We start from the raw sequence: 144179 nt of genomic DNA on the forward strand, positions 1-144179 counted from the left end.
CCAGAAAATTATGGGCAAATGAGATTGAAACATTAAAGATCTAGCAACATTGAGAAAGTGTTAATGTTTTCTCTCAACGAATCCATTTTGTTGAGGTGTTTCAACACAATATAATTAATGTTGTATCTCTCTTTGTCTATAAAAATCTGTCATTGCAAACTCATTACCATTATCTGATCTAACAGCTTTTACATCAATGCCAAATTGTGTTTTTATATAAGAAACAAAGCCAATAAGTTGTGATATTGTATTTGATTTACTTGCCATCAATTTAATCTATGTGTATCTAGACACATCATTCACTATAGTTAAGAAATATTTGAAACCATCAACAGAAGAAGTACAATAGGCCCCAAATATCAACATGAATTAAATCAAAAGGAGCTTTTGAAATAGTAGTACTTAATTGAAAAGACAATTTTTTTTGCTTAGAATAGTGACAAGTATCACAATAAGTGTATTTTGTATCAGGCAAAGTGGCATACATGTTGGGTAATTTGATATAACAAGAAGAAGGATGCCCTAGTCTAGAGTGCCAAATATCTATAGAGTTATGTCTTATTGTAGAACAAGCAATAGAATTCTCCAGAGTAATAGTAGCTGGTGAACCAAGGGGTATGAATGTAGGAACTATCATGATATACAAGTTATCTCTTTCTTCAGCTTTCCCAATCACCTGCAGGGTTGACTTGTCCTGTATTTCACATGAAAACTCATAAATGATAATTTTAGAAGATAAAGATTTAGTTAACTTTGTGACCGAGATAAGATTGACTAAAAAATTATGATAGTGATACTATAACTGGTGAGATTTTGTGATAAGAAATAAAATGAGACAAAGAACTGGATATATGATCAGTACCTGTGTCTAGAATCCATTGGGAATAGATATTACCTTGATCCTGAGAAGAAGTGGAAACATTATGAGAATTTACTAGATCAGTAGAATGTGTGACTGTGGGATTAGATTGAGGAAGAAGTGCCAATAGACCATGAATTTGCTCTTGAGAAAGTCTTAGAGTTGAGGAATGTGACTGTGCCTGATAATTATTAGAAGAAGGAACAACTGCAAAAGCCATTGAATTTCACAACCTCAAATTGGACAAAAATTTCACAACCTGAATATCCAGAAACTCCTCCAAATTCCTCAAAAATAATCCAGGGCTACGAGTGATTAAATCACCAAATTGTTTCTCATTGAAAATCCTAGAAAATAAAGTCATAACATGAAACATAACGATGCGAGAGTAACAGAGAGAATAGCCATAGAAGGAGAAGAAATTGTAGGAAATCCAAGAACGAAAGATATAAGATAAAAATATTGGCAGTAACAGAATTGGTTGCGGAAGGATGTGATCAATTTATATATAGAGTTGTTTAAAACAATATAAAAACAAAATATAAATATAAAAACATAAATGAACAGATATAAACGGAAAATAAATTAAATCCAATAGTATCTCTTTGAAATAAACCAAGTTAGTGAACTCAATGCAAACTTCTAATTGAATTTGTCATTTTGAATCATGCCTTAACTATGCAGAAGAACCTTTTTCATTATTGTTTTCTTCACCTTCAAAACTTTTTTTTGTGCCCTCAGTTTTTCAAAAATATACTCCATCAAACTCTTCATGAGTTTGTCCTCTTCATAACCCATAACTGGTGGTGATTTAGAATTTTAATACTCACCACCATTGTGTTTCCTATCAGTGTTCAATCATACATTAAGTGGGACCTTGTGGACAAGTTTTACTGTAGGTGGTTTTACAATATTTTCTTATTGTTGACTACCTTATCTTGTTCCTTTGGAAGTTGGTCATAATCTTCTTTTTTACCATTTACTTCTAATATAGTTGGTGAACTCAACATCAACATATTTATTATTTAATGTTAGACATGATTCAAGTCAAGTTTATGATCAAAGTAAACATTAATCATATTTTGATATCAATTGTTTGTTTTAGATCAAGTTTGTATGGATTTTACTTTTGGTATCATTCTAAAATATATCTTTCCAATAAAATGTATCTTGTATCTTGTATGTGTATAAACCTATATTCATATTTTGTTTATCAAATGTGAAACTTTTGTTTGTATCTTAACAATTTCACCATTCAACTATTCTAGTAGCTACATATTAAAAATAGGCTTTATCCAAGTTTTGTCACTCACAAAACTTTCACCTATTGTACTCTAATATAACAATGATGTTACTCATGAACACTACTCCACGGTGGAATACAATATTTAGTTTGAAATTCATTATATAAATGAAATAAATAAATAAATTAAACCCTAAATTACTCTAAATATATTGTCAAACAAATGCATATCCCATACATTATATAAAGTTTTGAATGATCATGAACAAATAAAGGAATACTTTATAAATAATGTCACTCATAAACCACTATCGACAACAACAGAAAGTAAATAAATCTTACCGATAAATAAATAAATAAATATATATATATATATATATATATATATATATAATATAATATGGAGAAAACATATGAATATACAAACAAATACCAGAGTTTCACAAAATATATATATACAATAAAATGAAAACTTAGTTACAATCACCTCCACAACAAAATAAAAATGTGGTTAGGATTTCAATTTCTCTTTTTCATAAAATAGTTTTCTTTGAGCAAATGCATTTTTTTTATTGTTATTCACTCTTTTGTGCAAAACTCTTCTGTTTACCTCCCAAATGACTAATCAAATCAATCAATCACCTCTAATATTTAAAATAATTGAAAAAAAACTATTTGAATTAAAATATGTTGTTACATATTATCTCACGGATATAAAGTCATTCCTATTAGTCTAATTTTAGTCTTGACCATTGGTTCTATTTATCTTGCATAAAAATTGTGGGTTAAACTTTTTTTTTATTCATTCTACATAATTTCTAACTTGTAGACATGTGGATTGGCTAGCATAAAAAGTTACTTTTATTCTTTTATTTTTCATAATATATAAAATATTATGGTGCAAAATTTTAATAACTTTATTTCTGTTTAATTAAATTAATACAGAATTATAAATTTTATAAATGTATTTGTTAAAAATAAATAATATTCATAATTTTATAATTTATAATTTTTGAATACAAACCTATTAGAAATTTCATAACAGATATAAACAACTAAAATAATAATAAAAATCAAATTTCAAGTTACCAAAGTGATAAAAGAGAATTGAAAACTGAGGAAAGATCTTCCCAAAAACAAAATCAATAAATGATAAATCCTCACCATACTTGTATTAGTTTGGCACAACCCATAATACATTTCGTGACAAATTCATACAATATAGATTCTTTGGGCCAAGTCATCCCATTTAGTAATTGGATGTTGTGAATTGCTAATTATGTAAAACATACTTAACTTAGTGAACAAAAATACTCAACTTATTAGGCACTTTACTTTCCTTGGTATGAAACGATATGCATGACTCATCTTACGTTATCCTCGTTTAATGACTTTTAACATTTTTCTAACAAAAAAAAAGTAACCATAATTATCATTTAATGTGAATTTTCATAAAGAAAACATAAAAAAATGAAAAAAAAAATTGTGTTCAATGTTAGATTAAAATGATTTTTTTAATATAACTGTGAAAAATAAATTTTTAATTTAGTAGTGAGCGTTAAATAAAAATATCAAATTAAAATTATTAAATGATATATATATATATATATATATATGGCAATGTGTCAAACCCTTAAAATAACATGTTTAAAGGGGTGGACCAATGTCTCAAAACAAGGAAGGCAGATGTTTGAATAAAAAGGGATTTAGTGTTTTTATAGAAATTTCCAAAACGCAGTCCATTTTTTCACTTCTCAAAATTTGCACCTCTCAAAAACACAAGCTTGTGCCTTTTTTCCTCCATTTCTCTACCATTCTCTTCATTCTCTCTCTACAAATTCTCAGCTTATTCTTCACCTGATCAACAATCAGGCCGTGTCTAAGCTTTTCTAGTGACAAAAGCTTATCTTTTCACCCATCAAGTTACTGTTTTGGAATTGGTAAGTTAAATTCCTTTATTCTTTGAAGTTGTACATTCCCTGTTACATGCAAGCACTATTCAACTTGCATGTGTCCATCAACTACTCTTCTGGGTCTAATTCTTAGTTCTGGGTTGGGTGAATGTTGTTTTCTCAACCATCCAAAGATTTATAGGCGGTGATTGTGCGTGTGGAATAGCAATTTCAGTGAGAAGTCTTCTTTCGGTCCGGTTAAGAGGTAAGGGAAGCTAGCTAATTTAATTACTTGGTTTGATGTATGAATATATTGTTTGATGATTATGCATGTGTATGAAATTGATTTGGATGATTCTGTATGAATGTAAAAGGGAATGATTTGTGTTCGGTTGAATTGGTGTAGACTGTTAAATAAATATGTTCATGATGATTATTTATGATTGAGTTTCTGATTCATTGCCGAAAGCATTGTGAAGAAGTGGAATAGTAAAATTTGAGAAATAACGTTCATTGTGAATGTGGTCGGTATAGAGAACCTGGGTAAGTGGTATAAGACTTGTTAGAACCCTTGAGTTACTTAAAATTGTAATAAAGTTAGGAAATCTGATTTTTGGTCCTTTAGTTGATGATCCTGCAGAATTGACCCTCAAATCTGAGATGAAACTCTCTAAATGATGTTAGAAAGGTTTAGGTATTCTTAGTTTAGTTTAGAAATGTGTATGATTCATGTTTGGAGGGTTAGGAGTTCGTAAAAATGTTTAGTTTTGGTAAAATTTGATATGTTCATAATTCTGCAGAAGTTTCTGTAGAATTATGCAGAAACTGAGGGTTCGTGGTTGACTGCTCGGCCATGCTCTGATTTGGCCGTTCGGCCTTCTTTTGTGTTCAGTTATTAATTGGGTTTGGTGTCTTAGAAGTCCTCCCAGTTCATGACCGTTCGGCCTTAGTAGCGCTCGGTCTCGGTAGTGCTCGCTCATATGCCAGCACTTGGTCTTAGTAGTGCTCAGTGATGCACTAAGCGCTCGGTCTTGTATTAGCCGTTAGGCTAGTGATAGCGCTCGGTCTTGTACTAGCCGTTAGGCTAGTGGTAGCGCTCGGTCTTGTACTAGTTATTAGGCTAGTGATAGCGCTCGGTCTTGTACTAGCCGTTAGGCTAATGTTAGCGCTCATTCTTGGTAAGTGTTAGGTCTTGGACCAACGCTCGTTCAATATAGTGCTCGATTTTGTACTAATATTTATGTTGGTGTTAGCTATTAATATTATTGAGTTGTATGGTCTCTTATGAGCGCTCGTTCTTATACTAGTACTCAATATCATATTTGTGCTAAGTTAATAGTGTTCGGTATAAGCCAATGTTGTTCGTCCTGAATCATTACTGATTCATATAAGTCCTAGTATTAGACTTCTGCTTGAGTCTTATTCTCTACATGACTGTTCGGTCATGTTCTCATATTGAGAGTACTCTCCCGCTCGGTATTGTTCACAGGTTAGGATTGATCCTTCATGTTCGGTCTTAGTCAAAGGTGGGGTATTGTTTTACTAAGACATGTGATATTTATTAAAAGATGTGATGGATGAGGAGTGATCATAATTCTACTGTAATGTGAAAGTGTGATGGTATCAAGTATGATAGAATAATTGTGATGGGATGAGAAAGTATGATGTGAAAATTATATTATGGATCTAAAAGAGAATTCCAAGGAGGAATGTGATGGAAGCTACTCCAGGACATGCAGAAGAAGCTCCAAAACTCAGAGAAGTGGCAGCGGATTGAATGAATTCAATGGAGTTCTGGATGCACGTAAGGTGTTTGTGAATATGCTGGAGGTGATTTAGAGTGTCTGTTTGGTAGAGTTCTAGCTCAGTAGGCTTTCCAAAGGGGAAAGAAGCTAGAGGAGGTGCTAGATAACAAAGCACAGAGGTGAACTTGAGAGTAATAGCTGGAAATTGGCAGCATTTCTTTACTTCAATTCAAGTTACATTTACAAATGATGAAGCTCTCTATTTATAGAAGAAGGAGAGCTTCTAAACGTATTGTGCAAGTTATTTTAAATGTGCACATGCTGTAAAACAGATGGAGGAAGCTTGGGAAGCAAGCTATAATTGCCAACTCAGCAAAGTAATTGAAGAAGATGGAGTTGTTGTCTTTGGCGTTGAACGTAGTGCAAAGGCCGTGGGCACCAACCATCCATTTGTTCTTCTTTGGTTTTCTTACGTGGCAGCCTTTTTAAGTTGCATGGTTCCTCCCTTTTATTAATATTCTACAAAAGCAATGTAAAAGTATTTAGCAAAGAGAAAGAGAACTTAGTAAGTAATACTCCATAAGAGTAAGGTAGTGAGTGCTCCTTCTTCCTCTTGGATTCTCTTGGACATGGCTCTTGTTAAAGGTCCTATGTTAAGCTTAGATGATCCTCCATCAGAATGTCTCAGTGATTGGTTATATTGTGGTAAAGTATGAATAGGGAAAGCTTAGTATTGACGTTCATCCTGAAATTCTAATGGTCACTGAGTCTCAAGTAGAGAATAATGATGCATGTGGTGAGAATAGCAGGAGACCCTAGCCTGGGCGGTATGTATTACCTTGACCTAAGGTGAGGTATAACATGTTAACCTCGTGTGGCAAGCTCAAGGGTTTTTCCATGCTGCGGTAATACTGATGGTTTTCCAGATTACCACCCACAAGTGCACGAACGACCATAGCTCATATTCATACTAGTCTAGACAGTCAGTGTAAAGTGGTCGGTTATAACATGCTTTATGATTTCTGTATATGTATAATTGTATTATGTGGGTATTTGAATTTTATGTTAACATAGTCAATTAAATTACACTAACTTACCTTTATTTCCCTTTCTTGTCATGTTGTCCGTTCGGTCATTCTTGTCCTTTTGCAATGATCACCCTTTGGGTGTGAGCAGAGTGTGCAGAAGATTCCGGAGTAGGCGCTGAAAGAAGAAAAAGGTACTTTAAGAGCAAGAGCGTTCGGTCTTGTAATCCTTTTGTATTAGTATATGACCGTTCGGTCAAGACCTTCTGGTTTGACCGATCGGTAAGCCTTTTGGGGTGTACTTGTATGGTTCTCTATAAAGTTTTTAATTTATGGTTATTTTAAATAACTGTAAGTTAAAATTTATTTATTGTAACTGGTTTATTATATTGTAAATATAAGTACTCTTGAATATAGTTGACATTTATATTTCTTGAATATAGTTGACATTTATATTTTTGAGATGTTACAAATGTATAATTACTACTATTAAAATCTAATTTATTATTTTATACTAATCTTATTATAAAATTAATATAATCCGTTAACGTGTATATTTTGTTTTCTTAAATGAAAAAAGGATTTTAAAAACTAAAATGAACTTACAATTGTTGATTAAAAATCAATATTTCAGAATTGTAATAAAACTAAATACATATATATTGGAAATGTTAAGATTATGAGTTGATAAACAATTTATATTGAGATACAATTTTTTATATTATTTTTTTAAATTATAAGTTAGATAAAGATGAAAAGGATAGATTGAAAGAGATGAAAAGTCAAATTTCTTTGTTTGGAAAAACTTAGCATTGATAAACAAATATCTTATGAATGTTATTGCTAAAAAATTGTTCCTGTTCAAGATAACTGTTATAATTTATATATAAAATATATTTAATAACATAATACTATCAAATATTTGCTATTTAGTCAAAGTAATAAATAACAGTTATTGTTGTAATTAATGTTTGCTATTTAATCAAAGTAATAAATAACAGATATTGTAATTAATGTTCACAATAAAATGAGCTATATTTAAAGTATTATATATATACATATATAAAAGATACATATACATATGGATAAACATTAGAAAATAATTAAGTAAAGTTGATTTCATTTTATTTGAAATACAAGACTATTCATGGTTTACTTTTGATATGTTTAATCATTCTTACAAAATTGTCTCTGGCTTATTTTATAATAGAGTGAATTTATATTTTATTGCTGAAAAGTTTTTTGTTTACATCTCTATTATACTAAAGTAATAGATGATGTAATTTTAAAAAACATAAAAAAAATTGTAAGAATGATCAAATATATTAAAAGTACACAAGGAATAGTCTTGTATAATGAAATCAATTTTACGTGTTGATTAATTTATTTTCTAATGTTAAGATAGTTATTATAAAATAAATAAACCTTTTGCTATAATTAATTGATAGTGTCAATTTATTTAATTACATTAATTTTATTTCTATTGTGAAAATTTAATTAACAATAATATATTTCAACCACTTTCAGTTGTTCCCTTAATATCTTGAATAAAAAATCTCATTTAGTTAACATCTTTAGTAAAAAATATTCAAAATTTAAAATCTATACATAAATGAAAACAATTCTTATAAGGTAAGAAAAGTATCTTTCTATAATATGAGATTAAATGAATATTGACGTAATAATTATTAACGTAGTTTTCTTTTATTTAAAAGACAAAAATATTTATAACTATTATAATAATTACTAATTTATTTGATAAAATAATTAAAAAATAATTACATAATAAAATAATTTTAATATTATTATATTTCTTTTTTAACTGTTTTGTATTTTATTTTAATATTATTAAAAATTAATATATAATAAACATAAAAAATAAACAATTCAATATATAAACTATCAAATAATAAAATATTAAATATCCAAAATTAAAAAAAAAATTAAAATACAAATTTGAAACTAATTATTAAAAATAATTATTCTAGATTTTAAAATCAAATATAATTAATTATATGTTAAATAGCGCGTTTAGACACTTGTAAACCACGACGATTGAGAAAATATCAAGCGTTCACTGTATATACGTAACGTCTTTTATCTCCCTCCCACAAAGACAGACACTGTCGTGGAATCAGACAGCAACACCAAGAAACAAGCTTCCATTATTCAGTCTCCACTCTTCACACACCAAACTCATGGCAAATTCTGCTTCTGCTAGCTTCTTCACTCAAGCAAAAGCGCTTCTTCTCAAGAACATTACCTTCCAGGTTCCATTCGCTTTCCTTTTTTTTTTTTATGTTTATTCTACCGCATGAAATTATGTTGATGTTTGAATTTCTCATCTTTCAAAGAAACGGAATGTGAAAACCAACGTTCGGCTGATTCTGTTCCCGGCGGTGCTATGCGTGTTGCTTTTCGTGCTCCAACTCTTATTCGACACGCAATTGGATAAAAGCAAATTCAAATGCGGCTGCGTGTGTGCCGACAACAGAACCCAAATCTCTCAGTGCCCTAACTCAGAGAAGCGGTGCGGGGTCCAGTATTCCGATTTTTTTCAAGCCGCCATGTGCCCCATTCCCAACCCCGTCGAATGGCCACCGCTCTTGCAACTTCCTGCTCCACCGAACCGGGCCGTGCGAACCGGTTTTCTTCCCTTTTTCGATTTGCCCGATGCATCGTGCAGGAGAACCGACTCGTGTCCTCTTTCTTTGCTCTTCACCGGAGAGAATCACTCCTTTGCGCTGAGTATGGTGTAATAGATCCGTTCACATTGTGTTTCTCGCTCTGTTTCTGATTTTCTTTCGTGATGTTTTTTACAGGCGTATCTGAGAAGATGTTTCGGAGTACCCTGAGTATAAGTGATTTTGGTAGTAATTTCCTTGCTGGTTTGGCCGTGAATGTACTGGTGAGTTTGTTGTATGTTTTTGTCTCTTCAGTTTAGTTTAATAATTCCTATGCGTAGAAAAATACAAAGATTTTTACACTGTCGATGAATCAGAAAACATGCTAGAAGTGACGTTTAAGATAATTGTTGAAAAATCAACAAAGTTTCCACGTGTGGCGGTTTTTATTGATCGATTATATTACCGAATGATGGTAGGGTGATACACATCATAAGGATAAATGATCATGAAAGAATAAATTTTTGTACTTAAAAAAAAGAAATAAAAAATAAAAAAGAATAATGTGAAATGAACGTAAAAAATTTATATATGTCAAAGTATGATTTCTGATATCACAATTGGTGAATTGTGAACTGTCTACACATTAATTTATTTATTTTAAATTTTAGAGATTTACAAACATCATGGTTAGTGTGGAAGGTTTTACTCAGAATACCAATAAGAGCTTTTTACATGGTTAAGTGATTAGAAATTTACAAACAAATTTGTTTTGTGATTGAATGGCAGAGTAAACTGTTAGTGTATGTATTGCGTACTGTTTATTCTTAATTTTAGTTTTCCTGCTTTTGCAAGTGTTTTTTTTTTGGTGTGATATTTGTTGTTGTCAAAATGATGTTGATATAGGGATCTGAATCTAAACCAGAAAGGAACAATTTTATTGAACCTGCTTTCTCTTCGAATCTTCCCATTTATTATTTACAAACAAACTGCACTGGAACAGAGAACTCTGGATTCTCCTTTCCCTCGCCGACAGGAGAAAACAATGGTATGGAAATTGTTTTGTCGATGTACCTTGTGTTAACAGGAAATTAAATCATTAGGATTGCTGTTCATGCCTCATGGCTATTTTTGTAATGTCTATTTGCAATCCATTGTGCCACTCTTGGTGGTTCCCAAGGACTGTGTAGATGTAGGTATCATATTTTCATATGGTTTTGCTAGTTGGTGTATGCTTGACGATGAATGGTTGCAAATGACATATTGTTAGAGAGAATATTTCAAAACTTTTGCACCTCTTTTTTTGGAGGGGTGAGGGGTAGGGTTTTGATTGTTATTTTATTCATGTAGCTATTTGCTTGAACCTAAAATTTCTTCCATGTTTTTGGAAAACTTGGGGAACCATCAAATGGGTGTAATATAAATGTGTAAGGTTCAGTATAAAACAATAAATGCAACCTTCATGATGCATTTGAAACAGTTGCACAATAGTAATAATGGTCAGTTTTGCCAAAATAAATGCACCCATATATACACAATCTTTTTCTCTCCAGACTTGACTAGGGCCTGCATCTGACATGTAGAGTATATTTACTAATTAATTTGTTTTCCCTGAATGTAGAGATTAAATGTGCTCTGGCTAAAAATTTATGGCGTAATAGTTCTACTGATATCAACAGTGAGCTGTACAAAGGTTATCAAAGAGGTAACTCAGAGGGACAAATCAATGAGATAGTTTCAGGTACTTAACTATCATTGTGTTTCAATTCATGCAATTTGTGGAAGACAATAATTATTTTTATTGTTTTGGCAGCTTTTGATTTTCTAAATTCAAATGGTAATAGATATAATGTCGGTATATGGTACAACTCAACCTACCATCAAGACACAGAATATACTGCCAATGCATTGTTGCGGGTTCCTCGCTCTGTAAATCTGGTATATATAATTTCTTTTAATTGTTTCATCCTCTTTGCAGTTACCCTAACCATTGATTCAATATAATGAAAAAGAAAGCTCAATATGAGCTTATAAAATAAAAAAAAACGTCCTACTTGTTAGCTTGTAATGATCTTAAATTTTTTTTATAATAAAATGTTCTTAGAATTCGAACTTAAAATTTAACTCAACGTTGCAAAATCAGTTTTAGAAGGTCAAGTTTTCTCATAATACATTATAAAGCATTACTTAGGTCACGTCTCTAGTCAGTGTTGAACCTCTGCCTGCTAGGAGGCAGTTTTATTGTGGCTTCAACATTTCTCGTCAACTCCTTTATAGGTAGTCCTTTTCAAGACAGTATCACCTACCGATACTGCAACTATGTTTGCTTTTGAACAATAGTATTAGTTATAAAATAAAAAACACATTGTTCCATAATTCATTATTGATAGAATACATTTGGAAAGGAACTACATACTTCCTATAGAAGAAAAACTTGCTTAACGGTTACAATTTTTTTAAAAGGCATGATTTGAATAGAGGAAGGGGAACTATGTTCATGATGCACTGGCTGTATTTGTATTGAAAATTTCAAAACTAATTTTGTCAGTAAATATTATTGATCTAACATAATGATGGTAATTTCCTGAAATACACATTTTTTCATTTCTTATTTTAGTATATTTGGTCTCTGACAGGTTATAGGAATCTGACAATATATGCATGCAGATTTCCAATTCCTACCTGCAGTTTCTGCTTGGACCCGGAACCAAAATAATTTTTGAGTTTGTAAAGGAAATGCCAAAACCTGAGACCATTTTTAGGCTTGACATATCTTCTATCGTGGGCCCTCTGTTCTTTACATGGGTCATCTTGCAACTTTTTCCTGTAAGTGAAGATATATCTATACACACGGGCTATGAATTGAGTTGTCTATAACAACTAAGAGAAGTTAACATCAATATGAGTATGATACCACATTTATTGCATAAATAGTTTCTGTTGGTTAACTTTGACTTTTGAAATATGATATACAATTTAGGTGCGGAAAGAGAACCAAATTGAGGGAGGAAGATGAAAGGAACAAAGACCAAGAATCGTGCATTACACTTCTGTTATTATCACTCAATCTCATTTTATATTTAGTCTGTCTAAAATACAATAATACTACCTTATTTGTAGGCTGGTACCCAATAGCGTTACAATCTAACTAGTTGACTAACTAACTAACATCTTATTTATATTTACATATCAATACCTCTCCCGAAAAGAAGACCTTGCCCTCAAGGGTCTTGCATTTCAAACAGAGGGGATGACTGTTGAAAATTGAATAGAAGAACCCATGTCGCCTCCTCATTAGGTACACTGTGCCACTGAACCAAAATTATTGTGATATGACCTCCTATGCATGTTTTGTTGAGATCTTTTCTGGAAATATAGTACTAGGTGTGGTTGGCAATCAATGGGGAGGATGCTTGTAATATTAAATGTTGAGTGGGTTAGAGACTTTTTAGGATGCTGTAACTAGTAGGTAGTTGTACCTATGTTTTTTGAAATTCTATAGGTACTAGGAGCAAGTTTATGAAAGCTTCTTGCTGGAAGCTTGGAAAACACCCACTTGCCCATATGAAATTCCCTATTGGACCTTGAAAAACATGATGTAATTGATGTTTATGAACTCTCACACTGCTTTCCTTGCTATTAATATTATGTAGTGAATCTACCACCAAATTCATTGGGATATTGGGAATATGCATTGGTGGTTTTTTCCTATACATGAGCTCATGAAGGCTGCTGGTAAGAGGAAGATAATTTCTCCTCTCTCTTATTTTCGCAAGCAAAGTGACACAAAGTGATGTCATTTTCAACTAAACTAGAAAAACCAGCTGAACTTGCCAACTTAGTTTACCTTCTAAGCAAGTTCGAAGTTAATCTTTTTAATTAAAACCACAATCAAAATTATGTTATCCACAAAATGCATATAATTATGGATAATCTTATGTATGACTCCAATAATTACGTCCAATAATTACGTCCAAAACTAAATTAAACTAGATTCAAGGCTAATGCTTGATGTGAACTTTATCCTTACAGGAAAATCCCTAAGTTTTGCTTACCAGTGTTCTTACACCAATGGTTACCCCCATTGTATATGTCTTGTATGGTTTGAATATAAGTAATGCAATCACCTTAGAGCCTTTTTGCGGTATTTCTCCTAGTAATTAATCATACGCCTTTCCCACATCAATATAAACCATATGTAATTCCTTTTCTTTGCTTTAATACCTTTACATCAACCCTGGTAAAAGATACATGCTTTATGTTGAAAATTTCTTATCTGTAGTCCTAGATCTTTTCATCTAGAATACATTTAAATGTTCAATTTAATAAGCTCTTTATGTTTGTGTAGGTTATTTTGACATCACTAGTATATGAGAAGCAACAAAATTTCTTATCTGTAGTCCTAGATCTATTAATCTATAATACATTCAAATGTTCAATTTAATAAGCTCTTTATGTTTGTGTAGGTTATTTTGACATCACTAGTATATGAGAAGCAACAAAAATTAAGAATCATGATGAAAATGCATGGTCTTGGTGATAGGCCATATTGGATGATTTCATATGGTTATTTTCTTGTCACATCAGTAATTTACATGTTGTGCTTTGTGATATTTGGCTCACTCTTGGGTAAGAATATAACTATTGAATTTATTTCTCTTCGGATTTACCCATTTTCTTTAATGCTTTTGACTTTATTCTCAGGATTAAAAATCTTCACAGCCAATGACTACAGCATCCAATTTGTATTTTATTTTATCTATATAAACTTGCAAATTGCGCTAGCATTTTTGGTGGCTACCATGTTTTCAAATGTCAAGACTGCAACAGGTTTCATGATAACTACTTTTATCAGTTTATGTCATTCATTAAAATGGGTGCATTACTAATTTCTTTTCCTAGATCTAATTAGTAATGACCAACTTGTGTTCTTGATAATTGCAGTAACTGCATATATAGGTGTCTTTGGAACCGGGTTATTAGGTGGCTTTCTTTTCAAATTCTTTGTTCAAAATATATCATTTCCAAGTAAGTTATTGGTCCGTGATCATATCCATTTTGGGTTATTCTATTGGCTTTCATACATAATTTTATGTGATTGTTGGCAATTTTTTTTATTAGAAATGAGGATTCTAAGTTATTTGTCATCCGAACTATGTTGGCACCACAGACAACATCATCCATATGCAACACCCCTAACCCTATAGAAGTGTAAATCAAATCCATCATTGAAAAACTCAAGACAAATAAAGTTGGGGACACTATCCCACCAATTATAACCTTGGGATCTAGTGTCAAACTTTGCAAGTTTACGGTACATTGATCACCCTCTCTAATAAGCGAAAAATAAATACACATAATATTACTATTTACAAAACAATTCAATCATCCATTACATATGTTACCAATTAGAGATTTGGTTAAATAATAACATAAAAGTGGATGCAAATATAAGCCCATTTTGTAGGGTAGGTATTAGAGTTTATCCCAGTAAGGTTTGTTGGGTCCATTGTACACTCATTATTGGGTTACTACTAGACCATCCACAAATGTCTATTCTCATGCTCAAGATATCCGGTCCTTGGCATGAGATGCTGCGTTGGAGATTTCACATGGACTAAAATTGTGACTAAATTATAATATATAAGTGGGTACAAACCTAATCTCTTTAGTCAATTTTGTATGGTTGAGTTAAGCTTAAATTCTACTTTTTGAAAATAAAGATATGAAAGAATAATAGAAGTATTGGACTTGAGTTTGAATAACAAGTAGAGAGTCACTCTCAATCCAAAGTTTAGTTCATCCTCTAAAAGTTTGAATTCCAAAGCTAAAATCACAGCTATCACCTCTACATATAGAACATTATGAACACCACAGTATAAAGAGAAACATTTCACATTGAAAGCATGATGATTTCTAATAGTATCCCCTACCGTAGATGCACTAGAAGAACCTTTAGTTGCCCAAGTATTACATTTAAACCAATGAGAATGAGGAGGAAGGAAAAGAAAATAGGAACACAGGATGCAACTTTCCTAGGATATATGTTTGCCCCAAAACTTTTATGAATAATGAGCTCTTACACATTAGATTTCCTACACCAATATACCAATTTCCAGTCTGATTGACCTCAACATAAATCTTGTGTTTAATTCTGATATAGGATAGCGTAAGATCATCAAAACAGATCTCGTTCCTAGTTGTCCATATAACTTTCATAACACCAAACAAAGAAGCCCATATAATGTTAGCAAATCACACTTTTTGTGTATAAAACTGATTTACTTCAAGTGTATTATCTCATGTCAACTGAACATTGCAATTTATAGGACAAACATTTGGCTTTTCATCTCCAAGCCATAATGTCTCCAATTATTACAAAACACAACACTTTAATGACCATTAATACCAAGACATAACACACTAACCTCCTGGCTTTTGCTCTCCTATAACATTAGAACATTACTGCTCATAATAATTGTCAAATAACTCCTAAATTTAAGTTTATCTTAACAAAACTCCCCCATAATTTTTTGCCAAGCTTCACTAGGGTGGAAACTGAGTTACATTTTGTCATTTTGAACTTCTTTAAAATCTCCTCGACATACCTTTCCTAGGACACGATGCCGTCCTTCCCATGACCGACCTCCAAATCGAGAAAATATTTCATGAGACCCAAACTGGTCATCTCAAATTCCTTTTTTATCACTTCTTTGATATCTTCAACTTTAAGTCATAAAGCGCCTTCTTCAATCTCAACACTTTCTTATCTTCTCTTCTTCACATGTAGTTGAGTGATTGTTCAATATATACCTCTTGTTCTAGAACTATTTTGAGAAAGGTCAACCTCACATCCATCTGTAGAATCGTCCATTTGTGTTGGACTGTTAAGGAGATCAATAGCCAAATTGTTTCCATCCTTGTCACTGGGGTGAATGCCTTGTCATAGTCAATTCCTCTGTCAATTCCCTTCTTCTGCTTGTAATCCTTCACTAGAGCCGAGCTTTATATCACCCAACTTCAACATTGATTTTTCTTTTATACACCCATTTTATGCCAATGGGCCGAGCTCCTTTCAGCAAACTTGTAAGCTCCCATGTATTGTTGTCTTCAATTGCTCCGATCTCTTCATCCATTGCCTTTTGCCACTTCTCGTCCTGCACGGGTTCTTCAAAACTCAAGTCTTCAGCACCTGCCATAAGACATTGATAGGACCTTAAGGGTCTATGAAAGGAGGAAGGGAATTAAAAACAAGACATGAAGGTTAGGAAGAGGGAAAGTTAGTTAGGCAGTTGGGGCAGGTGTGTTTGGGTTTAAATGTTAGCTATATAAGGGGGGAGAGTGTCTCGAGGAAGACACGTTTTGTTGTTAATTGTTAGACAGGAATATTACAGCCTGTGTGAAGGAAGAATTGCTTCCTTGGATGCTATCAAACAATCTCTTTGTATCTCAAATATCAATACAGTTTACTTTTGTGAGTTGTGTGCATGTTGTGTGCTAATCCAAGGGTATCTTGGGTTTTTTGCTGCCAAGAAACCTATCAGACATGCAACATGCTCTTCGTCAGTGGAGTTGTATATGTCTTGTAAACTTTGTGTTCTATCATCTTCCTCATAAGTCTCATGATTTGTCCCAGCAATGGATTTTGGGCTTCCACCACTAGTTTCTAAGCTCCCTCTTCTAGTTTCCGAGCTTCTAGTAGAAATCTCCTCCAAGTTGTTCCACTTCCATTTGCCCTCCTCGTCAATTTGAGTATCTTGGCTTACAAGGACCTTTGTTATTATTGGGTTAAACAGCTTGTAAGCTTTTGCTTTTTCATCATACCTAATAAAAACATACTTCTTACTCCTATCTTCAAGTTTGGTCCTGTGTTGAGCTGGAATGTGATCATAAGCCATGCTGTCAAACACTTTAAGGTGAGTCACACACGGTTTCTTTCTACTCCAGGCTTGGTGTCTTCTCGTCTAACTTAGCATGTGGGCACCTATTTTGTGCATTGATGGCACACTGTATTGCTTCTGCCCAGAACTCAAATCTACTCAAAACGGAGGCAAATAGGTAGCCACAGTCCCTCAGAAACAAACTCACGGATTCCTGACAACTCTATTAATGGCGGAGTTGATGAGTGTGTGTCATCAAAATTAGGTGTGTGGGTTACATGTGCCCGTACCGGTGGCAGTGCATGGTGGCTCCTTTATCAAGATTGTTGTCAATGTTATGATCATCTTTATGTGACTACAATGGCATATGGTTGTTTCTTTGTTTGTAAGCAGAAGCTCTACTACCAACTCAAACTACATAGGAAAACTAGAAAATTATTTTACTAATAACAATCATACAAATTACATTTTGTAGATTCTCCAACAATCAATCTTTCTAAAATTAAGAAACAAAATATGGTAAAATAAATAGGAAGATACTAAATTATTTTATGTTAAAACGAAGATCTTGAAGATACTTTTATCCTAATAAAATGTTATTTACAACATTTCCTTAGAGTTTGGGTTTTAATCTAACTCAATCCTCAAGCTGGCTATTGAAACATGGGTTGTCCCTTAATATTTTTGCTATATCACTAGTAAATTTTGGATCTCCAACACACTCAACGACTAGGCTTTTTTGGGGTGGTTTGGTGATGGATTGATAACAATTGGTTTGATAGACTCAACTCAACAACAATCATATGAATATCCTTTGATATCATTTTAGAATTGGGATTTGAGGCCAATTTGTCAAAATTTATCTATGAAATGAGGGATGACCTCCACTTATGTATATGTTTTGGTCATATTGCTGGTCAATATGAAATCTCCAATATTTCTTAACAGAATAGTGATCTAACATTTAAAGCTGCATAAGATGAATTGGGGGAAAATCTTTGGTTTCAATACCAAATTCAAACAATGTTTTGGTTATCTAGGAGTGGTAAATAATGAATTGAACGGCTACTTGTTATTATAACTTTTAATTAAGATTTCATATTAGTCATGTTTATGAATTGAATATCTACTTGTTGTAAGTTTCTAATATTCTAGCCTAACAATTTTCTATGCTGTTTCTTCAGGAGGGTGGATAATTCTTATGGAGTTGTATCCTGGGTTTGCTTTATACCGTGGGTTATATGAGTTAGCACAATTTTCCATTCAAGGGAATACAAGGGGGACTGATGGTATGAAGTGGCATAATCTGAGTGAAAGCACTAATGGCATGAAAGCGGTCTTAATTATTATGTTTGCTGAGTGGATTGTGATGCTTTTTGCTGCCTTCTACATTGATCAAGTTTTGACGTTAGGAAGTAGAAAAGGTCCTCTTTTCTTATTGAAAGGATTTCAGAAAAAGTCTCCTTTCCAAAAGCTTGATACCCAAATGCAGGTGTCAAAAGAATTATCTCAAATGGAGAAACCTGATGTCATCCAAGAGGTGAATATTATTTCCTATTAAACAAATTTATAATGTACTTATATTATGAGTTCATCTGGATTATTAAAATGAGTAAACTAAGGTCTATCAAGAGCTGTCTTTCATATATAAGTATTTTAGAAATTGATGTAATTGTGCCACCTCAGCAACAAGTAGTATCATGTTGCACAAACTTGAAAATACTTGAACACTTAAGAGAAGAAAATTGATTCAATTCAATTGATAGTAAACCATTACAAGTGAGTATATATAGAGCTCTATTTCCCTAGAATAATGATTCAATATCTTAATTGCCATAATTAGAACTACAATGTTGATAACATCTCATCCCTCAATAAGATCTTAACTCCAGAAAATATTTCAAAAACTTGTTAACGTTGGTAGAACGTTAATTAGTTGCAGATTCCATAGAGAACCTAACTTTTGTCTCAATTGCAAAGCTTTTCTTTTTCAAAAAAAATTACTGGTGTTGAATTAGAGGATTAAGATGTTGAGGGAGAAAAAGGAGAGAATAGAGACTGAATATGGTAAAATAAATCATAACTTATGACCCACCATGCATGTTTCAATGTGATTGATGTTATATAAAAGGAAAAATATCTAGTTCTATTTACACTAATGGAAGACTTGTAATCGTAATTAAATTAAATGTGGAAACAAATGTTGAGACTAATAATAAGGCATGTGAGTTTGCCTTCATTAGCTTGTATTTGTCTAACCCACATAGTTCTGGTGTTTTTTTTTCTTTTGGGCGTGTGTGGGGGGTGTTGGTGAATAGATTGCACAAGGTCCTATATTTAAACCATGATAGTACTATTATGCACACAAAATAAAGATTGTATTTTCACTTAAAGAACTCATGTATCATGTATGTTTTACAAGTTTGGTTGTACTGATGTACTCAATATGTTGAGACTGAGTTGCATACATGAGGTGTTAATTGCTTTCTTCTTTTTCAGAAGGAGAAAGTGGAGGAGCTGCTACTTGAACCAACTATTAATCATGCAATTTTATGTGACGATCTAAGAAAAGTCTATCCAGGGAGGGATGGAAATCCAGATAAATTTGCAGTAAGAGGGTTGTTCCTTTCTGTGCCTCCTGGGGAATGCTTTGGTATGCTTGGTCCCAATGGAGCTGGGAAGACCTCTTTTATCAATATGGTCAGTTGTAATTGTCCAACCGATATGTACATTAGAATTTTCTTGCATTCCCAAAACTTCCTTAAGAATATAAAAGTTTAAAACTACCTTAGGATATGTACACAAGAAAACAAAACAAGTTTAAAACTACCTTACGAATAGACCTATAACGGGCTAAATTCATTATTTTTCTCTTGAAGTCATAAATGTAATGAGCTTTGCTGTGTTTACAGATGATTGGTCTCACAAAACCCACCTCTGGTACGGCATTTGTTCAAGGCTTGGACATAAGAACTCAAATGGGTGGAATATATACTACCATGGGTGTATGTCCACAACATGAGTAAGTTGGAAATTCCTCTATTTTTTCCCTCTAAAATCAAACTTCTAACAAGTAAAAAAGGTTTTTTGACTTATTTTTTTCTCTATACTGTAGCTTGCTGTGGGACAACTTGACAGGTAGAGAGCACCTACTTTTTTATGGAAGACTGAAAAATCTTAGAGGCTCAGTCCTAACACAAGTAAGTTAATTTGAGAGAAATCATGTTGTTATTAGTAAGATTATTATTATTATTATTTACGACATGTCAGTTATTAGAGAGCACCAACTTTTTTATGGCAGACTTAAAAGTCTTAGTTTCTCAGTTTTAACGCGAGTAAGTTAATTTGAGAGAAACTAAGCTGTTATAACAATAAGATTATTATTATTATTATTATCATTATTATTATTATTTAGGAATGAAAGGGTACTTAGTTGCACTACACTTATTTATAATTCCCAAAATGTTAATTATAAGGAGCGAGCTCCTCTAAAGTGCAGCATGTAATTTAGGAGGTATAGTGCACAGATCTTAACCGTATATATCAATGAATGATTCAGATCATGACACCTCATTTAAATTTTCACGTCGCATAGCAGCTCCTCTAAAATGCAGCTTGCACTCTAGGTTGTAAAATGCACAAATCTTAACTATATGTTATAATTAGAGGAAATATCTTCCTAATTAAAGAAGATATCTATAGAATCTTCCTAATTAGGGAAAATAGATGTGTAATCTTCTAAATTATTTTGTTTCCCTATTTTCCTATTTTAGAAGATTAGATCGTTACAACTAGAGCAAAGGAGAATGTAAATGAGATGATTGAGAATAATAAAATCATTCTTAATTTCAACTTGGTGTAAGAGCTCCCGATCTTGGGGGCTCCGTTTCCATTGCAGCAGTAGCCACCGCCGCCGCTGTCCGACTACCGCGGCTGCCGTCGTAGCTGACTGGGGTTGTTGATAGGGCAGAAAGGTGCCCAACTCTAGCGAACCCAACATCGGAAGTCGCTCCGGGAAAGAAGCCTCCACGCGCTGCCACTATTGCTGGCACGTGTAGCCCATGCGCCTAGTTCCGACGAGACCCACTCGCTGCCGCCGCCACAGACAGGGTCGTCGGAGTCTCCTGGGTCCATTCCAAGGGTCGGTGACGTCCTGTTTGGCCCATATTTGAGTAGATATGAGTTTTAAGTTCTTCTCCTTTGCTCTCCTTTTCTCGGTGTGAACCTCACGTCGTCATCTCGGAAAAGGTCACCAGAGGCACTTGATTGCGTTCTATGTTATGTCTTAAGTAAAAATTATTGCTTTGGGTCCTAATGACCTACCAAATATAGGGTACTTGTTGGTTGGATGGTCGAAATTTCTTACAATAGAGCTAGTTTATTCGAAGGATTCTCAAGGGTTGTTCAAGACTTGATCACATAGATGGAGGAAGACTAGGACCAAACGACACTCATTTTCCAATTTGGGACAATGAAGATTCACTAATTATGACTTGGATGTGGCAATCCATGATTCCTAAGATAAGTAAAAGTTATATGTTTCATTCTTCTACCCTAATAATGAGTCTACCTAGTCGAGTCTTTGGATGTGTTGTTTTTGTTGACTCTCATCATTCTAACCATGGTAAATTAGATCCTAGAGATCTTAAATGTGTCTTTATTGGGTATACTTCTAATAAAAAGGGGAACAAATGTTATCATCCTCAGAGTCGTCACGTCTTTATCTCTATGGATGTCACCTTTCATGAAACAATCCTTTTATGTCAGTCCACCACTTCGGGGGAGAAAGCACTTGAAGTGGATGAACTCTCCTTCTTGTCATAATCATGTTTGTCTTTGCAGGATGCCCAAGATCTGAGCAATGAAGCTACCATAGTCCACAATGAGGAAGAAGAGGAAGAAGACAAATATTTTGGCAAAAAATATGAAAGAAGAAAACAACCCACTTCGACTCTTGAGCAAGAAAAATTGTCTAATCTGGAGGTGAGGATCCCTGAAGATATCAGTGAGGAGGAGGTAAGTATTATCGAGGATTTACCCATTGCAATGAGAAAGGAAAGAAGGTCATGTGCTAAATATCCTATTTCTCAATATGTTTACACTAACAATCTCTCTGATAAGCACAAAAGCTTTATTGCTACCATTGATGCCACCAGAATTCCTACCTCAATCCAAGAGGCCATGAAACTTGAACATTGGAATCAAGCCATGAAAGCAGAGATGAATGCATTAGAAAGAAATTCCACTTGGGAGATTGTTGATAAGCCAAGAAACAAGAAGGTAGTAGGGTGTAGATGGATAAGAAAGATACAAGGTATGCCTCCTGAAGAAAGCATTGTATGGTCTTAAACAATCCCCTAGAGCATGGTTTGGAAGATTTACAAAAGCAATGGTTTCCTTGGGATACAGACAAAGGCATGGAGATCATACTCTATTCATAAAGCACTCTTCTACAGGTTAACTCACTCTATTGCTTGTCTATGTGAATGATATGATTATTGCAGGAGATGATGAAACAGAAAAATTGGCGTTAAAAGATAAATTGGCTACTCAATTTGAAATGAAAGATAAATATGAAAAACTCAAATATTTTCTTGGAATAGAGGTTGCTTACTCCAAGAACGGAATTGTCATCTCCCAAAAGAAATATGTACTGGATCTCCTCAAAGAAACAGGAAAGCTGGGATGTAGAACCTCAACAGTTCCTATAGAACAAAATCACAGAATTGGAAGTGAGGAAAGTGCTCCTGTAGAGAAGGCCCAATATCAGAGATTGGTAGGAAATTTGATCTATCTATCACACACAAGACTAGACATTGCTTATGCAGTTAGTGTAGTGAGCCAATTTATGCATGATCCAAGAGAGGACACATGCAAGCAGTTGACAAAATTCTCCAATACTTGAAGTCAAGTCCAGGAAAGGGGCTATTATTCAAAAGGGAAGACACATTGACTATGAAAATGTATATTGATGCTGACTATGCATGTTCTATTACTGACAAAAAATCTACTTCTAGGTATTGTGTGCTTCTTGGAGATAGTCTGGTAACATGGAGAAGCAAAAAGCAAGATAGAGTATCTCGTTCTAGTGTAGAAGATGAATTTTGTGCTCTTGCTCAAGGAATGTGTGAAGGACTCTGGATGAAAATAATTTTGAATGATCTTAAAGTCAAGGTGCATAACCCTGTGCAATTACACTGCACAATAATTCTGCCATGAGCATAGCCCATAATCCAGTACAACATGACAGGACCAAACACATTGAGATTGACAGACATTTCATCAAAGATAATCTAGATAGAGGCTTTATGATTACAACTCATGTTCCTACAAAATTTGAAATAGCAGATATTTTTACAAAAGGGCTCCTTCTGGGTAGATTTCAAGATCTTGTAGGCAAGTTGAGAATAATTGATATTCATTTACCAACTTGAGGGATAGTGTTGTAATTAGAGGAAATATCTTCTTAATTAAAGAAGATATCTATAGAATCTTCCTAATTAGGGAAAATAGATGTGTAATCTTCTACATTATTTTGTTTCCCTATTGATTGTTACAAATAAAGCAAAGGAGAATGTAATTGAGATGATTGAGAATAATAAAATCATTCTTATTTTCAACTCTATATATACTAATGAATGGTTCATATCATAAAATCTAAGTTAGCCACATTCCATATATTTAAATTATCAAGCCTCTACATGAAAATGTTTCTTTACTTTTTTTTTTGTTAAATATGTTTTTGATCCCTTAACTTTTAATGAAAATTTGAGTTAGTTCTTTTTCAAAACTTTGGACCAATTTAGTTTTTCATATTTAAAAATATGTAAATTTAGTCCTTTTCACTAAATTTTGTTAAATTTATTTGATGTTTAATATTGAAGTAAAAATGTGTCTAAGGATGTAAATAACTCAAATATTATCATGAAACATATTTGAAATATCAAATAAATTTAACAAAATTTGATTTAAATGACTAAATCCTCACATATAAATTTATAAAGTTTGGAGACTAAATTGGGTTAAAGTTTTGAAGAAAGACTAATTCCAATTTTTACTACAAGTTAAGGGACTCAAAAACATATTTAACCCTTTATGTGTGTATGTGTGCGCACTTCTAATTAGTTTTATAAATGGACTGTTTTAGCATAGTCAGAGGCCAGTCCTTGTGCCTATTTGCTTTTAAAAAATTTAAAACGTGGTAGTTTATCTTGTGCAGTATACAAGATAAATGTTTTTCATCTAACTAAAGTTTATAATAAACAAATGTTTTTAATATATGAGGTATATAATAATTAAAATTTATAAGAGCCTTATTAATTGCACAAGGTTTATTGTTACGTACCTGAGTTTGGGCCGTAACCAGTAGGCTCACTCACACACTCGCACAAATAAGAAACACTGGAAATTTACTAAATATACCGCTGTTATTGAATAAAAAATACTGCACCAAAGATAACAACCAATAACTGGGAGCAGGATCTCCGTCAGTTACCTAAGAGCATAACCTCTCTTACAAATCTCACACATAAAAACCTATCTTTAATCCTAGACTCTAACTTTATTTATACTAATCACTCTCTCCCGAAAGGGTAAAGAATCATAGTAATTATGCCTATTTATTAAGATTATCGGGTAAGAATATCTTCACCCTTATTTACTATATTTAATTTATATTTAATAATATCCTGAGATATGCCCTTAAATTCTAATAAATTTCCCGCCCAGTTAGGATGCTCCTCGCTGCTCCCCACCGTTTGGCCCTCTTTCCCTCTTCCTTCTACCGCTCGGTTAAGTCTCTTTCCCCCCTTCTATCATCTGGACCGCTCGTTCCCTGTCGTTAATTGTTCGGCCCATATCCTTTACCGTTCGGTCCTCTTTCTCTCTTCCTTCTACCGTTCGGTCTTCGTGCTCCACCCTCTCCACCGTTCGGCCCATATCCTCTACCGTTCGGTTTCCCACCGTTTGGCCCATATCCTCTACCGTTCGGTTTCCCTCTTTTTCTCTCCTATATCTCTTTCTTTCGTATACTCACCAGCCCCTAACATTTATGGTCAAACAACACTTTATAACTTTGTTGTAATAATGAAGCTAAACGTAAATTTTGATTAATATCCTGAACATATAAGACAATAGAAATTAAATTAAGGCCTGGATGACTTTTAAATTATTTCTCCACTTTTCATAGCAATATCTACTCCGTTCCCAGTTCTTTAGAAATTATAGATTCATTGAACACTTTCTACAACTTTCAATTATGAGTTATGTGGTCTGTACAATCATTATTTATCAGCCAACCTTTTGTGGATTTATTGGTTGTAAAGCATGACGTTGCAAAGAGTTTTTCCTCTTCTGATATTTCCTTGACAACCTTAACAAATTTCTTGTTGATGTTGATACTTTGATATCTTTTCCTTGTGTTCCAATTGACCACACTTGTGGTATTTCACCTTTGGCCTATCTTAGTGTTGTAATTAGAGGAAATATCTATAGAATCTTCTCAATTAGAGAAAATATCTGTAGAATCTTTCTAATTAAAGAAAACATGTGTATGATCTTCTAGATTATTTTGTTTCCTTATTTCCCTTTTTAGAAGATTAGATTGCTACAAATAGAGGTAAGGAGAATGTAATTACTATGAATGAAAATAGTAAAATCATTCTCTTTTTCAAGTGTTAGAATGTAGGCTTAAATGCTTACTTTGTCCTCATGTTAAGAGGTGAATTTCTGTTTAGTATCCGGTTTTAAAAATGAAGACATTGGGTCCCTATGTTATGAAAAGTTTATGAATAAAGTCCACAAAGAAAGAACAATCATCAAAGAAAAAGCTGAACAAGAGAGAGAAAAAGCTGGACAACAGAAGAGAAAAGAGAAAAAGTACGACCACATCAGCATGGACTTAACATCGTTGCTGTCAACTTAATGGACAAGTCCTTATTCATACATTTTTCATAACATAGGACCCAATGTCTTCATTTTTAAAACCGGGTACTAAACAAAAATTCACCTCTTAACATGAGGACGAAGTAAGCATTTAGGCCTAGAATGTAATCATCAGTTTCAGATTTGTAGGAAATTAACCATTACATAATCTAGGAAATTAGGATGATTGATTTAATAATTTTTGTTATAATTGATTCTATATTATGGTATAAACACGTGCTGTGTGATTTACTGTGGAAAATAAGACTGATTTATTATTCTCAATCATTAAAAAATACATTCTGATACTTTCTATTTGTAATAATCTAATTCTCCTAAAAAGGAAAATAGGGAAACTAGGAAAGTAAAATAAAATAAAGATTATATATCTATTTCCTTTAATTAGGAAGATTCTAAAGATATTATCTCAAATTACAACACTCCCCCTCAAGCTGGATCATACAAGATTGTATGAACCAAGCTTGGAATAGTCAAACTCAATTGTAGAGAACGTCAATAAACCAAATTGGACAACAATGGACGAGGGCGAACTAGTACCATGAAACTTCAACTTGGACAACAATGGACGAGGGCGAACTAGCACATGAAACTTCAACTTGGACAGCAATGGACGAGGGCGAACTAGCACCATGAAACTTCAACTTGGACAGTAATGGATGAGGGAGATTTCCATCAAAAATGGATGATGACTTGCAGCAGCAAACAACAACAAACTACAAGAACAGATGAAGGGCCTCCAGTGGCGAACAACAACAAACTGCAGGGACTGGATTGCCATCAATAGTGGCGAACAACAACAAAACTTCGAGAACATGATTTCCATGAGTAACATATGGGAGGCCTTCAAAGGCTAACAGCCACAAACAAAACTTCAAGAACATGATTTCCATGAGTAACATATGGGAGGCCTTCAAAAGGCTAATAGCCACAAACAAAACTTCAAGAACATGATTTCCATGAGTAACATATGGGAGGCCTTCAAAGGCTAACAGCCACAAACCTGTAGGGACTTAACTATCCTAAACAACAACAAACCTTCAGGGACTTAACTGCCCTAAACAACAACAGACCTGCAAGGATTACACTCCCTGCAACGGCATTAAAAGGCTAACAGCCACAAACCTGTAGGGACTTTAACCACCCTGAACAAACCTTAAGGGACTTAACTGCCCTAACAATAACGAACCTTTAGGGACTTAACTGCCCTGAACAACAACAAACTTGCAGGAACTGAACTGCCCTGCAGCGGCTAACAACAACAAACCTGTAGGGACTTAACCACCCTACAGCGGCTAAAACTTTTCTTCCCCTCACGACTGAACGGCATATGCACGTCAATGACAGAACGTGAAGGTGGAAGAACTGGTGAGAACTGATCCGTACTTAGGGACAAATCTGAAACCCCTAACATCGAACGGACCAAATCAGCAGGCGGTCTCACAGAACAACTCTCAGTGAGCTATTACAACAAGGCATTAGAACAACTCTCAGTGAGCTGTTACAACAAGGCATTGGCAGAAACCAAAAACACCAAAGATCGGGACTTATGATGGGATCAAAAGGCCAAAGACAGGTTGGAGGTCCAAAGTTTTCTGCTGGACTACTCCTAAATGGTGATACTTAACACTGTATCACAAGAAGTACGGACTAAACTCTAGCCCAAGAAGGAAGTTCTCTGCAGGGGCTAGAAAATATTTCCCCTCACGGCAAACAGCCGGCAGCGACAAACTGTAGAGGTTAAAACAACTGATTGTCGCGATGGCGACTGACTGCGCCGGCGTCGACTGTGATTGCAGCGGAACGAAGCACTGTTGCTCGAGAAACAGAAATGAATGGAGAGGTAGAGAACCCTTCGTAATGGAGAGGAAAGAACTGACGCAATGGCGTCGAAAGAGGTCTCCCTGTTGAGAGAGCGGGTCATGAAGTATATCCAGCGATTCAGTACAGTGGCGAGATGATGGCATTAAAGTGACATATCAGAAGGAGTAGATTACGGAGATGGAGGTCCGCCGACACGACTGGCAGCGGCGCGGTGTGATTCCGACATCAGGAGGGTGGCGCGTGACGAACACGCACCCGAGACCAGTCAAAGAAAGGCGGCGCGTGAGAAGGCTTTTGGGAGGTTGATTACCAGGGTTGAGTTGCGTTCCTTGAGGCAAACCTAACCCTTATCTTCGCCGGAGAAAATGACGACGGCGGCGGCGACGACTATCGAACTGATTTGGCGCTCGTGGTTGGTCGTCGCTTGAAGAAACGATCCAGATCTGCATGTCACCGGTCGAAACTGCGACGGTGGCCGACGGCGGAGAGTGGCGGTGCACAGCGGGATACAGTGAGCGAGGATTCTGATTGGAAGTCAGTGAAGATGCCAACTATGGGCATTACTTAAACTACAGGTGCAACTACTGGTCTAAGGAATCCCATTCTGAGACAAATTCTAGAAGTATAGCTTATAGCTAGGTCAGATTCAACTCTCTGGAAGTATAGCTTATAGCTAGGTCAGATTGAACTCTTGAAGTATAGCTTATAGCTAGGTCAGATTCAACTCTCTGGAAGTATAGCTTATAGCTAGGTCAGATTGAACTCTGGAAGTATAGCTTAGCTAGGCCAGATTCTGGAAGCACAGTTTTGTGTAGCTGTTATCAGAAGGACAGACGTGTTGGTAATGCTGGAGAAAAAGCTAGAATTCTAAGTTAGAAATTGACTAGGGCAATTGGAGCCCATTAAAAACATATGTTAAAGAAGAGACTTTTAGGGGGCCGCCAGTGGCCATGGCAGCCAGCCGCCGACAAATAGCAAAGACAGTGGAAGCGGATCAGACAAGCTCTGATACCATGTGGAAAATAAGACTGATTTATTATTCTCAATCATTAAAAAATACATTCTGATACTTTCTATTTGTAGTAATCTAATTCTCCTAAAAAGGAAAATAGGGAAACTAGGAAAGTAAAATAAAGGGAAATAAGGAAACTAGGAAAGTAAAATAAAATAAAGATTATATATTTATTTCCTCTAATTAGGAAAATTCTAAAGATATTATCTAAAATTACAACTATAGAATTGTATATGCTCTGAACGCATTGTGTGTCCAGACTAAACATGATATATTTATACCATAATACACAATCAACACTTGTTATGTGGGTGAATATTTCTCTTGCTATAGGTAGAAGGCAAAAAGACACATGGATAGTTATTTTGGTTGTATATGCTACTACCTTTTTACTTCTTGACTTGGAAAGCTTTCTCTACATCTCATAAGCCTCCTTTGTTCTTGTGCATGTGGTGCATTCAACAACTATTCTAGAGTAATGCTTGAATTTTTCCAACATTTCTATTGTCGGAGTATTTATTTTTTGTTTATGATTCCTTCATTATTTGCATCTCAAATTCTTGGATCTAGTTCAACATTTGTAATCCTTTCATCTTTTCATTTCTATGGTACTCTTGCTTCAAAAACTCTCAATTCTAATTGGATATTTTGAGCAACATTTTTTGATCAACATAGTGGATGATACTGCAGCAGACAAGGTTGCTCTTGCTTTTGACCTTTTTTTTTCCTTCCTCTCTTTCTGAATTTTGATTTGAGCAATCGTAGCCTGAAATAATGAAAGTGCAATTGATGAACCTTTAGGTTTTCTTTTAGAATATTAGATTTGTGTTTAGGTTTAGGAATTATGGATAGACTCACTCAATCTTGCAAATCCCTCTCAGGATAGCTCTTGATACCAATTTGTTTTGTTTTTATGGTTAGAAAATATATTTATATGGGTAAAAGATGTATTATGTAGAGGAGCTTAAACCGTCTTTTATTCCTAGACTCTAGGAATATAGAACAAAAATATAACCGTCTTAATTTACTAAATTTAAACAATAACCTAATAGCCGTCTCTTTGTCTAAACAAAAGACTTGAGTAAATTTAGCTAAAAATTTATTTCTGCAGGCAGTAGAGGACTCTTTGAAGGATTTAAACCTTTTTCACGGAGGGGTTGCCGATAAACAAGTTGGAAAGTACAGTGGAGGGATGAAGAGGAGGCTTAGTGTTGCAATTTCATTGATTGGGGATCCCAAAGTATGTTTTAGATTTGAATTCATTCTGATAATTTTTCTTTGAAGAAGATTCAAGTCATGTTCCTTAATTCTGTATGTGCAAAATTTGTTAAGATTGTTTACATGGATGAACCAAGTTCCGGATTAGACCCTGCCTCAAGAAAAAGATTATGGAGTGTTGTCAAGCATGCAAAACAGAACCGTGCAATCATTCTCACCAGTACTCTCTCTCTCTTATGGATTTTGATTTTATATCACATTACTCTGCTTGGTGTATATAGAATGATCAATTTGTTTTTGTCTCACAATAACATGATCCCTCTTCTTATATATTGACAAATATTGGCTTGATGTTCTCAGCACATTCCATGGAAGAGGCAGAGGCCTTATGTGATCGATTGGGCATTTTTGTAAATGGCAGTTTGCAGTGTGTAGGAAATGCAAAAGAGGTAACATTGCTGCTCAAATGATTAGCTGTATCAATTTTATTTTTCAAATAAATCTGTTAAATCCATGCAAAAGGAAACCCATAGACTGCACAAGGCATTTTACTATTTGTAGTTGCATAGTAGAAAAGGCAGATTTATGTAGACTTTGATTTTTTTTATAACACGTTCTGTTGGTTTCTGATAGCTTAAAGCAAGATATGGAGGAACTTACGTGTTGACAGTGACAACATCTTCAGAGCATGAAAAAGATGTGGAGAACATGGTGCAGAAACTCACCCCAAATGCCAATAAGATATATCATCTCTCGGGTACTCAGAAGTTTGAGCTGCCAAAAGAGGATGTTAGAATATCAGATGTGTTCCAAGCTGTTGATGTTGCAAAGAGAAAGTTCACTGTTTCTGCATGGGGTTTAGTTGACACCACGTTGGAAGATGTATTCATCAAGGTAGCACGTGAGGCTCAAGCTTTTGATACCTTGTCATAATTATCATACAAAATTAACTGCTCAGAACCAAATAAATCAACAAATTGCTACTCTATATTTAGTTAAGTTTTATAGCATCAAGCCTCGAAATTGTATAGCTGCCTATGAACAATATTTTCTTTCTTTCTTTCTAAATTGATCAATAAAATGAAAAATTGCTTATAGGATCAGGCTTAGGAAAAAAAAGTTAAATTTCGACCAACAAATGTTAATTTCAATGAATCATTTAAAAAAAAAACTTAATTTTTATTAGATATATTATATCTTTTATCTTTTAGTTAGTTTGTTATTATTTCTTATTTGTATTTTGGGCTTAGCCCATATTTCTTCTATTATAAATAGAGAATCCTATGTGTGTATTTAACACAAGGGAGATTAATTCCATATATAATTTTCACTATATTCAACGTGGTATCAGAGTCAGGTTAGAGTCTATCCTAGCGAGTTCTAAGTGGGCATTCTATTCTTCTATTCCACCCGCTATCAGGTTGTTATCGGACCACCCAATTTTTACTATCATGCACGAGATGTCTATACCTCATCGTGAAGGGGGGTGTTGGAAGTCCCACATCGACTAGAGATAAGGTCAATTCATAGTTTATAAGTGGGTGCAGACCTTATCCTATAAGTCGGTTTTGTGGGGTTGAGTTAGGCTTAAAAACTCACTTTCTAATCTCTCTTGTGTTAAATACACACATAGGGTTCTCTATTTATAATAGAAGAAATATGGGCTAAGCCCAAAATACAAATAAGACATAATAACAAACTAATTAAAAGATAAAAGATATAATATATCTAACACTCCCCTCAAGCTGTGCATACAAATCGTATGTACAAAAGCTTGTTACTAATATAATTCATAAAGACTTAGTGAAAATATTTACTTCTACACTCGAGTGACACCAAATTGCTAATGATTTGCAAGACGACATAGAAGACGAAATACCAACCCAAAAGACTCCTCTTGAGCAACAAATCTGGGAGGTTGCTCCATGTAAATCTCTTCTTTTGTTGCTCTTGTTGTCATTCGCAGCTGCTGTCACTAGTGAGACATGGCCGTTGGAAAGAACAAGCGCATCTCCAAAGGGAAGAAGGGTGGCAAGAAGAAGGATTGGTATGACATTAAGGCTCCCTCTGTTTTCCAAGTAAAAAATGTTGGCAAAACCCTCGTACTCAGGGTACCAAGATTGCCTCGGAAGGACTCAAACATAAAGTCTTTGAGGTCTCATTGGTTGATCTTCAAGGAGATGAGGATCATGCATTCAGGAAGATAAGGCTGAGAGCTGAAGATATTCAAGGGAAGAATGTCCTGACAAATTTCTGGGGAATGGATTTCACCACAATCAAACTGAGGTCTTTGGTTCGAAAATGGCAAACACTTATTGAAGCCCATGTGGATGTGAAGACAACTGATAGTTACACATTGAGGATGTTTTGTATTGGATTCACCAAGAGAAGAGTTAACCAGGTGAAGAGAACCTGTTATGCCCAATCAAGCCAAATTAGACATATACGTAGGAAGATGAGAGAGATCATGACCAACCAAGCAATATCCTGTGATTTGAAGGAGTTGGTCCGAAAGTTTATTCCTGAGATTATTGGAAAAGAAATTGAGAAGGCAACGTCTAGCATTTATCCTCTGCAGAACGTGTTTGTCCGAAAAGTCAAGATTCTTAAAGCTCCGAAGTTTGATCTTGGGAAACTGATGGAGGTTCATGGTGATTACTCAGAAGATGTTGGCACAAAGGTAGAAAGACATGCTGATGAAATAATTGTAGAGGAACCCACCGAAATTATTGGAGCTTAATTTAGTGATACTGCATTCAGCTTGTTGTAGTTTTCTATTTCCTGATGTTATCGTTGAAAATTAAGTTTAAAACTTCAGTTTAGTGTTTGTGTAAGCCAGTTTTGTGGGGTTGAGTTAGGCTTAAAAACTCACTTTCTAATATGGTATCAGATCCATGGTTAGAGCCTATCCTAGCAAGTTCTAAGTGGACATTTTATTCTTCTATTCCATCGGCTATCGGGCCGTTATCGGACCACCCAATTTCTACTATCACGCACAAGATGTCTATACCTCGGCGTGAAGGGGGTGTGTTGGAAGTCCCACATCGACTAGAGATAAGGTCAATTCATAGTTTATAAGTGGGTGCAAACCTCACCTTATAAGCCAGTTTTGTGGAGTTGAGTTAGGCTTAAAAACTCATTTTCTAATAATTTTAATTATTTAATCTTATAATTTCAAATAGTTACGTTGTAAAAAGTTTTAATTTAGCTTAACATATATATAATTGTTTTGATTAGTAAATATGTTATGAAATGGAATGAATCCGTAGTTATTAGATGATATATATTAGGGAAGTAATACATTATTGTATATGTATAGTATATTTATTTAGTGAAGCTAATATAATTATTTTCTTATAAATTTTAACTAGTCTAATAAACTATTTTATTAAATTTTAATATTAATATTAAGAACTTTGTAAATTTTTTAAGAACATACTAAATAATATAAAAATATAATTCTAAAAACCCGAATATAAAATATAATCATATTTACCGAAGTTGGTAAGATAATAATTTCCTTTTAATGCGAAGTAATTCGAAGTTCACTTAATAATTTATATAAGAATTAATTTAAATGTTTTTCCTTTTATCAGAATTTAATCAGAACCAACTATTAGAAAGTCAGAAAACTACTTTCCAACCATTAATGGGCTGAACGTGAGCATTCCATAGCAAGAATAAGGAAAGAAAGGTGCACGGAAAAGGAAAAGTAAAACAAGAAGACGACAAAGAAACGGACAAAAACAACAAAGGAACTTTAAATATAAATTTTAAAGATTTTGAAGAGAAGTTGTTCCAATTTCAGCGCCTATCGGTCATTTAAATATAAATTTTGTTTTCTAAGCGTAAAAACTAACAAATTTATAGTAATATTAAAAACTTGGTTTGAGTTATGTAATTTTATCATTACTAAAAAAATATCGCCTCTACACTATTTTTGATATATTTTTTTTAAGTTTATTAAAATGTTTTTATTTGTAGATGTATAATAAAAGAAAAAGTCATTAAATAATAAAATAACTTGTAAAAGTTATTACTTTTTTACTAACAAAAATATTAAAATGAATGTATAGAAAACTATTTTATTCTCACATTTCTTATTCGAATATCTTTATTATATACTTATTAGATTTTTTAATGATTTTTATTTTGAAAGATAATTATATTTTCTTAAGAGATTCTATTTCTTAAATTACTTCAAGTTTGTCACGTTAATTTTAGACAATAATGCAAAATAAATATTATACCATAAGTATTTTATAGTTTTTAATTGTTTTGTTTTACTTCTTGTATTGTATGATTACCTCAACCAAGTAAGTCGGACGATCTGAAAGAAAAGGAAGCAACTAAGCAGTGAACGTGGCAAATCAATAGACAAGATCGAACAGTTAGGAACAAAGATGTCGGACCTTAGTCAATAAACAAATGTAAATAATCACATACTTTTATCCATTTGTGATTTTTGTTGAAACTAGATACAACGAAATAGAATATAAAAAATTTAAACAAAGCATCAAATATTTGAAACCTACTTGATGAATATAAAAATATTATAATTTCTTAATTTTTCCTTGTATTGAATAGACTTTTTTCTTTTCAATATTATCAAAATGCATTTAATTTAATTCTAATTTTTTTTAATAATAACTTAATATACTAAATTTTGTCAATTTAAATATAAATAATTTATAATAATGGTGTTTAATATAAATATGATTAATTAAAATTAAATTTTTCTTTAAAAAATAATATATATATATATATATATATATATATATATATATATATAAAATAAATATTGAGTGATTACATACGCACATTTAATAAAAAGAAATTATTTTATCTCATCTTTCAAAGTATAGAACAAAATTAAAAATATTAAAATAGTAAAATCAAATTAAAAATATTTTATAAAAAAATTGTTTATCCTAAATTTTAGTGATGTGAATAATTAAAAAAAAAAATCCTCAAACATCTTTTATGACTCATCCTAATATAAACACCATACCTCAATCATATTAATTGCTATGGCTTATATATATATATATATATATATATATATATATATATATATATATATATATAATTATTATATTAATTTCGTATTTAATAAGTTTTTTGTAAAATTATATTAAAATATATATGTTTTGAGAAGTTAAAATAAATATTTTTTATTTTAATTTTTTCAAGTAATAAGAAACTTTTAAGTAAAATCAAACTTATAAATCTCACAAATAAAGTTAGACAAACAAAATATTTAAAATCTTAATTATAATTTAAGAAAGCACAAATAACTAATGGTATTATTTATTTTTTGAGCATAAATACAATTTAATCTATTATATTTAATAAACCTTTATATATAAGAGATTTAATCCAGTATGAGTTTCATATTTTTATTTAACAATGAACAAAATTTGATGTAGTCCTTATAATTTCATGTTTTTACAATATATATGTAATTAATCTTTAATATTGACACATTATCTCAATATCTATATGGTTACCTTTTACTTTTATTATGACACTATTTAAATTTTCCTTCTAATATTATGGAAACTTATTTGAAAATATTGTTTTTACTCTTGTGTAGACATGATATAGTACTTATTATTAAATTTATTATTAAATGTAGTTGACATAATTGAATGTTAAAGCTCTTAACATCATGAAACCTATACTTTAGATCAAATGGAAGTTTAAAACTCAATAAATTCCTATTATTTTTATATGTAAATTAATAAATTACGAGCTTAATTAAATTTTAAAATTGAATAAATTTGAATATTTTCAATTAAATCTTTTTTACCTTTTATTTATTTATTAATTACTCAAAATTTATTTATTTTTCAACGAAGTCTATGTCATTTAGTTTGCTCGTTATCAAAATAATGGGGTAGTTATATTTCTAATCTTTCTTACTTATACTCGTATGTTAAGAAATATTAGATTTTGTGAGACTAATATAAAAAGAATATTACAATTAATGTAAAAGGACACGTTATTTTTATTGTTCTCATTAAAAATATACTTAATAATTTCCACTAATAATCTAAAACAATTAAGATTTTTTTTTTCACCACCATTTCGTTCTTAATATCCAATATGTTTTCAATGACAGCAATAAAAAAATTATTATCATTTTACACTTGATAGGATATCATTTTATATTATTACAAAACTTCTCATTTTCTAATAATTGAAGACAAATAAAAAAATGACAATATAAAATAACAACCACAATGGTTAATGGAAAAAATTAGTCGGATAAAAAATTAATGAAAAAATATACATTTGAAACCATAACATTTAATAAATATCAATTTGAAACTTAATTAATTTAAATTTTAATAATCAATTAAAAACATATTCATTTATATACATTTTTTTTTCTTTTTTCTTACACTTTTTATTTTGTAACTATTTCATTTATTGTCTTCTGTCTTATCATTGTTTAAATACCATAAGAATGTTCTTTTCCATCTTTCTTAACATTTTTTAGTTTCTAAGATACCTTTTAATTAGGGCTGGGCAAATAGAACTGAACTGAACTGTTTTTTATTTTATCAAACTGGATTGAACTGAACTACACTAAATTGTACTAAACTACAATACAAACTAAACTGAATTACTAACTATACTAATTTTAAACTGAATTGTACTAATTTTAAACTAAATAGTATAACAATACATGTTCTTTTTAATTGAAATTTATTTTAATATTTTTATTTTATTTTATTCATAAGTGTCTTACAAATTAACTTTTTAATTATTTGATATTATTATTTTTATTTTATTTATATTTCTTTTATTATTATATGTGTATGGAAATTATTTTATTATTTATTTTATTTTATTTTATTTTTTTATTTATATTTATTTTGTCATGAATATTATTTTAATTTTATATTTATTTTTTTAATTTTTTATTTATATTTTTTTGTTTTATATGTGTATATAATTTATATGTGTATATAATTTATTTTATCTTTTTATCTACTTATTTTATTTTAAAATAATTTTTTATTTATATTTATTTTGTTGCCTCATAAAATTGTTTTATTAATCAATTATTTATTATTTATATTTTATTATGTAAAAATTAAACTAATATTTATTAATTATTATAATATAATAAAAGATGATACTAAAAAAGTTACTCTTAATAAACGTTTGTTAATTTTTTGTCATTTGATATTTCTATAATATTAATTATTTTTGCTATATTACTATTTTTTTATGATATTTTATTATATAGGCATTTAATAAAATTTAACGTTAAAAATATATTTTAGTTTTAGTATGTAAAATACTATCATTTAAAAATAATAATATTGATATTTATTTTAAAGTAAGTTGATTTTTAAAATAAATAGTTTTTTAGTATGTGCGCTAATTACACACATTTTAATATCATTAAAAAAAATTTTAACATATTTTTACATATTTAATAACATGTTAAAGAATATAATATATTTAAAGTATTATTTTTTTTATATAGTCTTTTTTTCTTTTATGATTTCTATTACTTAATCATTTAATAAAATTAAATTTAAAAAAATATATTTTACTTTTATTACTTAAAATAATATTATTTAAAAAGTAATATATGTTTATTGATAAAAAAATATAAAAAATTGTGATAAAAAAATTTTGTCTTAAAAATTTCATTATTAATTTTTTATGTGAACGGTTTCTTTTATTAATATTTTATTATTAAATAACGTTTTTTGGCAAGACGAAACAGTTGGACTGAACTAGAGAAGAGAAAAAAGTAGATACTAAGTTATTTTTGTCCAACCCTACTTTTAATACTGTACAATGTATTTAAAATATATTAATGTGTTTAACTCTTTCAAATTTTAACCTTATAAAGATTAAAGAAAACATCTTAAATATTTTTTTATTACCATTAATGAATATGCATGTTACTAAATAAACAGATTAAAAGTATTAATATTTAGAAAAAAAAGCCAATATCATCTAATTTATGTTAAAGGCATTTTAAAAATATAAAATTATAATAATTTTAATATTATTAATTAAATCAATTTAATCCTATTAATTTAATAACTAGTTATTTTAACCATTATGAGTTTAATTGACTTTTTCTAAAATAAAGTGATAGGAAATTCCGTGACAAATAAGACAATATTTTTTAGAAACCGAACAACTCTACTAATATTTAATATGTATCATAATGTAAATTTAAAGTTATTTAATTAATACCTTAAATGAAATTTATACTTATCTTTTCTTTTAATAGAAAAGTTTCACTCCCTCCATATATAAATCTTAAGTTAGGGGTCATAATTTACAGAATAATACTAGATCCATTGAACCATGACTAAGGTGGTGTTGTTGTTATCTTTTCTGTTGGAGATTTTGATCCTTGTTCAGGCTCTTGACAATCATAGGAAAATTGGGTTTTATGAACTGGAGAGAGCAAATTTCAAACTCAATTTGACAAATTATGGTGCTACAATTGTGTCTGTGGTAACCCCTGATAAACACGGTTTGTATTGTCTTCTCCCAACATTCGTAATTATTGATTTCTTTTTATGTTACATGTAACATGTTTTATGACTTTCTTCGCAGGAAAACTAGCTGATATTGTTCTTGGTTATGATTCTCTTGATTCTTATAAGGTAGGATTAATTCTGGTTCAACTAGCTAATTGAAAAAGAAAAAGAAAAAAAAAGATTCTCTCTGATTTTCAGAGATACCTCAAGTTAAGAAATTAATGATTTTTGTCTCTTTCTCTTTTTCTTTGTTTGTGGTTCAATTTTGATTATAGTGTCTGATTAATTCAATAGTTTTTCCGATTTAAGATCTGATTAAAAAAAAGTTGAACAGTGTCTACATTTCGTGTTATTGTATTTTATTTTGGAGATAATGAAATATTGAGATAACTCTTTATAAAATGTATAATAATGTTGTTGTTTGTTTACTGAAGTGTGATTAGAAAATATTATATATTGGAGATTTGTGAAACTTATGATGTTGAAATTTGTTGTAGAATGACACAACTTATTTCGGGGCAGTGATTGGACGGGTGGCCAATAGGATTGGAGGTGCTAAATTCACTTTGAATGACAAAACCTACCACTTACCCGCAAATGATCACGGAAACACACTTCACGGTCTATATCAATACTAATACTTTCCATTTCAACTCATATTTTATACTTAATTGCTATTATCTATCCAATGAGTCAGGTGGCACAAGAGGTTTGAGTGACGTTATATGGACAGTGGAATCTCACAAAAAACACAGCCATGTAACATTTACCTACGACAGTCCTGAAAACGATCAAGGTAGTTTTTGAAACTTATATTCTTAAGAAAATTAGAGGTAAACATATTTTGGGTTAAATTTGTTAGGCTTTCCTGGAAAACTCAAAGTCAAAGTGACTTACAAGCTCGTTGGAGCACACAAACTGATTGTGAAAATGATTGCCAAGTCCGTGAACAAAGCCACACCAGTGAATCTTGCCCAACATACTTACTGGAACCTTGGGGGACACAACAGTGGTAACATTCTTTCTCATCATGTTCAGATCTTTGGTTCACACATCACACCCGTGGACAAGCTTCTTATTCCCACTGGCGAAATCAGATCTGTAAAGGGCACCCCCTATGATTTTCTTGAACCAAAAAAAGTTGTAACCCACATTCGTAAGCTTCCGGATCTATATGATATGAACTATGTGCTGGACAAAAGTTTCCAAAATCAGTTAACCAAGGCTGCGGTAGTGAGAGACCCTGTCTCTGGGAGGAAAATGGAGTTGTGGTCAAACCAACTTGGTATGCAGTTTTATACTAGTGGTCAGTTAATTGGTACCAAAGGCAAGGATGGGGCCATATACCACAAGTTTGCTGGCATTGCCTTGGAGACACAGGGTTTCCCAGATTCTGTGAATCACCCTTACTTTCCAACACAGATTGTGAAGCCTGGGGAGACTTACGAGCACATCATGTTTTACAGATTCACAGCTAGCTAAGTGGATTTTAGAATTTACACATAGCTTTATCAACTAGGCTGCAATGCAATACATGTAATTGCCTTAAGCGAATAATGAATATATATTAGTTATTCATACATTTACTTAAATTCGAATATATTTCTAAGGTTCAAGTTTAATTTGCTTCCCTTTGGTAGGGTGATGGTCTTTGAATGTGGAATGTGATATACCACGAATTTTTTTCCTATGTCATTTTATGCGGAAATACGAGAAATATTTTAGAAAACAACTAAACTCAAATTCTTGTTGCAAGAATACTGTGATATATGATGGAATGAGTCACTCACTAACCCACTCAGGGGGGCCATCACCTAATTAACAGTAATCATGAAAGCAGAAGAAGAGACAACATACCAACTTATTTTCTCTTGACAACTCTCTATTTTACTGAGGATGATTATGTCAGAAAGGGAATAGAGCCTCTTTCTGAGGGGTATTATGTATGGGTTTCTGTGGGGCTAGCTGAACGTCTAGTGGCTGGTAAGTGTTCCAAGGCAGACAAAACCTCAGACATTTGTGGCCTAGTCTTGGCATCAGAAATACACTGTAACGCAATTATTGCAACTGTATAAGCTGCCTTCTGCGGGTATTGCCCTTCTAACCTGGTATCCATAATCCTGAACAACTTCCTCCTATCACCCAAATAGGGTCTTGCCCATTCTACCAGATTACGTTCCACTCCAGATTTTGTGTTATCAATAGCATGGCGCCCTGATAGTAGTTCCAATAGCACAACCCCAAAGCTATACACATCACACCTTGATGTCAACCGACCTGAGATCAAAGAAAAAACGCATTGTTGTTAAGATATCTCAATTAGGAAACTAAACCCTTCCGTACGAACCAATGCGTAAATTAGTAGATCAATATCTCAGGATAGGGTTAGAACTCATGAATAATACAAACTACAGTCGTAAAGTTATACAAGTTGTTTGAAAATTATCCGATGCTCGGAAAGTCCATAAAGACCCAATAGTGATGCTGCATCGGGAGACTCTAGATCCATCATGAATAATTGTAAATGTTAGGTTTGCAACTATCACAAGAAAAATATACAACAAAAATAAATGAAAAAAAAATTAGTTTTAGTATAATCGAATGATATATGCGTATTAATACAATGTACATTGCATACAGTTTCGCATGTTTTGTATACGTACAAGGGAAATAAATAACATAATAACACTAAGAAAACTATTTAATACACAAAAGGTTTTAGAGATTTTGAAGTAAGAGTACTAATGAAATGAAAAATTGAAAGAAATGCAAATAATGAATTTGATATGAGAATTTGAATTGGAATCCAATACCCCGTTATATATAATAGGTTTAAATTTAATTATAATATGTGCTTGAAAATCTAGAGGATTTGATTGATCTAAATCTCAACTAAAATAGATTTTGAATAAATCTAATATCATGTTATGTTAGTCAGTGAAAATATAGACTTAACTCAACCTTATTTAACAATGTAATAAACACTAAACTTTGAGATTACAAAATTGTTCAAAAATTTAAATCATAGATAGTACCTCAAAAATTTGAAACTACAAGTCTACGTCTAGGAATTTATCATGCATTACTCTAATAAAGTTGTTGAATGCATCTTATTAAGCACAAGAGCAAATGAGGCTTACAAGGTTAACAAATATTTGTAGAGATAGGTTTGCAAGTAAAAAACTACAAGGATAACAAATTTAACCAAAATATATAATATTATGTGTGTCTTTTTTCATTGTTCCTATATGGCAAGAAAAATAATCTCCCATATAACAAGTGGAAAACATAATCTTTTGATGATCTAAACAACAAAATGATAACTTCATTTTAAGAATAATGGTACTAAGAAAAAAAACCAAAAACAAAAGAAATGAGGGAGCAGAAAATAATGTGTCAACGGTTTATTTGAACTTGTTAAAAGTGTTAATACATCATTCTTCTATAAATAGTTGATGGAAACAAATGTAAAATGCCACAAGTGTAATTATGACATGAATTATATGAATTTGTTGGTGTTATAACATACAATTTTCTATCAAGAGTTGATGGAAATCACAATTGTGATTGGGGAATGTGAAAAAACATGTAAATCTCAATATCAACAAGAAGGTGTTGAGGTTGTAACAACTTTTTCTTTGTAAAATATCATATTTTACACCCAACGAAATTTATAAAAGTTATAAAAGGTTGACTTGTATATAATTGTGAAGTAAGAATGAGAAATAAAACATTTTGAAAAATATTGAAATTGAAAATCACTTAACTTTCAAATTAATTCTTATTGTTTCATATATTTACAGGTTAAGAAAGTGTTTGATGAGATATATAAGGTGTTTTCTGAACATAAAATTTATGAAGATAATAATTTAAACAACTCAAAAGTGTTCAAAATACAAATCAAAAGTAAAATTTATTCTCAAATTGATGGAAAAGGAGGTGACTACCAATTAAAAAGATATAAAAAAAAATTAAATTAAAAGAATAGCATAAAGATGCATATATCTTAAAGAAGCTCGATGTGAAAATGAATAAATGTATAAGGTTTTATAAAATAAATAAAAATGATAAGAATTATAAGAAAAAATAAAACAATAATCGAAAGGGGGAGAATCAGATTTTAAATTTGAAATTCAAATATACGATGAAATAAAATTTAAAAGAGTAGTGTTAAGAATATATTTCTAAAATTTGTAAAATTTGAATTATTTCTTATAATATTTTTTCTTATGTTCCAATTTTAAAATATTAGTTAGATAAGAGAAATATACTACATTATTGTTTAGATTTAAAACATTAAGATTAAAGTATTGTAAGTATTTTTTTTTATATTCTAAGGTTGAAGGGACTGTATATAATTTATTTTTTCTGAACAAAACCAACCTAACTTGTGAATATAAAAGGAGAATGGCCTAGGAAATAATCCATTATCCACATAGAAAATAAAGTTTATCATAATAACGAGTCACATTAATTCAAGTGTTGAAATTTATGGTAGATTCTAGATGTTCAGAATTTTATTAAGTTGGTTAGTCTGTCATTAACATTACCTTGAATATTCATCTCTCACTTAGTTGTACATGATGTGAAATATCCAACATAAAAATATCTAAAAGCTTTAAAAACTAGAAAGGTGACAGAACATCATTTTTTTTTTATGAGCCAAAAAGCTTGAAAATATATTTAAGAAAAAACACAAACCTGTAGCAATATATTCAGGAGCAGCATAGCCGTGAGTGCCCAGAACTTGGGTGGAAACATAAGAATGATCACCAGTGGGCCCTGCTTTGGCCAATCCAAAGTCTGACAGTTTTGCATTAAATTCCTGAATTTGTGTGAACACGTTTTAAAGTTAAAAAGAGCTACCACCACGAGGATACTGAAGTTAAAATGTACTACGAATCAGTATTTCAAATTGGAAGAGTGTGTTCTATTTAAAAATCCCAGAAAAAATAGAGAAGGAAAACAATATAATAGATAGGAAATAAAGATGGCTAAAGGTGATACATTATTTGCAAGCACTCTCCCAAAATGTGCACATTAACATAGTAATGCAAGCTTTTAACCAACATACCGAATCTATCAAAATGTTAGAAGCCTTGAAATCACGGTAGATAATTTGTTGCTTAGAGTCATGTAGGAAGGAAAGACCTCGAGCAGCACCTGTGGCAATCTTGATTCTTGTAGCCCAGGGAAGTGGTTGTGTGCCCTCTGCAATTTACAGTTCCATGATTGATCAAATGGAACACAGTGGCACGGTTCTTAAGAAAGGTTTGGATTTCTTGATTTACAAAATTGTTAAATCATAGCACAAACAAGTTTGAAGTGTTTTACTTTCTAAAACTTAAAGTTTAAGTTACTAAGGGCATAAACATACTGCGAAATATATGATCTTCCAAGCATCCGTTGGGCATGTACTCGTACACTAGAAGTCGGTTATCTCCTTCCACGCAGTATCCAATAAGTTTGACGAGATTCTGGTGGTGAAGTTGGCCAAGATGATTCACTTCAGACTGCAAACAAAGAGAACTATAATGGACTTTGATCCATATAAAACAAAAGCAGTAGGGTTAAAGGCCTGTGGAAGTAACCTACCAGCCACTCCTTGTGCCCTTGAAAGCCTTCAGGCTTAAGCTTCTTAACGGCTACATCTCTTCCAGATCCAGAAATTGTACCCCCGTGGGATTTAGTTTCGTTAATTCTCCCCTTATAAACATTTCCGAATCCTCCTTCTCCAATAAGATTATAAGGCTGAAAATTTCCTGTGGCCTTCTTAAGATCATATAATGTGAAGGGTTTTAAATGTGGGGATGAAAGTATGTCCCCTTCAGATCGTGGAGTAGGGAGAATCTCAGGTTTCCCTCCATCAATGTATCCATACCCGTTTGGATTTGAATGAACAAACAACTGGGTGCTTCTATTGGGAACTTCTGTAACATTTGAAAAATAATTTTCATCTCAGTGAAAGACAACAATTTATTTGTAGCAGAAAAAACAGTATTTGAAAAACAAACATCTGCACAAAGTTTATGACTGAGATGCATAAATAATTAGGGTTTCTTAGGAAAAACTTAAAATCACATGGTTTATAAACTAGACTTAATTTATGTGTAGGTTAGTTTATGAAAGTTATTTTCTATTAGCTTCTTCAAAATTTGGCTTAGTTTTAAAAAAAAATTATTTTATTTTTTTAAGCGTATTTATAAATCATATATAGCCGTTAAGAAGGGGATTGCAAGTGCTCTTGTTCTCCCAAGATTACCATCACTAGTTAGTCCAACCTACATACTTCCTATAATAAAGAACATTTACAATTAATTCAAACTCTATGTACTTGTGTCTGTTTTATGTGAAACAATATAGACACAGAAAATACACTTGCAGGAGTTGGTTGCAATAAGCATACTCCAATAAGGACCCCCTACAGTTGAGAAAGTAATGCAGAAAGTGAGGTTGAATCCTTAACCATGTATTCTTTCTGGTATATTTTTCATTAATATGTCGTATATAAATAAACTGGGATTATTTCATGCCACTATATATGATTTGGATGACCAGCTGTGTGGTATGATTAATAAAGAACCCTAGATTGGTCACAGAATATTCTTAGTTCTTGTTGGATGGTTTCCTTTAACATTCGGTATTGTCTAAAAAAACAAAGAAGATGAGGATTCAATGCAAATTAATTAGTTCGTCAGTGGTATCCATTATGACTCTATAAATTGAGCCAAATCTCTTAAGCATGAGAAATCCAATAAAGAGGTGCTGGTCAAGTACAATGAATAAAACAATTCCGATGGGTGTGCAATCTAATTACATTATGTTCTATTTCACGGGAAGCGTCATTTTTTTAAAAAAATAAAATAAAAATCCGTGCATGATCACGATGAACAATTAACAAAACAAATTATCAAATCCACAACCATTTTGTTTTTCTTCAAAAATCCATCAAGAAGTTATACGACAGAACCAAAAGAAAACATACCCCTACATATACGCTCCTAAAACAGGGATAATTAATTATGGAAAATGCGAAAATGATCGGTTTCCTTATGCAAATGCATAAGGAAAAAATGCTACCAGAACATGGGTGTGGATTCAAATTGCCATCAATCTTGCACCGAGCACAGAAATTTCCCATCAGAGGAAACAATTAACCCTTTCTAAAAACCCAAGAAAGAATACAAAAGGACGATTGAATCCGGCTTTATTCTCGACATGCAACGTGTTATCTATGCCAATCTCCGAATGCTTTGTGTCTCGTGGTTCTCTTTTGCATCTTGTTCTTCTCCCGTGTTTCCAGAGAAGAACACAAAAGGGAGAACCAGATTGTAGTGTTGAGTTGTCTTACTTTTACGTATATATATAAACGTTTGGAGACAGATAACTAAGGACAAACATGTTATTGCATAAGCTGCCACCAGGACAAACATCCTCGACAATCGTACTAGTTTATTCTATAAATGCCCTCGACAATCGTACTAGTTTATTCTATAAATTACTTTTCCTGGTAATTTGAAGTCATTGCAAAGGTCAAAGGGTGGAATGTGAACATAAATAGAGGGACAGTTATTTTGTCTGTTTAGGTACCCTTTTTGGGAAAATACTGATCAGTCTATTAAACACGTGAAGACAAAGAGGGAAGAAAAAAAAGTATAGTAAATAGTAATCAAATGTTTATATTGTTACTTTTTTAATCCTTAAATACGTGTCTCTCTCAAGGTCTAATCTTTTCTGGGACGCTAAAAGCCACGAATAAATTTGTCTCAGATGGTTTTTCTCCATTTCAACGAGTTCAGGATTGAACCTACCCTTCTTTATGTAGCATGCATGGATAATTGGATTTATTAAATGTACTTAGAAGTTTAGCTTTCTTTATTATTGTATGTAAGCTGAAGATAAATAAAAACTTAGGTAATATATATATGTGTGTATATATATATATATATATATATATATATATATATATATATATATATATATATATATATATATATATATATATATATATATATATATATATATATATAATTATTTTTTATATGAGAAGTCGCATGTATCTTTTATATTAATCTATTATTTAAATTGAAGACCAAATTTTATCTTTTGGGGGTGTTATAAAATTTTAATAAAGCATTTAGTTTTTAAAATGTTCAAAATTAAACAATTTTAGTTTAACATAAATATATTATTTAAATATTAACACAAAATATTAAAAAGATCTTACTTGATAATAATATTGAAACTTATAATTAATAAGATTGTTAAGGTTTTACGTAAATAAATAACTAACATTTTTATTATTTATGAAGATGCTAATATTTTGTGTGAATCTGAAAAATATTTTATCAATAGATTAAAAATGTTTACTTTCGCAAAATTGGGGGACAAATATAGTATAAAAATTTTATAGAGATTTTATTAAAAATCATAAAGCCTGAAAGTGTAAGTATTAAAAATAGTTACAATTTACTATAATTTCAAATTAAAAATACATATAATGTTATGGGTTAATTTTTTTTCTTTATGTAAAAATCTAGAAAATGATATTTTAGAAGTGATAGTAGTTTAAAAATAATGAGACTCAATTATTTTAATACTAAATGGTTTTAATATAAATAGTTTGTTATAAATGAATTTCATTATTTTAAAACACATAATCTTTCTAGAAATCATTTTTCTAGAGTTCTGTGACTTCTCTGTAAAAGTTCTTCTGTGTTCATCTATTTGAAGATCAGAGACCGTCTAATTACAACGGTGAGATCTTCAAATCTATTCGATCAATTTTTTCAAAAGAGTAAGTTAGTTTCTATTTTTTTCTTTAATCTATCCAGTTTCCTTTGCATGCCAGTTGTAGTGTTTTTGCATGTATCATTTGAGTCCTCTATAAGACTCTTTGTTGATCAGTGATTCTAACGATATATCTTGAGTTGGTGGAGTCATCTTAGCTCTTGTAGAGTAGTTTGGTCCTTTATACGGTAAGGGAAGTTAACTACCACATTTTAAAGTTATTGTGATGTTTTTAATTGGTGTTATATGTTTAAAATGATGTGAAATTTGTAGTTGGTATGGTGAGACATTGTTAAGATTACTTGTTGAATGTTACTGGTTTTGGTGAACTATGATTGATGAGAATTGTTGTTTAGTTGATTATAATTGTTGTTGTAATTATGTTGTGTTATGGTATAATTACTTGAGTTTACGGTTTAGAATCTTATGGCTTGATATGAGACAATTTTGATGAAGTTGTTTGTTAAATTTTACTTGTTTTGCTAGTCTGAATTGAGCATTTTGGGATGTTAGGTTGTAACTGTGGTTGTTGTATGAAATAAGCTTGCTTTGGTCTTGTGAGCTAATGGATTTGATGTCATAAATAATGGGGACTTGTTGTTGGTTTTTTATGTAGTGAAAAGTGAGATTTATGGTTGGTTTTAGTCTAAAATTGGGGTTCTCATATGTGAAACTTTAGAGGAATTGTTATTTAAGTAAGTTTGATGTTGAGTCTATCTTGAGGTCATTTAAGACTTCTGTAACATCTTATTTCACCAAAATTTGATGAAAAACTATTAGTACAAAAACAGCATATAACGTCACGCGTTCAACGTCCAACCACTGAATAACCAATGTTAAAAATGAGCGGTGGCATTTTGGTAAATAAATGTAATTATTAAACGTCGTTTAGAATTGTAATTCAACGTAAAAGGATATAAAACGTCAAATTCCCTTTAAATTCGACGTCAAAAGGTTAGTGAATTCAATAAAAATTTGAGCAGGAGATTGAAAATTCATTCACTTTATCTTAGCGCGCAATATTTTCTTCTCTTCTCAAACTTTTCTCGAACGAAATTTAACGAGCATCACATGTAACCTTTCTTTCATTTGATACAAATGCATGTTAATTAATTACTTTATGTATGATTTTTGTTTGTTTTAATTGATTATTTTCGTGCTCTTCTCCTTCATAGACGCATTCTGTTTTCTCTATCATTGGTGACGAAACTTTATTCCGATGAACCCACCTTTTGAAAGTTAGTTTTCATTTTGTTTTGAAGAACTTATATGTTGAACTTGTTTGTTTTTTTTTTTGTTGAACTTGTTTGTTGTTGTTTGGTTGAACTTGTTTGATTGAACTTGTTTGTTGTTGGTTATTATTGTTTGTTGTTGATACTACACTACATGTTCATAGTTCATGTTTTATAAAATACCAAATACTGAAATTTGTTATTTTTTTATTTAAAAAAAAACAAAAAAAAATTGATTAACGTTAAATATTGACAAAATTCGACGTTAAGTTACTGTCGTATATTAACAAAATTCGACGTTAATTTAACGTTGAATTTTTTTAAATTCGACGTAAATTTAACGTATCCTGATATGACGTTGTTTGCGAATTCGCCGTTAAAAGCTCAAAATATTCGATGTTGTACGCAATTTTTGTACTAGTGAATGGGTAAAATATGGTATGAGAGTTTTTAAAGTGTTGGTTGCACCTAATTTCTAATCAAAAGAGCAAAATTATATTCAAATGGATATAAGGATGTTCTTAAATCATTTCTAGTGTCAAGGATATCATTTTAGTCATTTGAATAGGTCTTAGGTGCAAATCAGAAAAATCAGGTTTTATAAAAAAATGGCAGAAATAATTTATTATCTTACTTGACAATCCACTATTTCAATCAAAATTTTATATTTTCTTCAAAATGTTTTGGAATAATTGACTATCAGGTGAGATAATTGATTATCCTAAAAAAAGAATTGTTGGACGCTTTGTTTTTAAATTCTTATATGTTTTCTTTGCTTTAGATTCCTTATTTGGGTGAGTTAGTTTATAAATGTTATACTTAATTGATTTGAATAAATGGATATTTATGGTTTGTGAACATGTTTATGTGTATGTTTGTGGTTGACAAATATGATGGTATGATATTGATGATTGACGTGATTTCATGGACTTCGTGATGAGACTTCATGTTGGTATTTCAATAGTTAATAGGTAGCTCCTAGGGTGGAGTTTAGTAGTGTGATGTATTGATGTAGGGACTCAGTCTTGAAAATTATCATGATGCTCTAATAATCATTTCATCTAAAGTAAAGAAGGAGATTATGTAGTGAAGAATAACAGAAGGTTCTAGTCTATGTGTTCTTTGACCATAGGTAGTAAAGAGACTAATCTTGTATGGTAGTTTAGAGGGAAAGTTGTTCCACCGTTACAATTGTACAACTTGTCATAGTCTGACATCAATACACATATTTGGATGGTCAAGTCTGATGTTATAAACCTGTTTAATTTCTTGTTTAAATTAAGGATGTAATTATTATGTATATTTTAAACTAAATTGTATAAATGTTCTTTTGCTACAATAGTTTATACTCTTTCTTCTTTATGTTTGTTTTTCAGTTTTTTTTTTGAAATGATTATCTTAATAGCATGAGCTGAGGGGATGTCTCTAGTGAGCATATGCTAGGAGAAGATTGAATTGAGGCATAAAGTAGATGTTGTGTTTTAGTTTTATCTTTTTGGGAGACCTATTACACTTTTGATTTAATATAATGTCTTATAGTTTTGTAAAATCTTGTATATCTTGTTATTATAAGTTATTTATGGATATATGTATTAACAACTTATAAGTTTTCTTTAAATTGATGGTTTTTTTAATATTAAAGGTGTGACAAATCTTATTATAATTGAATGCTATAAAAAATTGAGATGTTACATTTTAAAATTCAAATTAATGAAATTTATACTTTTATTAATTTTCAATCAAATATTTATTTTTCTTATATTGTTAATATCTTCTCATGTTTTTAATAAAATGTAGTTATTTATTTAATTTTATTTAAAAAATACCATTAGCTAGGACTACTAAAAATTATATAAAAGATTATGAAAATTAAAACCTACAATGGCAGTTCAAAATACATGCATACACAGAGATGATGTTACTTTCCATATTAAATATGGAAAAATCCACAAAATCCTATTTTATGTTGTCATAGCTCTACAAATTTGTAATCTCTTTTTGTATATAAATTTGCTATTTTATATAGTTATGCGTGTTCACTTTTTTTCATGTTTTTTTTTTCGTTTGTATCAAATTAATTGAATTTGGAAAATCATAATTTAATGATACACAATGTATATTATGCTTTACTTATAATCAAATTATAGTATTATCATCTATTAATATAATATTATAAATATTTAAAAAATATTATCAACAATAGATTCTAGAATTCCACTAACAAATATATTTCATCTAAATTTAACTTAACATTTAAAAAATATCTAAATAAGGGCTGATTTCGAACTTGAAAAAAAAAATTGTGCACTCTTAATATCTTTATTCAGTTATTAAATTGTTAGTCAACAAAAGATTCCACATAATAATTTATGTGAAATCATAAGGTATTTGATAATATTAAAGTATATAATCAAAGCTTTATATTATCATGCAACAATTTTATGTGGACCTGGGACATCATAAAGGTTGTTATTTTATTATATTTATTTAAAAATATATTATGAATTTTGTGATCTCGATGAAATAAAACATTGACTTAAATGCTTACTTCGGTTGATGTTAAGAGATAATTTTCAGTTTAATACTCAGTTTTAAAAATGGAGACATTAGGTCTCTATATTATGAAAATTGTATGAATAAGGTCATGTTCGTTAAGTTGACAACAACAGTGTTATCTCCATGATGATATGGCATATTTTTTCTCTTTTCTCCTCTACAGTCGAGCTTTTTATCTCTTCGGTTTAGCTTTTTCTCTCCAGTCCAGTTGAGCTTTTTCTCTCGCTTATATATTTAGATTAACAAAAAAAGTATTTGAAGTTTTTAAAACTACAAAAATAGCAAATTGTTATTTTTTTAAATTAATAGACCAAATATAATTAAAGGACGTAAATAGTTTAGTCTTTATATATATAAATCATGTTTGGAAAATATAATTCAACTAAAAATTTAACTAAAAGAGGAAAAACTATGAAATATCTCAATTATATAAAACTGTAGGAAACTTAGCTGACTGCTACGGCATGGTAGCTGATATAGTAAAATAGAAATATAAAACCATTGATAAATATAATCAAAGAAGTAAACACCCTTAAATAATATTTTCATATCAAATTTAAAGCTAGCTTTTAATAAAATATATTTTGAGTATTTAGAAGAAAATGTTTTACTGTTGCAGAAAATTAAAGGCAATATATATATATATATATATATATATATATATATATATATATATATATATATATATATATATATATATATATATATATTCTAATATTGAATTCTTTCACAATTTGAGATATTCGTATACGAGGATTGTTTTTTTTTAATTCAAAACTTCATTACAAATTTATTTTAAAAAAACAAGATATTTACAATTTGGTGTCAAAGATAATTTAAATTCACATTTTTTTTTCTTAAAATTCTTTAAGATTTTTTTCGAAAACAAACATAACCAAAATTCTAAATTTCAAAACTGACAAAGTAACTCTCATAATGTTATTTCAAGAAATTTAAAATCGAAATATTGTCTACACATCTTTCTCTCAACCTTTTACGGCAACCTTTATAGACAAATATAACGAAATTCAAAATTTTAAAACTGACAAATTAATCGTCATAATGTTTTCTAAAAAATTTTAAAATCGAAATATTGTTATTTTTCACCTATATAGAACTATTTTATTTTTTCTTTAAGATTTTTTCAATTAGGTAATTTATTTATTCTATTTAGTTGTATCTTATTTATCTAAAAATTTAAGATTAAAAAATTAATTGAGGAGAAAGTGTACCTACTTTTAGAAAATGAAATTGAAAACCATTAATATGGAACAGAGAGAAAAAGCTGAAGTGGAGAGAAAAAGCTGGACAACAAAGGAGAGAAGTGAAAAAGTATGTTACATAAGCATGGAGTTAAGGCCGTTGCTGTCAATTTAACGAACAACACCTTATTCATACAATTTTCGTAACATAGGGACCCAACATCTTCATTTTTAAAATCGGGTACTAAAATGAAAATTATCTCTTAATATGAGTACGAAGTAAGCATTTAAGCCTAAAACATTTGTTTGCATAAAAGTAAAGTTATGGATTTTCAGAAGTGGGTCACATTTGAAATATCTAAAATTAATGGTAATATAACACACTTTTACATTCATTTGATATAAAATATAAGGATAAAATAGTTATAAATGTATAAACTTTTGTATGTTTTCAAAGAAAAAAGAGTAAAAGATAAGAAAAGAAAATATCAAATGAATTTAAAAAATTTAAAATGTGTTAAAGAATATTTTTCAATCTCTAATATGAGATTTACGTTCATGTATATATATTCTAAATTAATTCTATTTTTAATTAATATATAAATTTTAATATTTTTTATAGATGAAATAATAAATTGAACAAATATATAAGTTTTTTAAAATAAATAATAATTTATGATTTCAATATCATTAAAAAACAAAATTTAAGTTTAACGTAAATATTATAATTGTAATATAATATATATATATATATATATTAAATTGATATTATTTCTAATTAATGTAATCAATGTAAAATGTTTAATTTGTTAAATTATTGTAAAAAAACAAAAATAATTAATGTATATTAAATTGTTATTATTTCTAATTAATTTTGAGACTTTCAATCACTGTAAAAGAACAAAAAGAATTGATTAGGAGTTAGGTTGACTTTTTTATTTGAAACTTTTATATTAAAATAAGTTAAAAAGAATTAATTGTATTTGAGGTATAAATTGTTCATTTAAAAATTTTAATATTATTTTTAACTTAAAATCTTAAAATTTAATTTTTATAAATATTATTTTTTTATATCACTCAATATTTATATTTTTAATTTATATGAAACTTTTAATTTATAGTTATATTTCTAACCTAAATACAACTAGATGAGGAAGCGCTTCCCCAAACGAGAGGGAATAATAAAAGTATTTATCTTAAATTCATTCAAATTAGAAAGATAATAAAAGTATAATACTTTTGAAAGTAGTCATCTAAAAATGTTATTGTTTAGTACCATCTAAATTCTACCGTTCTCAAATTTTTTTTCTTTAGGTTTCTCTTACTTTATCCGACTTTAACTATCTGTCTTCAATACACGAATTAATTAGTTGTGAAAATACTCTGAAATTTAAGTATGTTTTTAATTTAAGATAATCTAATAAATATATATTTCAAAAAATACCAACTACCTTATACTCTGAAATTTAAGTATGTTTTTAACTTAAGATAATCTAATAAATATATATTTCAAAAAATACCAACTACCTTACCTACATTTAAATAAAACACTCTTGATTGACTTTTTCTTTTTATGAAGCCTAATTATGATCCAGTGACACCATTAAAAGTTCATTACATAAAAGTAAATTAAAATATATTATGTTTTATTAATGTTATATTCAGATTAATAATATTTCAAGTAATAAAAAATTGAAGGAAATTTATTTATATCAAAATTGTTTATGATAAACGAAAGGAACTATAGTAATGTATAAAAAGGATAATGAGATTTTGACAATATTTTTTTGACAACATTTTAACATCATCTACGTGTTATTATGTGATTGGTCCATCTTGATGTTTATGATTATTATTATTGATTATAGAGTAATTTTAGACCAATCATAGAATGACACGTAGATGATGTTAAAATGTTGTCAAAAAAATATTGTTAAAATATAATTGTCCAAAAAAAAATGATGTCAACTTTTATTAATAGTGTTTTCAACGTGTCATATAGTGTTCTCAAGTGAAAGAAGGTTAATATATATATATATATATATATATATATATATATATATATATATATATATATATATATATATATATATATATATATATATATATATATATATGGGTACACGTATGCACACATAATGTATATTATTTTATACAAATATTATAAAATAATTAATTCAATTTAATGTATATAATTATTAACCTAAAACTTAGATAAATGTTTTAATTTTTAAATAATTTAGTGATTTCTACATTAATTAAACATTATAATAATTAGATGTATATAAATATATTTTTATATATTATTTCAGGTGTGGGGTTAAGGACATTGTTTTCCAAGTCTCTTAATGTCGTCTTCTGTACAGTTTCAAAGTTCTTTCAAGTCCTTAATACTTTATTTTTACCTTATACTCGTATTTATAGGTTTTGAGACGAGCTTATGATTAATATAGACTTAATCATGGCCTAATACTTAGTAAGCATACTTTATATGTAAACTTGATTATAGGTGATACTAAGAGTTTTTAAGTGTTCTTGATCGTTTAGTTATGCATGACATTTAGCCGAATGTTCTCTGGATTCGAGCTTTAGTGTGCTGTTTTCGCTCGGTCAATAAGTGACCAGACGGTCATACATATATAAACTAGTATATTTACATTACACTCTTATCGGAAAAAAATACAAATACATATATATGTCCTTTTATTATATTTTATTTCAAAATATTATTCTCTTTCAAACAAATATTACTATTATTTGTTAATTTATCCTTAAAGTAAATATTATTATTTTTACTTAAAATAACGGATATATTGAAAAAAAAAACATGTCATTTTAATAAAATTCTTTTAAAAAGTTATATATTCAATGTTATTATTAGGAGTGAAAATGATATTGGTGTCTATGGGTATTTGTAGGTAACATTCACAGTAGATAATTGATATTTATGAGTATTTATTATATGTAAGTAGTGGATAATTGATATTTTAATACCCGTTTATAAATGGGTAGGATACAAGTATCATACAATTAGTACATGTGAATATTCATTACCTGCAAAAAAAATTAAAATAAAATTTTAATTTATATTTGATTAAATTAAGTGTAATTAAAATTTAAATTAATTATATTTTATTAGATAAAATTTAATTAAAATTATATTTTAATTTATATTTAATTTAATTATATTTAATTTTTTTATAATTTTAATTATATTTTATTTTAAAAATTTATAAAATATTTTTTTAAATATCTATAGGTATCCACATATGTTTACAGGTTTTAAAATATTCGTCAATATTTTTTAAATGGATATCCAACAAGTAACAGGACAAAGAACAAATTGATATTTTTGGTACAAATCAAATAATAGATAAGTACTATTATGTCCAACCTAATTCGTTGTGATTCTTATTTATCTTACATACAAACAAACATTAGATATTATTAATTATACATTTATATTTATTTGAAGTTAATCATCTCACCCCTAATGAAAATATAATGAATATATATTTTATATTTCCTAAAAAATTAAATGATATGTTTTTAATTTTTTTTTGAAAATTACTGAATATGGATATTGGTTAAGAAATGTTTAGTATATTATATACAAAAAGAAAAATATTCTTTAAAAAAAAGTAATTGACTGCCTTAAACATTTATAATTATCAAAATTTGATGAAAAAAATGTCATCGTTACCATAAGTACTATATAGAAATGCTATAAAATGATGAAGAAATATTTCACTAAATAATAATAAACCATTTTTTAAGTTATGTATCAAACTAAAAATTAAAAATTTAGTAAAAGAAGTTCGAAGTTTAAACAATTTTTTCTGTAAGAATTTTTAGGGCAAACAAAAGAAAGGAATATTTTTATAAGTTAAAATTAATTATTTACGCATAGATTAAAAAAAATATAAATTTCTGAAACATAATCTACTTTAATTTTTTTTTTGGAGAAGCTCCTTTTATTTTGTATTTTTATTATTCTCTCGTCAAAAATATTTACGGAGAAGTTTGCTTATATATATATATATATATATATATATATATATATATATATATATATATATATATGTGAAAGAGAAATTGACTAAAAGCAGTTGTATTTGTAATTTAATCTTTTTATTTTTTTAGAACTAAATATTAAATAATTTCATAAAAACCATTCATTATATATTTATAACATCTAAATTAAATTAATTATTTATTTATCATTCAAATTTTTAATTTAATCATCACTCTTAATTATGCAGAAAATAATATTATATAATTTTGTATTTACTCAGATATTAAATGATATAATTTTACAATAATATTTTTCCTAAACCAGTTACTGATAGATTGGAAATAATTTTTTTTAAAATGAGTGTGTAAAATATTGTTAATCATCAAAATATAAATAGTACCTGATATATACTTTTGATATGTAAAAACTTAAATTAATATTTATTTATTTTAATTCATTCCATTTTCATTTTTGTTTCCTTTCTTTTTTATGAATTTAGGATATCTCTTAGATTAAAGCTAAACAATAATCTCTCATATATATTATATAGGTGCTTTAACACTGTTACAATTTTCTTTTGTTTTTGTTCCAATCTCATCTTTTTCTAGTCAAATGTGACATTTTTAACAGTTATAAATTACTAATTCATTTATTATTAAAATTAATATCTATAAAAAGTCATAATGACATTAAAAAGGGACAATTTATTAAAACAAATGAAACAAATAAATAGACAAACATAAAATCTAAATAAACATAAATTATTATAATGTTAGTTAAATGATAAACTTTTCAATTCATATTAATGAGAGAAAAAATAAGTGTAAATTAACTAAATTGTTTTCCCAAGTTAATGAACTGATACAAAAATTACGCACATAACTTCATCATAAATTTTTATGAGATAAATATCTTTTTTTACCTTTTTTTTAGGATACACTTATTAAATCTCAACTAATCTTAATCAAAACTTTCTTTTGAAATGTAAAAATAAATCTACTAAATTTTAAGGTGATAGTTTGAAGTTGAAGTTATTATACGAGTCAATAACTACTGTCAAAGAAATTGAATTATATATATATATATATATATATATATATATATATATGTATTAAAAGTATACCTATATTTATTACTTATAAACGTTATCCATTTATTATAATGAAGTAACTTCCACATTCAAGCATAGCAGTTACTCTCATATTTATTAATGTTTAGATTAAATATGTTTAATAAATGAGGGAAGGCAAAGACAAGGAACATTTAATCATAAACGAGTTGCTGAGTTGGGGAAGAAAAAAAAACTGAAAAACTAAAGCACAGCTATGAAAGAAATAAGACAGCCAGTATGCAGCAAACACGTGCAGCAACGGGTGTAAGCGGTTTGGGTTCTCCACTGCAACAACAGCACATTGTAAACTACTCCGAGTCAGTCAGTCACGGTAGGCCCCACTATTTTTCTATCATTATTATCCATAATATTTTTATTACTTTATTATTATTTTTTACTATAAATAGAGTATCAGGGGCATACTCATACAACACAGACTATTTAGCTGTGAGAACCTTTCAGTGTCAATCAGTCTGAGAGGGTGTTTGATAGGTATTTAGAGAGTGAGAGTGATAAACTCCACAGGCTATACCGACTTTAGTTTTAGAGCTTCTTGTCCTAAACTTGTAAGCTTCTCTTTCAACTTTTTCTCGCTTTCTGTTTGGTTGATTTCTGTTTCCAGTTTTTTCTTGCATGCATGCTTGTTTATCTTTTATGTCAATTTCACAACAGAGAGATCGTGGTAAACTGGTGAATGGGGTTTGCTATCACTGTATAGGAAAATTATTCTTTGGCAAAAAGAGCAATACTTTGATAAATGGAAGAAATGAAATGATTATCAAAAGGAAATAAAAGAGGTTATTAGACATAAAGTAATGACAATTTTAAATTCTAATAAAAATGAAATTTTCTATTTTTAAACAAAGAAATAAAGTAAAAATTGGTGAAGAATAATTTAAAATTAATAAAAAGAATTTAGTATCAAAGTAAACTTTTATGTATGTCTATATATGTATAAATTGGATTCTTTTATTGTTGTCTACATTTTTTTTCAATTTATTATTTAAATAAAATATATTTTAAATTAAAATAATTCTTTTATCAATTTTATTTTTTAAATAATCGTTTTTTTGAATTTAATATTTTTAAAAATTTAATTATTTTTTATTATAAATTTACTTATAAAATAAATAAAATATAAAATTTGTTTATATTTATAATAGTAATAAAGAATTTTATTATTATTTATTATCATAAAAAATAATGTGTTTTTATTAGTATTTATAGAAAAAGAGAATAAAATAAAGAAAGAAAATGTTAAATGGATGAAAAAACTTTTTTAAGTGATAAAATATCATTTTTCTGATGTAAATTATGAGCTATTGTAGAAAATGGTGTTTAAATGACCGATCCGTTGTAGAAAAGGAGTTTTAAACGGTGGAGTCTTCTAACGATCGATCGATATACAGTTTTGTTTTATTTTGTTGTTGAATTTTGTTTTTCTGATCAATTCTCAGAATTGCTCCATTTTTTTCCTTTCGCCCTGATTCGTTATGATCCAATCACGAAAACATCTCAACTTTTGGGAGGTTTGTGTTGATTTTTGTCTGTTAGGGATGTGATTATCTTTAGTGGCAGTGTTCATGGCCGTGTCTTTAATATATGCGTGAATGCACTAAATTCTGGAAGTTTGGGTCTGACTTTACTTTTGATTTTGTATTCATCTGTCTCAAATAAACTGTAATTTAGGTTGGCCGGTTGGAGCGTTAAAAAGGATTTTCATACTCTGACTAATGTTTTGTGTCAGAATTCAAGAATGTGAATAGGAATTGCAAAAACGTTTTCAACTGTTATTCAAGCATAACATTGACTATTAAGAATTGTTGATGTCTTGCCTGTGGTTTTCCATTCGATATGGCGTTTGCATGTTTGTTAACAGTACTCCTTAATTATATTTTATGGTACTGTGGCATGTGGTGCTAGTAAGAATTTCTTAAAAATGGAAGTTGTTAAACTGACGAAGGGCTATTTCACTTTAATTTTTGATGGAAGGAAACCAAGCTCTTCATTTCCCTAAAAAATGTTCAAGGGTTCATCCTGTACTGCTTCAAAGGACGTAGCAAACTCAAGTGAAGAGGAGAACAAAGGGGCTTGTGATACTTTATCCTCCATGGATGTCTCAAACAACAAGGGCTCGCAGGTAGATGAAAAAGAACCTGTGCTAAAAAAGTTATCCAAAACTTCAGATGACCCCGACGAGGAGGGTGGCAAGAGGGTTATGGCTTTCCTTATCCTTCCCCAGGACCAAGAGAATGAGCAAAACCATGAAGCTGAGATTGCTGACAAAACCCCACGTATTGGAAATCTCTACAGTGATCTCTCTATCAATGTTCTCCTAAAACTGTCAAGGTCTGATTATGGTATAATTTCTGCATTAAACAGTAGTTTTCGATCTCTGATTCGGAGTGGAGAACTGTATAGGCTGAGGCGGGAAATGGGTATCGTAGAGCATTGGATTTACTTCTCTTGCAATCTCCATCAATGGGAGGCATATGATCCAAACCGTGGCCGCTGGATGAAGTTGCCAAAAATGCCTCGTAATGACTGCTTTATGTGTTCGGACAAGGAGTCGTTGGGTGTTGGTACTGATCTTCTTGTTTTCGGAAGGGATATATTGGGTCCAATGGTTTATGGATATAGCCTTTTGACCAACTCCTGGTCAACTGCTGTAGAAATGAACATTCCCAGATGCTTGTTTGGATCTGCAAGCAATGGAGGAATTGCCATACTGGCTGGTGGTGTTGACCCAGTGGGTAATGTCTTGAATGTAGCTGAACTTTATAACTCAGAAACCAGAAAGTGGGAGACTCTTCCAAACATGCATAAGAAAAGGAGGATGTCTTCTGGTGTATTCATGGATGGAAAATTTTATGTGATTGGTGGAATTGCAGAAGACAACAAAACAGAGATAACCAGTGGTGAGGAATATGATTTGGAGACGAAAACATGGCGTGAAATACCAGACATGTTTCCTCCGCGAGGTGGAGAACCGAATATAGGGGCTCCTCCTTTGCTTGCAGTAGTGAACAATGTATTGTATTCTGCAGATTGTAACCAGCACATAGTAAGAAGATATGAGAAAGAGAGTAATAAATGGGTAACCATTGGAAATCTTCCTGAGAGAACATCGTCTATAGGTGGATGGGGAATAGGATTTAGGGCATGTGGAAATCGACTGATGGTTATTGGTGGGCTTACCACTGAGAGTTCAGGTGTTACTGAAATCAATTCTTGGATCCCAAGTGAACATCCACTGCAGTGGAACATCCTTGAGAGAAGGCGGATAGGGAGTTTTGTCAGCAATTGCGCAGTCATGGGATGCTGAGGGTCTTTTCTTTTCATGGGATTAAAAATTCTATTTAGGTTATTTAAAATCATAGACCTTTTAGTAGATCTTTATTTTTCTTCTTCTATTGTTGGTGTCAGTCTTTTCCTTTAAATGACCATTAGAGCAATTCAAATGTTATGCTCCTGGTAAATGTTGCCCATTCTCATAATTGTGATGCAGAATTGTAGCTGGTCTCCATTTCATCTTGTTTTCTTTCTCATTTCTCTTTTTATTCCCAAAGGTTAATCTTTTCGGTGAAATTATGCCCTAGACTCTAAGGCTCTTTTAGCCAGAAGCAAAGACAATACACAACTTTGCACAAAAATTTAACCTTTTACTGACTACTTGATCATAGAAACTTTGATACCAAATGATCAAACTTAAAATCCTAGGTCGTTATAGGTGAGGAATGAGAACTCATGAATTGATTTATTTTATCTCTAGTTACATTTTTTTTCTGATCTTTCCAAACCTTATTACATTGCCATTATCTCACTGTTTGCTCACTATCTTGAGAAAAAAAAAAAAAAGTAGGAATAGCATTTCTCACGCAGTCTCTCATTTCAATGTTCTTTTTAACTAAACCTATCCCCATCCCTTGTTGATGTTCATTGTATTGGTGTATACTGATTTGTTTTAATGTTGAAAAGTTTTATATTTCTTCTATACACTCAAGCTAAAAAAAACTAAAATATCTTGTCTCGCTCTCTATGCTAATGTTTTCAATAAAATCACTCTTGTAGAAATAATTTGACGTTTTTGTGTGTTAGATAACAGTGTTTGTTCATTCAAGCTTTATCATTCTGTTTGTCAATAATCAATTTTGTTCTACAGCTCAATAGTCTATTCAAACGAGGAAATGTCTAACAGAAGTGTCTGCAAATTTCTTTTACGAAACTTTTAACTGTTGGTAACAGTGATTAACTATAATTGGATTTCTTGATTTGAACTTCCTTCTTGCCTGAATTATCTTACGAGGATCTTCACACTGGAAAGAGTAATTGGGACTAGTTCTTAACCTAATCATTTTTCTCTTATGTCTCACAGGGTCTTGTTATTACCTTCAGCTGTTGATATATAGGGATCTAATTTGTTAAATGTCAAATCTGATCTATTCCTTATCAAGGCCTGACATTAACATATATCAATTTTTTTATACAGTATCCACTTGAATTAGATTCACAAATCCATTTGATGACAATAATTTTAGAGAAATTATTTTAGTTTATTAACTTTGAATCTTCCTTTTAAAAATCCTCTGAAACTTTACTTTCTTTCTTTTGTAAACTTTTTATTGGAATTTATTGTGCAATTTACATTTATGTAGACTGGGTGTTATTTGAAGGAGTTAAATAATTTCAAAAACATTTTATTTCTTTTCCATAATCTGTCATTGTATAGGGTGTAATCCAGGGATTACAAAGGTGTAAGATTTAGTGGCAGAATAAGGAAATTGTTTTTAAAGGAAATCAAATTGAGATTTATGTAATTTAAAAATTTGCATGTGATGTGTAGTTATAACTTCTATGCAAACAACTATGTTTGAACTTATATTAGTGATCAGTCTGAATTTTGCAGGCATATGAAGAAGTAAAGGAGTAAATTTTTATACAAAGAATTATTTAGCAAGCAAGTTTTGTTAAAAAAATTAAATAGCATGCTATGTATCTGTCGTCAATAAACCAAAAATTCATGGAATGTGCTAATCAATTTGTAATAACATTTGAATTACAAAACTTTTCCAATCTTTTGTTTATTCTATTTTCAGTGACTGGTGCTGATTCATACCAATTGTCATCTTTATAACTTGTTTGGAAAGGTTTGTGCTGACACCTGTCGTGCAGGTTTTTGTCTGTAGCTCGTGCTTATCTGATACTGTTTCATAGGCTGAGTTGGCTTAGCAGTTATTTTTTTTTAAAATGTTCTTTTATACCAAAAACACAATTTGACAATCCTCTTTTAATGATAATATAACTATTATAAAAATTGAATTTTTATATTTTTAAAAAAGATATTAAAATATAAAATAAATGTAAAAATTTATTGTGTGTATTATATCATTATTATTCATTTCATGATTTGAGTTTGTTACTCTTGGAGAATGTGTTATAGTAATAAACATAGAATTTGAGAAACACATTGGTATTAGTACTACGGTTACAGCACTGTAAGGTCCACATCGCACACAGAAATAGTGGTCTTGACTGGCTAAGTTATAAGTCTTGGGTTCCTACTGTGTCCATATATATATATATATATATATATATATATATATATATATATTACTAAAATTTTATATACTTGATGATATTTATTTAAACTAATATAATTAATTTAACTTTACTGGTTTATTATTATAATAATAATGCATTTAATTATTTAATTAATTATTTCACTTTGTTTAATTAATTAGTTTGATCTCCTATTTTAATGTCGTCACAAGATTATTAATTATTATGGGATTTTGGAAGATTTTTTATTAGGAGATTATTTTTTAATAGTTGTGAAATGTTTAAATGTATTATAATTGACGTGTTACTTTAAATATATAAAAATATATAATAGTTGTACTCAGTAGAAAATGTACATTTATCATTTTCCTTATGAGAAAGAGAGCTAGGTAAGTGATTTAGCTTTACAACTATGACAAAACACTATTAAAAGGAAATAGGTCCACTTCGTGGAATCACATATAGGAGAAAATTACATATGAAAGAAATTATTAGTCATATATATAGAACAAAAACATTGGAATAAAATTGCACAAAGTATACAAGATGTCCTGCTGCACCCCTACAATTTCAGAGCTTGTTTAGAAAAACATAAGAGCTTTTTTATATTCACCAATATCTCTATCTTTTTCATTTTGTAAATTTTAGATAAAGTCATTTAAAATTATTTTTTTGTAAAACTCTTTTTTTATTTTACAAAAAAGAAATAAAACATAGAACCTTTGTTTCTCTGTGGACAACCTCAAATATGTTTCTTTATATTTTCACTCAAATTCCATAATCTTCGTTATCAAAGCTTGGGATTCCAATAGTCATAAAATTTTCTTTAAGTTTAATTGAATTAAATTTCTATTTAAAAGTAAATCAAAATTTTAGTTTTATTCAATTAAATTTTTATTGAAGTAAGTCAACATTTTAGTCAGTATTCAATACTTAATCTGTTTTAACTGTACATACAATCTTTTTTTGAGTTGGATATATTTATAGAGTCTTTTATTTCACTCTTTATTAATAAGTGGTTCTTTTAGTTCGGTTCAACCGTGTTTTTGATGTATTTAGGTTGAAATAAAGCATTTGTAAATTTGAAGCCAATTTGTGTTTTTCCATGTTTAGGTTGTTTTCTAAGGTGAGAGAAGTTAAATTTTTTTTTTTTTAATCTTGAATGGTTTGGATTTGTTATGATGTTTGAGATTTGATTATGAATGTTGAGAATACGGTGAAATCATGTTATTTTCGTCCAAGCAAAAGAAAAAATTTCGTTTAAACAACAATATTTCAAAAATTCACTCTACTTTTTGTTGAGTTCTTACCTAGACAATATATTTTTGCTCAGAAAGAATCATTTTCCTTCAAACAAGTGGAAATATAATTAATGTATAAATATTCAACCTTCTCTCTTACTATTGTTATGTTTAAATATAATTAATATATAATATTCAAAGATAATTATTTTTGGAGTTATAAATTTTTAAAAATATAAACTTAAATAAAACTTTGATTTAAAGTGTAATTCAATTAAAATTAATTTTTTAAAATGAATTTAATTAAGCTATACGATAATATATAAATTTAAATACAATTAATTTAAAAAAATAATTCTCTAAATCTAATTAAAAATATATATTTATGATTTTATGTGTTCTTATTATATTTAACCATGATAGTTAGAATGTGTTGTTTTTGTCATTAACATTTAACTTTAGAAACTGTAAAATAAAAAGTTACGGTTGAATATGAAAAATATAATTATTAATTTCTTAAATTTCAGGTAAATTTAAACGATAATATTTAAACATGTTAATAGACAAGTCAAATTTATCAAAAGTCAAATTCATCATTTTGGCTGTATGTTGAAAACAACTTAGCTGTATTAAATCTACTTTCAGATTTTATTGAAATTTGTCTATACATTCATATAGGTATTTTCTAATGGGATATAATTTACAGAAGATATGAATATTTTAAAACAACCTCATGAGAGATAAATGCAATATTTCTTAAATACATAATAATGGTAACTTGCAACACTTGATATTTTAACGAGAACGCTTTTATCCCCTTATATAACTTTTAACTAATTAAAATTGTTACATATTTTTAATTACAACTGTGAATGTTTTATTCACTATTGGATCCAGCTTTTTTATGGATAATAGGTTCATTAAGGTGATTCTTCGTTTTCAAACAATTGGAATGTCAACTGGAAATCCGTAGATAAAAGAAATTATTTGCAGTAATGACTCAATTTTAATTTTTTTTATCTTCTTTCATATTTTTAGCACTATTGGTTGGTTTGTTTTGGTTATACATTTTTTAGAATATATATATATATATTTATTGTTTTAGACAACTTACAGTTTTATTTTTATTGTAAGATATGATCGTCCGATCAGTTTAAGAATCGAGTGATCAATCAACCTACATTCTCATTATGACTAATTGGATAGTTGAACGTTTGGTCTAAAGGTAGAGATTAACATTAAAGATAATTACATTAATATTAAATTAGACCATCACTATTTGAGTCGTAATTAGGTTAATACTAATCATATGTTTATCCAAAATCAATAAATACAGGTTTATGGTATTAAGGTAGTTTGTTACATTGATTGCACATTTATTGTTAGTATTATCAAACTTACATTGGCTTAAATATCATAAAATTTGGTGCAAGTAACACCTCAATCCGACCGAACATATCTAGTACAAAAAGAAGAAAAAATATTTAACCTAATCTTAGAGAATTGGAGATCCTTTAGAAAAGTAGAATTAACCTGGATTCCATAAACCAAAACACTTGCATTTAATGATTCTCATGTTAAATTTTTGTGTCTCTTTTGTTCTTGGAATTTTCTTTTGTATTACATTTTTGTTGATACTTATCACACATTCTTTTAAATTAGATGCATTTATTTTCTGCTTGTTATTTTGTATTTAATTTTTATTTACTTGTTTAAATACATCCAATTCAAAACATAACCCTCTTTTATGGGTATCATTTTTCGTGGTTATATAAAGAATACATAAAAATGGTAAGATTCTCTACGAAAACATGAATAAACAACTCTTGCAACTTCAAAGATTATGTGAATTTTTAGTTTTATTGCTTGACTTCACATTTCAATGTGTAATTACTAAATTCAAAATTGAAAAATATATATACATTATACCAATAGAAAAAAAAGGATAGAAAGGAAAAAGAACAGAAAAACTCACAAAAATCGATAAAAGCAATTCTTTAAATTAAATTTTAAAACTCAACATTCACGAGGAGTTTCAGTTTTTATATTTTGTAGAAAAGACAAACCGTACAAAAGGAAGTTATATTTAAAATGGTTAAATATGTTTTTAGTCCTTTAATTATCAAGCGATTTTGGGTTTAGTCCTTATTTGAAAGTTTTGTTCATTTTAACTCTTTTAGTTTTGAAACTTATAATTAGTCTTTAAAATTGGACGGTATTAACTTTTATTTGATGTGGCAAACGGCAAGCCCACGATTTGATGTCAGTTTCCCTTTTTACTCTTTGCCACGTTGTTTTTCATTTTAGAAATCAGATTAAGTGATTGCCACGTTTTGGTTTATGAAATCAGATTAGCATTAGGGTTCTTAACTTACCTTTTTTTTCAATAACTCCGTCCACAGCAACGATTTTGACCATAAAATCAAGGTTTTTGGTTCACCCAACAACATCACACAGCAATTGCAGCTGCATTGACCACATTTGTCCAAAATACCAAGTATCAAAATGAGATCACAATTGTAGTCACAATTCAAATCCTTAATCCAAATCCCTTTTCGCACACTCAAACCACTATAAATTTAAAACATTTCCCAATCAGGAAAGAAACACCCAAACCTGGAGAGTATAAACCCCGGGAGGCAGAACTATGGACGACCCTGCCCTCTCATACTACTCGAAGAACTCACACGACAACACAGAGGGGTTCTCCGCTGCAAGAACTCTTGAATTGACGCAGAGATTCTTCCAGGAGGACAACCCAAGGGCGAGAATCCGTGCGACAGGACCAAGGTGCAGGAGCTGGTAGTCGTGGAGGAGGCGGAGCTCGGCGAGCGTCTTCTCCATCTCATGGACAGTGCACGTGCAGTAGAAAAGCTTGAGGGGAATTGGGCTTGGAGAGGACGTAGCTAGTGATGAGGGAAAGGAGCATTGCAATTGAAAAAAAAAAGTAAGTTAAGAACCCTAATGCAATCACTTAATCTGATTTTTAAAAAGAAAAACAACATGACAGAGAGTAAAAAGGGAAGTTGGCATCAGATGTGGGCTCGTCGTTTAAGGACTAATTATAAGAGTTTCAAAACTAAAAGAATTAAAATGAACAAAACTTTGGAATAGAGACTAAACTCAAAATCGTTTGATAGTTAAGAGACTAAAAACTTATTTAACCCTATTTAAAACCATTTGAATGGTGTAAGACACTAATGAATAAGTTCTCCCTGAAAACTCAAGAATCGATGATAAAAGATATGTTTATATATTGGTTCCTATGTTAGAACACCTTGATCTTTGGACGTTTTCTATATTAAGGGTAAAAGATGGTTAAAGAGTGTCAGGAAATTTCAATTATTACCTAGTATTTTAGACACTATACCAACATGCTCTTTAGGAAGCCTTCAAATTATTTTATTTAAAGTGTGAAACATCTATCAATGTCAAATATTAGACTACCTTTTTTAAGAAGTATATTTATTACTTTTTTATAAATGAGACTCCTTTGGTAACACACATTTCTGGAAAATGATTTTTTCATCAATACTCTAATTCTTAGGATTTTTATTCATGTAATTACCATTAAAGAAGTAAATATAAGAAAAGGAATATAAAAGCGAGAAGATTTGACGATAATGCTTAATCCATTTCAAATATAAACAGTTTCGTGATGAGTTTATATTTTTTCACTTGTTCTAATATCAAATTTCACAACACAAGTGAATCAAATGTAACTAGTGTTACAATAATTATTCACAACATAAAATTAAGTGGTGGTGCACCAATATCGACAAACAGAGTGAGAGAGAGAGAATTTATGAGTAGACCTATCAACTTCACATATTCCATATTGTTTGATCTTAATTCACATGGATTAGGATAAAAAAATTCATATACTTACAAAAATCCCGTAGGTTAGAGTTAGCTTATGAACTTTCGTTTAATAATTTAGCTATTTTATTGCTAATAAAATTTAAAACTTTTTTTACTAAATTAATACATTGGTTTAATTGGTTTTATAACTTAATTATATCCATTAGTCATGCATTTGTAAATCAAATTATGTAATTATATTAACATTTAACATTTAGTTTTTTTGTTAATTATAAAATTGTGTGATTTTTATTTAATTTAGATATAAAAAATGTTTACGTTATATTTTATAAAAACAATTGATTTTCTTATGGATGATTCTTACGAGAACAAATATTTTTTTAAACTGAAATGCACTTATTGTATTTTAGATGTCAAGACTAAAAGTAAGTTAAAAATTTATTTATATATAAATATTTTTTAAATAGTTTATCAAAAACTTTCAAAAACAAAATAATTAAAAAAAATGTGTTTTTACGGTTGTATCCTTATGCCATAAAATTCTTAAAATATAATTTTTCTTGACTATTCAACATTAGAGAAATATGATTCTGAAGAAGAAAAAATATTAATATAATATTATGCGAAGCTTGAAAATTGTTGGATAGAGATTTCAAAACAAATGAAAAAAATAATTAAAAATACATTAAAACTAAACTAATTTAGTTTGGGAGGCCAATCCTACCTTAATCCTGTCACCAACCCCCTTTACATAGGGTTTTGGAGGTTGACTTTGAAAAAGACCCTTATTAAGTGGAGTAAAAAAATATGGCATAGTTTTAAAAAAGATTAGGGTCAGTGCATGAGTTAGGAGCTCAAATGGCAACTCTATTTATAAGCCAATCCCAAGTGTCATAAGTTAATAATTAATTGTGTTGTGTTTGAGAGAAAAAAAAACATCAGAAAAAACATGAGATCACAAAGTAATATTATGATAAAAAAATCTATAATAAAAAATGCATATCAATTATATACATGTACGTGCACACAAGTATCTTTGTGCGAGAAAAAAAATTAAAATGAAAAATATATAAAACATATACACGTGTGTGCATATATATATATATATATATATATATATATATATATATATATATATATATATATATATATATATATATATATATATATATATTTGTATGAGAAGAAAAGATTTTAAAATGAAAAATATATAATACATATACATGGGTGTGTATTAACTACCCAAATTATTAACCGATCCAAACCAATTAGGACCAAAAGTCGAGGAGAGTCATTGTGGATTAATGGTGACCCAAGTTAACTTAGGCCAAAAGATGACCCAAGTAGACTTAAGGTGAAGGTTTATCCGAGTCAACTAAGATTCTAGGTCGACTTTGTTGGTCTCGATTAAAGGTTGACTTGAGTTGGTCCAAATTGAAGGTCGAGTCAACTCGGATTGAAGGTCAACCCGAATAGGCCTGAGCTAAAGGTCAAGTCAGTCCAAACTGAAAGTAGATCGGAGTTGGCTGGAACATCTAAGTCGAGCGAGACTAACAATCGACTTGAGTTAGTCAAGTCAATTGAAAGTAGATCAGAGTTGGCTTGGACATCTAAGTCGAGCGAGACTAACAATCAACTTGAGTTAGTCAAGTCAACACAGGTTGATCGTTTAGCCAAAAAATTAAATCTGGTTGGTCCGAGTGTAAGGTCGAATTGAGTCAACTCAGGTAAAAAAGTTAACCTAAGTCAACCTAATCAAAAGGTCAAGCCAAGTTGATCTATACTAAAGGTACAATGAGTTGGTTTGAGCTAAAGGTAGGGTGAGTTGGCCTGCAATAAACAATTCAAGTTGATGGTCCGGTGATCTAGGTTAAAGGTAAACCCAAATTAACTTGGACTAAAGGTCAACTTGAGTCATTCCAGATCCATGATAGATTTAAATAATCTTGATTTGAAATTCAACTTTACCCTTAATTAGAACATATTAGTCTTAATTTTCAATTTGAAGTGACTCAATTCTACCTTCATCATAAGTTGACTCGACTAAACTTTCAACCCGAGTTGAAAGTTTTGTATTCACAACCAATTAAATTCTTGTGATGCAATCAGATCTACTTTTACTCTAATCTTAATTTTCTTCAAGACTGAGTTTTGGAGAATGGAACTTTTTTAGACCCCTCATTTAGCGAGCTTAATAAAATGATGCCATTTCTAGAAGTGGATTAAACCTCACCTACGAACCATGGGTCATATATACCCATACACAGTTGATTTTCGTAACGGAATGAAAACTCGCTACCAAACGAGGACAAACATTGATTACCCAAGGTGTGAACTCATGAAGCACCGATTTTGAGATCTCTAATCTATAATAATAGCATTGTCGAATTGAGCACGTAATACTAGGGGCAAGCAAAAAATCCATGCCGTGTTTGTTGCCAAGAGAGTTCAGAGACACCAACGAACATCTAAAGTGTTTGCATAAAAGCAATGTGAATTAAATCAATGGATTTCCTGCAGCCGATACTTCAATTTTTTGCCACTTAAATATGAATTGATATATTCTGCTCCCAAACACTGCTCTGTTTGTAACAAGAAAAGCGCAATTGAGTAATCTAATTAACAATTGATCTAAAAATATCTCTCCTAAACTACGTTACGATTTCGAGCCTGTTTGAAAAAACAATGTTCTTTACTCAATTAGCATGTCTCTCATGTCAGTTTTACAAAATGTAGAGAAGTCAATGAATTGCTTCACCATTAGGTTCGTTGGTTTGGATATCCAAACATAATATTAGAATCACTACCCAGCAAGACTCAACAAAAATCAACGCACAAATATTGTTGCCGATTTTTACAGCAACTATCCCTAGTAATTCTAAAATCTCTGCCATTCGAACCAAAACCCTACCAAATCATTTTTTTAAAATGGCTTCTAGCCTTAAATCACATATGTAAGGATATTTGATTCAAGTTGTGAAAATACCAGAGATCACGACAATCATGGCAGCAAAACTTGAATACTTTGAGAAAGCAGAGTTCAAAATCATCATATTTCAGGCACAACTTTACCTCAAACAAAAAACAAGTACGGAGCATGACAAAATTCTAAAATGTCTACATTAATTAAAAGGTGCGCACAAGAAAGGTTGCTAGACATTAATAACCTAATCTTCATCCTCCTCATCTCCATCTCCACCAGCGGCCTTTTTCGCAGCAGCCTTTTGGTTCCTTCTCTTCACGCGTCCAGGGCGACCACCACCAAGTGGACTCGTGAGTGAGAAGTCAATGTGCTTCTGAGAATCAACCCTAACCATGAATGATGGAATGTTCACCACCTGTCTCCCAACCCTGCCAAATCCCAAACAATCTCAATATTCATTCCAAAAAGAAGCTATCATCAAAAAACAAATTAAACACACCAAATGGTCTCTATATCAAGTCACACAATTTATCAACGAAAACCAATCCATATATTAGGAAAAAAGGATCAGTATTACAGCAAGCCCGCAAATACACGAGTTCAGTATGAATTTAATAATTAAGCCGTAATTATGCAACAAAGCTACACGATACGAAATTAATTCATAGTGAAAATCAATAGCATTGCATATGATCCAAAATAAATAACGAATACTACTTAATGAATATTGTGAGAAATTAGACCTTATGTGCCTCTGCCTGATGAGGACTCTGGCGTGATGAATGGACTTGGCCATGCCAGACTTGAAAACGAGGGTTTGGAGGCGGCGTTCGAGAAAGTTCTCGACGGTGAGGGCTAACACGTAATCGAGCTTGTTCTGAGTCTCGTCGAGAAGTCCGTAACGGAACATTCTTCGGAGAAGTGCTTCACCCTCGAAAATTCGGCGCGGGTTCTTCTCATCCAGTGTCAACAGATTCCTGGCATTGTTACGGATACGGCTGAGGGCGTACTGAACCCTCCACAACTCCCTCTTGCAGCGAAGCCCGTACTCCCCAACCAGCTTCAACTCGGCGTCCAAACGTTCCTTCTCGTATGGACGACGAGGCTTCTTGAAGGTTTTCCCATCTATTCAATTCCAAACAATCAAATAACATATTCAATTCTGTTGGAAATTATGCCTCTTCTCAGATCACAAATATAAGAATGAGATTAAATAAAAAGAAATTTCGTACAAACAAATGCACAGAATATAGATAGGTAGATGCATTGAGTGCAATGTAGAATACTCACAGTTTCGGTAGAAGGAAACGTGCACCATGTCTCTTCTCTTGCTGCTTCTCAACCCTTACGGTGCACCAGGTTTTCGCTGCTAGGGTTCAAAAACAGCTTCCTTTTTATGTGATCTCAAAACCCTAGTTCTGGGAAGTCCGGACTTTTATTACAAGGCCCATTCCACGACCCATCGTTTGCAAAGGCCCGTAAGAAGTTTTGTCTTGTGTATCGCTTTGACAAAAAAAGTTTATTTTTAATAAAGGATGCTCATTTTTTTTTTCTAGACTCTCAGATTTTCGGAAAATTTTACATGAATAGCTAAATTAATTTTTTTCATTAATATTAAATTACATATATATATATATATATATATAATTTTACTAAAATATTGCTTCTTATATAATTTTGGAAATTATATTATTATTCATATATCAACTTTAATATCACATTAGTATATTATGTCAAGTTTATTTTGTTCTATATTATGTTTGGTTGGAGTCCTAAAAAAAATGAAAGATTGATTATTTAAAGAGAAGGAATAGAAAGTACAGTAATTTTGTCTGGTAAAAAAAAGTAATGAAAATAAGTAAAACATTTATTAATATATGTGATTAATTTTATTAAATTAAAAAGTTAATTTTTTTATCTTTTAAATATAATGTTAAAATTGTTCATAGTGATTTGAACTCAGTTTCGCCCGTCTCAGGATCAGAAAAGCTATTTATGAGGAGGGTGGATTTTTCTCCTAGAATAAATTTATTTTAAAAGAAATTATCTAAGTAAACTTATTCTTACTTTACTTTTTAAATTAGATTTTTACATGAAATATTTTTCCCACTTGTTTTCCGTATTTATTGAATCTTTCTTGAAACCCAATTAAGATTTTCTCCTCCTTCTCGTACTTACACCCTCTTTGCATGTTCTTGCTAAACCCACACCTTACATTGTACTTCTGTATTCATTTCAAACGAGTATTCTTACACCCCCTTTACAATGTATTCTTACATTGTACTTTTTAAATGAATATTGTTGGAATCTGAATTCTTGCGTTCTTGTTGTGATATCATAGCAAAAGCCTTGTTTACGAGGGGAAGAGAATCAAGAAGAAGAATTTGGCCCTTCACAAGATTGAAATTATCATTAAGCCCTTTCAACAAAACAGAAAACGGAACACTAATTTTCTCTTATGTCTTGTTGTAACTGCTCTAATACTGGTTATTGAAAACACTGTTTATATAATAATTTATAGTTCACTTCGTTTATCTCCTGTTTCTTGTAGATTACTGATCTCAAATCAGCAGTGGATCTCCTCGAAAAAGAAAGAGACTCTTACTTTGCAAAACTGTGGCATATAAAAATTCTGTTGAATCTCCAGAAGTTGAGAATGTCTCTGTAAGAATTCTAGTAAAGGCTTGCTTGCATTGACGTTTATTTTTATTCACAAATTAATAATGGTCAATTTCTTTTCCAGTTTTTGCTTGGATTATCATCTTCTACTCTCTTGAATTAGCCAATTTTTCTTTGAATTTCCTAATGCCTTTGTCATTGACCGGAGTGGGGCAATAGAAATCACACAATTTTTTCTAAAATAAATTATGGTTTTGGAACAACTTCTATACTATTGGAAATTGTTTATATAGATTATGGGTTGGTCTTAAATGGACAAAAGTTAGATACGATACAATACAGGCATGCCTCCGAATCATGATGAAGCAGCATAAAGTATTTTATCACCAATGAAAGGAAAATTGAATTTCCCAAATATAAGCAATAATTACATGTTCTCTATACAGATGACTGTAAAGAGAAGCGTGTGTGCTGATGATCCAAAGGAATCAGCATTAGAAGAAACTCAAGATTACCTTTATCAAACTTTCAATGCTGTGGGAGCTGCGGTTGAAGCTGAAATTGAAGCATGAGCACACCCGAAACCAGTTCCAGGCTGGTATATACATGATATTTTTGTCAGCACTTCTTGAATCAAACACGATAATGTTTATGATTACAAGAACGGTGTGTGGTTGATAATGACATATTTTACCATGATTTCAGTAATGAATTAAGAGAAAATGTCAATCATTCCTTAACTTTTTGTCTTGTAAATCCTAGTTTTCTTTTAGTTTGTTAAGTGGTTGCACCTTAAGCTTTAATGAGATATTTTGATCACTAATCTATGCTTTCATGTGCTTAAAGTAGTTGGAAGAAGTCTATGCATCAAATGAAGACACTGGAAAGCAAGGAAAGCAAGAAAAACAACAAAAATGAAGAATCAGAATTCTGCTGAAGCTAGCCCGGGCGCCCCTGGTTTATTGGGGCTTGAGCGCCAGTGCATCATGACTGTCATGCGCCTGAGCCCCCCTCCTTCTGGGGGCTTGAGCGCCAACTTTGCTGACAGGACAGATTTGTCCTATTTAACTCAGAGGTGCGAAGAACTTGACATCTTTGGCTGCCCAAACACGACTTCTCTCATTTGGAGCTTTTGGAGGCGAGCTAGGAGCTGTGGGAACAGTCCTTCTTCATCCTTGGGTCTTCTTCCTTCTTCCATTTCCACCATTGTTGTAAGCTTGAGCTCTCCATTCATGGAGAGCTAGTTTCATTGTTGTTGGAGATTGATGTACCCACTAAACTCTTATGTAAACTATTGTGTTTTGAATGAATATATGCCTCTTTCATTGATTTTTAGTGTTTAATTCCTTATCTTAATGCTTGTTGTGAAGTTGCTACCCATGACATGATTTTAGGGTTTGCTTGATATTGGAAAATGTTGTGTAAATCTGGACTTGGATTAAACACCTAAAGAAAATAGTATCTAGGGATAGAACTAGGACTTTTGGTTGTCTTAAATCTCAAATCTTAATGCGGAAATAATTGTTAGAATTTCCAAGGGATTGGAGCTTAATGAGGAAGTCTAGGCTATCTCTACCAAGGAATTAGGTTTGAGTAAATTAGTAGATTGACATCGGCATATTAATGAAAAAGAAGTGATTTTTTATGCATAAGAGTGAAGTAGGTGAAATCATACCCTAACAATACAATTCCATATCATTTCTAAACTTTTCATTTCTGAGTGTTTGAGTATCTAATATCACTTTTATCATTTATGTTGCATGTTTACTTTAATTGCACTAAAACCCAAATTATGAAGCATTCTTTAGTCTAAGTTAGTTGGAAATTATACGATTGTTTGGTAACACAAATCTCTTGAAAAACGATATCCGATCTTACCAATTTTATTACTTGAAACAATTTAGTATACTTGTGAAAGTCTCAACAGTGGTGCCTCAATTTTATTGCAAGAGTGGATGGATGATAATCAAATGGTATAATGACTTATCTTTCCAACAAATAAGAGCTAATCTAATAATTCCTTTTCGTTTATATCTAATTACATTGTTTGGAAAATGGAAGTGGTAATGCAATAATAGCCACTTCTTTGCAGGTATAATAAGAGTTGATTGTAATACTCTTGAATTTTGAATATTTTTGTTGAGTTTTCGGTATTATTGATCTATTATACCTTTAAAATAAGTAATTTACATTTATTTTGATATTTTAAAATATATTAATATATATATATATATATATATATATATATATATATATATATATATATATATATATATATAATGGATTAAAAATGTAAAGTTGCGGAATTTTTTTTGATTCACCTCTAATATACACTAAGTCCGGACAATAAAATACGAACCACATATACATACATTGTGAATAAAATATGTTATGGTTAAAGATAGTGTTTTTGAGCAATTAAGTATTTAAAGTATTTTTTGTTCTATTCATTTAGTAGAAAATTTTGAGTCATTTATGATTGTAGAAACTAGGCTTAAGCAATATGGGATTATATTCGGATTTAATCCGACTAATTTAGCACAATCTAAATCTAATATTGTAAAGTTCATATTTAACCAAATGATTTTTTTTAGTAATGAGATTCGAATTATATCGAATTTCGGATTAATTTGGTTGGTTATTAAGATTATTCAATTTTACTTGTTAAAACTACTCCTAATCCAAATTTATCGTAACTCTTATATTTTTTTCAGATTCCTCCGGTTGAAGGTTTTTTGTTCACGTCTAGTAGAAAGAGAGAATAATCATTTTGTTAAAGTTGCATATGATTGAAAACTTGGTTCCAAGTAGGGACAAAATCCCATCCTATGGGATGCATTTGTTTGCTAGTTATCACTAGTGTATCCATTTCTATTAAGCTCGACTACTAAAATAAAGTCTTGTCGAAGAGCCAAATTCTGAGGTCGTCTTATTATCTTAAGGAAAAAAAATAATATATATATATATATATATATATATATATATATATATATATATATATATATATATATATATATATACAAACTACATATGGTTATCATCAAGTAGTAACCAAGCACCACGAGATCACATGATACACCGCCCCAGGCTCTAACATTAAAGGCAAAGAGCCTAAAAATTAAGATTGTATCCAATCCAAGCACAACAAAACCACCACCGTAGTAATATTTAAAGTAATACCGACAATAACGAACATCAACATCCACCAAATGAAGATATCACGAACAAAATGGTACTAGTATTTCAAATCCTAAAATCCGTAAATGTTACTCCCTTGAGTTAGTTGCGCATCAGCTTTTTTAGTTACTCCATCTGTTTACGTCTGGCATGAATATTTTAGTTTTAGTTTTTACTTCTAGTCAGGCTAATTGATGACTATAACTACATTTACAAAAATATGTTTTAGCAACGAGACCTCTAGTGGCATGACATAATTGCATTCCTATATAACATTGGTGTGATTTTGTTCATAATGTAACAAAAGGAAAAACAAAATCAACGAATTTCTGCTGTTAAACTAACATTATATATACCATGGGTGTCAGCCATTATACAAAACATAGATGACTAATCCCAAGCTAGCTACAGGATAATAATAACTCGATAAAGGGTTGAAAAAAAAAGGTCAAAGTATCGCCACAGAGAGGGTAAAACAAAATATGAGTAACATGTACACTCACGAAAGACAGAAATTACATGATTGCAGTTAATAAGTCTCATCATACGCTGTATAATAACCGCCACCCCTTCTGGATTTATCAGCCTGCAAAGCCATGACACCGTTAGCCCAAGTCGGATACAAAAACAAAGCAAAATTACAGAACAACTGGGTTCTATAGATGGAAATACCCTATTGATCAGATTCTCAAATGCATCAGTTCCATTCTCTTGGATGTACTTCTCTGCAGCAGTTAGAATGTCATCTCGCTTACCAAAGGTATCCTTTTTCCTTGGAACGTACCAAATGTTAATGGTTTGAGGATTGACATATATAGGTCTCACGTAATGCTCGTATACATAAGCAGCACCGCTAAAGTAAGGAAGGACCAACCAGCAGGTTGCAATCAGCTTTGCATAAGGCCATATCGGAATCCTGAAATACGTAGTTGCGAAAATTCAGCCACATGTTAAATAGATTACCCTGCACCCTTCTAAATATACTTTTCACAACTAAACTAATACAAAAAAAAAAAGCTTGATATAACAGAAAATTCATTAAACTAATTCAACATTCTCTGGTTACACTATGAAAAATATTCTCAGTGAAGCCTTTTCTAGTGCCTTCCTTAATAGCTCATTGCATTCATGCTTATGTACTAATATGTACATAATAATTTAGCAGCTCCTTTTTCTTAATTTCTCTTACCACAAATTACATCCTAATTATCATCAAAAAGACTAAGATTTTATGAATATCCCCAAACTGACAGGAGGCCAAAGTCAGCCTTACCCCCTAAAAACTAGTACCATAAATTAACTAAAACAATTTCTCTAGAAAACCCAACAAACTTATCACCGCATTTACAGAGTACTCATCAACCTTCAAGAATAATTAACCCAAACAAGAAAAATGATAAAAGAGATAAAAAAAAATGGTGGCATACCATTCAAGGAGTTTTGCAAATGTAAGTTCAAAGAGGGTGATTAAGGAATAGAGAACCCAGTAAGTGAGCCATTGCTGATCATCAATAGGAGACTTGGTCTCAATTGCCCTAATCGAAGCATATCTGCATCATAATACAAAAACCCACGCCAATCAGGAATCACTCCATCATTCTCAAACGACATTTTGACCTAACATTTCGATGGAATAAATGCAAATGAAGCATTCAACAAAACAAGTGTTGGGAAAAGAGGGAGATTTTGAGATCGCACTTACAGAGGATAAACAAGACTAACCACAGGCCTGCAATAGAAACAAAAAAATAGACAATGTAATATATCAGTCTTAAAGAAAAGAAAAAGCAAATTAGAGAGAGAAAAAAAAAAGGAGAAACATACCCGGCAAGGACATCGAAGTTTCTGAGAAGCACCTTGAGGAAATTACCAGCCCCAGATCCCATTTTGATGTATAGAGTAATTGCTTCGATTGAGGGCTTAGCTTTTTTTAGTGGCGCTTCTTCGATCACTTCTCTATTCTCACTGGCACGGAAAGAGGAAAAAAGAAAAAGAGGGTGTGAAGTGCTGTGTGCGCAATTTGCACTGTGGGTTGCGTGTGAGAGAAAAGAATTCAGACAGATGAAGAAAAAGCAAGAGCTAGCGGTGGTGAAAGTAACAAGAAAAGAGAATAATTGAACAGAGTGGAATTGCTGTGGGAAGTTGTTTTCCTGTGTATCCGATACTACTATAACACTATCTGCATATCACCGTATATTACGATTAGCGACCTCGATTTCAGTCGTGGTTGGAATCGATTGCGGAACACCGTGGTCCTCTGCCAGTGAAGTTTTCTCCCATCACGCTTTCATTAGCTGGGTTTGTTCACCAAATAAATATTTGCGGATTTACCTAGGTGCTAAATAACTCTTGATTATATAATAAATAAATTAATCTAATATTTTAATGTAATTTAGTATTGATATATTTATTCATTTTTCTAGAGAAACAGGTGTAATAATATTCTTAAATATGATTATTTCTGAAACTATTTAATTTTATGTTATTTCAATAAAATTTAAACTGATGAAGTCAAATTGAAGTGAAGGAAAAGAATCTTGGTTGCCGTGTATCACGAAACTGCCGCCACCGACACTGTCCTAACTAAACTACCAACTTTTATTTTATTTTCTTTTGTTTTCTTAAAACATTACTTTACCATATGCTTAATGTAAGGGCTTTATCCTCTGTGCTTCTTTTTTCTAGAATAACTTCATTTGTGTGATTAAAAAAATAACTTCCTCTATTCTGTATTAATATCTATTCATGTTTTTTTTTTATAATGTGAAGGATTTAGTTTTATATTATGTAAGAGGGACTATACTATATTTATAAAGATTAAAAAAGATAATTAAGTGTACATCTCAACTATTAATTCGACTGAAAGTATTACAATGTTGTGAAAGAAAGAATAAAATATTCTACCAATTTACGTAGTTATAAATTAAATATTTCATTAAATTTAACAGAATTAGTTATTATTAATATATTTAAATTTCTTAAGTGGATTTTGTTATTACATATTAAAATTTTATTACTTTTTAAGGGACTGCTAACGCGTTCACTTGGTACATTTTAACAATGTGTACCGAGTTTTAGTAGACAAAAATATCTTTATATATCATGGATTCTAAAGTTTAAGGTTAAGGATATTTTAATAATTTTCATTCTCAAAACTAAAAAAAAAAAAAAACTCCAAACCCTTATTCACCTCTCTCATTCCTCTCAACCTTTTCTCTTCTATCTCTCTCACTCCAACATTTTTTCTATCATGTAGTCCCAATTGAAAAAAATCAAAAACACTTGTGGTTAAACAATTTGTCTTTGTAAAGAGTTGAGTCATTGACATATTCATCTTCAGACAAAGGTTCATTCAAGATCTCTTTAATTTCACCATCTTCATTAACCTCTCTAATTTCATCATCTATTAAATCATCATCTCTAGAAAAAACCTTACAGGCTAATTACCAATTCCTTCAGATGTCATTATGCTTGTGAAAATTAGATAAAATTATATACGATAAAAATTATAAAATGAAAACTCATTATAAAATCATTTTTTGTAAGAAATTGTTTAACAAAGAGTGTTTCTGATTTTTTTCCAGGCCAATTATCAATTCCATTGATGTTATTATGCTTGTGAAAATTAGATAAAATTAGATAAGACAAAAATTATAAAATGAAAACTCATTATAAAATCATTTTTTGTAAGAAATTGTTTAACAGCGAGTATTTCTGATTTTTTCCAAGACAAAGATTATAAAATGAAAACTTATTATAAATCATTTTTTGTAAGATTGTTTAATGGCAAGTGTTTCTGATTTTTTCAATTAGAGCTACAGTAAAGATGACAAGAGAAAAAGTTGGAGTGAGAGAGATGAAAGAGAAAGGATTGAGAGGAATGAGAAAGGTGAGAAAGGTGAGTAAGGGTTTGAGGTATATAAAGATATTTTTGTCTACTAAAACCCGATACACATTGCTAAGATGTACCAAGTGAAAAACAGACGTGCGCGTTAACAAACTCCTTTTTTTAATATTAAATATATAGACCAAGAAATAAACTTACATTCAAAATTACCTATCTATCTATGTAATAATTGGTAGAAAGTTTTTTCTTTCTTTATATATTTCATTCACAATAATATGACCTATATTACAAATTTGTGACCATTATAAGTAACCAATAAATATGTCTATTAAAAAATGAAAAATAAATATAGATTACATAAAAACTCCAATGACCAGAGAGCATTATAATGTTTTATTTCTCTTTTTGTTTGTAGAACTTTAATCCTCAAAAAAATTTAAATGCTCACGATAAATGTTCAAAGTTAAAAAATCATTTCCTTGGACCTTAATCTTCACAAACACTGATGATAATAATGTAGCTTTTTTTATAATTAAAAAATTAATTTTCAAACGAGGAACATAACATTAGAAATTGTTTCAACAAAATTAGGTTTTTATTTTAGTATCACATTTCTTCGTCACTTTTGTTTTATTATAGATTAATATCAAAGTTTATAATAGTTGAAAATCTTCATTGAGAAATAAAAGTAAAAATTTATTCTTACTTAGTGCAACTTGTATCTATATAACATAAATCTAATTCAATATTTTCTGTCAAATCATTAGCATGTTTTCTCCTATTCTTTCACTTCTACTATATTTAATATATTTGTTTTTTGTTTGTCACAAAGACAACTTAAAATAACATTTTGAAAACATAATAATCAAATTTATTACATTTAAAACATTCTAGTTTAGATTTATTATGTTTTTTTCATCAACTTTTATCTGACATTCATCATCATGACTCTTAAAAAATTTTAAACCTCTAGTACTTTGTTTCTAATCGTTTGCCTCTAGCTCTGTCCATCCCTTAAAATGGTTGGAACGAGTATTGATAGAAGTTTTCAATACTTTTCTCAACTTTTTTCTATTTATTTTTTTATTAATACACTAATAAATTTTTATTCTTTTACAATACATACAACAAAATTAAATTTTGGTATTAAAAATTGAAATATCTTTTCAAGAACATTTGTTTCTTCAATTATGTTACCATGAGAATTTTGTTGACAAGTCTCATTATACGCACATTAATTTTTCAAACTTGATCTAAATTGTTTTAAACTCACTACAAAAACATTGACAATGTTGTTTGATCTTGTAGATAATTGATATTTTTTTTAATTGAATCCCAAATATCTTTAAACATTTCTTTGTTGAGAACAGTTTTCAAAATATACGAATCAATGGCTCAAAAACAACAGTTTTTGGTTTTAAATTTTTTAAGTTGTAGTACCTCCAATTCCATTTAGCACTCCTTTCTTTTCAATGCACCATGTTTAATTACCTATCAATACCCTTTTGAGGCTCAATAAAATTTCCATCAGCATGCACCAATAGTCATATTGAACATCAAACTTTGAAAATCTTCGTCACTTTTACTCCCACTCACACAAAAGCTCTTTGGTTTTCAAAGTATACCTCAATCAAACATTATATCATACACAAAAGACAAGCACTTAGGGGTAACATTTTGTATGTCATTGATAAGCACATTCAAGACTCAAGGGCACCTTTTCCTAAGAACCATGAGTAAACCTTGTATTAGTAATTGTTTAGTAGAAGGATGTGTTGGAAACTTAGGGAAATAAGATGAACAACAATGTAGACTTGATATAATTTTCTAGGAGTGAATACACATTTTCCTAAAAACAATATATCCTCTTTTATAAGAGTGAAGGAATCACAAAATCCACTTTTGAGATACAAAGAAGAAATACAACGATAATACTCACTCTTAGTATTAACATCAAACAATAATATAAAATTCTCACGAATTGATTTGTGTGTTAAGTGAATGATAAAATAAAGATAAAAAAGTTTCTCCTTTTAATAAAACACATGATCCTTTTATATAGATGTTGATTAGACATCTTTCAAATTTAAGAAATACTAAATTCTGATTAATTACATTTCTTGCTTGATTGTAACTTTTCATGGTTATAACTCTTCATGAATAATTGTAAACTTCTGAAAATTGTCTCTGATACTCTTAAATCTTAAGAGGATGTAAACTTGAATTCAATCTTTGGTTCATTAATTGGATATATTGTCTCCCTGATAAAAATACTAATTTAATTGAATCTTTATTTAGTTTTTTTTTTCAAGTTTTATTTTGTATTAAATCAATTCAATTTAATTCTTTTAGTTAGATTTTATAAAATGTTATATTTATAAATGTGTGTTAATTCGTAGTCTTTTTTTTTATTTTTTTTATTTTATAGTTGAATTAAGTTTACTTATCTATAAAAATAAAAAAAAATTCAAAACTTATTATATTTTATAAAAATTTGTAAAAAAAATAATATTTATTTCACATCACACTTATACATGACATTTCACTGCTGATACATAAAAAAAATTAAATAAAATAAAACCAAAAATACTATAAACTAACTCATAACATTTACAAAGATGTTAATTTTGTTTATACAAATCTAACATAAATGATTAAGTTGAATCTATTTAACATAAAAACCAAACTTAATTAAAAAAAATAACGGAATCAAACTAAATAAAACTAACAAATGAATCAAATTATTAATTAAACCTATTTTATTCAATCATAATCTGATTTCGGAAATAAAACAATGACCTGTCTTTCTATCTTTCAACCCTGAAAGCGAGAGCACACGTGATATTAATGGAATTTTTAGAATAATAATGTTGGCATGTTAAGGGCGGAAGAAAAAGTTTCTTAAAAAATGTGTCAAGAAAACATTGCATCCCAGAATAGAGGAGTTCATTTATCAGACGTGGTCCTAGAAAAGCACACAAAAACGTTTCTACAATTAACAACTGACTTTCAGCCATAAGAAAACAAAGCTCACGAGTGAGATTCTCTTAGATCATTGAATATATATAATTTATACATGAAATCTCCACAGAGGCATTGCTATAGGAAAGCTAGTTGGCATGATAAATCAATGCCGAAACTATACAAATTAAATTGAAGTTTGGTTACTATCCAAGCAACTGTGATGGCCATGAATCTGCTGCTGTGGGATACCTTGCATGCGGTTTACTGACAACAGAAGAGGAATTTGGAGCTACTTCGTTAACATTAGCAGCTGGAAATGAAGCTTGAAGATCGGGAAAAGGGACAAGCAAAACTGCAGATCCTTGCTGCAAGTTAGGTTCCATAGTATGCAATAGGAGACTCTGTCCTGGAAAATTTGACTGCTCCAGTGGGTCAAGTTCCAAATGGGGAGGTACATTCAGGTCAGGTTTAGATTGAGCAACTCTTGCCTGTATCTCTCCTTGAAGTTTCTCAATTTGAGTTTCTAGGCTACAATTCTCCTCCTTCAGCTCATTTTTCTCCATGGTCACCTGCTCAGGGAAGGAAGGCAATCATGTGAAATCCAAAGAGATACAAGGTTACAGTGTGAAACTACATAAACTTTTCAATTTAAAAAATATGATGAAATGTTAATTAGTTCAAGGAACTGGCCAAAATATCAAGTAAATATAAAGTATTTCATGTCACCCACATGTTATTTAACACTCTCAAAAGGGTAAAAATGAAGGAGGAAAAAGAGAGTCAATCTTACATAATGCGATTCAGACAACAGTGTGACATTCTCTTTCTTGAGGGACTCGATCTGAGAGAGCAAGTCTTTTAGCAACCTAGCCGCTTCACACAATATAGAAGCCTTTCCATTGTTCTCATTCACATCTATCCTCACAAAAAAATCCCAAGAAAAGGAAGACAAAAAACACTTAAAATCATGTTGAGTACTAAGAAACCAAATATGTAAAGTTTGAACATATTCAAGATACATGATAGTGGCACAAGAGGTTACCAAGTGCATTGGCAAGATCAAGAAAGAGTTCATTCAAATGTTCACGTTTCATTTTCTCCCTTTCGGCCTTGTGAATTTTCCTGGGGACTTTCCCTTGGTTCATTTTACCAGAAGAAGACCTGAAGCAAATAAAGTTTACAAGAACTGAATCCAGATGAAGAACCTGTAATTCCACATAAAACTACTCATGCAAGAGATGAACTTGTAATTTCGCATAGGATAGTCATGCAAGAGAAGTGAAAAAGTAGTCATACCGCCCTGTTCTCCTCTGTTGATACACTTCTCAATATGTAATTATCAGAGAAGAAAATTAAGAAAGTAAAATAAATTAAGTTTCTCCCATATATTAAAATTAGTTTAAATATTAATCAAAAACAATTTTTGGACAAACTATGTGAAGAACTTCTATAAATTAGCTATTCTAAAATTTAATTTTAAATTTTAGAAGAAAATACATTTATTTCCTTTTCTTCAAAGTTATTATTTGAGAAGTTTATCCAGGACTCCACTGCTTTTTATCAATAGTTCTGGTTAAATCTTAATTTTTGTCTTAACAAGTACAGCCAGACAAAATAACTAATGATTTTCCTGCACAGAAGAATAAATGTTACAATTATATTTGCATCGAATCAATAGATCAAATGTTTCAGACAATTTCAGTTTATTTGTCCATATGAATTTGAACCAAAGAAGTACAACAGGAATTGGCACTGTGAAAAAAACTACCAGCCCTTATCACATTCTTTAGAAATGAGAGACAACATGAGCATAACGATCTTATTTTTTCAGTTGTAGCAATGAAATGACACATCAACATTAAAACACGAGAGTAGCTGACCTGCTTTTTGATGTCCCAACAACTGCAGGAGCCACACCCTCTGATCCCATGTGAACAAAGCCTTCAGCAACAAAATTTTAAAATTTCCTAAACTGGAAAAGAAAAACTACTTCAATACTGCACTTACTCCTCTTATAAAAAGTAAGGACTAGTAAATTGAACACCCAAATAAATATTGAATTTTCTTTTTTTGAGCCGGATACCGAAGGAAAATCCACTTTCCTTGATACAATCAATCCCCTCACAAGCAATCCAATCAGATAAAGCTATGGAGAAAAGAAGAAGCCAAATTCTGAATTTTAATTTTCACAGTTCATAGCAGCCAAACAGAGTATCAATAAATTCAGAGCATAAAAGGAAATAACTGAATAAAACAAATAAAACAGAAAAATTGCATAATCGCATCAGAGAAAGTGGTTTTGCTTACCTAACCCGCTAAGGAGACTGAACAGAAATAGAATTGGAACAGTGAAATTGAAGGATAGAGTTTGGAGTGAAAATAAGAAAGTTAGAAAATGAGAATTAGGGCACAAGAGAGAGGAAAGAAGATTGGATTGTGGGATGGCGTGTGGCCGGAGAGCACCTGTCACACGAAGGCGCGTGGCCAGGTCAAGCTCATTCAGTGCAATCAACAATCATCAATGAGTTCGCCACGTGATTTTCTTTTAAGCATTTTTTATTTATACAGAATTAAATTCATACTTCTTTTAATTTTTTTCTCCTTATATTTTTTTTTTCTAATTTAACTCTATTTTTTAAAAATTACTATATTCACTTCTCTCGGTTTGGATGAATTGTTTGAAGGAGATGTGTAACAAATAAAATAAAAAAAATAAGATCATTTAAATAAAAGAAAACAAACATAAATAAAAACATGATTTTATTTATTATTTTAACATAAATTTTTATTATGGATTGTTATATTAATTATAGTTAATTTAAACTCTATCCAAAATATATTTCAAAACATTTATTATTTTATCTCATAATTTATTATTGGTGCAGTATAATTAATTATTACTATATCATTTCTTACCATCATGCTAGAAAACACTTCACAGTCAACAATTTATTTTTTGAAAATTTTACATGAATACTAACAAATTTTCCTACTTCTATAACACATAATAAAGAAAACAAAATTTTTAATTTTTAATTTTATAGTTGATTTCACTTAAATTATTTTATATTTTAAAATAAAAATATGATGTGATAAGTCTTAGATAGGGATTTATTAAGATATGGGGTCTACCACCACCTCTTTTTTTTCAACTAATTTCATATCAACTCCTTCCAACCATCACAGTCTTCCCCAAAACATGGCACCAAATAAATTTTGAACTAAATGTTAATGTCTTAAAAAAAATATTATAATGCATATTTGTATAACTTTTTTATAAATGTTAAAAATTAAACATTTTTTCTTATTAATTTTTGCTGAAAATGTAAGAACAGAGATGTTGCCATCTCAAACTTAAAAAACTTTAGAATCCAAAAATATTTATAAAAATCACAATGGAAATCACAATCTTATTTGTAAGTTAAAAAACTGATTTGTTAGAAAACTTTGTTAAACTTAAATTGTAAAATTACTATTATTAGAAAAGCTCATAAAATTGTTTTTCAAAATAAATTAATTTAAACTCGATAAATAGCCTTTTTTTACTTACATACCCAACTCTCTGGTCTAAATTCATATTTAACAAATGAAATCAGAGTTTTGATTTGTTTCCAATTTTCATATCATATATTCAAGTCAGTGTTGTTAAATATTAAAAGTTATTTTACTGCGACTTGAAATTTTATTATCATTTAATATGTATTGTGCCTTTAAAAAAGAAAATTGAATAACTTTATAATTTTATTTTTACATCAAAATATCTGTTCCACTCTAGGTTTCAACCATAATTATTTCAAAAAAGTCACACTAAAATTTTTTATTTCCCTTTTCTATGTTGTTGAAGTCCTTATTTAAGTTTTCAATTACAACCTTAATATAAATTTTGCATACTTGTTTAATTAGTTATATATCATATATTTTTAAAGTTTCATATTTAAATAATAATAATACAAATGTACATTTATGTTTTGGTCTGTATTTTTCTTCTGTACTAAAGAATAATTATCAGAATAAAGGTGATTATTAAATTTTTTTATAAATAAATAAATAATAATTTAAATATATTTATATTAAATATATATATATATATATATATATATATATATATATATATATATATATATACCAAATTGAAAAAATAATATATTCTCCATATATTAATTATAGAAAAACATGTATCTGTGTCTATTTGCACTTTTGTTGCATTGAAATATTATAAAATATAAAAGTAAATAATTTTATAGCGATAAGAGTTAAGAAATTATATAGTTATTTTGTTAGAAAGTAATATAGCAATACACATTAAATAATCAATAATACAGTATAATTAAAAAAAATATTATTCTTTATGCTAATAGTAATTATATAAAAATTAATATATATATATATATATATATAATATCTTAATTTTTATTTTTATATATTTTTAATTGTATAACTTAACTATGCAAAATGCTAAGATGAGTACATAAAATTAAGTTGTTTCTTCATGAGATTATGTATACACAAATTAAGGAAAATTATTTTTTATGTAGTGACTTAATGCATATTATTGAAAAAAAAAAGTATATATACATTCTCTTTTTATGTGGGAACAAGAAATATATAATCCGATAAATTAATTTTAAATGCTTAGATTATTTATTTTTTAAAATTTGTTTTTTCTGTATTTTAAAATTCATCATTAAATTTTACATCTCCATTTTTTAAGGTTCAAAGGACACTTTTTTCTTCTTACATTTTTATATTTACTAGTTGCACCCCTACGAATTCTAAAATACCCATGCATCTTCCCAATTCTGAAAAATCCACAATCTTCTCAAATAATCAATTCCAAATAGAGAGAGAAAAAACTCTCACTCACATGATCTTTGACAAAAATAACAATAAATAGTGACAAGACATGGGCACATTGTAATGTGGTTGACTTCAATGGTGGCAGTGAAAGGATGTGCAGATAGCAATCAGAGGGTGTAGGAAGAAAAGTTTTCTTTTAGTATTGAAGAGATCTTAGGCTTAAAAAAGGACTCGAAATCCTTAGAGTAGAGAGACAGTAAAACCCTTCTAATTATTTTCATTTTAAATATGTATACTTTTAATTTCTATAAAAAAAAATGCACTTTTAAATTTGTAGTGACAGTTCTTGAATTTATCACACTACTAAAATAAAATAGTAATTCAGTTGGAAGTGTTAGAGAATTGTGCAAAAAACATATGGAGAAGTTTTGGTCTGTCGCATCCACAAGGATGCATCAGATAAAAGCAAAGCTACTCGGATTTTTTTAATGCTTTTGTAGTGATTTGGGGGAGATGATTTGGAAGAAATGATTTAAATGGATTTGAGTGGATTTGAGGGTAATTTTTTTTTTGTTTTTTTTGAGTGGATTTGTGGATAATTGAGAGTGGATTTGGAAGTAAAGTTTGTGAGAATTAGTGTAGGATTTGATTATTGTGACAGATAAAAAAATTTGTTTAATTGGTAATATTAAAGATTACCAAAATACCCCTGATTATTAAAGTAATATAAAATGATAATTGTTAATGTTATATTTAATTGTAAAAATGTTTATAAAATGAAAAATAATTATTAAAATGTAAAAAATGGTAAAAATTAATTAACAAACTAGCTAATCTAAATCTCCTCTCGTATATTTGCTTGAAAAAAAATGTTTTATTCAACTTTAAAATAATTTGTTTTTAGAACAAAGTTAGAAAAAAAAATTGTGAAAAAAGAAGACAATAACAGAAAACTATTTTTGACATTTTTATTTGTCCATGTATTCAAGAAACAAACTATTCCATTGAATGCTCCACCACACACAAATGCTTCACCACAGTGTAGTGTTTTTTGTAATGAGTACTCCATTTTCATCTCCAACCTCAAGGATTGAAAAATGATATGAGGTTAAATATGTCATTTTACTGAGTTTCCCTTCAAATCTCTGCATTTGAGAGGGTGATAAAAAAAGCTTGCATCCCGCAAATCTCTACACTTCATTGTTTTCAAATCATAAAAAACGAACAACAATTTCGTTTAGAATTCGCGCTCGCAATTCTACATGCACAATAAATCTGTTCAAACGAACCGAGCCTAAAGGTGTGCCAACCAACTTTCCATGGGAACCATGCGATCATCTTTGCCATGTCAATTATTTTCCTTTCACTGTTTTTCAACTCAGTTTCTTATTTTTATTTTTCACTTAGTCTTTTAAGTTTCTTCATTAGTTAGAAAAGTGTGAAAATACCCCACCACACTAAATGTAAAGATAAAATGTATACTATATGATAATAGTAAATTTTTTCATACCTAAATTATATTTTTTCCTATATGATAGAAAAATGTTGAAATAATCATATTTGTTGTTAAAAATGACTACCTTTTAATTTATTAAATTAAACTCAAAATATAAAAAATTGATTAACTTATATATAAATATATATTCATTAATTTTTAAATTTCTTATTTATAAGAGTGTTTGAAAAAGTTATTTACATATAAAATTATTAAAATGTCTTTTTCATTACCTTTTGTTATTTGTATTTATTGTTTCATTACTCTTATTTTGTATGCAAATGTTTCTGAACTAATTAATAACTGTCATTGTATTGTATATTTTCTTGTGTTTATATTTATTTTGAATTATATATTATTTTATTTATTTATTTATTTTTAAATTATTTATTTTTGTTTATTTATTTTATTTGATTTATCTCCAGTTACGTATATGTTTTTTTTATTTAATTTATTTATTTCATTTGATTTATCTCTAGTTATGTATCAGTCTTTTATATTAGTTTATATTTTTGTTATTATATTTTTTATAACATTTTATTTTATATATAATTATTATTTAAAGTTCTTATTTTGGTTCTTATTTTATTTTAAAGCATTATTATTTTATAATTCAAAAATTATATATAGAAAAGCAAAGTAAAAGTACATATTATTCTATTGAAACTTGATGTAAGAAAGTTATTTATATATTTTATTGGTATTGTATACTCTTTATGTTTATCTAGATGACATATATATTATTGGTAAAAAATGACATATTTTGATAGTCATCACATTTTGTGATTCTAAAAAAGATTTATGAGTATGTCTATTGAAATGAGTTTTGGGTTTGGTTCTAATGAGTTGAGATGAAATCAATGTAAGAGTATTTGTGTTTAGGAAGTCACAGTTTTGTATATTGGGGATGAAAGACATGGATTATGGTGGGTCTAAAGAAGCTTTTACTAAGTAGGTAAATATTTGGATGATTAAGAATAGTGCCTTGGATAATTTGGCCAATGGATAATTTATATTAAGGATTAAATATATTTTAGGCTTAGAACAAAATTGAAATTCGTTCTTGTACGAAACTTTGATATATTTTGGTTCTCAAACTTTAAAAATGAATATATATAGTCCTTTTAACCCAATTACATTAAAATTTTTTTACATGTTAAACACATTTTCCAATTGAAATGGAAGAGAAACATGACAATTACATTTGACATTTGAGTTGTTTATAGTGTTTGACACATTATCCTTCAATGTTAGTTGGACAAAACGTTTGACACAACAAATTTAAGGTATTCATTGTTAAAGTTTGAGGACCGAAATGTATCAAAGTTTCATACATGAACAAATTTCAGTTTTGCGTAAAAGATATTAAATATATAGGTAGTCTTCTATTATGATGTAGAAATCTTAATATGGAATACAATTTATGTTATTGTAAATATTTCATTTTACTATGTGTGTGATTTAGGTTTATTAATTATCACATTTATTGTTTGCTAACGACTTGGACATGAGAGTATCTTTTACAAGTACGATCTTGCCCAACTTTAGAAGGACGAGTACTCCCATAAAGGATAAATATCTTTCAAGTTAAAGATTTAGAGTGTTTGAAGTATTTTTTTGAGCTTCATAGAATATATTTGACCTTGTAAGATCAAATATAATATAATTTTAAAATAAGAGAGGATATTATCTAGACAAATAAATGTTAATGACTAGAAAATTTTTTATCATAAACTTTAGTGGGAATGGAAATAAAAAAACATATATAGTATAAATAAAAGAAGAGAAATATATATATAATTAGTAATGAAAAAAAAGGAAAATAATCCATATGTTACCAAAAACATTTGTGTATAAACTGATTTACTTCGCATGTATATTTTATGTTAATTGCGCATTAATTGCACATTACAACTTATAGAACAAACATTTAGTTTTCATCCTCAAATCATAATGTCTCGACTATTATAAAAAATACAACACTGTAATGATCATTAATACCCAAAACATAATACACTAATCCCTTAACTTTTGCTCTTCTAAAACATTAAAATATTACTACTCATAAAAACGGTTGAATAACCCCTAAATTTAAGCTTATCCTAAGACCATAAAATACTAAAGGATAGGTACTTGTTAAGAAAAAAAAACTATGCATTATATTACAGATGATATAACGTGATAGAAATAAAAAGAATGATAAATATTAGTCACGTATTTGAAATAATTTGATAAAGAATGAAAGTAAATGTGAGATAAAAGAGAAAATGAATATTTAAAGATAATAAGGTAATAAAGTGGACCTATAAGCTTAGCGAAAGATGTGTGAAAATACAGAAGATCAACAGGAAGCCCAAAGCTGAACAAAGTGGCTTACATGTCTGCATGGTTTTAGATTACCAAGTAAGGAAAATGACAGGATTAGAACGTAGAGAGAACTATGTTTTGTAACAAATAAGGATTCTGAAAAGAAGATCACAATTCTTGCATCCATATAGCGGATAAGGCTTCTGAGTTGATAAATGGAGAACGTAATACTCAATTTGTAACTTTACAAGGCACTTGTCATTACTAATACAATTTTATTTGTAGTGACACATTAACAAATTTGAGTATTCGAATGGCGCTTACAAGTTCCTCTGCTGGTGCATGTGGGAGGAGTTCTTATGTCAGCATCATGGTTTGTGCCTTTGTGGGGATCTGCCCCAGAGTTGACCTATAGATAAAGAATTTAATTATTAGTCTATGCTGGTGGATGTTGTCTGAAATTCTAACTCTGATATTCATTTGAGTACAATGATTCAAGAATTATAGAAATGACATATATTTTTCTATACTTTTCATTGATACATAGATTCTTAGAGAAAGTGGTTAATATGCTTAAAAAATAACCAACCAAATATGACACTAACGGTCTTCAACAACATAGAATAAGTTCATCAGTAATTACCAAAAGGTGAGGCTAATTGAGCTTTGCTGTTTCGGTGTTTCCTTCTCAAGGTAAAAATGAAAAGGCCAAATTCTAACATCAGTAGACCTGTGTAAACAGAATAAATCATACAAGTAAAATGCTAAAAATATCTTAAACTTTTGTCGTAAGTTAGAACATACAGAAACCTTTAGCCAAAAGTAGCTATTGTTTTATGTTGTTGAAGCTTAATTTTTACTGGAAAACATGTCACAATCACACTGCTTTATATGTGTGCAAGAGCTTAGAGAGAAAAAGGGAAGGAAGGGTAACATCAAGGAAAGAAAAACCACATCTCACATGTGCAACTCATATTCTATAAGACATGCGTAAAGACAAGAGAAAGGAGACAAGACCCGCGAGACCATAGAATATATTATTGAAAATAGCCTGCTACAGCAATCTAGGCTTGAAGCACCACGGTATAAATCAAAGTTACCCTTTTCTAATTTCAAGGTGCAGAGTGTGTGTGCATGTTCCCAGTCACAGCTTGCATATAAGATGCTTCAAATTCTATCTGCAAAAGAGGAGGATAATGATGAATGACGGTTTAAGTCAGATGACTTCCTGGGAGAAACGAATACATCGTGTCTTCTGTGGTGGCAGAAATGGGTACAACTTGAATGATGAAATAGTACAGGACAGAGTTCTTAGCCAGATTACTAATCATCACAATGAAACAAGACCCTTTTGAAGTTTGAAGTAACTCAAAATGTTCAAACATAGAGAGCAGTTAAAAGTCCAAATGCTGTTGTCAGTAAAAATATGGATGATCATGGATTAAAAATATTTTACAACCTCCCTGTATCATGCAAACCATGCAAAAAAGATAAAAACTGAAAAGAAAAACATGTTAAAAGATCTTATGACGACCATCGTGCTTTATAAAGGTAAACTGGGGAAAACTAAAAGAAAAAAGATCAAAATCCCTGATATTTGGAAAGTTGCAGCATATAATTGAGCACATTACACTGACTTTTCCTTATGAAGGGAAAGTATGGATAAAAAGATACATTTGATTGTATTACAGCGTGCAACAATAGTTAATATCAACCATGAATTAACAGAGAATATAACGGTAAAGCAAAACTCTAAAACAAATGACGAAGTAGGTAAATGGACCTTGCTATCAACATCTGCAGAAAAGAAGACGAAGAAAGTACTGTAAGGATAAATTGATCTACCAAGCAATAAATGAATGTTCTTCAGTACGATTTCATGTTATTCATGAGTGACGAGGCTATATGAACTCACATATTTTAGACCTAATCTCTTCAGGCAATTTATTCAATAATGTGGTTAAAAATTTGAAAACGGGACCTCTGGCAGGACTTATTATGAAAATGACACACATTTGTCTTGCTCGACTCATCAATTTCCCCCCTACGATCTCAGTAGATGTTCCCCACTTAAATCTATGGACTACCCTTATCATGCAACTTATATTTGATAAAGGAAGCAGCAATAAATTAATCAAAGTTGAGGAGGTTTGTTTTAGTCAAAAGTGCTGAACTTTATATTGAGTAAGTACGAGCCAAGGGGACCAAAAATTCTGACATTGACTTGTTTAATTTGCAGACTAATACATCATCCAGAGACCTGCTTGTACTGACTAATAATCATCTTGAGGTAATTATTGTATATCATTGTCTTATTATTCTGAGTGCATCATCAATTGTAGAATTTGAGGCATGAGTTGTTATATGTAGCCCCATCTCCCAATCAATTCAACCCAATTATATGATACTCACACATCATTATTCAATTCCCATTTCCTCCAATATAGCATATTAGGAGTATCATAGACATGCTACGGCCTACACATAATTTTCATTTGTCTTCTCAAAATACTGATGCATCTTTAATTTGACAATAGCTGAGATAGAAGTGAGCCTAAAACTGCACACACTACCGAAGTGGAAAGAGAGCCAAACTAGACCCTCATTTGTTTCGCCATTTTAGAGTCCACATGCTAGATGCACCAGGCCAACAGCTAGGACAAATCCTCTTCTGATCACAAACATTACATGTGAGGGATGCGACTCACCGTGTTTGGGCAACTGCATTTTTGCATTATTGTACCTCCCAAACTATCACTTGTCACTATACATAAATCAAGACGGAGATGGAAACAGACACACGTGGCTTTACATTACTGGTCTTCATGTTAGTTTATAACTAGCTTCAAACAATAAGCTTTACTAGAACCTCCTTAATCATTAGCAAGAGTACCATAGCTTTCTTAAACTCAACCAGATAATCACACGTAAATAAATCTAACATCAGGTGACACTTTCAAATAAAAAACATATCGACATATATGTGTTTGGTATAAAGTATTAAATAAGAGTGGCAGACTTTAAAGTTAGTCTTATATAGCCAATCTGAATACTCTAAAATTAATTCCTTCCATCTCATATATTGTTTAAAGTCAAAGGTCTTGAAAGTTAAATTTTAGACTTTATGAAGAGTAATTAATATGTATTCTTTTTTGAATACATGAATCAGATTCTCTTTCATTTATGTCTTTTAACTTTACAATAAATAGTGAAGGATACAATAGGAAAACATGCAGAGTGGTTCATTAATATTATTTGAAATGGAAACAAAATGCTTCAACCGGACGAAATGAGAGGGAGACAGTGGAGTAAAGAACACACACATGCTCGAGCAGCATTTATCTGCCGACAGCTGTTGCAATTTATTTATGATACTTTGTGATTTTAATATTGCGACTTGAGTTATTTCGAACTTTGAATGTTTTGTTTAGTTTCCATGGGAATCTTGGACTGTGAATGAGTTATAAATTGGAGGTTTTGAAAGAAGGATTGTTTATTGAGATTGAGAAAGTATGATCTACTAGAGTGGTATAGTAAGGAATTTGGTGGGAATTTGAATTGGAAGAGGCGTGTAGTTAATAATGTATCTTGGTAAATGCGCGAAAGCAATAGAAGGAAAAGGAGTAATTTATGTGTCGTAGAGAAGATGTTGATAAAAAGTGGAAACATAGGAAGCGAGCAGAGAGACAAAGAAACAGAAAAAAAGAGTGGACGTGAGAGTGGTGGGTCTAGGCCTCTAATTACTTGTGTCGTAACTAGTAACCACCAACCTGTAGGCTAAACGCCACTAGGGAAGCACATGGTGCTGCCTCAACATGTATCATATTTCCCTCTGAGAAACCATGCCAAGATTAAGAGATTTTCTGGGCCCAAACCAAGGAATTAGGCATATTATGGGCTAAATATACAGAATCTGTTGCTTCTTACAAGGTAACTTCGAACCCACTTTTTTGTTCACAGTTTTCAGAAATTGGTGGCCTAGCTGCTCTAACTCATGCTACATATTTTTGGGGTATATCATTTACCCAGGGGGACCAATCCTGTGCCTCTTTGTACGATGTCACTTATTAGATTCAGATCCATGTGAGCAACCATGGGTACGACCCTGCTGCTATTTCCCACTCAACTTTTTAAATCAATACTACCATTAATAATATTCATGTCACCATGTCACAAATCAAACGTTTAATTCTCAGACAAAATAACAAATTAAAAAGTGTGTACCTTGATTCAACTAATAATGGTTCTTACTTGGCTTAAGGATGGAGAAGGAGATAAGGATCTGTAGCAGTAGCATGTGGGGACACAATTATAGAGAGATACCCCTTCAACTCGAGTATCTCAAATTTGTTTGGAAGCACAACACTGCAACAGCAGGGTATAGAGAGAGGATTCCACAGTTTATATCAAAGCACTAGCACAATTTTGTGTCAATGTAATGTTGTCGCTCAATGCGCTTTTCATACTCACTCTATGTGTTTGAACGATTAAAACAATGTCAACATCTGGAAGGTCTTGGCTATAAAATGGAAACAAATACGTCGATAATATTGTAATTTTTTGTAAACATTAATATGTTCACGCCACAAAAATGCCAATTTTCATTATAATAAGAATAGCAAACCAATATAATCCTATATTTGTTTTCATGGTTTTTAAGTGGAATATGTAATACTAATTTGTTTGGCAATAAAATGAAATAGAACACATATAATTCTATTTTCCCTGCATTCAAATTATATTGCCATTCATATTTAGACTATGTTGATACCATAAAATAATATAATATAACAGTAATTATAGTTAATAATATGATTGCAATTTCGTAAAATGACTGGAAACCTACGTATATGAACTTATCTAATGCAATTTAACAGCAGAAACGTTGAAGCTGTAAGTGCATGGTGTCTGAACTGAAAGAAACAGCGATCTTTCATCTATTCCTTAAATCTGAAAGACATTCGTTACGTTGCAACAAAGAGAAACTGCAAATGAAAATATTATGAGTTATGTTTTATATGCAGAATATATCTATATATATCGGAAAAACTTTATGCCCGAGTTATGCTTGTACGGCGAAGTGGTAATACGTAGGAGAAAGTGTAGCTAATTTAGTGAGATGTGGCTGATGATTTGTTTTTATAGGTCTAGCTAGCGAACGCTAGGTGGGAACACTCTTAGCAGTGTCATTATCAAGTTACTGTTTGTGCCCATAATTGGAACCTCACCAAGGTACCTTATTCCATTGACCATTCTCATCAAGTAGCAGATTATGTTAATCAGATGTGGGCTTCCCCGATTATGATTTAACAAGAACATATATACTATTATTATATGTAATATTGCGATAGCTGCTCGCTCCTGTTATTGACATGATCTCCATAAATAAAGCTGCCTTCGAATCCCATTCTGCATAACAAAGTTTATAGTGGAGGGAATATCCTAATCCTGCTTTCCCCGTCCCTACAATTTTTAATTGAATCACCATACAATTTCCTCATTATTTTACCCAGGGGATATTATTAGATTCCAAAACATACAACAATAAATAATACTATAAAGAAAACATAAAAAATGAAAAAGTTAAAAGCAAAAATATATTAAAAGATAAGGTGTATTTATTTATAGCAAGATTATCATATAAAGTGATGTTCTTAAGATATGTTAATATACTTTTGCAGTACGTGGTTGTAAAAGACACATGTATTTGGTTTTGCAAATGCCGAAGAGGAAGAGGAGTAGAGTGTAAAAGAGTAAATTTTGAAAAGGGTTTTTTTGAAGGGAAGAGTAATTTAGGAAGGAGGGGGCATGAAACTGGAGATTCCACGTTTCCCTTTGGTGGGCAGCGAGAGACCCAATCATGCATTGAATAGGAGGAGCATGGCCCATAAAATGAAGGGTCCCGATTGATGGAATGGTGGGGCATATCTCAGTAGGGTCATTAAGACTCACCATGGATCTTTCTGTGATGCCAGCAACTGCTCCATTAAAAGGGCGAAAAGAAAATTAAAAAAGAAAACAGAAGATGGAGAATGATCCACCTGTTTGTCAGTGACATTGTACATTGGTTTGGGCAATAACCAGCAGCCGGACCCTACCACCTGAGCCAACACCTGGAACCGATAAGGTTTTGACCCCACAGTCCTATTACCCCCATCTCTCTGAAAAATCTTAATCATTGATGCAGTAAACCTCGAGATTCATGGCAGAGATTTACAATCAGAATGATCAAAAAGCAATGTAAATTTTAATACTACCGCTTCATTTTTTTCACATTCATCTCTCTCTTTCTTACTCACTCCAGCGGTAACACTGTTTCATCCCTTTTACCACACGACCTCTGCTCTGTGCTGTGGCCCAGAAAGAGAGACGGAGAGAAAGAAAACAACCCAAATGCCTGTTAGGTGGGAAACTTTGCAAAGCTCATGGAATGGAATGCAACTCAGTCCTTTTCTTCTCTTTAGCATAAAAAGCATAAAATTACAAACCAATTAATTAAAACCCTATTCATGAGAATAAATAAATAAAGGAAACAAAAATTGCACAAACAATGATGATAAGATATCGTGTAGTGAAATAACTCAATCAAAGAAGACATTTTTTTACCAGCAAAAAAAAGGAGAAAAAGAAAAGAAGAAGCAGGCAGCGAAATACCCAATTGTTAAATACTGTCATCTGCCAAACCCTAAAAAACCCTCCTCCTCCTCCTTTCTCCCTCCGTCCCCTCCAAAATATTAATCACACCAAAAAATTAATTTTGGGAATAAATAAAACTGAATTTCGAAGATCATCAACCAAACCTCACGTGTGTTAAACACATCCATCTATCCATCATGCATCCGCCAGCATCAATCAAACTAGACCACAAGTAAGAAGAAGAATTTACGGTGATCACACCACATCACATGATATGATATGGTACCCTCTAGGAGTGGTGACTGGTGGTATCATGGCGATCATCTGCCGCACCTCCACGATGCGATTGCGAGCCGCTCGCCTGAGATTCAGAAACGCCGATAACAGGACGATAAGGACTGAGCCCCGCAAGCATACTCAAATGCCCTTCGTTCATATTATTATTGCCGTTGTTATTACTATTATTATTACTGCTTCCCCCAACAGCACCAATCCCAGAAGACCCCAGTTGCTGACTCGGCAAAAGTGCCATGGGCGTGGGGAAGTTCATGAAATGCAACCCACTAGACATGGTGCCTCGATACAAGGCACTGTTGTTAACCGGAGGGAAGGTCCATATGGGATCGCCACTCATGACTTGATTAGTGTTTGAATTGGCCACCATCCATATGTTGGCGGCGTGGCTCGCAGGAATCGTGCCTGCACTCGACTGGAGGAGATAACTTCCCATTTGGTGCTGCGAGGAGGAGGATAGGTCTTGTTCCGTCGGTCTTCTTTTCCGGCCTAGGGTTGATTCCTCCGCGCTTGTGTCGGACAAATCTAAGGTGGAGGGAGCTTCGGGCTTCGCCTGGAGCATGGAGGTGTTCAGGTTGTTGGATTGGAAATTGAGAAGTGTGGAGGTGTTGGTTGGGTTGGTGTCGGAGGATAAGGCGATGCCGGGGAACAAGGTGCGCCGTTGTTGGAGGGAGAAGTTGGGGTTGAAGTAGGAAGACCGGAGCTGGGAGGGGACGGACATGGAGGAGCCAGAGCTGCGGAGGGAGATGTTGAGAGAGGTGAAGTTAGCGGGGATGGTTCCGGTCCCGGTGGCGGCGATGACGGCAGGCTCCGCCTGCTGGAGGAGCCACTCGATGGTTTCGCCATCGGACTTGTGACCGAGTTCGCGCGTGAGTTGGAAGACGCGAGCGGCGCAGAGAGCGGGCATTCGGATGCGGCGGCCACGACCGTCCACCTTCGTGTGCCGGTCCTTGGTCGACGTGCGTTTGGGTGGGGGCTTTTGTCTGTTTGGAGGGTCCGACGCCGCCGCTAGCTGGTTGGATCGGGTGGAATTGGACGTGGTGGGTTCCGCGGAGATTGCTAGGGAAGGGTAGGGGGAGGAGGTGGAGCATGAGGCCGCTTCTTGGTCTTCTTTCTTCTCCAGGAGCTGGAATGGGAAGTTCTGACGGTGGTGGTGGTGGTGATGATGGTGGAGATCGTCGCCTCCTTCCATGATCGCATGGAGAGGAAATAAAGTTGTTGGTGCGTTGAGTGTGAGTGAGTGAGTGAGTGTGTGTGTTTGTGTATGATGATGTTTGTGTGGGTGATCCTTTTTTTCTTATGAGAGAGGTTGTGATCAGTGAGTTTGTAGTTTAATCTGTGTGGTGGGTCTTTCTGGTTTTTAAGAGGAGGGGATGTGTGTGTAGTTATTTGTTTTGTGTAAGGGAAGGAATTTGTTTTGAAATTGATGGGGTTTAGGGGAGAGAGAGAGGGAGAGGGGATAAGGGAGAGGTGGGAGGGGAAGAGCTTTAAGCAACAAAGATAATGAGTGGGAATTATGTGGGTGAGCTTTAAAAAGCATGATTTTTTTGAGAAAAGAAGTTGCTTTGTTGTTATGTTGATGAGGTTTTTAATTATATATATAATAAGTGGGTTTAGCTATGGTTGTGTTGTAGAAGGAGTAAATGAAGGGTTTTGGTAAGTGTGGAAGTGGAGGAAATGAGAGAGATTTGAGAGGGTGTTAAACTAAACTAAACTAAACTAATGGAAGGGAGAGGAGGTGGCTTTTTATTGTGGTTGGACAGAGTCTTTGGTTCAGAGTCCACGTGAGGTGATCTTTTTATGATTCAATCCATAAAGACAATGGTGGCCGAAGTGGGACCCGATCCCAAGTCAAAAAATTGAAAGACCTGGAAAGGAAAGATTATCGAGCGGGTCCAGTCTCATTCAAGTAATCATTTCGTTTTGCCTTTCGCCTTTGCCTTTTCTTCTGCACCTTTGCTGGGGAACTTTGGGATTCCTCAATCCACCCTTTACATTTTTCTTATCATTCTAATTTCATTTAACTGCTAATCCAACCAAACACACCATTTTACATAACATCTTTGAAGGATTTCGGAGAAAAGGACAATATATATACATGAGGAATTTTGTAGTCACTCAACATATATGCTATTGCGGGTTATCATGTTTAGCCTAAGGACCACAAGTGGCACATGGAAATGGATCTAAATCCTTGTAAAGTTTCAGAGAGAACAAGCGGTGGCTATGTTTGTTCATATGGAAGGTCGATTTCATCATTTCTATTCGTTAGCTAATGGGGTTTCCTTCCCTTCAAGTTGAGGCTGACACTGTTCCTTTTACGCCAACGTGACCCAGCTCCATTCAACCCAATTTCCTTTTCTTTGCATTTATGAACACCCTTTAGTTTCTTCTTATAGGAACATGCCCGCCATTCATCCCTAAACCAGCTCCGCAAACCAATAAATTAAATGAAAGTCACAACTTCACTCTGTCACATATGCTATATGATTGAAACAAATGAGGTTAACACGTATTGAACACGACAGTGAATCTTGAACTCTCGGCTCTTCGGGAATATGGCCAAGCTTTTCCTTTTTCCATTTTCGTTTCTTCGCGCTTTTTCTTCTACATATATTTACATCCAATCAAACAGTTTTTCTTTTAACCTTTAACCTTCAACTTTCAAGTCGGTAAAACTTCAACTGTACTTTGGTTAGTCTCAAATAGTGAGGTTGTTTGATCAGTTATTGTCACATGCAAGCCCACCGATAGGACAACGACAAAATACCCCTTCCCTTCCTGGAAAAAGAAATACGACAACTTTTGTTCATTTCATTGCATATATATATATAACTAATCACCAAGCAATTTAATTCTGATGCATGTAAATTCAACGCAAAATCCAATTAACCTGTGTCGCCATTTACTTTTCCTTACTGTATTTTGACATCCACCCATATCTTAACCATTTAAATATTGCCAGAGTTGAAGCACTGTAACAAAAGGTTCACTGATATTCTCTCCCTGGTTCCCTCTCTCTGTATATATATTATATTAAGATTAAGAGATTATTGCGTCACTTTACAACTTTGTACTTAACAAAAACTATAATAACGTGCTTATTTCAAATTACTGAAACTCGACCTCTCACCTACTTTCTCTCCCACACCTTCTTTTATTTTTTTTCAAGAAACTGAAAATACAAATAAATGCGCAACTTAATTCCTAAAATTTTAGGACACAATATAAAGCACCCACGTGAGATTCCTCAGCTTTTTACACCACACATGTAAAAGCTCTTGTCGCCAAATTACATGCCAAGAAAGGCAAAGACTAACGTACCGACAAGTTGACAAATTTTTAAACGCTCCCTTCAATCCTTGATAACGACTCTAAACTCAATAGTAAAATCCATAGTCAAAATCAAACTCATAACATGTTTTTAACTCCTATCAAACAATATGCATGCCCCTACATATATATATATATATATAATACACACTCACTCTACAATTTTTTCTGTCTCAAAACAGCAATTTCATGTCTTATTCTGCATAATACTGTATGCAAAAGTATGTTTAAAAATCTCAAACTTCTCAGCACACATGAAACAAACAGTTAAGTATCCTTCTTGACACGCATGGAACTGCTAACTGTATTAACCATACACATATGATCATTTAGTTAATCCTATTAATCTTGGTTGAAAAATATTAGTTTTTGATGAAGGTAATGAGATAATCCAGATGGAAGGGTAAACGAATACTCCTGTTTTGAAATTGAAAAGGATAGTGTCATTACGTAAAACAATGACTGAAATGTACGTGCTGTGTCTTATCCACGAGGGTTTGGCAGAGCTGCGTTGTAAGCAAGTGGACCAGAGAGATATTAAAACTGTTGCTGCCCTAATTACCACATACATGCCTTGCTACTTATGTATGTCATGTTGAAAATGACATCTTACCCTCCACAAAATCAACATATATCTTCTAACAATGAGCCATATTAAGCTAAAAGACTCCAAGATAAAGCAGAAAGGACGTAACGATAATCTTTTGGTTTCCCACAAAAATATCCAAATTATTTTTATTTAAACATAATCTAAGCATGAAACGATATGATGAGTGTTTAGTTTTAGCACGTTTGAAACTGCTGGCACCAAACAGTAACTTGCTGATAAATCGGACAAAATAGCTTGCGACCGAACAAGAACAATCTCAGAACCGGGCGGTCAAAGCATGTTTGGTCCCACTCTGGCATTTAAATTTTGAAAAGATTTTAACCTAAAGTTTAAGTATTAAATGAGTATGCTATATTGATTTATATAGATAGGGGAGATTAATAGCGATTCATGTGAAGGGATATAGGATAGTGACACTGGGTAGGGCAATTAATTGGTATTCTGTGTTTGGTGGTTGTTGTCATTCACACTTCACAGAGGACTCGGATTCCACTATCCGCTTCTTCTTTCGTCTCACCATAATTCACACCTACAAATAAAAATAACAAAATATCTTTCTATCAATTTTTTTTAACAATTTTTTTACTTACAACTTGTATGAATCGTTTCAAATATACAGAAAAATAACACAGTAACACACAATTTATTGTCAAAAAATTGTTAAAATATCATCATCCATAAAAATATCTATTCTCATACAACTCAGAAATCATGCTTTCCACTGCATTAATTAATTGTAAGTAATTAATAATTTTTCTGTGGTAAATCATGCCCTGAATCACCTCATTTATCTAACTACATTTTCACTCTTCTCATTCTCCCTTATTCTGCTTCATATTGATAAAATAATATTATATTGAGAAATTTAGTAAACATTTGTATTATTATTTGTAATTACTTTAACAACAACTAGTTAATTAAATTATTCATGATAAAATTATAAATAAAAGACATTTTTATATTCATATTACATCAAGGATATTTTTATAATTCGTTGTATTATCTAATTAATTTCTTTTACTGTCATATCAATAAGATTAATTACAATTTTTTTTTAATTTAAATATCTTCATCTTCCATTTTTTTTATTGTTACTTCAATCAAATAAATCATAAACCCTACTTATTACTAAAAAGGTTTACTAACCAAACTAATAGTAATAATACATAATGATAAAAAAATGCTAATATATTGTCATTTAGATAGCCTCCATTAAGATTGACCTTAAATTGTTAGATAACTATTATGAGTTTACACTAACGATATATAATGTATACTAACATAGTTATTTATAGCTAAACTATATCCCATTGTGTGTTAATAAAGATTTTAAATTTTATAGTAAGAATTTAATGTTTTTTTTATAATTGTACGACAATCATTGATTGGACAAACTTAACAACAAATCGTTACAAGTGATGGTGCATAAAAGTTAGGAAGAATTAAACAAATTTTTCAAGTGAAACTTTTAAGCAAAGGCGTAATTAATGAGAGAAATAGCTATAAAAGTAACATTATTATAATAAAGAGATTATTTTATGTATGCTATTTTCAGTTTTATATATCAATTTTAACGTCAGACAATATCAATAATTTGACGTAAAGAAGTTGTCACTCTCTAAATAAGAAAAAAAAAACACAATTTATGTTTGACTATGCATTAAGCTGTTTTACGTATGAAGACTTAATGTAAAAGCCGTTGATTTATTTATACAAATAACAGCGTATGCTTTTCTATGTGTATTATTTATGAGTAAAAAGTATAAATTAAATTATGTAAATAGTTAGTTTTGTGTGGGTCTAAAGACACTCTGATGAGGATTGTTTTATTTAAAGAATTATAGAATATGTGGTAGATATATATTTGGGTAATTTAACGAAGAGAATAATTGGATATGATTTACTTAAAGTAATTAGGTGCATAGATATAGTTATTTCTAGGATCCAATTATTAATGTACAGTAAGAAGATAATGGAATTGTGAGATGCATAATATATATATATATATATATATATATATATATATATATATATATATATATATATATATATATATATATATATATATATATATATATATATATATATATATATATATATATATATATATATATATATATATATGCATCTTAGTTGGCAGTGACGTTTGACAAGAATTTGGTGAGCATCTGAAGGCTTACGTCCTGGAATTGCCCAAGTGCCTCTTTAGTTTAGACAGTTGGAATCTTCGCCTCCATCCACCCAAATTCATCACTCATTTTGGGTGTATTTACTTAGAAAGATGAACTGCGGAAAGTGAGTCAATGAATTTGAGAAAAATTAAAAATAAATTTATTGTTATTTATTTGAGTGGACTTAGAAATAAATGAAAATAAATTTATAAGTGAAGTTTATAAAATTAGTATAAGATCTGACTAATGTAATAAATAAAAAAATTATTTAAATAGTAGAATTTAAATATTAATAAAATATTCCTAATTTAAAATGGTAATTATTAATGTTATTTTTAATTATAAAAATGTTTATAAAAAGAAAAAATATAAAAATTAATTATTAAAATGTAAAAAATAATAATTTAATAAATTGAAATAATAATAATAATAATTATTATTATTAATTATTATTAATAATTCATGTTGTTAATCCTTTACATTCTCGTGTACATAACTTTTTATGGGTAAAAATATGTAACTGGAAAATAAAAAATGGTAGTATATATTTTGTATGCATTTAGAATGATTGCGATTATTTTTTACTGTGAAGTATATTCAATGGTTTTGTGATACAGGCTAGCCAACTCAGTGAGCGTTTCGTAAACTTAGTGCAAAGCTCAAGCCAATGGCTTTTCAGGACAAAAATGAGAATTTATCTCAAATCCCTTCAAATCAGAACACTTCCGTAATGAATAAAAATCAAATAATCCCGCAATTACTCGTTCTTCTTTCTTCTTAAATCTATACAAGTGAACGTAATTTTGATTGAGAACACCATTCTCTTCAAGCAATAAATTATGCACAAGTGAACATACACTTTCTCTGGAATATTACCCTTTATATTGAAAGGGTTGTATAGACTCTGCACTCGATTTGAGAAGGAAAAAGTAAATACAAATTAGAGAGTGAAAATTTAATTTATTTAGATTAAAAAAATGAGAGTGAAAAATAAAGGAAAACGAATTTAAATAATATGAGTGGTCTAATAGATTAAAATCATTTTTTAAGTAAAAGTTCTGTAAATTCGCTTTGTTGTCCTTATTTTTAATTTTATTAATTAGAAAAGAAGTTTGCTAAATTGGTTTTATTATCTTTCTTTTTAATTTTATTAATAACAAAAAAAATTATAAATATAATATTTCAAAGTTTTGAATTAAAGATAATATCAATCTTAAATTGAACTTTATGTCACATTTATATAATTAATATTTTAAAAAATAAATTTATCATTAGTATCAAAATCAATGATCTTTCTTAAGTTTTTTACAACAATAACAATATGATAACCATAATAATAACAATAAAAATAATAGCAATAGAAATGACAAAATTAAATACTATATAAAAAAAAATTATAAACCTAATAAATTTGTTCTTATTATAATTATATAATTTCTTTCTAATAAATATCTTAAAAATAACTCATTAAAACATAAAAATGTTAAATTACATTAAATCTTTTATTATCCGGTCTGGCTCACCACGAGTTAGTCACTTAGTGAGCCAACATTCTAAAATCTAAATAAATTTCACTTTCAACATGAGTGTTTAATTAATTTTGAAAAAAAGTGTAACATCCCAAAAAAAATTTGCCCTTTTTAAAATTCAAAATTTAAAATATTGTAATAATACAATTACGGAAACACCCCGAACCTCAAATTTAAATCTATACATATGTTTACAGCTCAGACTTAACAGTAAAGATAACATTGAATCCTTCTAATACGATCTTCCATCTCTTCCTGCACTTGCGCCGAATCACGCGACATCCCTTCATCTGCTCCCGTATAACAAAAACGTTATACGATCATCGCAAAAATATGATTTTCCGATACATGCACAAATAAGTAAGGGTGAGCTAACATGCAATATATCATTTATAAAATATGCATAATTGCTTTGATATAAACATCATATAATATTTAGGTTAGACATCCCCATATACCAACATACCAAAATTTCTACGAGACACTCATACGGATGATACATTGATGAGCTACTCAACGGAAGGTTCTCCACTTATGATACTATTCTTAGTCCCCTCAATATATCCAAAATCGATCCACTAATCAAGACATCCGACTATAGTACCCTCAACATCAATATATACACAAATACCGTAACATTACTAAATCTCTTCCTGAGACTCATACCATACTCATATCATGATCACATGTATAATTCCATGTCAACATCATATAATTTATTCATCACAGTCATTTTATCATATTTCATGTATTCATATATTTTTCCCATAAACCACCTCAAAATATATATCTTCAAAACACATTGCAGAGAAAAACTTTGGAACCGAACCCTCTTTACCGAGCACCATTTGGCCGAACGCTATCTAGACGAACGCTACTGGACAAAGCTATTCCCCAAACATTCTAAGACCGGATACTATTTGGACGGACGCTATCTGCCGAACACTATCTGCCGAGCGCTATCCGCCGAACGCTATCTAATGAATACTATTAGGCTGAATCCCATTTGAACGAACGCTAGGTGATCATGTACAATTGAGCCGAACGCTAAACTCAGAAAACCATAATGACCGAACATACTCATAATGAACACTAAGATCAAACACTAGGCCGAACGCTAGAAACCGAACGCCAGATCGAATACTATTAGGCCGAACGTTATTTTCTTAAACTTCACAGAAACGAACGCTAACTCCACGAGCTTCCTATTTATCGAATACTGATTGCACGAACGTTAAGATTAATCACTTAGGCTCGACACTAGACACCAAACGCTATTAGACCGGATACCATTAGGTCGAACACTAGGAGACCGAACTCTAAGCAAGGTCAAGCACTTAGACTTCACGCTGAGACAGCGCACTCTACTAGAACAATTACTATTATTTCGAACACTATTCAAACGATCGCTCAAAGATCAAATCTCGCGCACCACAGATTAAGTATTATTCGGACGAACGCTTAATTGATCACTTTACTAGATTTAACACTATCTGAGGGCAACATCATCGAGACCGGACGTTCCCTACGTACGACCACTAACTGTTCACAATCCTTACTTGAGACAAGCGTCATCCAAACTGAGCACTACCTATGAATGATCACTGCCTGAATCATGCATTATCACGACTGATCACTACTTATTAATCGATCGCTACCTCAATGAATATCAAGGTCGGTCACTCCCCATAAATGATTGCAACCTCAGAGCAACATCACCAATAAAGATCATTCTCTAAGAACGATCGCTACGAGACAAAACACTATAATAACGAACGTTTGAGTCTGGGTTAAACGCCTAGAGTACTTTGCTGAACACCTAAGTACTGACCGAACGTAATCAAACTAAACCTCAGAGTATCAAATTAAGACCGGACACTAGCTACCTGAGAACAACTAACACCAAGACCGAACGTCACTAATAAGAACGCTCGCTACTACCTATAGACCCAACAAGTTTTACTTCCCGTCTCTCTCGAAGAATTATTCCAAATCCAGCTTTATCTGCACTACCATCTCTCCCGTACCAGTACGATCATCACGGTTGGAAACCACAGCCACAACATGCAAGATGAATAACCAGAAGTATCACATCATGAACCCATTACATATACTATTCCCATGATAAATCGACCCACATGACATTGCAGACTAGTCTTTCATAAACTAATGTCGTTTACTTGTAATTCGTCGTCATAACCTGCTCTCAATAACAGGCGACCCGAGCCGTCTTCCATCGCGACTTCAGACCTATCTCCCCGACTCCTCAAGGACTAACGAGTAAAAACATCGATACTACGCGTAACGATGCACTATACTCAACACGAGCTTAAGTCATTGGGCGAGACATTCACCTCCTCGCGCAGAAGAAGGTGACACTCGAATCTCAGTCTCACGCGAGACTAGCAAAAATGCTCAAAAGACAGACGAAGTTACAAGTAAATAACATAGTGTATGTACCACCTCCAACAGAATAAACGTGCTCAATCACGAATTCATACATATTCTCAATAACATGTATAAATAAACCAATATTAGATCAAGGAAATAACCAACAATTCTCAATAATTGTTTCAAAATACTCCCACGGATTCATACATTATTGCCGAACGTTATTTCCAACTCGGATACTGTCTGGACGAACGTTCTGGGATCCATCATCATCAACGACCGAACGCTGCCTATGGACACCAAATGTTATTAAACCGAGCCCCAAAGGACGAACGCTCAAGATCAAGCGTAGTCGTAACAATACCTCTGACGAGTACTTCCTGAGGATTAACATCATCGAGATCGATCGTTCCTTACGAACGATCACTTTGGGACAGAACGCTCTAGGGACGAACGTTAAGGTCGAAACTCATATCTGAATATTAAAAGATCGAACGTTAGAGTCTTGGCCGAACGCCTAGATCACGGTGCCGCTCCCTTACAGTGCTGGCCGAACGTCTGGAGTATTGGCCGAATGCTTACAACTTAACCGGACAGTATGATATCAAAACCTGACGAACGGTATTAAGCCCGTTCTGACCGAACGACATAAATCAGCAGCTAACCGAACGGTGCAAAAATCAAAACTTAACCGAACGCTCAATAGTCACTAATACCCCAAGACCGATCGTTCAAGATTCAAAACTTAAGAATAAGCAACTTAAAACCGAACGCTCACTTATACCCAAAAACCGAACGTTCAGGATTCAAACCTAAAAATCCATATTAAGGACGAACGACTGCAATCACTGATACTCAATACCGAACGCCCAAGATTACTTCTTGTGGATGCCAATTTAGGGACGAACGCTCAAGTTGAAACCTAGAATACCAATTGATAACGAACGCTCACAATCTGTACAATGCGAATACTAAACTAAGTACGAACGTCTAACATCTCTAATTCACTGGATAATATCTTTGACGAACGTCTAATATTTAACTAACTCAAGGACGAACGCTGACGCTCGTTACATGAGAATACAAAACCGAACGCTCATAATAGTTTTGGCCGACCACTAATTGGTCGAGCACTGTTGGGACGAACGTCCAATTTTGATTCACTAAAATTGGACGTACGCGCGTTCTGCAGAAATTCTGCAGAATCGCACCAGAGTCCAGAAAACCCAGAAACCCCCATTTTCATCCCCTTCTTCCCAAATTTGCATCAAATACAGATTATTTCAACAATCAATGAAATAAATTGAACTCCCCTTACCTCTTGAAGACTTCCTTTGTAAATTTTGGGATCTATCTCCTCCCAGACGTGCAGATCAAGATCTCCTTGCAACTTTCAGCAGCTCTCCACTTCCTCTCCCAGATCTTGCTGCAACAACTTCACTCTCACAAGAGGCCCATCCCCAATCCTCCTCTCCACATATAAAACGGTAGTATTGCTTCCCTTGAGTGCTCCTTGAACGGTTGAAAATGGAAGGAAGGAAGGGTTCCCTTCCTCTGGCTGCTCTCCCTCCTGCCAAAAATGAGCCCCTCTCCTTTTGCAAAGCTTCCCGTAATAATGCACCACCAATAATTGCATTCTAATAATGCAAAAGGTGGGTGACCACCATGTCCCCACCACTTCAAAAATACAAGTTCTTACAAAAAGAATTTAAATAATTTTTTCAAGAAAAAAAAATAATAAATAATTTTTTATTAGACTAAAATTAAATTTTAATAAAATAAAATTAGGTAGGTAGGTTGGTAGGCCAATCCGGCCCATCACGGGTTCAACCCGCATGAGTCGGGTTTAAATGAGCCGGGTTGAAATCTAACCCGCATAAAAAAAATACAATTTTTTTAAACTTAATCCGGCTCGAACCCATGGTGAACCGAGTTGACCCGCAGGTTGTGACCCATTTTGACAGTTCTATCTTTTATAATTGTCATTTATTGTTTAAAGTTGTATTTGATTCATCTTATAGAACACCAATAAATAATTAAGTTGCAAAAAAAATAAATGTCCACCAAGACACTAAGTATTATTGATCTATTCACTAATTTCTTAATAAAGATTAACAAAAAATATATATCTATTATTCAAGGACCAATTTATCAATTACTAAAAAAAAATCTGCATGTTAGTGAGAGAGTTAAATTTCATAACTTGTTTGCCTTATTACTTTTAACATATGAATTATGAATGCATAGTTTCGTCCTGCGCTGCAAGAAAATGGGTGAGATTAACAAGTTAATTAGTTTCACATTAGATTAGCATCACACACAGCAAACTCTAAACTTTAAAACTATGAAGGTATTAAGCTAACACTATTATTTACTAAGTTTTAAATTAATTTTTAATAAGAATAACTTAATTAGTATTAACTTAACCAATGTTAATATGTTTTATTTTAATGTTTATTTAAATTAGTGTTACAAGGTGATGCTAACGAATTTCAGTTTTAATGTGAATTTAATTTTTTTATAAGCGTGACCAACATTAATAATGATAATATTTAAAAAATATTTCATAATTCTTAATAAAAAAATTCACATTCACCTCCACCTTCATTTCAATACAAAAATAATAGATAAAGTGAAACATGACAACAATTTATAAAAATGTATTTGATGTTTTGAACCTAATTGCTAGAAAAAAGGTTAAGGTGTAAAATTAAATGCTTAAAAAGCCCCAAAAGATAAAAAAAAACAACACAATTAGAAGAGAAAATAAGCATAAATTAATACATTACATTGTTGTTGCTGTGCGTACCATTTGCTTACAGTGAGGCTTTGTGGAGATTTTATCCAAAAAAAAATGTGTAGAGAGGATTATAATTCAAGTATGTATTGAAAATGAAAACAATATAAAATATATAATAGCAAGTAAAATATATTGTAAGTAAAATTTTGTTGTTGTATAAATTATCAATTAAATACATTATGAGAGAATAGCTAACTATCAATGGATGATAAAAAAATATATCACATAATTCAAGTTTATCAATGGTAAAAAAGAAAATTATATGTGAAATGCTTGCGAATAAATTTTATTGATAGATAAAAAAATTTATTAGTAATTATTAATGTTCAAAAATTTGTTGGTAAATATTTATTGATAGTTAGAGACAATCTAAAATGATTTAATAAACATCTTTTGATAAATGTTAGGTTTAATGTCTCGGTAGGTCCCTATTTTCGGCGTGAATCTTAAATAGGTCCTTTTTCTTTTCGGCGTCTCAATTGGGTCCCCATTTTTGTAAAATTGTAACAATTAGGGGTCTGCCGTCAAATTGAACAAACGGCCGTTTAATTGTTTGTTACGTGGCATGGACAGTGTTTTCAGTAATCACAGGTGGAATTAAAAAAGAGTTTCAATTAAAAAGTATGAGGTTAAATCAGCTTTAGTGAGAGGGCATAGTGGGAAAACTGATTATGATTCCCATCTCACACTGAATTTGTATCAAACACCTTCTCTTCAACCTCGCCACGTCAGCCCTATCATCTTCCACCCACTGAAACCCTAACCCTAGCCGCCATTGCCATTCCGCTTCCGCCGCTCCCGCCAATGCCGCAAGTCGTCGCCACGGCCAGAACATCATCTCCTTCCTTTCTCGCCGGCGCATCAACGGACCACCACGGTGCCTCAACCAAGATCGCCGCCACCTTCCTTCTCCTTCGCGCAAGGGTTCGAAGCCACCACGACCGCCATCTGCGAGTTCGTCTTCGCATCACCAACATCTCGCCGTCGTCGCACAAAGTCACTGTCCTCTTCTCCACCACCATCAACCACGCCAGCCGCCGCGACACCACTCTTCTCACACGCAAATCATCGAACACGCACCAGCCACCGCAACCTTCATCGCGCCTCTCCTCCATTGACGAAAGCTTGGCACAACCATCTTCATCTTCTCCATTCTCGGAACCCAATCGCACCTTCATCTCGGATCATCACCTCGCGATCTTCACCAACCATGCCGCGACCACCACTAACCTCCCTCACCTCGCGAGCTTCCTCGCCGTTGCCCAACCTCCATGGCAGCCATCACACGCCACCGCACCTTCCCGCTCTACAATCGAACCTGCATAAAAACCAGACCTGCAAAGAAGAACCCAACAATCACAAATCGCGCACTGTTAGGCGCAGGACCCATGGCTTCCTCAAGCGGAACATGTTCGGGTTCATCCTCTCTGCTTCAGAACTCGGGTTGTGTGTGAGAAGGAGAGGGGAAGATGAAGTGGGAATTCCCACTGTGCCCTTTCTCTAAAGCTGATTTAAACTCATAGTTTTTAATACAAAACTCTTTTTTAATTCCACCTATGATTACTGAAAACACTGACCATGCCACGTAATAAACAATTAAACGGCCGTTTGTCCAATTTGACGGTAGGCCTTTAATTGTTACAATTTTACAAAAATGGGGACCCAATTGAGACGCCGAAAAGAAAAGGGACCTATTTGAGATTCACGCCGAAAATAGGGACCTACCGAGACATTAAACCTAAATGTTATTATTGGATCTTCTTCTTTTTCCTTTCTTCTACTTTTCTTTTTCTTTTTTCTTCTTTTCTCCTCCTCCTTCATAGTCACTATTGTCACGTTAGTTGCTATTAGAAAGTGAGTTTATGCCTAACTCATCCCCACAAAACCGGCTTGTAAGGTGAGGTTTGCACCTCACTTATATATTATCATTTGGCCTTATTTCTAGTCGATGTGGGACTTCCAACACACCCCCTTCACGCCGAGGTATAGACATCTCGTGCGTGATAGTAGAAATTGGGTGGTCCGATAGCGGCCCGATTGCGGGTGGAAGAGAAGAATAGAATGCCCACTTAGAACTCGTTAGGATAGGCTCTAACCTGGCTCTGATACCATGTTAGTAGTGGGTTTTAAGCCTAACTCAACCCCACAAAACCGGCTTGTAAGGTGAGGTTTGCATCCACTTATAAACTAAGAATTGACCTTATCTCTAGTCGAGGTGAGACTTCCAACACACCCCCTTCACGCCGAGGTATAGACATCTCGTGCGTGATAGTAGAAATTGGGCGGACCACCCAATTTCTACTTTCACGCACGAGATGTCTATACCTCGGCGTGAAGGGGGTGTGTTGGAAGTCCCACATCGACTAGAGATAAGGCCAAATGATAATATATAAGTGAGGTGCAAACCTCACCCTACAAGCCGGTTTTGTGGGGTTGAGTTAGGCTTAAAACCCACTACTAACATGGTATCAGAGCCAGGTTAGAGCCTATCCTAGCGAGTTCTAAGTGGGCATTCTATTCTTCTCTTCCACCCGCAATCGGGCCGCTATCGGACCACCCAATTTCTACTATCACGCACGAGATGTCTATACCTCGGCGTGAAGGGGGTGTGTTGGAAGTCCCACATCGACTAGAGATAAGGCCAAATGATAATATATAAGTGAGGTGCAAACCTCACCTTACAAGCCGATTTTGTGGGGATGAGTTAGGCATAAACTCACTTTCTAATAGCAACAGTGACACGATCATGATGCAACAACGGAGCAATGTTGGAAGAAGAAGAGAAAGAGAAAGAGAAAGAGAAAGAAGTCATGCTGGAGGCAACTGTTGGAGTCCCACATCGACTAGAGATAAGGTTAATTCTTAGTTTATAAGTGGGTGCAAACCTCACCTTACAAGCCGGTTTTGTGGGGATGAGTTAGGCATAAACTCACCTTTCTAATAGTTGCTCCTTTGCTATCAAGTTGGCATCGACTTCTCCTCCTCATGTTCCTTCCTTCCTTTTCATTGTTTTCATCTTCTGACTCATCTCACTTAATTTATAAATAAATAAATATATATATATATATATGAAACTTAATAAGAAATTTATTGTTCTATTTACCAAAAAAAAATTGTTTATAATAGAATATATAAATTATCAACGAATTTTACTGACAAATTTTATAATAATTGATCAAAACTCAAAGCGAGAAGTGTATCACACTTTGTATTGACAAAATTTAATAACAAACAAATATGTTGATAATAAAAGTTATAATTTATTAACAAAATTTAGAAGTTGAATTTATTGATGGATACATTACAAGAAAAATATTTTTCAGTAATACAAATTTTAATTTACTTACAAAGATATTTACGCAGATTAATGTTTTCATCTTATAAATTTGATTATGTTAACAAATTTATTTATGTTGGTTAAAATTTGTGGATAATTACAAAAATTCTCTTGTAAAGATATATGATAGGTTTTGATTTAATGATTCTTTACTTTTTCAAGAAAAATAAACATGACCAAAGAAAAATGAATATAAGAATCAAAATATAAAGCTGGAAAAAGCAAAGAACATAAGAATAAAAACAAAATAATAAAAAAAAAGGTAAATGTAGAAAAGACTTAGAAATAGAACAACGACTATAAATCACGAATTTTAATGTTTAATATAAGAGTGATAAAGAGGTAAGATTTAACAAGCAAGAGGTTTGAAGAGTATCAACACATAAAAGATCTACAAAAAAGGTTTACATATAAGGAAGTTTTAGTGATTTGCATTACAAAAAATGGTATTTATAGCAACTTTCCAAATCAATAGTTATATAAGCTGTTTTGGTAATTATTTAGTTAAACAAATAAGTGATCGAATCAAAACTGTTTCTAAATGTATATTCCTTCTTTTGATTAGTGGCCAATTGTGGAGGACTATCTTTTTAGCCACACTATTTTTCAATCAAAACTCTCTCTAAAGGACATCTTCCTTCGTTAGAATATTGGTCGTTTGCTTCGCAACATCAATTTTTTTCAATTGAAATATGTGGTTGCAATTTCGATTACAATATTTTTATTTTTCAATCGGTCACAAATTTTGTCACAATATTAAAAAAGTTGCATAATTCTATTCACTAATTTCATTTTTTTAGCTTTTTTTTTCCTTTTTAAATAGTTGTAAATTTCATCACACTATTAAAAAAAATTATAATTCTTTTGTTGCTATATGGTAAAAAATTTATTTTTTTTTATATTTTATTTAAAATCAACAAAAGTTTTAGTCGTTAATTCAATTGTTTATGAAGTCGCAACCTATTTGTCAAATTAACATAATTTTATATTTGTTAATAATTGCTAAGTTAACATGGGTACCTGAACAATAACATTTTTATCCCTTATTAACATCCAGAAATTTCAGCGATTGAGTATTCTTTAGATGCGGTAGGAAGGGATTTTCTAGGCATAGGGTAGTTTGGACTTCGGTAGTAAAGTAGTTGATAAGATGTGTGGAGATGGTAGAATGTACCACAAAGAATAGGGCGGTTTATTTTTCATTCTAAGATAAATTTTTTATAATGAAATCATGTGTATGTGATTATGTAAAATGTGTATTTGGATAGTTACAATGTTTAATTAAACAGTTTTATTTTGAAAATATTATTTCGGAACAAACTTGAATAATATATCAAAAGAATAAGATATTTATGTAGAATATAAGGATGTATATTGTATTCACAATCTCTGTTCGCGAGAGATATTTGAGAAAAGACCATGTAAGATTACAAAATCTGAAAATAGTGAATGTTTTACATGGTAAAGCTTCTGCAAAAATAAAATAAAATAATACTTTTTCTTTCTAGTTCTCTATATATTTATGGAGATTAAATAATATTTATATTATATATCAAGTTTCAAAGTTTATTGTGATCGATACAAAATTTATTAATAGTTAGATTTATTGAAAAATGTTAGAAAATGATAATTGTAATTCTGTAATGGTGTATGTAAATAATTTTTTTTAAAAGACACAATTAAAGCAAAGAGCAATTAATACAATTAATACACCTCGTAATTAATACGATAATTTAAAAGACAATTGCCTGTAATTAATGTAGCTTCCACATGTTTTCTTTTTCAACATTTTAAAAGAATATTTATTCTTTTTAAAATTTAAAATACGTTAATATAAAATAAGTAATAAATTAATAAAAAAAATACACTATATCAAAATAGTATTAAAAAATGTGTGTCAAAATATTGTTAATCAAAATATGACTATTTTGTATATTTTCGACTTCAGCAATTATTGGATTGCAAATTATTTTGTATATTTTCGATTATTTTGTATAGTTTTAATGTATGTAAATAATTTTCTTAGGAAAACCTACATAATTAAAGCAAAAAGCAATTAATACAGTTAATACGCCTAGTAATTAATATGATTATTTAAAAGGCAATTGTCTGTAATTAATGTAGAGCTATTCTTTGTAATAAAGAAAATAATAGTTAATACAATTTTTCTTTTCCAACATTTTAAAAGAGTATATTTATTTTTTTTGTTAAATTTAAACTATGCCAATACCAAATAAGTAATAAATTAATAAAAATAACAAATATACTATATCAAAATATTATTAAAAAGTATGTATCAAAATATTGTTAGTAAATAAGGTAATATGATTATTTTGTATGTTTAAGTTTTCAGAGCTCTTTAGATCGCACATTGTAAAGCTGAATTAATCATGATTATAATTAATACAACGTGTAACCTTTGAGGTAATTCATCCGTATCAAAGTTAACACCAGAAAAGAAAAAAAAATCTAAAACACAACTTTTAAAAAATTGTAAGTGATATGATGATTCAAATATCAATTAGTATATTTCTTATAATATTATTATTATTATTGAAGATGTTACCTTAATTAAGGAATTTAATTTAAATAAGAAGTCATAAAAATATTAAAAAGTAATAAATTATTCTTAAATACATAAATTGACATATGCATGTGCATACATGCAGTATATATATGTATGTTTACCATGCTTTGTAAACAAGAAAGTCATAAAGTTTACAGTAAAAGAATGATGTCGAAAATTACAGCAGTAGATTGTTTGTGTTTATCAATTTTTGTTAGAGTGAAATTGAAGTGTAGTGAGAGTGTTATTCCTATTCTTTTGATCGAAGTAACTGTTCAAATAACGAATCGTTTAAGCATGAGATATTTGACTGTTCAATGCAAAGACAAGGAGAGTGATCTTAGGGTGCAACAACTCAATGTCGGTGAAACATATAGCTTTAAGTTCTATCCTAGGATTATTTTTCCTACGACATTGTACTTTTGTCATTTTATTTGGTTGGAATGAGATCATTATTTTGACATATATGTCCAAAAACGAGATGAATACCGCAGTGGTAATGGTAATATTTGTACTTGGGACATATTTCCCACTGGACCATGTCGCACCAATAAAGATCCTCGAAAGTGCTATGGATGGAATCCACCTTCTACAGCCCAACAAAGTAACAACACTTTACTTGTATGACCTTTTATGGAGAAGATTCAACAATAATCCTTCTCTCTACTCTAGTTAATATGATTTTTTCTTATGAACAAATAAATAATATACTTTTACACATATCATGGTCTCTTTTCCATCTTTTGTCCATTTTATGATTTATTTTAATTGGTTTTGATAAGTCGTTGAGTAGCTTAATCACACAAATTGATTTTTGTAAAATTGAGTTATGTTTAAAATTTTATTTTGTAAAATGGTATTAAAATAATGATTTATAGTTAGTCATAGAAAAATTTGTTGTTTATTATGGAAACATCCATTAATATCAATCATATGTTAAAGATATGTTTTGAGAGTGTGTTAGAAATTTCATGTCAACTTCTTAACACGATGGGTATAAAATTAAAATATCTATTATTTAAGGACCAATTTATTAATTATTACAAAAAAAAAATTGCATGTTAGTGAGAGAGTTAAATTTCATAACCTATTTGCTTTATTACTTTTAACATATGAATTATGAATGAATAGTCTCGTCCTACGATACAAGAAAATGGATGAGATTAACAAGTTAATTAGTTTCGCATTAGATTTGCATCACACACACCAAACTCTAAACATTAACTATGAAGGTTAATTAATTAATGTTAGCTTTTTAAAAACAATTAAGCAGTGTTGATTAAGCTAACTCTGTTTTTTGAAATTTAAATTAATTTTTTATTAGAATAACTTAATTAGTATTAACTTAACCAATGTTAATATGTTTTATTTTACTGTTTATTTAATTAGTGTTACAAGTTGATGCTAACGAATTTCAGTTTTAATGTGAATTTAAATTTGTTATAAGCGTGACAAACATTAATAATAATAATATTAAAAAAAATCATAATTCTAAATAAACAAATCACAATCACCTCCACCTTCATTTCAACATAAAAATAATAGATAAAGTGAAAGATGACAACAATTTATTAAAATATATTTGATCTTTTGAACCTAATTGCTAGCAAAAAGGTTAAGGTGTAAAACTAAATGCTTAAAAAGCCCCAAAAGATTAAAAATAACAACACATTTAGAAGAGAGAATAAGCATACGTTAATAAATTAATACGTTACATTGTTGTTTCTGTGCATACCATTTGCTGGGCTGTGGAGATTTTACCCCAAAAAAGAATGTGTAGAGCTGATTATAATTCAAGTATGTATTGAAAACGAAAACAATATAAAATATATAATAGCAAGTAAAATATATTGTAAGTAAAATTTTGTTGTTGTATAAATTATCAATTAAATACATAATGAGAGAGTAGCTAACTACTGATAAAAAAAATCTATCAATAATTCAAAGTTTATCATCAGTTTATTAATGGTAAAAAAATTGTATAAGAAATGCTAGTCAATAAATTTTATAAATAGAATTAAAAATTTATTAATAATTATTGACGTTTAAAAAAATTTGTTAGTAAATATCTATTCATAGTTAAAGACAGTATAAAATTTATTAATATATATCTTTTGGTAAATGTTATGGTTGGATTTTCTTTTCTTTTATTTTTTTTCTTCTTCTTCCTTTTATCCACCTCCTTCATAGTCACTATTGTCACGTCAATTGTCTCCCATATAATTTCTTGCTCTTCCAATGTTGCTTCGTTGTTGCATCATCATCATGTCATCGTTGCTCCTCAGGTCGGTATTGACTTCTTCTCCTCTTGTTCCTCTTATTTTTCTCATTCTTCTCTTCTCACTCGTCTCACTCAATTTAAAAAAAAAATATATCAAATTTAATAAGAAATTTGTTACTTTTTTTACCGACAAAAAATATTTTTATAATAGAATATAGAAATTACTAACCAATTTTACTAACAAATATTATAATAATTGATAAAAACTTAAAAGCAATAAGTTTGTCAGACTTTGTATTATTGATAATAAAATTATAATTTTTATCAACGAAATTTAAAAGTTGTATTTATTGATGGATTTTTACAAGAAAAATGTTTGTAAGTAATATAAATTCAAATTCTAATTTACTGTGAAATGTTTATGCAAATGGATGTTTTCATCATTAATTGAATTTCTAATTAAAATTTATCGATAAATTTGATTTTATTGATAAATTTATTTATGTTGGTTAAAATTCGTGGATAATTATAAAATTTCTTATAATGATATAGAATAGATTTTGATTTAATGTTTTTATACTTTTTAAGAACAATAAACATGACCAAAGAAAAATGAATTAAGAATCAAAATATAACGCTGGAAAAAGCAAAGAACATACGAATAAAAATAAAATAATAATAAAAAAGGTAAATGCAGAAAAGACTTAGAAATAGAAGAACAACTATCACAAATCTTAATGTTTAATATAATTAAGAGTAATAAAGGGGTAAGATTTAACAAGCAAGAGGTTTGAAGAGTATCAACACATGAAAGATCTACAAAAGGTTTACATCTAAGGAAGCTTTAGTGATTTGCATTACAAAAAATGGTGTTTATAGTAACTTTCCAAATCAATAGTATGTAAGCTGTTTTGGTTGTTATTTAGTTAAACAAATAAGTGTCGAATCAAAACTGTTTCTAAATGTATATTCCTTCTTTTGATCAGTGTTTTGGTTTGGGTTGGTTACGGGTTCAATATTACCCGAATCCAAATGTTTAACTTATCGGGTAGGTCGGATTCGAATGATTCGAGTTTGGGTAAATATGGGTGGTTTCAGGTTTACAAAATCATATAATTTACTAAAAAAATTGTGAAAAAAAAAATGCTCTCATAAATTAATAGATATGTGGTTAGATGGGAGAGAGAGCTGTTGAGGTTGACGGAGGGTTGAATAAAAAAACGGTTATTTATTAAGATAAATTCTTTATAATGAACTCATGTGTATGTCATTATGTAAAATGTGTATTGATTGTAAATGTTTGAATTTATTTGGATAGTTACAATGTTTAATTAAACAGTTTTATTTTGAAAATATTATTTCGGAACAAAATTGAATAATATATCAAAAGAATAAGATAGTGGAAGTAGAGTGACGAGTGATTGAGTGAAAAATGAAATGAGATTGACATCCAAATTATTTGTAACGAATTTTTTAGTAGCATGCGAAGGATATGCCTTAATAATAATATGAGAGTGCATGCCACGTGGCTTGATGCTATGAGATACTATATGAACTTATTTACTAATTTACCCCTTTTTTTTATTGGATTCACTGGGCACTACTTTTCATGAAAGTGTCCGATAGTGGCAGGCAAAATGCAAATAAAAGTAATAAATTTTAAAACCAATTCGGACTCTCATTCTACGATATTTTGTACCCTTAACAACTTCTTTTCAAAGAAAATATGTATATAAAAATAAGTATAATTATATTTCATAACATTTTAATATTATCTGTACGTGTGATTATTGGTCCAAAATTATTTAATAATTAATATTGTTAAAAAAATATTATCAAAGTATAACGTTAGTATTTTTTTAAACAGTGAAAAGCTATAAAAATAGGTTAATAACAGTTTTGTTAAAAAATGTATTTTTTATCTTTTTCACAATATTTATTTAAATTGGGAACGGGGTGTGAACATTCAAGAGGAATTATTTTAAAATTACCACTGCATTTTAAATTAAATCAATTCAATATAACTAATCTTATATCTAGATCATTTTACACTAATAAAAGTTTACTATTTAGTTGATTGACAACTCCCGCTTCCATCAGTTTCACAACGATAGCTACAAACCTCTTTCTCTGTAATGAAAATAGTTTAGAAATAAGATAAAAGCTAAAACTTTAGCCTATAGTATAATATTCTAAATTGAAAGAGATATTGCAATAATTTAGTTCTGTTTATTTCAAGTCATTGAAAAACCTCAATACAGCGCTTTTATTGAAAGTAACTTTATATTTCTAATGATCAACTTCATGTTACTGCCTATAAAATTTGTATAAAATAATGTTACATATTAATATTAATTGTTCTAAAGCCAACTTATTAATAATTATTTGATTTTGGATGACTCTTTCACGACGCAATTTCGAACAATATTAGAATAATACTTTGAATCTTGTAGAAGGTAAATTGTTTTGGTATCCATCATATCAGGTAACTACTTCTTTTGAGGTTCATTACCATATATGGTTATTTTGACTAGAGGAAATAATAAATTTTTTTATTCTTATTTAATTAAAAGAAAATAATATTACATAAAAAATTTAAATTGCGTCCCGAAATATATGTTGAAGTAATAACATAATTGGTGAGATATTCCTTATTCCTTAAACTTAAAAACACTTGACCTGATGGTTCTTATGATTTTTTTAAGTTCTCAGACATTATAAAATTTGAGAGAACAACAATTAAATTTCTAAAACCCTATGTAATATCATAGGAGGAAAATGATAACTTAATAACTATTTGAGAAGAAATTTAAAACTAAATTATCATTTTTTTACAAGATTTAATTAAAAGAAAAATTATTAATAAATTTTGGTTAGTCATTCATATTTCTATTTCACTTGAAGGAGAAGAAATTAATCTCATTTGAAGTTACCCTCTCAAAAAGTCAATTTATGGATTCAATCTCCAAAATCATGATAATATTTTGTTTGTTGTTCTGCAATTGAAAGGTAGCGTCACTGCAGTTCCATTTTTACCTAAAAAAGTTTCAGTTGAAATAACAAACAAATTAAGTATGAAGGATTTTCATGTTCACTGCAAAGACAAGCATGATCTGGGTATTATTGAACTAAAGGTTAATAAAACATATCGTTTTCGATTTTACCCTCAGTTCTTTTTTCCTACAACCTTGTACTTTTGTCACTTCACATGGTTGCATGGTGATCATCATTTTAACATTTGTGTAGAATACAGGGATGTATATTGTATCGACAATCTCTGTTCGTGGGAGATATTTGAGAGAAGACCATGTAAGATTACAAAATATGGAAATCGTGAATGTTTTACATGGTAAAACTTATGCAAAAATTAAAAAAAAATAATACTTTTTCTCTCTAGTTCCCTATACATTTATGGAGATTAAATAATATTTATATTATATATCAAGTTTCAAAGTTTATTTTCATCGATACAAAATCTATTAATGGTTAGATTTATTGAAAAATGTTAGAAAATGATAATTGTAATTCTGTAATGGTGTATGTAAATAATTTTTTTTAAAAGACACAATTAAAGCAAAGAGCAATTAATACAATTAATACACCTCGTAATTAATACGATAATTTAAAAGACAATTGCCTGTAATTAATGTAGCTTCCACATATTTTCTTTTTCAACATTTTAAAAGAATATTTATTCTTTTTAAAATTTAAAATAGGTTAATATAAAAAATAAGTAATAAATTAATAAAAAAATACACTATATCAAAATAGTATTAAAAAATATGTGTAAAAATATTGTTGGTCAAAATATAATTATTTTGTACATTTTCGATTATTTTGTATAATTTTAATATATGTAAATAATTTTCTTAAGAAGACCTATACAATTAAAACAAAAAGCAATTAATACAGTGAATACGCCTAGTAATTAATATGATTATTTAAAACGCAATTGCCTGTAATTAATGTAGAGTCTATTCTTTGTAATAAAGAAAATAATAGTTAATACAAATTTTCTTTTTCAACATTTTAAAAGAGTATATTTATTTATTTTATTAAATTTAAACTACGCCAATACCAAATAAGTAATAAATTAATAAAAAAATAACAAATATACTATATCAAAATATTATTAAAAAATTATGTATCAAAATATTGTTAGTAAATAAGGTAATATGATTATTTTGTATATTTAGGTTTTCAGAGCTCATTGGATCGCAGATTGTAAAGCTAAATTAATCGTGATTATAATTAATACAACGTGTAACCTTTGGTGTAATTCATTCGTATCAGAGTTAACGCCAGAAAAGAGAAAAATCTAAAAAATAACTTTTAAAAAATTTAAGTGATATGATGATTCAAATATCTTAGTACATTTCTTATAATATTATTATTATTGAAGATGTTATCTTAATTAAGGAATTTAATTTAAACAAGAAGTCGTAAAAATATTAAAAGAGTAATAAATTATTCTTAAATACATAAATTGACATATACATGTGCATACATGCAGTATATATATATATATATATATATATATATATATATATATATATATATATATATATATATATATATATATATATATATATTTACCATATTTTGTAAGCAAGAAAGTCGTAAAGTTTATAGATGTCGAAAATTATAGCAGTAGGTTGTTTGTTTTTAGCAATTTTTGTTAGAGTGCAATTGAAGTGTGATGAGAGTGTTATTCCTATTCTTCCAATCGAAGTAATCGTTCAAATAACGAATCGCTTAAGCATGAGATATTTGGCTGTTCAGTGCAAAGACAAGGAGAGTGATCTTGGGGTGCAACAACTCAATGTTGGCGAAACATAGTTTTAAGTTCTATCCTAGGATTATTTTTCCTAGGACATTGTACTTTTGTCATTTTGTTTGGTTGGAAGGAGATCATTATTTTGACATATATGTCCAAAAATGAGATGGATACTGCAGTGGTAATGGTCATACTTGTACTTGGGACATATTTCCCACTGGACCATGTCGCACCAATAAAGATCCTCAACAATGCTTTGGATGGAATCCACACCTCTCTGCAGCCCAACAAAGTAACAACACTTTACTTGTATGACCTTTTATGGAGAAGATTTAACAATAATCCTTCTCTCAATTCTAGGTAATATGATTTTTCTTATGAATAAATAATATACTTTTACACATATTAGTTTCTCTTTTCCATCTTTTGTCCATTTTATGATTTATTTCAATTGCTTTTGATAAGTCGTTGAGTAGCTTAATCACACAAATTGGTTTTTGTAAAATTGAGTTACGCTTAAAAATTTATTTTTTAAAATGGTATTAAAATAATGATTTATCGTTAGTCATAGAAAAAGTTGTTTATTATTATGGAAACATCCATTAATATCAATCATACGGTAAATATATGTTTTGGGATTGTGTTAGAAATATCATGTCAACTTCTTAACACGATAGGTATCAAAACTAGATACCATAATTATTAATAGTTGCATTTCTTTAAAAAATTTAGAAAATGAGTTTTAAATTTATGAAATACCATAATACTACTTTATAGGGTAAAATTTGGATGTAATTATAGTAGATATAAAATTTACCATATTTAATTAAATTATCTTTAAAATGTTGTTAATGAAATTAGAGTTTATTTTTCAAAATCTTTTTTCCTAAAGAAAGACATTTTTAGAAAATCGTTTACATTTTTAAAGATTTAACTAATCGAAATAAAAGATGAATTGTCTCATGATGATAAACGCTATCTTCAACAGATAACAAAATGAAAAAAAAAATGAATCATCCGATGATATTAAACAATGTTTTTAAAAGATGATTAGACATAGAAAAATTTGTTGTTTATTATCGAAACATCCATTTATGTCAATCATATGTTAAAGCTATGTTTTTAGAGTATGTTAGAAATCTCATGTCAACTTCTTAACATGATAGGTATCAAAATTATGAATTAGAGTTTATTCTTGCGAAATTTGTTGTTTTTTGGATCTTTTGTTTGATTATCGATCTATCCATTAATGTTTAATCTCACATTTGATATGTATATGTCTCAGAAAAAAAGTTTTAAAATTCTTATATCGACTAAAAGTCAAATCAATTTACAATCATACATATATAAGTGAATGCAAATCTAATCGTACAAACTGTACCAATGATCTATGAGAGTTATTTCTTTTATAAAGAAATCATAAACACATGTTTTATTAGATTTAGAAGTGAATTCAAACATTTGTAGTTAAATTTGTCTAACCAGTTTGCTAGTGTTGTAAACCAAGAGTTTTTAAAATTGTTTTTGATGGAACCTATTATTAAAAAAGAATTGAATGTAACTCCCATATAGTAAACTAGTGTAAAAAGTGTCAATTATTATAATTATTTTCAAATAATGTTTTCTATTTAAACACTTTCTTCAATTAGCTAATATACATACCGTCACTTCTAAGTAACTTAATAACTATTTGAAAAAAATTTAAAACATCACGTTAAGAAAAGTAAGATTTTATAATTTATATAAAAATGATAAATATTTTATCACTCATTATCATTTTATATTAACTATAAAACAATTGACCTGATACTTTTTATGAGATGCCATGCAAAATTGACTGATGGACAGTAGCATGATATAACATGCAAAGGAAGTGATTGTAGTTTTGGTAAAATAGGAAGAGTAACATAGTATTTATTCCCACTGAGAGTGGAAAAAAAGATTCATGAAAATCTGTGCTTTCTACGTGCCACTTTTTCAGTGCAGAAATATGTGATTTTGTCATGGCTTGTCACTTTATTCTCCAAAAGATGAATTCTGAATTGACCTTTTACTGTTTGTGTTCCAGAATAATTTTCAGCACAGCATAGGGCACTGGGACACTCATTCACTCACACATTCAACATCACCCTAATATCTCTCTCTCTGTAATTTTTTTAATCAGAAAACAATTATGTGCGTTTTTGCATTATAATAGTTTTGCTGTCTCCAACAATAATTTGAAGCCATGCATGTTGTGTGCTCTCGTGTGCCACAAAATTAAATGCCAAAACCCTCTGTTACAATTTTGTTTGTGCTGTCTGAAAAAGCTGCCTCAGTTTCTAAATCCTCAAGGCTGAAAATAACACGTCATTCAAAATATTTCTCTCTTTTTTGGACAACAATGCTTCATCCACCTATATAGGGAACTCCAACACATGCTACAAATTTTGTAGGGTCCTCTGGATATTACAACTACAGAGAGAGAAGAATGAAACCACTGGATGCCTATTAGCCTCACAAATCTCACATTATTCTCTTGTCTTTGCTAAGATTTTATTTTACAACATTGTCTTGTGAAAGTAGATGTTACATGCTGTAAATGTTATATCAGATTCTAACATCATTCTTGTGATTACTTTATACACAATTATTGAATTTTGGCTCAAGTGTCATCATCATCATCATGTTTCTTCACAATTTCAATCACATTTTACATATATCTACAGCTCAAAAAGAGATATTTTTCCTTGGGCAGAAGAAGAAAGTCGTGAAGAGTAGTTGTAAATTATAATATCTACATTAAATTAATGTCAGCCATATAAAAAGTGAGGAATTTGTATAGATATGATATGTTTTAAAATATAGAGCATTGAAGTAATCTCCTTTATATACGTAGATAAGCATCTTCCGAAAAAGGCTATACAGTTTTAATTTTATTCAATTCAGTTTGATTAATTCTTTGACCTTAATATTCATTAAAATGGACTAATTTTTTTTTCTCTGTTTCATAAATGAACATTTGAACAGGTCATACTTTTTTGTCTCATTATTTCACGATGAAATCAAAACATAACTATAACAGTGAATGGTATATTAATGAAAAGTGGATCTAGCACAAGTGGCAAAAGTTCAAATTTTCGCTCCAAAAGATTTTACATTTAATGTCCAAGAGTGTATTATCATCATCATCTTTCGTACAACAAATTTGCAGAACTTTGTTTCCAAAAAAAGATGTTATTTTATTTTTCTCTTCAACAAGGGAAAAAGACTTAGGAATCAAATGGAATAGTTACCGAATCAGGGAATAAAAAAAAGAAGAAAAATGTGGCCAAGTTGGCAAGACTGATGTTGACTTGAAGTTTAACCCATTATATATACTTTTTACCTTACATACAACGTCGTGGTCAATTCTTAAATGACACCAAGAAAACTCCAGCATTTGATTTGATGTGTGGAATTTTGTGGTCCATATTACTATCCCAGCAAAGAACACGTGGGTCTTCAATGTTGGAATCCTCTGAATTATGTCTCCATGCTTCAATGTGTCTCTATGATGATATCTAGAATCAAAGTGTAGCGATTTTACTGGAAGCAACATTGCTGAATATCTCATCTGATCTAACAGACTGAAGAGCGAATATCTCATCTTGTTCCATTGGGCATTGCATCACGAATAGCAAACATTCTTCTAAAGCACCCACCAACAAAAAAGGTTAAAAGTTCTTTGATTATTTTGTTATGGTGTGCAGTACAATTGAGGTGGTGACTTCACTCAACCTTGTAAAAGAATTGGTGAGCAAGTACAGTGTATAAATCTGGGGCCACTGAGTCAATCTTCTGAGTTTGTCATCACATAACCACACATCTCTTTTTTATTATGTTCATAACATACCACATTTTCATCTTACCTTGGATCTACTTAAACAACATCTATCTACAATTCACATTCAGACTAAAACTACTTTTAAGACCAAACACATATGTGTGTCCCAGAATTCATTGCTGCTCTTCTAAAGTTGCAACTTCAGTTTAAAATTGAATGAATGTTTTCATCTTTGGTCCAAGATATAAATGGGGCTTTGTACAGCATGGTTCGGCCCAATTAGATGTTTTGTTTGGATTGGACCTTGCTACTATTTTAGTATAGGGGTTACTCCGTACACCACCACACATTGCTTCCTACACCACCCCACTTTTTTTAAATTCCAAAACTATCCTTTATACTTTAAAATATCCTACACCTCATCCTTTTTTCTTGAACGGATGTCGACATCCGTTGAAGAAAAAATTCTTCAACGGATGTGCCACATCCGTTTAATTTTTTTTTTTTTAATTTTTTAAATTAATATATAAATTTTATTTAATTTTTTTAAATTATTACTTAATTATTTATAAATTAATTTTATTTTATTTTATTAAAATTATTACTTAATTATTTATAAATTAATTTTATTTTATTTAATAAAATAATAATTATTAATTTAATTTATATATTATTATTTTAAATAATAATTAAAATACTTTTTAAAAATTTATTAAATCCGTGAAGTTTTTTTCTTTTTAAAGTTTTTAGTTTTTTATTTTATTATATTTTAAATTAATATATAAATATTATTTAATTTTGTTAAAATTATTATTTAATTAATTATAAATTAATTTTATTTTATTTAATAAAATAATTATTATTAATTTAATTTATGTATTATTATTTAAATAATAAAATAGTTTTTAAAAATTTATTAAAACGGACGTTGTAACATGAAGTTTTTTCTTTTTAAATTTTTAGTTTTTAATTTATTATATTTTAAATTAATATATAAATATTATTTAATTAATTTAAAAGTATTACTTAATTATTTATGAATTAATTTTATTTTATTTAATAAAATAATAATTATTAATTTATTTTATATATTAATATTTAAATAATAATCAAATAGTTTTAAAAACATTATTAAAACGGATGTGGCAATCCGTTAACGGATGTCGCCACATCCGTTGAAGATTTTTTTTTCTTTTTAAATAAAATAAATAAATTAAAATATAAAATATATGGACGGACGGATGTCAACATCCGTTGAAGGTGAAACGAATGTTGACATCCGTTTTAGAGAATGGCAAAATTGGTATGGGGTGGTGTAGGAAGCATTCGGTGGTGGTGGAGGGAGCAACTACCTTTAGTATATCGTCAGGGGTATATTTTAGAATACTTATTTAAAGAACAAAAGCGATGCCAAATTTTTTGCATAGGATGCAGAGAGTTGGACCAAAATCTCTATTACTTTAATAAACATTAAATTACTATCGATCCAAAAAGAGAGCGATTATGTTACTCGTGTGAGTTTTGATTAATAGAATCTAAACAAAAATGTGAGGAACTAAAACAAAAGTAAAGAGCTGATTTTAAAAAAAAGTGAGAAGTCAAAATAGTTAAGACAAAGAACAGAGAATAGGGTAAAATTCTGCCAGTAAATTATTGAAAATGAATTTTGCTTGGATGTATATTTAAAATTATGTTAAGCTTGTTGTTTACTTCAGTTTTCCACCTTAAAATATGGGTTCAATTTTACAAGAATCTAAAATTATATCCAAATCAGAGCAAGAAAATAAATAGGAAATATTTAATATTTTATAAATTTTAACCAAAATGAGAGTACTTGGTTTACAGAAAAAGTAGCTGAACTTCTTAAAAATAAAAGCAACGTGTTCTGTTGTGAACAATGTTTAGGTTCCATCCTTATTTTTCATTTCTTGGCTCTGATAGCAATGATCATTAGATTTCTATACTTTGGATTAACATCTCCAGCTAGTAAAACGGCATCCCTGCTTCCATTCAGCATTGAATTAATTTTAAAATTTTAAAAAAATGAAAAACTTCAGATGTTTTGAATTAATTGTTAATTTTTGAATATTTTGTTTGAATTTTTAATTTTAGTAGAATAATTAACTTTTCACTAAATCAAAAAACAATATATATAATTAAAGGCCAAATTATCATTATTAAGTTTTTTGAAATTAGTATAAATAATGTTTAATAATTTGAAATGATAAGTTTTACATTAACATTAGTAAACATAAGAGAGAGAAAAAAAAGATCAGGACAGATAAAAAAGAAAAAGAACTATGCTATAGATGCAGACAAATAGAAAATAGAAAGAAAATTAGAGGTGAGATTAACAAAAAAAAAAAGAGAAAAAAATAATACAAAGATAAAAAATATGAGATGTTAAAAAAGTTAAAATAATAAGACAGAAAAACAAACTGAAGTAAAGTAGGGAGAAGAGATAGTATAGACATAAGGGAGAAAATGAGATGAAAGTGACAAGGGACAAAAACATAAGAAGGAAAGGGACAGATATATACCAAGGAGAGAAACAGATATAAGAAACAAAAAGAAAAAAATAAATACAGAAGAAAAGAAAGCAAAAAGAAAATAAAAGAGAGATAAAAGAAAAATTGACTGAAAAAAATAATTAAATATGTTTTTCGTCCCCACTGATTTTTTATTTTAGTTCCTATTCAAGACATTTAATCCTCGTAATATTAAAACATGTAAAAATAGTCTTTAAAAATGCACCGACTCAACTTTTGATTGATCTGGCAACGGCAATACCACGTCCTCTGCCAGCTTTACTGTTCTCTGTCTGCCAGATCAAGTCACCAACACATGACTTCGTTCGAACCCGATTGGAGGTGCTGTCGGAGATACGGATCGCCACCGCATGGACGTTGCCGCCCCAGCCACCACGCCGCTGTCCACGGTGTTGCCAGTACTTGCGCCGAAATAGCCATCGCCCTTCACGGCGGACCACCACCACTTTGCCCCTTCTCCTTCGCGCGAGAGGAAGACGCATTCACCCTCTGCAGCGCATCCAAGCCATTCACGCCGCACCCAGTCGCCGCCTCTCGGACCATGAGTTAAGGTCGCACCGGTGATGCAGCTTGCTGCTGGAGCTGTCGCCACCCGATCCAAGGCGTCGCCGGCGAAACCCATCATCAACAGGACCCGTTTGCGCGTGAGAGAGGAGAACCGTTGCTTCTCTGTGACGAGTCTCCACCACCACGAATGAAACCAGCCACCGTCGACAAAGCTGGCTGCCGCTGTTCTCGCCGGAATCGCTCCCTCACCGGCGCCACGAGCGCTGCTCTCCTCCCTCTCAATGCGAGGGTTTTTTTCTCAAACGCCAAACGTCCCCAGCAACACTCACTGCTAGTGTCGAATACGAAAGCGCATTCTTTGTTTTTTTTTTTTTTATCATGCCCTTTATTGGTTAATTCTTCTATCTCTTTGTTCACTGGGATTGGACACGTTGGAGTGTGTTTATGGTTTTCGTTCTATATCTATTGCTTAGAGGGTTAACCCCTTTGTTGGTGACTTGAGGTTGGTGGCTTGAGGTGAACAGAGGCAAAGATTGGGTTAGGCATTTCTCTCACAGGAAGATGACCATAGGAGTTTTCACGATATAAGCAACATGGCCATAGGAGTTTTCACGATATAAGCAACGTCGCAGACAGAGAACAGTGAAACTAGCAGAAGACATAGCATTGTTGTTTGCCAGATCAATTAAAAATTAACGCCGTCTACTTTTAAGGACTATTTTTACATGTTTTAATACTACGAGGATTAAATACCATCAATGTTTTGAGTAGTGACTAAAACAAAAAATCAGTGATACTTAAGAGGCGAAAAACATATTTAACCCTAGAAAGAAAGTTGTTTAAATTATTACTTTTCATAATAAATTTTATAATTTTAAATAATCAAAATATTTTCAGAATTTTTTGTAATTTCAATTTTTTAAAATGTGTTGCCCAAATAATATATTTCTTAAAAAAATTGTAACAGAAACAAATTATTCTTTTAAAAGTTTTCATTATTTATTTAGAAATCCTTCTCCAGCCTTATTATAACTTATTGATTTGTCTTAAAATCATTCCCAACCCTATTATAATATGTTAACATTTAAATTATCATAATTTTATATATATGTTCAGTTGTGAGAATGGTATTAATGTGAATTTTATATAGATATGATCAGCTGTGACACCAAATTGTGTGGGTTGATAATAATTGGTTAATAACATATTATCAATAAATAGAAAAGGGAAAGAAAGACCATTCCAACTTAGGAAAACAGATGGCAAACCATTTGAAATGGTGGAATAATATCTTGGCAAAATTCCTGAATAGTAATTTTATGATAGATAACAGATCCAAATATACAATAAATACTGTAACTTTACTATGTAATTCCACAACAAAGAACAGTTGAGACAACTAGTATACCAGTAGTAACAACCCAAAAAAGTGCGCAAGGGATGAAACCGGCAAAACAACTTCACAGAATAATTAATAAATTATGGTCAGAACTACTAACTTTCTAGATAGCTCCACCTACTAAAAACCTTGAAAAAATGGCAATGGCCACCATGCCCAAAACCTACATATTCAACCAGGGAAAAATAAATAGGAAAAATAAACACCACCATAAGGCATTTTTCAAATGTCATTGCTTTCCTCGTCATCATCATCCTCTTGGTCATCCTCATCCTTTTCCTGTCAATGATAATTATACTTTCTAAGAAAATATTTCTATCCACTATATTTTGGAAGTCCTAATGACATTAAGAATTTAAAACACATCTTAAAATGCTATTATTAAGTAAAATAGCAATAACTCGTATCAAACATCTTAAAATGCATTCATATTCTTTGTTGTTTACAGATCATGAATGATTACAACTTTCAGCATTTTTATGTATCTTCACAAAAACTTTTTTTGTTATTGTTCAAATCATACTGTTCCAGATATATTAAGCAGTAATAAAGAAAAAAGAGGATGAAACACTGAATTGATATTAACTTAGATGTATATAAAAGTATGTTGATACTAACCCATCTTTATAATCGAATCCTAACTAACTCAGGAACTAAAGCATGGTAAAATAAATCCTCATGAATAAGAAAAAAAAACTAACCCTAAAGAAATTATGATATGATAAAATATTTTCCATATACTCAAACAATTATTAAATAGAATTCACATCACATTGGTGTTTCTCGTATTCGTTTTCTTTATGTTAACATCTATATAACCAAAAATTAAAGCATTCAGCTAAACCTGAGTTCAAAATATGACTGCTATAAGTGACTTGTACATGTTCAGCATTAAACTTTGAATCAATGCTGATTTAGGTTTAGTATCCATTGACTGAATTTTGGACGAATTAAAGCATGGATCCAGCAAGATTCCATAAAACATAAACAACAATACTCCAATCATATTTGCCAATCATATATTCTTTTTCAAAGTAAATTAGAACTTCAATTACCTCATCATCACCTTCATCATCAAAATCCTCTTCGTCAAACTCCTGTTCCCAAGTCAATTAACATTAGAAACACCATGGGAGAAATTAGCAAAGTAGAATGAGTAATTAAGTGTGAGATTTGAAAATACAATACACAGAAGACAAAAAGGTTAAAATTTTAACTTACATTGTTGAAATAAGTAAGTGGATTTGGCCATAAATCATCTTTGATCAATTCTGCAACCTGCATTTATGTGATTAATGTTTTCGCACAAAGCGAAAAAGAAAACAGAAAATCACTAAAGAACTTCCATCTGGAAAGAATTTTACAAGGCTAGACAAAAATATACCTCATCATGAATTTCATCCGCATCGTCTTTCTGTTCAGAGTCACTAAACCAAGTAAAGAAACTGCATTTATTGGCACAAGAAAATTTAAATATTGGCCACTGAGTCCATGAACCATTCACGAAAGGAGATTTAGTAACATTTCCTTCAAATATATTAACTAACAATGAAGAACACGAAAAGCTTTAGCTGACACAAGGGAAAGAAGTTTTCTTAAAAACAGTTATTCTCACTTGCTCAAAATTACCCAGTTAAAACATTTGGTCAGGGCATCAAATATTTGCATGCTATCATCCTTGTTCAGATTTCAAAACAAAACTGGAGAATTCTAACTAGTACGAATAGATTCTTTCTACCAACTCTGCACAGGTCAATGCTCTTCGCATTCTAATCTTTTAAATAGTTATTCTAGTATAGAAAAGTATACTACTACGTAGAAAAGTTCCACTAATATTTCAAATAGTTATTCTAGTATAGAAAAGTATAATACAACATAGAAAAAGAGTCACAGGGAAACACATAGAAAAATACAGCCATGTCTTCTGAATCAAAGTGGAATATGACATAACAAAAGCAGACATCACAAACTACGTATATTTTCTTGATCTGCCAATTGATCAATTTGAATGCCAGAAAACTCAAGCCTTCAACAGTAGTTTCTGTTTTTTCTTTTTCCAAAAGAAAAGGCCTCGCCAAGAAAACGAGTGGTCTAGTATACAAAAACGAAAATGGGTGCATAACCATGGCTATCTTTGTTTATAATATTACTGTGCTCAGAACAGAAACTAAAAAAAAAAAGGCATAAAAACAAAAGTTTAGGTATCAACCTGATATCAATACGACCCCGCTTCCCATTCTTGTCAAGATTGACTCCATTGGGTAATCCCTGTATAATTAAGGATTATGTTTCAGAGTGAAAACTGTAGGTGCTGATGGGGTGGTGAGAATAAATGAATTTATAGCCTTACCTTGCCCTCTTTCCATTTAATGGGGGTAGCAGTTATCTTTGTTGATCCTTCTTCAAAGAAGGTAAAAGTCTTCGTAAGCTTTGTATTCTCAAAATAGGGATTGGGATTGAAATTCTGGACAAAAAATAATTAAAAACTAGTCAATTTTTGTCTGTAGAGAATTAACATCGGGCTAGTCTTCAAAGGTGATTAACAACTGGTCATTTTTGTCTGTAGACACTTTTAAATCACTGCTATAAAGGATAGCACCACTTCAGTAAATACAAGGTGTTTTTTTGGGCGTGAGAGGGTGAGAAAAAGAGCAAGAATAACTTACAAAGGTGATTGAGTACCCAGATTTGACATCTTTATTATCTTCAACCTCGAGAGAACCCAAATACTTAAATATCTACAAACAAAGGGTGCCAGCAATGATTAAAACTTCATCAACAGGTTTATCAGTAACCAACGGAACAAAGCATTGAAAGCACTCTCATGTAAACCTCACAAAGTGGCAAAACACCCCAAGTAAATAAATAGACCGAATCTAACACGAAGGACAATTAACATAGCTGCAAAACTTCTCCACGTATGAGGATAGAAGTCAAACCTTTTGATCCTCTAAATTCAGAAGTTCACAAAGAGCAGGGTGACTCATAAACTGCACAAGCCAAACAAAGATAAATTTAAAAAAATATTTCAAATGCGTATCCTGTCATAACAATAATCAAATTAAAAAAATGAAACTCACAGCAGTAAACCAGAAATCAGGAATAGATTTGACGATGATCTCATTTCGCTTATCGTAAACTGGCTTCCTTATCTCGTTAAACTTCTGCTCTACTTCGAGGACCTTATCACTCGCCTCCTCATTGATCTACAACGACATCAAAATTGAAATTGAAATTGAAATTCAAAATCAATGCACAATAGCACAATTTTCAAATTCATCGTCAATGCACTAATAGCATAATTAACATTCACAATTCATAAAATACAATTTCGTCATGTTAATTAGAGGAATCGATAAATTTGGCGACAGTTTAAAACGGAGAATGAAAACCTAAAAAACTGGAAAATATGAATTCAATCGATAAGTGAGCACTTAGCGTAGAAAGATGAGGTGGAATGGGAAATTATGAAACCTTATCGAGTTCGTCTTGGACCTCTTGCAACTTCTCAATGGAGAGGATGAGTTTTTCGTCGATGGTATCTTCCAAATTCTCAGCGATTTTCAACTTCTTCGTCTTGTCGCCAACCATCTTCGCCTGAAACGCGCGTTTTCAAAAGCGAGGGGTTGTTTGGTGTGGCAGAGGAAGCCAAGTGAAAAGTGTGGGAAATATGGTTAGGGTTTTGCGGGTTTAGGCTCGAAATACTCGCTGACGAATATAAATAGGCTATCCCATATCCCAGGACAAGTGTACATGGAATGTGTTTTGACATTTTGCCCAAGGTGACGTGGACACGTGAATTATCAACATTCAACTATAAATGCATCTTTAGAGTTCCCCTTCTTGTACAAGGAAGAATTGGAATAGACAAATTCTAGAATGATAGGATATGGATACAAGTATCAAAATTAATTTATGTTTAAAATTGGATATAGATAATTACTTATATTTTAAGTTAGGAATGTGTAATGGTTTATGATTTAAATTTGGCATAGTAATGAGAAAGATACGTGGATATCAATATCTTTTTTAGTCATCCGCACTTTTCTGTTAAAAAATATTAAAACGTTTTTAATTTATTAGATAATTTAAGAAATCTTATGTCAGTATTTGTTTGGATCTTTACTTTTTTTTAACTGAATACGCATTTAATTATTTTTACTATTCTTTATAATTATTTGACTTTTGTTTGATTGTTATTTAATGGTTAAATGGTGTCATTTGTCTTTATTGAGAAAAATATCAATTTAGTCTCTTTCTTTTTTTCTATCTTGATTTAGTTTTTATTTTGAAAATTTTGATATAATCAAGTTCTTTTATAATAATATACTAACAACAATAAAGAGATGTCACGTGTCAATTTGTATATCACATGTTAAGCTCACACAGTTTAGTGTGATATGATAATGGCGGTATCACATGTCAGTTTTACGTGTCATTGACTTAGTTTCAATTTAGTTTTTGTATTTTTATTTTGTTTCACTTTAGTTCTAATTATTTTTAAAATTAAACAATTTCATATCTATCTAAAAATTGAAACCAAATTTAATTTTTATATAAATGTTATACAAATACTTTTATTAAAATTGATATTTTTATTACTTTTTTCTAATAAGATTAATTTATTTAAATTTATATTTTATATTGAATTTTATTTGAAATTGTTTTATTAAATATTTTTAACAAGATTAAGTTTTAAATGACTCTCTCATTTCTTCCTTTAGCTCCCAAGGATCTAGCATTTCGTAAAACCTTAACTGAATTAATTGTATCTTCTCTAAGTTGTTTGATTTACAAATCCTCTATTCTTACTTGTTGAGCTTCCACTGTCAAATCATCGTTCTAACAAATACTTCCTTGATCGTGGAACATAAAACACATTATATAATCTTGATAATTAAGGTGGTAAAGCAATCTCATAAGTTACTACCCTATCTTCCATAAGATCTTATAAGGTCTAATAAACTTAGGAGAAAACTTTTTAGGTCGAACCCTTTCCACACAATAGTTAGGGGCACTCTCAAGAAAACATGATCTTCAGCTTCAAACTCTAACGGACGCATCTCTGATCCGCATATGAATTTTGCCTACTCTGTGAGGCTTTCATTCTATCTTATATTTTCTTAACCTTCTTTGTTGTCTGCCTTAGCAACTCTAACCCAACCAACACAACTTCCCATCTTGATACCAACAAAATGGTGTCCTGTATCTCATTCCATACAATGCCCGCAATTTCAATACTTGCGTGATGATTGTTTTTATAGGTGAACTCTACTAATGCTAGCATTGATTAAATTAGTCTAGCAATATATATTGGATGTGTTTGTCCATACACTTATTAGATAATCTAATAATATATTTATTAGACAATTATGTTCATACAATAATTAGACGAATATAGCAAAAAACATTAGATAAGTTTGTCTATAGACTCATTAGACGAGTTTAAGCATATTTGACAATATTTTTGCATGATCTAAGTTGTTTACATGTATTGTATTTGTTGAAGTTTAAAAACATGGTTATATGTTTCATATCATCTTTATTGATTGTTAAAGAAAGTGTATCCAATTCATTGGTATTGTCGAAGATAATTTGTCCATAAATAATTACACGAGTCTAACAATAAATATTTAACGAGTTTGTCTAAGACAAGTTATACAAGTTAAATAACAAGAAATACAGGAGTTTGTGTATACACTGATTAGACAAGTGTAGCAAAATATATTAGACGAGTCATTCAATACGCTAATTAGACGAGTATAGGAAAACACATTACACAATTATGTATATACATTTATCATACAAGTCTTTCAACACATATTAGACAAGTGTATTCATATACTAAGTACATGAGTCTATCAATATATATTAAATGAGTCATTTCATACACTGACTAGGCAATTATATGAATATGCATTCGATGAGTGTGTCCAAATATTGATTAACCGAGTCTACCAACACACATTAGAAGAGTTTACTCATACACAAATTGGACTAATCTATCAATAAATTACTTCATATAATAATTAGATGAGTTTAGTAATATACATTATTCTAGTTTATCTAATCATTAACATTTTTTTCATAGTCTATCTTATGTATTATTAAATCATATACTTTTTTTGCATGTCTAACTTTTATATTTTTAGAGTACATTTAAATTTCTTTACATCGACTAATATTATATTTTTAGATTTTTCTACTTTTTATATTTTTGTTTTAATTCTATATTTTTTAGATTATTCACTCCTTACTTTTTTTTATATGATTTTGTAATAACTTAATTTTATAATAACTTAAAAATAGTCAAATACTTCATTTACTATTATGAATAAAACTCGATTTCGTATTACCAACATTTCATATATAATTATGCAATTCCTCAAATGATTCTTGAAAAACAGAAAGAAATACGAAATAAATAATAAGCTAAAACTAAAATAAGTAAATAATGAACAAGATACAAGTTATAATGAGAAAATAAACCATGATGATAATTGAAGATACAAGAAGAAATAAAAGATGGAGAACCTAAATGGTGAGGAAGGTAATGACAAATAAGATAACTGACTGAAGAAATAAATGGCAAGGAATTAGCACAAAGGATTTTAAGGTGAAAAGTAGATTTCGATAACCAAAACCATTTTCCTAATTTCATGTTGTAGTGCTTTCAATAAAGTATTATCGGAGTTTACAATATGAGCATTACAAGGAAAGATATAACTTCTTAATAGAAGTGTATTGATTTTCAGTATATTAGAAATTCTAGAAGTAATACACATCACATTGCATTCGATTTTCATATTCTTGAGAGAACAAGTAAACTATTATTCCAATTTCATATTACTGACACAACAAACAATCAATAGTAGTATTTGACGTTGAAATATATGGTTTTAAACATAATCAGCACCAGAAAATTGTAATTTTTTTTATTTCTTGAGTTAAATATGTTTTTGATTTTTAAATTATTATTTAGTTTTTTTTTTCAAACTTGTTTATTTTGTCTCTCCCATTTTAGAAAGTCATGTATGACTAATGTCATAGCTTTGTTTTTACAAGACAAACGGTGTATAAAGTTCCTAATCCGTTTAAAACATGTGTATTGTATCTTAGGTCGACAAAATAGTTCGGTGGCAAGTTGTGCCACGTCCCCAACCTAATAAGATCAGCAAGACACATATATTTTTTCCAAGGTCGGCAAGGTATTTGAATAACTCAGTAAGGCATTAGGATAGTCCGTTAAGGTGCATGAAGAATTCATATCGTTTAGTCGAAAGTCTAAAAAGAGCTTAGTAATGTGTTATCCAAGCTATGTGGACTACCCATTGAACTATCCGAGTTTTCCATACACCTTACCAAACTATATGAGTTCCCCATTCACCTTACCAGACTATATGTACTTGTCCACCAAACTATTCAGATGTCTTGCCGACCTGGAGACACAATACACTTGTCTTGTTGACCTTATTGGACTGGAGATGTGGCATATTGTTTGCTACTAAACTATCTTGTCGACTTAAAGACATAATACACGTGTGTCTTAAACGATTACACACTATTTGTCACGTCAGAATAAAAGCTAACATCGTTAGTTATAAAAAACTAAATTTATGATTTTCTAAAGCAGATAAACCTAAATTTAGAAAAGAAAAAAAAACAAAATAGATAATAACGAATTTCTAAAAGCATAAAAACCTAAATAAAACAAAATTTAGAAAAGAAAAGAAACCCAAAATAGATAATAATTTAGAAACCAATGCAATATTTAACCTTTTTTTTTAAACCTCTTCTTATAGCTTCCTATTTAAAATCAATCTACTTCTTTAGTTTCAATAAAGAAGACTCTCAATATGTCTTTCATACTAAATTTGAAAAGATTTTCTTAAGTATTTTATTTCCAAATAAAGATTGGAGTTATGTTTCATTTTGCGGAGTTTAGGTGTCAATTATTGTCTTTGTTTCATTTTTACCCACTATTGAACTCTTTTTATGAACAATGAACCCCCAAACTTTACTTGTTTCAACTTTAAAAGCGTATTTTAAATGATTTATTTTTAATCCATATGCTTTCTTTTTTTTTTCCCAACACAGACTTTTAATTATTAACAATCTTTCAAGTTTTAATTCGATTTTTCATAAATTTCAAGTACAAGCAATGAATTTATTTTACTAGCTTCTTTTCTTTATTTGTACCAAATAGATTATTAAAAGAAAATAGATTATTAAAAGAAGTTTAATGGTCATTATAAAGTATTATTCATGAAAGTCTATTTCATTGTGGGCCAATAAAAAAATCGTTGATATAATTTCTAAAATACTTATAACAAAATCTATAACTATAATTATATATGAAATATAAAATGATACACTTATTTAATGTCCTATTTTGTTTTTCTAATTTTATCTTTTTAATTATTATTTTTTAAATTTAAATAATTATTTACAATAAAAAACTAATTTTAAGTTTTATTATTTTAGTAACTATTTTTTTGAATTCAAATAATTATTCATTATAAAAAAACTATTTATCTTTTTATTATTTTAGTAACTATTTTTTCAACTTAAATAATTGTTCATAATATTATTTAAACAATATTATTTATAATATTTTTTATTTTAATAACTAAATTTTATTTTATCTATAGTTATATTTATATGTACTTTTTATTTTTTATAGTTATATATACTTTTTATTTTTTTAAGTTTACTCTTTTGATTCTTACTTTTAAACTACCTATAGACAACAGTTTATAATAGTATAAAAAGTATAAACCTATTTTAGGTTGTTGATACATGGAATATTTTCAGCTTTCTTAAAATTCGTGAAAAGAAAAAATTAAACAAAAGAGTGGATTGCAAAGCTTGTAACAAAGCGTATAAATATAGCATTATGTTCATTAGAAGTAAATTGTATACAAATTTGTTCTTAAATTGTAATTTAAAAAGGTACATTATTATATTTTATATATCTTTTTCTACGACGATTAAATTAAATTAGAAAGAGATATTAGTTTATTTTAGTCATACAGAAAAAAAAACAAATTAATTTAAAAAATCGTTTCATTCTTGATATTTTAAATTTAGTACTAAATTCCCAGCAACAAAATTACATCAACAATGGCACAAATACAAAACCGTGATAAAAACTAAAGAAGATAGGTTTAGTTGAAAAGTTGTTCATCACTGAAGGATACTATTATCAGACTTTGACATTTCTTTATTTCGGAACATCTTTTTCTAAATATAAAGAGATGTTTAAATAAGTTATTAGTTGCCAAGACTTTGTAACCACTTCTGCCTAAAAAATGACGAGTTTTTAACACACTGATTCATTTGCTAAGTCCAATCTCACTGATTATAATGGTTCTCTCCAACAAGGCATCTCTAAAATATCAGACACCATCCCTTTATCAATAGTTCGTTTCAGAGAGGTACTGTCTAGCCAGTCAAGGGGAAACATGAAGATACACTAAGACATTGTACAAACAAAAATAACGTTGCCTAAAATTCTTCTTTCTGAAAAAGGTAATTGGGACCATTAATTTCATGGGTTATACGAGCAAATAAAAAAGAAAATGGAAGAAAACAAATGAAAGTGTACCTATAATCAGTAAAAGCTGGACAAGGCACTTTATTTATCATAGTTCGGTAAACATTCACCATCATCTTCCATGTGCACTCCATTTCCCGAAGATGCATGCCAAACATTTTCATTTGAAGCTGTTGCCAATTGGTTTTCCATCATAAAATACTTCTGGTCATTACTATCATGCTGCACTCTTCCAGTAATCTCTAAGCACAAGCCCTTCCTTATACCTTTATGTGATTGCTTATCTTTAGCAGACTTCCTACTAAAGCCCAGGTCCACAAAAACCGGTTGAAACTTAAGAGTTGGGTTTGGTTTGATACGGTTGACTTCCCTTTCATCCCGTGGACGTAATATTCTATTTTCAGACTGTAATTCTGAAACTTCGTCTTTATTCACAAGGACCTGCAAGACATAAATCAGAGTCAAAAATGAAAAACAGGCAATCCGCGTAATAGAAGGATTAAAAAGCATACGAAGACTAATTATTATACATACAAGCATAAACAATGGGAAAAAGGGTGAAGGCATGTAAGACAATGGATAAACATATCACTGAAAGGACTTTTGCATGACACATCCAAGTTTTCTATTCTACACAAACCATAACATGCAATATGCAATACCATCAAAATAATGAATGGAACAAGCATGATAACTTGATATACATCTGTAGATACCATGAAATAATCACATAAGAAAAAGACGTTTGTTTCAAATTCTACACACTAATGCTGCAGCAAATCCAACTAGTAAATTTAGGCAAAACCATATGGTTAAAACATAAACCTTGCGGCCGACAAGATCAAAAGTCACTACAACTCTATTCCGTTTGGCTCGCTCAGCTTCTTCCATCTCCTCTTGCTTCTTCTTCAATAGTTCCTTTTCCTAAAGAACGAAGACAGAAAAGAAATTCTCTAATGCATCATAACTCATTATAAAACTATCACATGTGAGCAACAATTACAAGTCGTAATCAGAGTAGAATACCTCCTTTGACAACCAACTGTTTCCATCAATCTCGTAGTAGTCACTTTGGTCATCAATGACTGTTGTACGAGCTGCAGAGTTCCGGTCATATTCTACAAGCCTTTTTGCATAAGCTTCAGCAGCAGCCTCGGCATCTGACAAGGGAGGCAAACCTTCTTCCAGACCGGCATAGGAACTTCCCTCTCTCAACACAAGTGCACCACAAAACTGACAAGGCCCTTCTCCTTC

At 30.6% G+C, this 144179-nt stretch overlaps 10 protein-coding genes and 1 pseudogene across 14 annotated transcripts in view; 4 read left to right on the forward strand and 7 right to left on the reverse strand.

Annotated features, from left to right (window-relative positions):
• The first annotated feature begins 8808 nt into the window (after positions 1 to 8808).
• LOC108347354 (ABC transporter A family member 7) lies at positions 8809 to 31359 on the forward strand. Of its 3 annotated transcripts, XM_017586529.2 has the most exons (18): positions 8809 to 9034; positions 9119 to 9512; positions 9587 to 9672; positions 10295 to 10436; positions 11010 to 11129; positions 11202 to 11326; positions 12056 to 12214; positions 13855 to 14017; positions 14093 to 14218; positions 14333 to 14416; positions 18453 to 18808; positions 19768 to 19968; positions 20181 to 20290; positions 20384 to 20468; positions 30156 to 30284; positions 30377 to 30482; positions 30623 to 30711; positions 30896 to 31359. In XM_017586529.2, exons 1-18 carry the CDS (start codon positions 8963 to 8965, stop codon positions 31193 to 31195), a joined length of 2847 nt encoding a protein of 948 aa, XP_017442018.1. In that variant the 5' UTR covers positions 8809 to 8962; the 3' UTR covers positions 31196 to 31359. The 3 variants fall into 3 exon arrangements, with proteins under 3 accessions (XP_017442018.1, XP_017442012.1, XP_052725628.1); XM_017586523.2 differs by having other exon boundaries at positions 13855 to 14218; XM_052869668.1 differs by lacking the exon at positions 12056 to 12214 and having other exon boundaries at positions 13855 to 14218.
• An 830-nt stretch (positions 31360 to 32189) lies between these two features.
• LOC108338802 (40S ribosomal protein S3a-like) lies at positions 32190 to 33322 on the forward strand (annotated as a pseudogene).
• A 5283-nt stretch (positions 33323 to 38605) lies between these two features.
• On the forward strand, positions 38606 to 40335 carry LOC108339857 (uncharacterized). The gene is made up of 5 exons (XM_017577086.1): positions 38606 to 38780; positions 38864 to 38913; positions 39285 to 39408; positions 39485 to 39583; positions 39650 to 40335. The coding sequence occupies exons 1-5, from the start codon at positions 38609 to 38611 to the stop codon at positions 40267 to 40269; spliced, it is 1065 nt and encodes a 354-aa protein (XP_017432575.1). The 5' UTR covers positions 38606 to 38608; the 3' UTR covers positions 40270 to 40335.
• A 220-nt stretch (positions 40336 to 40555) lies between these two features.
• On the reverse strand, positions 40556 to 46068 carry LOC108329844 (probable serine/threonine-protein kinase PBL3). Its single transcript, XM_052869675.1, has 6 exons — positions 45868 to 46068; positions 44383 to 44717; positions 44165 to 44300; positions 43862 to 43998; positions 43489 to 43612; positions 40556 to 41064 (listed from the first exon to the last, which is right to left on the reverse strand). Exons 1-6 carry the CDS (start codon positions 45926 to 45928, stop codon positions 40727 to 40729), a joined length of 1131 nt encoding a protein of 376 aa, XP_052725635.1. The 5' UTR covers positions 45929 to 46068; the 3' UTR covers positions 40556 to 40726.
• A 12075-nt stretch (positions 46069 to 58143) lies between these two features.
• Positions 58144 to 61211, forward strand: LOC108337494 (F-box/kelch-repeat protein SKIP11). The gene is made up of 2 exons (XM_017574031.2): positions 58144 to 58259; positions 59686 to 61211. The coding sequence occupies exon 2, from the start codon at positions 59714 to 59716 to the stop codon at positions 61016 to 61018; it is 1305 nt and encodes a 434-aa protein (XP_017429520.1). The 5' UTR covers positions 58144 to 58259; positions 59686 to 59713; the 3' UTR covers positions 61019 to 61211.
• A 10096-nt stretch (positions 61212 to 71307) lies between these two features.
• LOC108331386 (40S ribosomal protein S9-2) lies at positions 71308 to 72680 on the reverse strand. Its single transcript, XM_017566032.2, has 3 exons — positions 72529 to 72680; positions 71982 to 72363; positions 71308 to 71666 (listed from the first exon to the last, which is right to left on the reverse strand). Exons 1-3 carry the CDS (start codon positions 72554 to 72556, stop codon positions 71483 to 71485), a joined length of 594 nt encoding a protein of 197 aa, XP_017421521.1. The 5' UTR covers positions 72557 to 72680; the 3' UTR covers positions 71308 to 71482.
• Positions 72681 to 77275: 4595 nt separating this feature from the next.
• Positions 77276 to 79296, reverse strand: LOC108333812 (HVA22-like protein a). The gene is made up of 5 exons (XM_017569273.2): positions 78859 to 79296; positions 78737 to 78763; positions 78462 to 78584; positions 77707 to 77950; positions 77276 to 77620 (listed from the first exon to the last, which is right to left on the reverse strand). Exons 1-5 carry the CDS (start codon positions 78918 to 78920, stop codon positions 77564 to 77566), a joined length of 513 nt encoding a protein of 170 aa, XP_017424762.1. The 5' UTR covers positions 78921 to 79296; the 3' UTR covers positions 77276 to 77563.
• Positions 79297 to 83901: 4605 nt separating this feature from the next.
• On the reverse strand, positions 83902 to 86372 carry LOC108333974 (transcription factor bHLH47). 2 transcript variants are annotated; one of them, XM_017569516.2, is made up of 5 exons: positions 86153 to 86372; positions 85726 to 85817; positions 84888 to 85006; positions 84636 to 84760; positions 83902 to 84414 (listed from the first exon to the last, which is right to left on the reverse strand). In XM_017569516.2, the coding sequence occupies exons 2-5, from the start codon at positions 85773 to 85775 to the stop codon at positions 84049 to 84051; spliced, it is 660 nt and encodes a 219-aa protein (XP_017425005.1). In that variant the 5' UTR covers positions 85776 to 85817; positions 86153 to 86372; the 3' UTR covers positions 83902 to 84048. The 2 variants fall into 2 exon arrangements, with proteins under 2 accessions (XP_017425005.1, XP_052725654.1); XM_052869694.1 differs by lacking the exon at positions 86153 to 86372 and having other exon boundaries at positions 84888 to 85050.
• Positions 86373 to 99013: 12641 nt separating this feature from the next.
• LOC108324084 (transcription factor TCP14) lies at positions 99014 to 101102 on the reverse strand. Its single transcript, XM_017556900.2, has one exon. It carries the CDS (start codon positions 100564 to 100566, stop codon positions 99370 to 99372), a length of 1197 nt encoding a protein of 398 aa, XP_017412389.1. The 5' UTR covers positions 100567 to 101102; the 3' UTR covers positions 99014 to 99369.
• Positions 101103 to 133262: 32160 nt separating this feature from the next.
• Positions 133263 to 137073, reverse strand: LOC108332908 (NAP1-related protein 2). The gene is made up of 10 exons (XM_017568210.1): positions 136844 to 137073; positions 136450 to 136575; positions 136309 to 136359; positions 136036 to 136107; positions 135720 to 135833; positions 135579 to 135637; positions 134754 to 134814; positions 134591 to 134647; positions 134425 to 134466; positions 133263 to 133648 (listed from the first exon to the last, which is right to left on the reverse strand). Exons 1-10 carry the CDS (start codon positions 136958 to 136960, stop codon positions 133592 to 133594), a joined length of 756 nt encoding a protein of 251 aa, XP_017423699.1. The 5' UTR covers positions 136961 to 137073; the 3' UTR covers positions 133263 to 133591.
• A 5673-nt stretch (positions 137074 to 142746) lies between these two features.
• Positions 142747 to 144179, reverse strand: part of LOC108331983 (uncharacterized) — a 2514-nt gene continuing 1081 nt past the window's right edge. The window contains exons 2-5 of one of the 2 annotated variants that reach the window (XM_052869706.1): positions 143952 to 144179; positions 143751 to 143849; positions 142977 to 143366; positions 142747 to 142891 (exon numbers count right to left, since the gene is read on the reverse strand). The exon at positions 143952 to 144179 is cut by the window's right edge and continues 450 nt beyond it. In XM_052869706.1, the coding sequence (XP_052725666.1) occupies positions 143007 to 143366; positions 143751 to 143849; positions 143952 to 144179 (687 nt within the window). In that variant the 3' untranslated portion in view covers positions 142747 to 142891; positions 142977 to 143006. Of the gene's footprint in view, positions 143367 to 143750; positions 143850 to 143951 lie in introns of both variants that reach the window. The other variant, XM_017567050.2, reaches the window with a different exon arrangement.

This window comes from Vigna angularis, chromosome 1 (genome assembly GCF_016808095.1).
Source record: "Vigna angularis cultivar LongXiaoDou No.4 chromosome 1, ASM1680809v1, whole genome shotgun sequence".
Classification (NCBI taxonomy): Eukaryota; Viridiplantae; Streptophyta; class Magnoliopsida; order Fabales; family Fabaceae; genus Vigna; species Vigna angularis.

Coding starts and splice junctions, on each gene's coding strand:
- LOC108333974 (XM_017569516.2), bottom strand. CDS start 85,775: ATGGGATCAGAGGGTGTGGCTCCTGCAGTTGTTGGGACATCAAAAAGC. Junction 85,007..85,725: donor GTTGGGACATCAAAAAGCAG/GTCAGCTACTCT, acceptor TATTTGCTTCAG/GTCTTCTTCTGGTAAAATGA. Junction 84,415..84,635: donor TGTTGTCTGAATCGCATTAT/GTAAGATTGACT, acceptor TTCCCTGAGCAG/GTGACCATGGAGAAAAATGA.
- LOC108331386 (XM_017566032.2), bottom strand. CDS start 72,556: ATGGTGCACGTTTCCTTCTACCGAAACT. Junction 72,364..72,528: donor CGTTTCCTTCTACCGAAACT/GTGAGTATTCTA, acceptor GGAATTGAATAG/ATGGGAAAACCTTCAAGAAG. Junction 71,667..71,981: donor ATCAGGCAGAGGCACATAAG/GTCTAATTTCTC, acceptor GGGATTTGGCAG/GGTTGGGAGACAGGTGGTGA.
- LOC108329844 (XM_052869675.1), bottom strand. CDS start 45,928: ATGGGAAATTTCTGTGCTCGGTGCAAGATTGATGGCAATTTGAATCCA. Junction 44,718..45,867: donor GAATCCACACCCATGTTCTG/GTAGCATTTTTT, acceptor CAAATGTTACAG/AAGTTCCCAATAGAAGCACC. Junction 41,065..43,488: donor TCCTGAATATATTGCTACAG/GTTTGTGTTTTT, acceptor CTTTGATCTCAG/GTCGGTTGACATCAAGGTGT.
- LOC108337494 (XM_017574031.2), top strand. CDS start 59,714: ATGTTCAAGGGTTCATCCTGTACTGCTTCAAAGGACGTAGCAAACTCA.
- LOC108347354 (XM_017586523.2), top strand. CDS start 8,963: ATGGCAAATTCTGCTTCTGCTAGCTTCTTCACTCAAGCAAAAGCGCTT. Junction 11,327..12,055: donor TTCCTCGCTCTGTAAATCTG/GTATATATAATT, acceptor ATATGCATGCAG/ATTTCCAATTCCTACCTGCA. Junction 12,215..13,854: donor TCATCTTGCAACTTTTTCCT/GTAAGTGAAGAT, acceptor ATGTTTGTGTAG/GTTATTTTGACATCACTAGT.
- LOC108332908 (XM_017568210.1), bottom strand. CDS start 136,960: ATGGTTGGCGACAAGACGAAGAAGTTGAAAATCGCTGAGAATTTGGAA. Junction 135,834..136,035: donor CTGGGTACTCAATCACCTTT/GTAAGTTATTCT, acceptor TTTTTTGTCCAG/AATTTCAATCCCAATCCCTA. Junction 134,648..134,753: donor CGGATGAAATTCATGATGAG/GTATATTTTTGT, acceptor ACATAAATGCAG/GTTGCAGAATTGATCAAAGA.
- LOC108324084 (XM_017556900.2), bottom strand. CDS start 100,566: ATGGAAGGAGGCGACGATCTCCACCATCATCACCACCACCACCACCGT.
- LOC108339857 (XM_017577086.1), top strand. CDS start 38,609: ATGACTAAGGTGGTGTTGTTGTTATCTTTTCTGTTGGAGATTTTGATC. Junction 38,781..38,863: donor GGTAACCCCTGATAAACACG/GTTTGTATTGTC, acceptor CTTTCTTCGCAG/GAAAACTAGCTGATATTGTT. Junction 39,584..39,649: donor CAGTCCTGAAAACGATCAAG/GTAGTTTTTGAA, acceptor TAAATTTGTTAG/GCTTTCCTGGAAAACTCAAA.
- LOC108333812 (XM_017569273.2), bottom strand. CDS start 78,920: ATGGGATCTGGGGCTGGTAATTTCCTCAAGGTGCTTCTCAGAAACTTC. Junction 78,764..78,858: donor AACTTCGATGTCCTTGCCGG/GTATGTTTCTCC, acceptor TTTCTATTGCAG/GCCTGTGGTTAGTCTTGTTT. Junction 77,621..77,706: donor TTGAGAATCTGATCAATAGG/GTATTTCCATCT, acceptor ATGGCTTTGCAG/GCTGATAAATCCAGAAGGGG.